Raw genomic sequence first — 144,179 nt, 5'->3', positions numbered from 1 at the left:
GAAACCCTAAAAGAAGCAGTTTTTAATCTATCATTAGCAAACTCATCCAGTTTGTAAAAAGGACAAAAATATTTAATCTGCCCCGTATTCATGTTCTCTTAACAAATGAAGTATATGTCATGTTTTTGAGCAAGGGTTGTAAGGGTCGAAGCCCTATTTAATTTTTCAGAAAGACAAATATCCTTAGGTAAGCCAAATTATCATACTTGTAACCCATCTAAGATTGAATAAGGGCATGTTGTAGAGAAAAGGAACCCTAGTTTACAAGGATCACCACATATATATGCCAAGATTTCTCTGTTATGAAGAAGTCTGAGCTGGAGTTGAGCCTTAGTCCATTTCAATAAGACAAGGAAGACACATTATTAAGTCGAGAAGGTTCTAGAGCCTAGTCTAAATAGGCTAAAGTTCTGTTGTTAAAGACCCTAAGACTATAGGTTTTGAAGAAAAGAAAATCCAAACCCCATAATCTGTTAGAATGGGATGAATATGCCTCAAAGGTAATTGCCAAAGGTCGAAGATAAAAAATCTCAAAACAAAGTTACCTTAGAAAAATTACAGAGGTCCGAAAATTGACAAGGCAATATTAGACATTTGCTTCAAAAGCCAAGATTGCCTCATCTTGTTGCAAAAAGATTAAAGAGCTCAGGATTAATGGTCTATTGTAATAGGTTGAAGAATAACAGAGACAAAATAGATTGTTATATGGATCATTCAATAAATTGTTTGTCATCATATCAAGAGTTGTTTGTGTAAGAACCATCTCAGACAAGAAAGTCAAGAATGAGTTTAAGAACAAAGGCCACACAATGGTACAAGCATAGAAATATAAGCATATTTTCTCGAAGACATCAAAATGGATTTGTATGCAAATAAAATTCCTTGAAGTTAACATGTTGTAACAGATATCTAAGTCTCAATACAAAAGTATAACATGCACAATGACCAATAAGTTTGATCTTTGTTGAACAAGCCCTTGAAGAAGAACATAATTGACCAAGTCATCTTCAGATTGAAATAGTCAAGTTCCTTAATTTCTTGAAGATAACAATCAAAATAAGTTTAAGGTATCTCTTTTAGAAGATTGTTTCCATACAATAATGAGATATTCAAATGCAAGTGCGTTGACTAGAAAATAATGATATATAAAAGAAGATTTGTAAAATCATTTATTTCATAGAACAAGAGGTATGTATCATCACCTACAATGTTTTCGTTTGAAAGGTTTATTATTGAAACACCAGTAAAAGAAAATGTTTTCCAAATATCTTTGTCAATATGCTTGATGTACATCAAGTTTGTTTTCAAAACTATGATCTAATCTTGAAAGGATTCTTGGAGAAACCATGATGTATTTGATTCCATTGGTAATAAGAGGTATCTAGTAGTATGAGAAATCAGACAGGTATACTTAGAGGGAGAACATTGTTGATGTCATGTATGGATCTTATCAATGAAAATATCATTGTCATTTGATGAAATCATATCTTGGATATAAGGTCGAGTTTCTCTTCTAGTCCAAAGACCAAAATAAGTCATGTACATACCTATAAGTGTTCTTATGAAAAGGGAAAAATCAATTTTTATGGATACTAAAATTACTGAAGCAATGTGCCATGAGCATGTCTCCTAATCTTGACTAAAATATCCTTGATTGTTTAAGCATTGGAACTCTATTAAACATTTCGATATAAAAGGAAAATTTATACTTGACCAAGTCTTCTAAGACAAGTTATTGATGTTGCAACGATGATTGTGAAGAAGCCGAATTACTTGGTTTGAAGAGATCAAGAATAATCTTTGATGAAATTGTCAACATTGGGATATGAAATTGGATATAGAGGGTTTTGGAAACCCTATCCAACTACAAGGAGATTTAAATAAGAAAGCTTTGAGTTTGAAAATGTCAAAATGACTATGTGATCACGTATGTTATGGAGTGAGACTATGTTTCTGGATATACACATTGCAAAGTTTGTTGGTGTAAAATAAGTTTTGCAAAATTAGGGTGTGTAAATCTTAGATTGATATGAAGAATAATAAAACGCTAGGGTTTGAGAAGAAAACTCTAGAGTTGAACCTAGATATAGGTTTCTGCTGAAAGAAGAAACCCTAGTGGAGGGTATGGCATAATGTTGATGATGAGAACGAGGATGATAAAGTTGCACGATTATTGCAAGTAGGCTACGATTAAGAGGGAGCTGACATTTTCCCATAATCCTCATAAGATAAGTATTTACATCTCTCTTATTCTGATTATTACTATTGTTTTTGGCTATCCTCTTGTCTTTATATCCTTTGCTTGGTTGTAATTGTTCTTACATGGCTTCCTAATGAAGATCATAAGTAAAAAGTAAAGGCTGCCAAGGTTTTGGCAACAAATGGAAGAAGTGGAAGAACAAAGCAAAACATGTGACAAGAGGACTTTCCCAGAATCATGGTTTGTATCGAGAGATATGGTGCTAGATGAGATTCGAGCTTAGAGGGACCAGGAAGATCAATAAGCTTGAAGTATACCTGGATTGTGCTAACGAGAATTAAGTGATAACTTCCAAAATAGATCTATAAGATCTAACATGTAGTAGATGGGAGCATAGAAGCAAGATTTGATAAGGTTCTCGTAGAAAGAGGGAGAGGACCATGAAAAATTGTTCCCCCCAAGTTATGAGGTACACTTCTAATATTATTGTTTTGAAAATTGCATTAGGTTGTTGTAGAAATTTCTTTCCTCAATAAAGTATTTTAGAAGGAAGAAATACATAGAGTTGCCTCTCGTGTTTTAACTACATAAGTCTCATGATTGGAGAAAGTTTTTGTACAATCACACAAATTCACATTAGGCTTGATATTCTTAGATTGGTGAGTCCTAATATTATATGATCTGCCTTTGATAAAAGTGAAATATGCATGTATCAAAAGGAGAAGTTGTGGAAGAGGGAGCAATTAGAGAGTCTTATTTTAGCTTTAGAGGGAGTATCCCTTTTAGTTCAAGATGATGGATTGACTTTCACATGCTAGATAGATGAAAGGAAATAGTGGTAGAGGGAGTAGCCTAAATTACCACAGCTAGATATGCTTTAGTGTGAGAGGAAGCACTTAGTCAGGGTGACAGGAAAGTAGCTGTGATGATTAATCCAATGAAAGTAAGTTGATGCATTTTATGAACAAATGAATGTTGCTTGACATGGGTTGGAGTAATAACATGATACAATTAGTCATGGAAAAGATAATTATGATTTGAGATTTAACAATATAGTACAACTGCAAAATTTAGATTGGGAAGAGAGTGTTGAAGCCAGAAAGAGTTCATCAAGATGTTGCTTTAGTTTGGGATTTGTTATGATTTCGTGGATGAGCAGGAAGCAAAAATCTATTGCACTAAGAACTTCCGAAACAGAATATATTGCAACTAGATTGGCGATTTGTGAAGCATAGTGGCTTCAATTGTTACTCGTGAGACTGTTTGATCATGTGCTCGAGCCGACTGTGATATATTGTGATAATCAAAGTTGTGTGAAGCAGACAGAGAATCCAGTGTTCCATGATGGGTTGAAGCACATCGAGCTCAAGTACCACTTCATCTGTGACATGGTGCAAAAGGGAGCAATGAAGCTCTAGTATGTCTCCACTAATGAGTAGATTGTAGATATTTTGACGAAGCCTCTATCCCGTGCGAAGTTTGTATACTTTAGAGACAAGCTTGGAATTATGGAGATCGAGTGATACATCTATCATACTTTGGACATGTTGCAACCAGCTGTAGGAGCATAATGTATAGATCTAATCAACAAAGAATGCAGTATTATGGGTACCCAAGGATAGAAACAACCATCTGTTACACTAATAGATTTTATGGATATTGTTTTTCATGTAACTTTTTTGGGAAAAAGGAGGTTGATTGTAGATATCATGCATGGAGCAGAAGCATGATTAATTAAAAGTAGATATATAACATGAATAGTAGAAGATATGACCCCCTTTCCTCATATCTTAGTTATGTGATGTGTTGTACCTATGAAAACCTTGGTCACATGGTTAGATATTGCAGGTTGTTTAGTTTCTCAAGGAAAAACAGGAAAAAGGAGCAACAAATCCAGAGTAGGCCTAAAAGAAAACCAAAGGAGAATATGCAGATCGACAAACAACCTACCAAAGTGTGGAAGAAGAAGGAGCAACAATAATCAAAGTAGGAGAACTAGTCTCCCATGCAGTCTATTATTCTCAAATGTATTCACAAAAGATTGCATTAGTGCATGTGAGGTCTGTATGGTCTTAGGTGGTGTGTATGGTAGCTCATGGAAGCAACATGAGAAGACACGAGTATGGGTTGTATCAGCAAAAACATGGTATGATCAAGAACCTTCATGCATAATTGGGTCCACAGGATAAACATGCAATTTAGAAAGTAAATGAGCTCAGAGGGAGTTATGCATGAAAATTGGGGCTTCAAAGGTTGCAATTCTTTCACCTTGCTTTCACTAACTTATTTTGTAGCATATCCATATTGTAATTATGAGTGAAAAGGCATGTAAATAATCCCTATATCTACTTTTTCATCATTTTTGTTTGTTGGTTGAATAACCCTTATTTCAACCATGCATAGGAGAGAGTAATGTGTTTTGGCATGCATTATAGTGAGTCATTTCAATCAGCCATGTAAATCACTCTTGTGTGCATTGATATAGGCCTGTACTCTCATTATGGATTACTATACTATCATCTTCATTATTTGTTCATGGGTTGTTGTGAGTCCTTGGTCCATGAGGAGTAGCCTCTTGCATGTGGCAAGGAGGAAAAGGCAGTAACAAATTGAACAACTATGATGAGTTAATTGCATCCCCAATACATGTTAATGGGGAAATTTTTCAATAAGAAGAAGGCCATTGTTAAACTTTTTGTCATTGATGTACATTGGTTGTAGGAGGTAGCAAATTTTCCTTGGTTATAATGTTTATCTTGCAGGAATGTTGTAGATAATAATGTTTCATCAACAAAACAATTGGTATCAACAGATTAATGTGAAATGGTGATTTAGTGAGGATTGGCCACCATTTCCCATTGACGTTAAAGGGGGAGAGTGATACAAGCCAACCAGAGTTGAGTGAAGATCAGATTGGTGAAGTGGTTGTAGGTTTCCATCAATGCCAGAGGGGAATATTGTTGACAACATGGTGTTGGAATTGATGTCAACCATGGAGTTTGATAGATGGGAATCGATGTCAATCAATTGAAGGAGATATTGCATGATGATTTGATTCTTGACAAAGATGTGTTTTCTAGATGTCTACAGGTGCTTGGCATGGTGTTTGAACATGGCTTGTTGTAGCAGTTATAGATATGGGTAGAGGAGTTTTAAGTTTACCAAGTTTATAGAGACTCTCGTAGACTTTCCATAGTCTCCCAAGGACATCACCACACTACAACAATCTTCCCTTTGTGTACTCATGGTAATATGCCTAGTCGTGCCATTATATTCCCATGGCACTACCTGTAGGTGAAGAAAATGAAAAAATCATTCTAAACTAGTGAAATTGCCCAAGGTAATAGTTGTGATCAAGGTTTTTGATTGAGTCATCAACGTCTCTATTAAATTGGTCATGATGAGAAGAGAGTTTAATGTTTATGATTCGGTCCAAAGAAGTAATGGAATGCAATGATTACATTGAATTTGGTCACCAACATAATGGAGTGTGATTAATGGATTGATCAAGCCCAAATTAATCACAGTGATATAGTCCATAATGCTCCAATGATCTAGTCATAACTTTAATTGGGTTGATAATTATGACATTGATTTCGTCCAATTAAGCTATCAATAAATGAGTTTAAATAACAATACAATGGATCGATTAAGGGTTGGTCAGTGAGTGATTTGAATATTGTGTACGTTAGACTCACCTTGATTTTAAGTTCAATGATTGCACTTGTGGCTTAGTACATTTTGATAGAATGGAAAGCGACTAAAAAGGTCACTTGCATGCATGGATCTATGTGTGATGAGACTGTTAATGATTGATCATAGTAACGATTGTTGTGTATGGAGAGTAGGAGTGAGTGTTCCTTTTTTCTATTGTAATGTTCCTGTAACAAAGATTAGAGATCAAAGGAAGAGTGTGGTCCTAAAGTATGCTAACAATGCATTTGTAGATTTGTTGGTGCTAGATGGATGAATTGCATAATGCAATGTATATGTTTCTATTATGATGATAGAGATGTATGTATGCTACTTGAGGTTAAGAATTTTTTTGTGAAAACTTCTCATGTATATTGCCATGCATATGTTGTTGTTGTAGGTTGCACGATGAGTGGACTATGGAGTTGTTGTTGAGTTAAGAGAGAGAGAGATGTATTGAAATAAAGAGTTTGAGTAAGATATAATGCTATCACAAGCCCTGTATTGTCATGTCTTTGTTGGAAAGTTGCTGGTATCATTTGTATGGCTGTGTGTTGTGATATGTGGTTGAGATAATGAGGGATGCATGTTGTTGTCTAGTTTATTGGTCATAGTTTCAGGTGTTGCTAGGGTTTGGTAGCTTGATGATATGCATATTACATTATAAAGTTGGAGTTATAGTTGTGTTGCATAGAGAGTTGAGTTAGTTCAGATTGTATTCAATTGAGAACAGAATATTATTTTGGTTTAGTTTGACAATAGATGAAACATGGCCTACAGATGTTTGATTAGAGTATAGTGGGACTAGTATGAAAATGTATGAAATGCAGTCCACAATGTTTCAAAGGTTGGGGCCTTTAGTGGGAAAGTGGTGGCTTCCTTCGGGTTGTGTCCTGAGAAATTAGGACAAGTCGCTTCCCTCTGGTGGTGGCCTGAGAAAATATTGGAGGCTGGGGCCTACAGTAAGTTGGGGCTTGCAGTAAGTTAAGGCCTGTGTATAATTGGAAGTGGTGGCTTCAATCAGGTAGTGGCTTGGAGCGAGTGGTTGCTCACACACATCACATTTCGAGGCTTGCACATTGGTGGTGGCTAGTGGATGATGATGTAAACACGATATCTCATAATAAGAAGGGTTTCCACTTAACATCCATTGTATATGTTTTGATGTGTTTCTCATTAATATTCTCATGATTTAATTGTGATGTTTATGTGCCTTAATTTTCTATATGTTGTTCATGATTTATACATGTGTTAACTTCTATTGATATATTGAGTTGTTGGTAAACATTGAATAATCAATTAATTGAAAGAAAAGGTAAAAATATAAAATAGAGGATCCATTTATCACAATACTGATTCAACCCCCCCTTAATATTGTCAAGATTCCAACAGTTAACATCATAATGAAAGGGAATTGAAGTGGAAAACTGGGTAATTTTGAGACTACAACCATATAAATAGATGTCCCTCAAGGAAAAAAGAGGAAAAATAAATTAACACCAAAGTATTATGGCCCCTATAAGGTTTTGTAGAGGATTGGAACTATGAATTACAAAATTTGCGTCCATCTTCACATGTGCATATAGTCTTCCATGTTTCATGCTTAAAGAAGGTAATCACTCATAAGATACCAATCCAAACTATTTTACTAGATATTTATGAAGAAGGATAAATCATAGTAGAACTAGAAACAATCCTTGAAACAACGATTAAGTAGTTTAAAAATCAATCAATTAATGTAATGCTTCCTCCAACCCCCTTAGATTAATCCTGACTAAATGAGAAGACTTACTTTCAACTAAACCAACCTCCATGCTTTCCTCATGGAAACTATGTTACAAGAATTTTCTTCCTTCCCAAAATTGGTAGAATAAAATTTGGATGAAACCATCCAACTCATCAAGGGTTTTCAGACGATATAAATTTAATCCTGATCTGACTCCTGAATCAAAATTTATCATCATTTTATGGGTTTAATTATAAATTACTGAGAGCGGAGCGGGAGCGGAAGCCTGGAGCAGCGTGCGCGAGAGGAACCAGATAGCGGGAGCCTGGTGCAGCCTTCGACTGGTAGGATGAAGCCCGGGAGTGCGCAAAGAGACACAACCAACCTCGAGACTACACGAAGTTCTAGAGCCATGACCCCAGGAGGGGGTCGCGAAAAGGAAACTCCCTTTCCACTTGAGCTAGCCACATTATGGGATTTGGTTGCAGCATGCAATAAAAGGTCAGAAACTGAAAACCAACAGAAATTTGTGAAAAAAATTGCATCCATCCCCACAGTTGCTCTGCCGATTGAAGAACCCTGCAAAGAGGCTCTAAACCTTGCAGAACGAGGGCTTATTGGCCAGTTCACAGGTTTATGGCCCTCGTCTAAAGAAGTAGAAGCCTAGGTTCAAAGGAAATGGTGGTCATTGGTCAAAGAATGAATAAAAAGCCATTTTGTCGGAAAAGGCTTCTTTGTATTTGCATTTGAAGCAACAGAAGACATGAACCTCATATTCAGAAATGACCTGCATTTCATGGGGCCTCAGGGTCTCTATCTGAATCAATGGACTCTAGACTTCGACCCGACTCAAGATGTGCCCTCGGCCATTTCGGTCTGGGTGCGTGTTATAGACATATTTGGGCACTGCAACCCCAATCACATATGTCAAATCGGTCTGGGTGCGTGTTATAGACATATTTGGGCACTGCAACCCCAATCACATATGTCAATAAACCAAGGGCTCTCAAACCCCTAAAAGTGTTGTTTCATACCCTAAAGGATCAAGGTCAACTGATTACATCATTTCCCAGAAGTTCTCCCTAAAACACTGCTCAGAATTGGTCAAAATTGGACCATACAGATTGCTCCATGCTGAGGGTGTGATGCATCTCACTTGCTACATACAAAGGGTGCGATGCATACTGAAAAGCCCTTCTGTAGGGTGCAATGAGCGAGAGCAGACAAATGGCAGAGGCAGTTTTATAGGTGGTAACTCAAAGAATCTTCTAGAAACTGCTCATATGACACTTGCCTCTCTGAATTCGCCCGGGGATCAGTAAGAGATAATGAAATTTCCAAGTGGAACCAAGAACTACGAGCGAAATGACACTAATCAAAATCCTAGAAGCTGACTCAATCCCCTGCAAACATCTATATATGGATCCCTCATCCTAGAGATCCAAAGGCTGGAATTTTATAATTTGTAAGGAAGTGCTGTTGGTTTCTCTTTGAGACATTGTATTGTTGGGTGATCTTGCTTTTTATGAGGTGAAGAGGGCTTTCATGCTGGGAGGATGATGCTGGATCAGACAGCTGTGTTGTAATCCTCTCTTCTACTACTTCTATCAATAAAGCTATTTGAGTTTTCCTCCATATACTTGTATATTTTTGAATCTTGTATTTGTGTATGCATTTGTATGGTTAATGTACATCTGATTCTGCATTGTTTATGGTTATAGATCTCTATGCTTTAATGGTATTTTGCTGCTTTGATTCTACAGGTGTTCTTTGAAGCGGGATAAGTGAGAAAGGAGTGGCGAAGCTCTATCAAAGGAGAGAGGAAACATGCAAGGAGCCAAGCGAAAGACTTAGGTTAGTACTCTCTGCTTCTCTCTCATCTATCTCTCATAAAGGAAAACACAAGTAACTTTGGTTTGTTTGTTTCTAAGATAGCTACCCGTCTTAGTGGGACTAGCAGCTCTGAATGGACACTAGTTTTCTCGATAACAAAATGGCGACTCCACTGGGGAGCGAATAGTTTGTTTGTTTTGTTACTATTGTTTGCTTTATAAACTACAGACAAAGCCTGAAGTTAAGCCAGCTAGCCTTCGAACTGCTTTTGCTATGCAACTGCAAAGTAGATCAACGCTGCTTCAGTCAATCTCCGGGTTGGTTTATGAATTGAACATCTGACTTGCAAACATCCTAAGTGCCCTGGTGGTAGCTCAAATAACCTCATTAGATCAGTCCCTATACTTTGTGTTTACTGCCTATCAAAAGCTTAGCCTAAACCCCTGAACTTAGCTGCAAACTGTGAGTGAAAACCAAGCTCAGTCTCGTCCCTGGACCATCGCACTGTCTCTCATTGGCAACCTAGATGCATCGCACCTCCTGTGTGTTGCAGGTGAGATGCATCCCTGTTTCCCTGTGTTACAGGTGCGATGATTGAGTGAGACTGTTTCTGCCTCCAGATTTTGGTTTTTTCTTCATTGTCTTCAGCTTTATTCAGTAGTTTTGCTGTCTATGATCAGTATATCACTGTTGAAACCTTCTTCCTTTGCATTATTCAGCCTCCATTGATAAAGAATTGTGAATGTTTTTTTATGTATTTTTCATCATTTACAGTTCTCCTTTGCAAACAATAGCTTAATCGAACTGTCATTTTCAGTCAAGGAAAAGAGTTTCATAAAGTCTTCCTATTTTAGATAGTCGATTACACTTTTGCTATTGTATTTGATTTGAATCATCAATTCTTTGAAGTGTCGAAAGCAGTTTTCAAGTCGAAATTGAAAGTGTCGTCTTAGTCTTCCTTTCGTTTTTAACAGAAATTGCTAAAGTGTCGCTTTGAGGAAAGATAGTTCAGATCTGTACTTAGTTTTCTTTTTGTCATTCTCACATTAAGGAAACTGAAAAACAAATACATGCATGTGCATTTGCATTTAGACTACATGCGGAAATTGATTTAGGAAAAGTGCATTTAGTGTGTGCTCTCTGCTCTATGTTGAAAGAATTTTATTTCTCTTTCCTTAGTAGCTAGGATTTTCATTGCTAAAAGAAAGTAAACGACTGTTTATCATCTTAGATTGCATGTTTAGGAATTGTATATCTACATCACACAGTGAACCTTAAAGGCAAACTTCTTAAGAAAGATCAACTGTAAAATAAACCTCAATGAACATAAAAACTCTTTGGAACCTAACGCACAACATCTAGAAGTCTAGGCTAGAGACGTATTTCGGCGTCGTAAAGCCTGGTAACTATCGTTTTCATCGTAGGTTGGGTGATTCCTCCTCTTTGATACGACAAGTGCCAGTACGGACTTGTGCTCCCACGTACCGTCGAGTATATATTGGGAGACCACAATAGGCTGATATCCTTTATCCTTAGGAAGCCGTGTCTGCCGCCTTATCAATCGCAATGTACTTAACACAACATTCGGGAAGATTGATTGCCGTATGTAAAAAGTATTATGCAGTTTTACGATTGGTTTGGTAATCCCTTTGTCTAGATTTCCAGAGTAGTCACTATCGTTCCTTTTTAGACTCCTTAAAAGAAAAGGTCCATCTGAGCACTTATTACTTCAGGCTCATTAAAAATCGAAGGCGACTAGAGTCATCTTTAGCTTTTTCTCGACTCTTAAAAATTGAAAAAGCAAGTTGTGTCAAAGCGTCATAAAATTTATTTTAATCAGAATAACATCCTGTTCCCTCGTTGGTCTTAGGTTGAGAAAATGGAGTCTACCAATCAAGGATTTCCCCTTGGGGGAAATCCTAGTCCTTTCTCCTCTTGGGTAGATGTTAGTGCTCCACACATGGCTACATTGTCCCTTCCAGGACTCACAATTGGCCTTCCAGTATGGCTTTTCTCGACCTCTGTCATTCAAAACACCGTAAATCCTCAAAAATCAAATCAGCAACCAGATGATACTGAAGTTGCTCCCCCACCTTCTACTTCGTTTGTTTCTCCCTCTCCTTCTTCCTCTTCGCTTGGTGAAACTAGTAACACTAAAAACCAAGTAACTGAGAAGAAGAAGAAAGGGAAGGAGAAGAAGAAGAAGAAGCCAACGACGAAAGGGGGCAACCATGCATCGTCTGGCAAAAATCCACACACTGCACCATCCAAACCTAAATCTCCATGTGTCATTTGCAAAGGAGACCACTATCATTGAGATTGTCCCTGCATCCCACGGATCTTGAGGGACTGGTCTCCTCACTTGCACAATCCGGTGTCTTCAACCTCTGTCGATCATGTTGAGAGTACGCCGTCAACTAGTGAAAACGAAGTCAATGGATAGAAAGGAAGATCTAAATTTCCTTGTAGACTGTGTGAAGGCGATCATGCCCTCCACCGTTGTCCTTTCCTGGACGAAGCTAAAAGAGTCTTGGATAACCGTCCTGCTTCACCGCAGCGACTTCCTCCTGGATACAAGAAACTCTTGCCGAGTCCATTGCTAGTTGAAAATCCGACTGACACACCTTTGTTGTCGGTCGAAGCACCTATCATTGAAGATAAACTCTCTGAGTCCACACCAGACCAAAGCTAACAGGTTGAGACGGCAGTCGACCCAGTCTTGTCTTCAGAAGGTCCACCTTCAGATGATACAGTCACCAAAGAGAATGAGAACGACACCGTTCAAATTATTTTTGTTAACATAGAATCCGATGAACATGGGGGCAATCTACCCATTCCTTTACCGTAGGAAGGAAGTTCGTCAGAGATTCATCCGGCCGTTTATTTGGTCCCTCCTCCAAGCAATCTAGTCGTTTCCTTCGATTGGAATCTACTAGGGAGACCCCGCCTACCATCTAATGTACCATTCTGAATCATAGTACAAGCTTACAGAATGATCATGGCTGGTACTATCATAGATGAAGGGGCTTCCGTGAGTATCCTTTCCTCAACTTCTTGGAAAGTGCTTGGTTCGCCACCGCTTTTTCTTGAGATTCAAAATTTGTCAGGCTTCAACAAAGGAACCAGTCAACCATTAGGGATCCTTCCAAATTTGCCTATAACTTTGAGAAGGAAAACCGTTCATCTAAACGTGATGGTAGTCCAAGGGCCTCTAGATTACAATCTACTCCTTGGGTGTGACTACATTTACAGCATGGGAGCTATTGTTTCCTCACTCTTTCGAGTGATGTGTTTTCTGTATGAAGGCAGAATGGTCCAGCTCGTTGACCAGCTTTCATTCCCCGGTTCAAACACGGCTACTAGTCAAATGCCATCCCTAAATGGTCTTTTTGCACAAGGAATGTCTCATCAACCTCCAGTCCGTCCACCTGATGAGCACGAGTGATTCGGTGAATGTGACTAAACCCAGGGGGCATGCGCCTTGGCCTGCTTCGGTAGGAAAACCCCAGATATAAGATGTGTTTCCTCATAGGATATATGACCAATCTGACACACCCGTCTGTTTAGGAAAATGGGATTAGTTTGGAAATATCATTTCCTCGTTGAAGGTTATGTGATTGGAACTGACACCATTCACCTTTGTCCATTTCGATGGACAAAGCCAAGGAAGTGTTTTGTCTGCTACGCGGATGGAACAATCTTGCTAATGCAAGAACTTCCGTATGGTAACCTGGAAACTTTACTCTTCTTTATACCTGGGGGCATGCAAACCTTTTGTACGCAAGTGAAAAGCGACCAATGTAGCTCTAACCTCATAGTTTTTTACTAACTTCAATTGCTTAAGTTAGGTGATTAGTCTGGTCAACCATTCACCTTTGCCGGGACCAACGGAAACGGCAAAGTAAAGGAGATTGTTTCCCACCGAGAGACTATCCTACCTAACCTTAGTAGTTCTTTAACCCTTAGGATAGTAGTTGGTCGTTCCTAGCTTGCATACAAAAGGCTCCGAAGCAAAGTTGCGCATGGGGCAAGCTCCCTAAAAAATGAACCTACTAATGAGAGACATCCTTATTATACAACTGGCACGAGCAGGTTTACGCGAAGTTCAAGCTCGTTAAAAAATAAACCTAGCAATGAGCATATGTTCCCCCAGAGTTCAAGCTCATTAAAAAATGAACCCACCTTCGGTAAATAACCTTTGTGATTGCATAGCTATCAGCTTTTGAACCTTGGTCGTGTTCTTACCATCACCTCCACTCTTTTTTAGCCGATCATACGCCTCCACTTGATTGTTTACCCTTTTGAGGAACAGCTGCGACGAGTGATTCTATTAGCCACCTTCTTTACACTGCCATGATTGAAAAGTTCCAAACCTTACCTGGAACTAGTTGCTATCCGAAAACATCACTCGTTCCTAAAAAACGAGTCTCTTTTAAGCTCTTTTTAGACTCGTAAAATATGAAAAGATTGCCGAGCAATTGGCCTCTCCAGCTCGTTAAAGTTATTGGAAGTGCCATCCCTCTATATTTTAATCTTTTTGGACCTGAGGGATCATTACACAAAAAGATCGAGCGCTTGTCTTGTTCGGCTCGTTAAAACTATCGAAAAGTCATCCCTTTCATATTATTTTATACTTTTTCGGACTTAAGGGATTATACTACGAAAAAGGACTATTGGAGTTTCCTTTCCGTCTCTTTTCAGACTCTCTAAAACTGAAAAGGACCGAGTTATCTTTGTCGTTAAACTCGTTAAAACAATAGCGACAAACTTGTCCATGTAGACAAGAGCGAGTTTCACTGTCGCTAGGATCCTTAAAACATAGCGACAGGTTTGCCCGAAGGGCAAATTATAGAACAAGCATATGTTATCCTTCTCAAGCTTGACAAAAATAAAGAGGTATTGATCAGCAATGACTGGGGAAAAAGGGAAGAAAACTTGAAGAACTTCATTGGTAGCAGGTCGCTCTTGAACATGACACTTTCACTCCATCACCATGATTGAATCAGGTTGGGTTATTCCGTTCACTGGTCATATTACCATTGGTCCTTCGTACCATCCATTTTGGGGTTAACGCTACCAATCCATTCTAGTGTCGCCGATATGTTCAAGAGAAGTCACTCAGAGAATTCACCAACCCAGCTAACACCTCATCCGCTGCAATACCTTCACTCTCCATTTTTCATGACCGCCACCCTGAACCTTGTATCATCAGATCGTTTTCACCTCCACAAAATCATTTGCTCCATTCCGTGTCGTAGATGTGGGATTCATTAAGGCCTCCTACGACGGGTCACTTTTTGTCGACATCAATTCATTATCCAAGAAGTTGACTTAGGAACAACCCTTTTAGTACTTTGAAGCTTGCATGCCTCAATGGCAAGTTTCTTACTTCCGGTGACATGTTTACATTAATGGCCTTTGATCGAAAGATTTTGCGTGGTGTTCGACATCGACTCATGTATTCACACCACGTGAATTGTATTGCAGTACCTCGAGGGTCATTATCATTATCAGTGATTCCTCTCGCGCCTGTTAACAACTTACATCATTGGCTGGTAATCAGGTGATGTTTTTCCATGTTTGACATCAGAACATCTTTTCACATGGATCGACTTGTACTTCGGGTGAAGATTGAACGAGTTTGAAGACCTCAGATCTAGTTTCATCCATCCAGGCTGCGATATATTCAGGAAAATAAAGACATCAAATGTACACCATAGCTGCACAGATAATCATCCAAGCTAAGGGATGATGGCTCTACCAGAATCATCAGTATACCACACAGACGGTTGTCTGTCTTATGTGCATGAAAATGAATTTATAAAGCTGGGCATGGAATGCCCGCCTCAGCCAGATCATGAAAATATTATGAAGATAATGTATTGTATTGTATCTTATTACAAGTCACCTTCTAGTTCGAAAAACCTCGGATCCTCATGATAAAGCATTTCACCCGACATCAGAAGATTTACGACCTCATGCTTTAGGGGGCAACTGTTATAGACATATTTGGGCATTGCAACCCCAATCACATATGTCAATAAACCAAGGGCTCTCAAACCCATAAAAGTGTTGTTTCATACCCTAAAGGATCAAGGTCAACTGATTACATCATTTCCCAGAAGTTCTCCCTAAAAAACTGCTCAAAACTGGTCAAAACTGGACCATACAGACTGCTCCATGCTGAGGGTGTGATGCATCTCACCTGCTACACACAAAGGGTGCAATGCATACTGAAAAGCCCTTCTGTAGGGTGCGATGAGCGAGAGCAGACAAATGGCAGAGGCAGTTTGCTAGGTGGAAACTCAAAGAATCTTCTAGAAACTGCTCATATGACACTTGCCTCTCTGAATTCGCCCAGGGATGAGTAAGAGATCATGAAATCTCCAAGTGGAACCAAGAACTATCAGTGAAATGACACTAATCAAAATCCCAGAAGCTGACTCACTCCCCTGCAAACATCTATATATGGATCCCTCATCCTAGAGATCCAAAGGCTGGAATTTTGTAATTTGTAAGGAAGTGCTGTTGGTTTCTCTTTGAGACATTGTATTGTTGGGTGATCTTGCTTTTTATGAGGTGAAGAGGGCTTTCATGCTGGGAGGATGATGCTGGATCAAACAGCTGGGTTGTAATCCTCTCTTCTACTACTTCTATCAATAAAGCTATTTGAGTTTTCCTCCATATACTTGTATATTTCTGAATCTTGTATTTGTGTATGCATTTGTATGGTTAATGTACATCTGATTCTGCATTGTTTATGGTTATAGATCTCTATGCTTTGATGGTATTTTGCTGCTTTGATTCTACAGGTGTTCTTTGAAGCGGGACAAGTGAGAAAGGAGTGGCGAAGCTCTATCAAAGGAGAGAGGAAACAAGCAAGGAGCCAAGCGAAACACTGAGGTTGGTACTCTCTACTTCTCTCTCATCTATCTCTCATAAAGGAAACAACAAGTAACTTTGGTTTGTTTGTTTCTAAGATAGCTACCCGTCTTAGTGGGACTAGCAGCTTTGAATGGACACTAATTTTCCCGATAACAGTGCGATTGCCCCACCTACCTCTGCATTGCTCGAACCCTAAATCCTTGGAAACCATAGGCAATAAGCTAGGCAAATACATCGTCCGAACAGAAAGAAGAGACCAGTATTCTTGTGCGAGATTTTTTGTAGAAGTAGACCTGGAGGAAGGTCTTCCTGAAACCATTAAACTCACAGTTGTTGACTGGTCACACATACAAGTGTTAGATTATGAGTAACTCCCATTTAAAAGTAGGCACTATGATGGCTATGGGCATTTTACCTAGCATTGTAAAAGGAAATCAGAGGATGTAGCTGAGAAGGAGAAAGGAGATCAATGGACTCAGGTTCAAAAATCAGGACCAGTTAAGCAGAGCAACATGAACAAAGGGAAAGTCATCTCCACTGGGAGGGTTTCTCCTCCCTAACCCCAAGTAGAAGGAAGCTTATTCCCTCTAATAGCAGAGATATCAACCAACCCCTTTGATATTCTCAGCACACCAGAAAAACCCCAAGATCCAACAGATAAAGAGGTTGAACAATAGGCAAACAACATGGAAGAAAGCAAAAGGCAAGAGGAACCAATCCAAATCGCATCCCCAAAAGGTGCCTCTAGCTCCCCAACCTATGCAGAAATGACAAGAAAGAAGACCCCTGAGATATCGGGATCCTCAGAAGATGAAACATCTAAGAGGCCCTTGAAAAGAGTGGGGAGGAAATATCACAGAGAGGCCAGAGAAGAAGAAGCAGAGAGACAAAAAATGCAAGGCAGTCAGGCCACTATAGAGATGTCTATCGACAGAAATACTAGAACCAGGCCTCCTAAGGGAGGTGCTGCCCCAACCCCTACCAGTAAATAATGCGATTAGTCTCTTGGAATTGCAGAGGACTGGGGAACCCATCAAAATCTGAAGCAGTCAAGAGCCTATTAAAGTCAGAACTTCCCGAGATCCTCATGCTCCAAGAGACTAAAATAGAAGGAGAAGCCCTTCTGGAACTCAGCAAAGCAAAATGGAAAACAAAAGCTGGAAAAGCGGTAAGTGCTAGAGGTACATGCGGCGGGTTAGCCACTCTCTGGGAGGCTAACAAATTCCAGCTTGAGAGCTCCTTTCAGACGCAACACTAGATTTACACTGAACTCCTACACCTATCAAGTAAGATAAACATTACTCTCTTTAATCTCTATGTTCCTGTCCTCTATGCAGAAAAGGAACAATGTTGGCAAACTCTGATTGATTTTTTGGAAGCTTACTCCCTCAACAATATAATTATTGCCGGAGACTACAATCTAATCCTAGACCCAAAGGAAAAAGGAGGAGGAAGCATAAGTAGGGATCGCTTCCTCCCCTTAGTGGAAAAACTGATCCAACAATGGGATTTAATGGATTTCAAGCCAAAAAAGGGCTATACACCTGGATAAATAACAAAATAGGGAAGGAGCATATTTCAGCTAGGTTGGATAGATTCCTCCTTCAGAGTTCCTTCCTCTCCAAGAAGATGATTATTTCCACAATTTTTTTTCCAAAGTGGAACTCAGACCATAAACCCATCCTCCTTCTGATGGAAGAAGAAGAAAACTTGGGACCAATCCCCTTCCGGTTCAGCCACTATGGGCAAACAAAAAAGGGTTTTTGGATACAGTGAATAAGGCATGGTCCACCCATGTTCTTGGATCACCCATCTATGTTTGGGAGCAAAAGATAAAATCCACCAAAACAACCCTGAAGCAATGGATAAAAAAGCCCACAGTCTCTCCCACTACCCAAAGAAAATAGAGCACAAAGCAGCTGCTGGATCTCCAAATGGGCCTGGAGATTCAAGACATAACCAGAGCAGAAATTCATAGTGAGCAAGAACACCAAATCAACACCCTCCGAACATTTAGAGAAGAGGAAGAATATTTGAGGCTCAAGTCACACAATCTCTGGCTTGTATCTGGAGACAAGAATACAACCTTCTTCCACAAGCAAATTCGAACCCGCCTCTCTAGAAACCACATTGCTGAAATCACCTCGCCATATGGGACTGTTATTAAAGGCACAACTATGATAAAAGAGGTGACAACCTCTCATTTTCAGCTGCTTTTCAAAGAAGAAGGCGTGGAGGATAATGAGGAATCTCATGACTTCCTCAAGCACATTCCAAGGATGGTTAACGAGGAGGACAATGCAACTCTCCTGAAGCCATTCACTAAAGAAGAAATTAGCAATGTCATATGGAAGATGGAACTAGACAAAGCCCCAGGACCTGATGGATTCTCAATACACTTCTATAGACTCTGCTGGGATATCATCAAGGCTGATTTGTACCGAATGATCAAAGGATTCCTTCGAAAAGCCAAAGTGGGAGGAAGCACAAACTCCACCTTCCTAGCCCTAATTCCCAAAGAAGCCAACCCGGAGACATTCGACAGATTCAGACCAATCTCGCTTTGCAATGCGTCCTACAAAATACTCACCAAGCTACTTGCTAATAGAATAAAACCTCTGCTGGACAAACTCATCTCTCCCAATCAAGGAGGGTTTGTCAAAGGCAGGCATATCCTGGACAATGTGATACTAGTGCAAGAAATCATCCATTCCAGCCATCAACGCAAAGAGCAAGGTATGCTCATCAAACTGGATATGGTGAACGCCTTCGATAGAGTAAGACACTCCTTCCTCCTCCAAGTTCTTTCTGCATTTGGTTTCAATTCTGAATTTGTAAAATTGATTAAAGCATGCATTGGAGAACCTTGGATAGCCCCTCTAGTAAATGGTAGACCGACAAACTACTTCAAAGCTTCAAGGGGAATCAGGCAAGGCTGCCCTCTGTCCCCCTTCTTGTATATTCTGATGGCAGACTCTCTAAGCTGAAAGCTCATAGATGAGAAGCTCAACGGGACACTTCCTAGCATTAGGGTGATACCCGGAACAACCCCAATCAATCATGCCTTGTTCGCAGACGACTCTATCCTTTTGGGAGGAGCCTCTATTAAAATAGCAAGAGCCTTCAGTGGAGTAATCCAAAGTTTCTGCAGAGTCTCCGGAGCTATGGTCAATAATAGGAAAAGTGCAATGTATGGCTGGGCTGTAGACCAACAATCTTTACTCAGGATTGCCCAAGCCCTAGGCTTCACCGGATATGTCTCTTGGGAAAAATTCAAGTATCTTGGTCTGCCTTTAACCTTGGGCACTACTAAGGCCCCTCATTGGATGGAAATTATCAGCAAAATCAAGGCAAAAATGACTGCTTAGGGCAGACAGTGGCTTACCACAGTCGGGAAGCTCACTCTTGTGAAGTCAGTCCTCTCATCCATTCCTATCTATCAGGCTTCTTTCCTTTTAGCTCCAAAAATGATCACTGATTAGTTAGCAAAGCTGATTCGAAATTTTCTATGGCAAGGAGGAAAGGGGAACCAAAAAAAATTCCATATAGTAAGTTGGGACATAGTGAAAAGGCCAATATCTGAAGGCAGACTTCAGGTAAGAGATCCTGTGTTGGCCAATATGGCAATGGGAGGGAAGATCCTTTGGAAATATTCTCAAACCAAAGACACCCTGTAAGTGAAGTTCTAATTAAAAGATATCTGCATAGACTCTCAATAAAGAATATGGAAGAAGGAGCTTCCCATAAAGGAACCACGTTGTGGAAGTTGTGCAGCCAAGGCTAGAAATTCTTCAAAGATAAACTCTACAGAATTCCAGGAAATGGGAAAAGAACTAGACTGTGGGATGATAAGATCATGGGTCTCCAAACCCTAATTCTTGCACTTGAAATAACAAACTTGCGTAACTGGCTTATCCAAAAAGGTATCCATAAACTTACTGACATTTTCACATAGGATTGAATAGGGAACTGGAGTAATTGGGTCCTACATCGCCCCCCTGATTGGATGCTCCCTCAAATCCATCAATTATTAGATAAACTCACTGGTCTGGCTCTTATACACCTTCATTCGATGGACAAGTGGGGCTGGGGGAAGACCGGAACTTACTCACCCCGGTTGGGTTTTGCAGCGCTCCAAGAACGACAACATCAGATCCATACTACAAAGCTTTGGCAGCATGTTTGGGACCCATTTGGACTCCCAAAAGTCAACTTCTTCTGTTGGACTCTCATGCATAGAAGGACCCTCACTGGGGAAAATTTAGAGAAAAGAGTTCATGGGTCCACACAGATGCCCTCTCTATTGCAAGGACCAGGAAACAATCGATCCCCTGTTCATAGACTGCCCCTTTTCTCAAGAGTTCTAGTTGCAAGCAATTATGGGGCTCAATGCCCAAATCCCTTAGCAGTCTTTAGTGGTTAGTCATATCACAACTTGGAAAGATCGCTATCGACACTCTTTGAATAGGAACTCAACTTGGACTAAAATCTAGAATGCAATCCCAAAATATATCTACTGGGGAATCTGGTTGGTTAGGAATGAAGCCATCTTCAACAACAGACTTCAAACTACCAACACAGTGACTGCCAAGGCCAAAGCCTTACTGCTGGAAACTTTTGAAAATAGACCTCATAAGTCAGACAATTCCCTTCTCCCTGAAGAGCTCAGTTGGCCAGGACAATCCTTGAGACGGGCAAGCATCAAGAAGAATATATCCTTGCCTAGCCATAATCCAGAGTGGCGTCTTCGGATCTTTGAGGCAGACTTTTAAAAATGGTGGAAAAATCAAGGCAAAGTCACGATTTTCTTCGACAGAGCCTCCAAAGGAAACTCGGGGATATCAGGGGCAGGAGGAATAATTTACTCCACAGATGGACAAAAACAGGACAGCTACAGTTGGGGACTAGGTCAGAGCACCAACAACCAGGCCGAGATCCTCACACTACTCAAAGCGTGTCAGTTGGCTCAAAGAAACATAGGGGAAAACTTACAAACCTTCAGGGACTCTGAAATCCTGATTAAAACCCTTAACACGGGCGACCATCTCAATAGCTCTGCTCTAAACAAGACCCTAGAAAGAATAAGAAAGACGACTCAAAAATTCACATCTTGTTCATTCTACCATGTTCTGCGAGCTCAGAACAAGGAATTTGATATAATGGCTAACAAAGGATGTCTTCTAGCTCATGGTATGCTGGTAAAGAATGATGAAGAAGCTAAAAGGCACCCAATTCCTTAATAGACAAGGAGAGTCGATTAAGGACAAAATTCTGCAGAAAAAAGGTTGGCACAGACAGACTTTCACTGTCGAGAAAGAGTGGGTCACTCCTCGACAAGTATTCGGCTTTCCGCATGGGCCAGCAGTGTTGGGTGTATTAACAGGGTGCATAATGGATTTCATTCAGAGGATAGTTTTGAAGGACGAGATGCGTAGGATCAGGGCGGGGGATGATCCGACGGTCATTGCGAGCTGGAAAAGGTGGGGGTTAAAGATGCGGGGAGTGGTAAGCGGTTTACATCGCACCGCTTCTGGCTGCTGGGCAATATTTCATGAATCAGACGCGATGTACCTTAGGGCCTGATGCGTGGCAGGACAAAACGACCCATATCGTGTGCTCTTGTGGTGTTAAGGGCCGGACAAAAATTGGACATGATAAGCGTCGGATTAGGGCGGGGGAAGATCTGACGGTTATCGCACGTTATACATGGCGGGGTCTTATCCTTGTTGTGGGGCCGGGTACGGAGGTGGGATCAGGTTAAAGCTCAGACAATGAGGGACGCGATAAGCGTCAGATCTAGGCGGGGGTTGATCTGACGGTTATCGCGCATTGCAAAAGGAGGGGAGTTAATTTGCTGGGAGTGGTAAGCGGGTTTCATCGCACCGCTCTTGGCTGCTCGACAGTTTTTTATGAAACAGATGCGATGCCACTTAGGGGCCGACGCGTGGCAAGACAAAACCACCCATATCGCGCACTCCTGAGGTGTTAAGGATCAGAAAGCGAGGGACGCGATATGCGTTGGATCTGGGCGGGGGAAGATCTGACAGCTATCGCAAGTTGATTACAACGGGGGTTAACCCTAAAGTGGGGTACGGAGGAGAAGACAGGTTATAAATTAATTCAATTTAATATAATGCAGGTTTGTATTATTTGGCCCATGGATTAAAGTTTATGCAGGATTTAACTTAACCCAGGAAAGTACCAAAGTATCAAAGAAAAGAGGAAATGTAAGACATGACACTAAGATGTCAACAACAAAGCAAGGATCACTCAACCATGCCAAATGCGTCAAAAGCAGCAGCTAATCTCTGATACAAAAGCCAGAATAGGAGGACTCTATTGAGTCAGAATTCTTGCAATTGTCTGTATTCGAGGTTGTTTGGCATGCCCAACCTCTTCTTATAATTAAAATCAACCATTTCTGTTAAAAAAATAAAAAAAATTGTCATTTGAAGTTCACCCTCTTAAACCCATTACCACATTCCCAAGTCACCTTCCATGTGTAGCCATGTGGAACTACCACCTCACATGATATGAAATGCAATTATTTCCATGTCATAGCGTTACATTGCTATTGTGCCATCTTTCCATGATGAAATGCTAAGAGTGTTCTGCTCTCAAACTTCCACAACGCGACAAACACTTTCATGTTATGTGATGGGAAGGATTCCTATTCCAGGGCTTCCATCTATCGTGACTCTGGCTATAAGAACAATGTGGAATACCTCCGTGGTCTTGAGCTTTGTAGTGACATGTCACCCAACCATGTGCCATTTCCATGTCAATGCCACATGACAACCCCAAGCTAGGTGTTATCACTAATTGCCACCATGTGTCACCTAAGTTCCACACTAACATCATCCTCCATGTCACCTGCTTCCATCAACCTGATGACATCATGATGATGTTAGGGTGACATCACCCTACCATGTGGCATCCCCTCACGATATCATGTGTCACCTAGAAATCGACCACTTGACCCTCCGAAAAGGCCATTCCTGCCTGCCATGTGCCACAATGTCATCATGACATGTCATCTAAAATCCTACATGGAATATGCCACCTCAACTTAAGTCATAGGTGTTATACGAGATTTACAATTGTGGACAAAAAGTGTCTCCCCTAGGTTGGTAGCTAACCTGGAACAACATAGAGACAAGGAACTCAATGCTTTTCCTTAAAGTAAATAGATGAAAGAGTGAGGTCTACCTCGAATCCTTTGTACACTTCGCTCCTTTAGCTTGAAATCTCCAATTCTAGCTCTGAATGCCAAAATTAGAACATGCACAGTCAGATAAAACAAGCTAAGAAACTCCGAGATCTATGCAATATCATCTAAGTACTTCGTTCAATAGATCAACATGGTAGTGAAATAAATGAAATAAAAACATCACATATATGAAAAAAATGAATTCTTTGCATTAATAAAATGGAAGAATATTACAACCATAAGTAGCAGTTGATCTTGTAAAAGAGCTCCTTCAAGTTGTTGAATTTTCATTTCCTTGTGACAATAAGCACCTCCAATCACCCTATATGCATGAGATAATAACCACTCACTACAACAACATAAGGGAAAAATTACTCTCCAAAAGCCAACCCAAAACTAACTAGGTGCTTGTGGAATTAGGTAAATATATAGGAAGGATAGGTAGTTCATGAATTCTTATCCATTTACCAATCTAGGCGTGAGATCCAAAACTGATGGGAGGATGAGCTCAAGGGATAAAATGGTGATTTCTCCAAAGTGGAATTAGATGATATTCAAATGTTTATCCAAGGTAAATGGTTGAAACAACCTTTAGAAGCTTAGATTTTTTATTTATTTTTATTTTTTACTTTATTTATTTATTTTTTAATTTTCCCGAATTTCTAGAATCAACGCACCCCCACTGTTATGCTAGGTGCACTACATAGCACTATGAGAGAAGGAGATAGTGCACTGCAATGCAGTTGCTTAGTTATGTAGGGTGCGTTGATCCTTAAAAGCTTGGAAACTCAGAAGTCAAGAGCAGAAACTCAGAGATTTAGCAGAGTTATGCTTAGGGCTTTGTGCAAGGATGATGAAAAGGGGGAATATGATGTTGATTGATCCCATTAGGAGGCCCATTGATTGGATGTGACAAAATGACCTATAACAGAATGCCCCCTAAAGCACAAAGTCAAAGATGATAACTGATGAATGAAGTGCTTTACCTCAAGGACAACCGATGAGCTCCATTTGTTATAATACATTTACAACATGACATCTTTGTTTGCTGAGGGAGGAATACCCATACTCACCTCATAAGCTAACATAACATGTATAATGATCAAAAGACGCGTCCACAGATGAAACTGGTGGACCCATGATTGGATCACTGTCTATATGATCACAACCATCATACATTATGATATTTGTATAACTCTTGAAATCGCAACCCTGATGGACGAAACTACATCCGGGGCCTTCTATCTTGTTCACACGACCAACCAATGTATGAGTCTAACCATGTGAATCAATGAGCTAGAGTCAAACATGGTATACGCCATCTGATTACCAACCAACGATGTAAGCCGTTAACAGACGCGAGAGAAACCATCGATGATGTTAATGGTTCTCAAGGTACTCTAGTACAATCCGTATGGTATGTGTTAGCTCTGCTACATACTTCAGCCTTTGGGAGGACCAAATATCAGCTTGGCCATTTGTTTATGCTTAGAAAAACAGATCGCAGTAGTCTTCTCTTCCTTTTTCCTTCATAATCTCGCTATTTCTGTTTTCTTCCCTTTGCGGTGCTATTTGATCGCTATCGTACATTTTCCTGCCGCCTCCTTTCACCCTTTGTCTTCCGCCGATGCGATTTTGCGATGCGATCTGATCGCTATCGCAAATCGCATCCGTGCCCTGCTTTCTTCGTTACGCTCCGTATCTTCTTCGCTGCGATATTGCGAGGCGATCTGATCGCCATAGTACATCGCATCTATGTGTGTGTTTTTGGTTCCACCCTTTGTCTCCCTCCGCATTGCGATTATACGATGCGATGTAGTGTGGCGGTGCGATGCGATATGATCGCTATCGCAAATTGCAGCTATCTGTGTCATAAAGTTTCACCGTGTCTTTTGCCGATCCTGATTTTGCGATGCGATCTGATCGCAAATCGCAAATCGCCCAATCCGACAGTTGTATCAAGGCTTCCCCCTTATGTCTTCCGCCGATGCGATATCAGCTTTCACTGCAAGACAATCTCCGCCGTCCATCTTTGCCTTCCAACGGCTAACAGCTACAACCGGCCCATCGTCCATTTTCAATGCCATATTCGTATTTTAGCAGCCCTTTGCACCTGAAGAAGGAAGACACCTGTGATCCAATTACTCTCTGCAGTTAATGTTTCAGCTGCCACATTCAAGAGCAGAATGGCCCAAGGACAGAAGGACGACCTCGAGCAGTGAAAAGCATTTGTTAGGCATGAAATTTCATCCACGTTTTACTTGGTCCGCCCGAGCAGGACTGTAGAGCGCCAGAAAGAGTAAATTTTGCCCATAAAGAACAATCAGAATGTATCAAGGCCCATAACATTTTGTAAATGTGGTTGGCGATCCATTAAGACACCTCCACGCATACCCTAGCAGAGATTTTTTGTAGACAAACTCTATATATACTGAGAAAAACGATGTGATCAGTTTGATGAGTGTTAGATGAGTGTGAGTTTGCTGTAAGATCCAACTTCTAGAGACTGTAATTGCTATGTGACCTGCAGCATCTGGTCTTCATTCCCAACCAATACAAGCTTCTTTTGCTGTTACTTGCTCACTTTGCACTTCTTCTATGTTCTAGACTGTGCCTGCTTTGCATGTATTTCATGGTCTGTAAATGTTTAGCATCAGAGGGGCTGTCATCCCGCCTCTGTGTTAGAATTTAGTTGTATCATTGAAATTGTTGCAGGTATCTGCTGTTTTAATACCAGAGAGTTGTCATCCTGCCTGCGTATTAGATAATAGATTTACAGACCTCTTAACTGGTTGCAGTCGGCCATCACAGGGTCCTGTGCATCTGCTGGTGTGGTCAGTCTTCTCCATTATCACCTTATCTTAAAGCTGTGAGTAATTGGTGGTTAAAAGCCTTGTAATTTGGGGGTGTTCACCCATGTTTGGGGTAAATCATAGTAGGAGTGGTTATCTGGCTTGAATGTGCAACATTTCTTTCATTCATCCATCATTTAATCCAACAAAAATTTGTTAAGTTTGTAATGTTCCCAAGCATCACTGACATACAACCTAGGTGAGTTTTTTGGGGTGATAACATTAATTGGCGTCGTTGCCGGGGAAAGGAGAATCGAAGCTCAGCTTCCCTGGGAGAACGACATAGTTTCAAGCTTTGATGACAGACAAGGTTTGAACACAGTATTTCGGTTGTAATCATCTGTCTGGCGACTCCATATTGAAGTTCTGGCTTAGTTTATGAGACACACTCGAAGAAATCCTCAGAAATCTCTGGCTGAACCAGTACCTGAACCTGAAAGGACTGCTAAATCGAAGAAAGCTTCACACAAAGGGGCATCAGGATCAGGTAAGCCTAAGAAATCTAATTCATCTCTGAAAGATAGAATTGTAGCTGAAGAATTACAGCTTGAAGACTTGCAAGTCAGCACTGTTAATAAGCAGAAACTTTCAGAGATTAGTTCAGCCCCTTGTTCAGTTAGTTCCCCTTTGAATCTCAGTCCAAAGAAAGCTTCCCATTCAATCCAAAACATCCCGTATTCATTACCATCCATCACATTGCTTCCTTCTCCTCCATCTGTTAGCATCCTTCCAAATACTCCAATCATGGCAGGACAGCAAGCACCTACCAGAATAGAAAGAATTGTAGCTGCTAGATACGGACCGTTGGTGTTGCCTGTGCCTTTAAATCCTATGCCTGTGGGAGAATATCAGAAGTATATGCCCAAATTCACTGGAACAGAGGGAGTAACAGCAGAAGAACACTTAGAAGCTTTTTACAGTTATGCTGATAATTTGGATATAAGTGAAAATGATGTGTGGATGAGAGTTTTTGTCCAGAGCCTTGATGGGGAGGCTAGGAAGTGGTTTAGAGAATTACCCCAGAGATCAATAACTGATATAGAAGCATTAGATGATGCATTTTTGAAGCAATGGGGAGATAAGAAGGACTTATTGTATTATCATACTGAGTTTGGAAACTTGAAACAAGAGAAGGGTGAGTCTTTGCCTGACTTTAATAAAAGATTTAATAGGATGTATAGTAAAATACCAGCTGAGGTAAAGCCTACCCCCACAACTGCCAAACTCAAATATGCCAATGCTTTTGATGCTGATTTTTGCTTGTTGTTGAGAGAAAGACGTTGTGCTACTTTGGCTGATATGCAGGATGCAGCCCTAGAGGTGGAATCTAATATCATGGCAGCAGAAAAACTTAAAGGTCATGCTGACAGAAGAAAGAGGGCCAGTGAGACTTCTTCTTCCTCTGCCTCAACTTCAGAACCTAAATTAGATAAAATGACTAAAGTGATAGAGTCGTTGGCCGCTGAAATTTCTAAGCTTAAGGTTGAGCAGAATTCAGGCAAAACAAGGCAGCAGAACACATTTGTTCCAAGAAATCCAAATCCATTCAGAAGAGTAAATGATCAGTTACAAATAATGCAAAGGGGTGAAGAGTCAAAAGAAGATCAGAATGTTAAGGCTCCTTTCCAGAATGTAGTCATGGAGGAGCAACAATTTGAAGAGGATGAAGATGAAATTCACTGCATGGAAGATAAAGGCAGCGCTGCATTTTTAACATTGGCTGAATATGAAGAGTCATTGCTGCAAGAGCAAAACAGTCAGATGTGGGATAGGGGTGCTGTTCTGCAATCTGGTGAACAACAACAGAGATATAACCTAAGATCTAATGTAAAAAATGCCAAGGAGGATCCTGCACAAAGTGCTGCCGTCCAAGCAGAACCGCAGAGGATCAGGCAAAGAAGACCAGCATCTGATCCTGTCACCCTCAAAGCTCCAGTTCAAGAGGTAAAAATTGCTGATAAATCGTTTTCTTCTTTCAACTTTGAATCAGAGGTTCAGAAATTGAAAGTAGCTGTGCCTCTGGTTGAGTTGGTGAAGAGTGAATTATTTAGAAGGCATATCCTTGAAGGCCTTGAGTTGGAAACCAAGCAAACCTCCACTGACTCTGTCAATTTACAAGATGACAAGCCTGCTGTTGTGCTTAGCCCCATGATTCAACCTGCTGATAATAATTCTCCATCTTTCTATGTTTCATTAACCATCCATGATAAAATCCTCCACAATTGTCTGCTAGACACAGGGGCCAGCCACAATTTAATGCCTAAAACTGTCATGGAAGAGTTAGGCCTTGATATCACTAGACCCTATCATGATTTATTTTCTTTTGATTCAAGGAAGGTGAAATGTCTTGGATTAATTAAGGATCTGGCCATTACCCTTACCCAACTGCCTATGAAGAGTATGATAATGGATATTGTGGTGGCAGATGTCCCTCCTAAGTTTGGCATGCTGTTGTCTAGAGGGTGGATTAAGAGACTAGGTGGGACATTACAGAATGACCTATCTTATGCAACGGTCCCAGTATTTGGAGGAGAAAGTAGGAGGTTATATAGAGAAGCACAGTTGGCATACATCATCAGTGATGAGAAGAATCCTACAAATCATCCTATATATGCAGTGGACACTGATTTTGGAGCATGTATTCTCCAAATAGATGAATCTCAAAAGGCCTTGATGCAAATCAGGAAACCAATTGTTCAGGTTGAGCGAGAGCAAGGAAGTCAAATTTGGGAGATGTTCTTTGATGGAGCATGTACCAAGGAGACTGCAGGAGCAGAGTTAGTGCTAGTATCTCCGCAACAAGAAAGCATTCAGCTCTCCTTTAAGCTAGTTTTTCAAGTGACGAACAATATAACAGAATATGAAGCACCACTATTGGGCCTCAACGCAGCAAAAGACAGAGGAATCAAGAACCTGAAGGTGTTTGGAGATGCTGATTTGATAATCCAGCAAGTAAATAGAACATTTCAAGCAAAGCACCCAAGGCTAAGAGCATACAGAGATGAGGTATGGAGTATGAGAGATTCTTTCAATTTTTTCTGTATCTCATATATTCCTAGAAGCCAAAATCAGCTCGCTGATTCCCTTGCTGTTTCTGCTAGTCTATTCATCCCTCCATTGCCTCCCAAACTAGTTTATGAAGTGCAAATGAAATATAGACCATCCCTGCCTGACAATGTCCTGCATTGGAAAGTTTTTGATGATGATGGTGAGATTAATAGATTTCTTCAAGTCATTGATGAGTTTTCTGAGATGCAAATTGACCAAGAAAATGATGCCTTGTTAGAAAATCCCCAGTCCCAGCTTAGAAGTAAGATTGACAAAAGTAATATTGTCCAACTTCCTAGTAACCATATTCCTAAAGGTTTAATTCCTCTTGAGAGACTATTTGACCAAAATGATGTGCCTTACAAAGCTGCTCAAAAAGAAGATCAATTTGTAGTTTGTAAGCATGATATAGGAAGCCCAGGTCAGCCTAGATATATGAATTTGTCCACTCGTTTGTCAGCTGACCAAAGTTCTAAATACTGCAAATTAATGAGGCAATTTGCTGATGTGTTTGCTTGGGAATATAGTGATCTGAAAACATATGACGAGAACATAATCCAGCACAAAATCCCTCTTGAGAAAGATTCAGTTCCTTTTAAACAGACGCTGAGGCCAATAAACCCAATGCTTCTTCCATTAATTGAGAAAGAAATCAAAAAATTGTTGGCTGCCAAGATCATAGTGCCCCTCAGGTATTCTAAATGGGTAGCTAATTTGGTGGTGGTAAGGAAGAAGAATGGAGAAATCAGACTGTGCGTTGATTTTAGAAATTTAAATAAATGTTGGAAATAACACTGAGAAGGGGGGGTGAATCAGTATTATCAGATCAATAAAACTTTTTCATTTCCATAGATACATATACGCTACTTCAATTAAGGGAACCCGCGTGTATACGCAACTGTGTCTAATGCAGCTAGCGTATATCCAAAATACTTATGATTCAGTTACTCCATTAAATATTGATCTTTAGTTAGTGGATCAGAACTTCATTAACCATATGAACAGTAAGCAGGTGCAGTAAAACAGAACAGATCATCACACATAAGAAGCACACATGAACACCATGATATAAGGTGGAAACCCAATGTGGGTGAAAACCACATGCTGCAAGTCGTCTCTATCTTCTTTCAATAAGATACTTCATTTTACAATATTTTGTACTGGTGTAGTCCTTTACCAGTACGCAGGCTTCTACCTGCAGAGGGCAACAACCCTCTCTCATTTTCCAGACTCTCCTGGATGGGAGCTACAACCCCCTTAGCTCTTGTACTAGCTGATCCATTTACTAGTATGTAGGTGCCTGCCTACTGAATGCTCCAATCTTCACTCGTTCTCCAGCTACTATCAGAAGGGAGCTACTACCCCCTTTGCTCTTGTACTAGTTGATGTACTAGTACGTAGGCGCCGACCTACAATCTCCTTTCACCCTCCAGGTACCACATTTCATACATTTTCAGACTGGATACTCCTGAAGCACAACACTACAATCTGAAGGCCACGTTTCATCAAATTTTCATACTAGACCCATCAATTTCATTGAAGCACAAAACAATCTGAAACACTGAAACCCTGTCAACAACACAGTCACCAGAACACAGAGCAGACAACAGAACTCTGCAATAACAATCAGACCCAACTGCAACTTCAAACATCAAACTTCAAAATGTATACGCTACTACGATGAATCAAACCCGTGTACATACGCGCCTTTTCCAAGGCCAACCCGCGTACAGATCTAAAAATATTTTCTTATAACTTTGCAGCTATACCAGACATCTGTCATACTTATAACATTTATAGAACATTACTTGCGTCAGTATGCAGATCTAGAATAAGCATAATCAACCATATAAAGATAGTTCATTTCAAACCATTTGATCCTGATTTCTCCTTAGATCTTGTTCTCCATCAATCAGTGAGATCCCTCCTTAGCTCAGATCAAGCAATGCATCATCAACCCATAACCTGCATACTGGATCTCATCCTTCCTCAGATATTCAAGACTTTTCAGATGCACTTGCCTAATGATCTTCTTCTCCTTTTATAGTCTTAGGCCTTGCTCAATACCATGGTCCAAAACCATAATAAACAATACTAAGGACCCAATACTTGGGGTCAACACATCTGACGAGATACTATGGTCCAAAACCATAGGTTCAAATACCAAGGACTAACTACCACGCACCAAAAGTAAGTTCTCCATAGTATACGTGCTTTTTCTTGCATGAAAGTGCGTGTATACGCATACGCGCCTTTGTAATGTATAACGCGCGTGTATACGCGGCTTGGTCACGATGAACCTGCGTATATATATTTTTCTTCATCCTTGTAGTCTGATCATCAAATCCTTGCTGTTGACTTGCTGTACTATTATCTGTCATCTGTGTGGTTTTACATCAAGGACAACACTTGTCTCATAATGCCAACAATCTCCCCCTTTGGACTTGATGGCAAAGCTAACTTGTCACACTTAGAACTATCATCTGATTCCTTTGAGCTGTCCTCCATCAGTCACATCTGATATCTCTTCTGAAGATTCATCCAGTTATAAATAAGTGAGATGTTCTTCTATGAGTGGGTTGCCATCAAGTACAACACATGCATCATAATGCCAACAATCTCCCCCTTTGGACTTGATGGCAACAACACCAAATCACTCTCCCCCTTTGACATCAAGGGCAAAGGGCGGACCAAGATATTCTCTTCCTTTGCTGAACATTCCGCTGTCCATACTCCCCTGAGTATTTGTTGAAATCTCTGAATGAGCTCCCCCTTTGTATATGCCAAGGTGTACCAATCTGTCCATGCTCCCCCTGAGTACATGCCGAGTCTCTGTACTGCTGAAGTGTGCTGTTCATGCTCTTCCTGACTATAGGCAAGATCTGCAAAAAGATGTTCTTCAAGAAGAACCATGACTTATACATCATAAAAGACCTTCCTATCACCAAAAGACTCAATACATACATCCATTTCCCAACCAAGTGGGGATATACTAGAATTGACTCATCCACCCAACCAAGTGGGGATACATCAAAAGTTTACACATGATAAAACAAGAACATTACATCTTCATCCCAGGCATAGTGGGGAAACCAATATAGGCCGTTACATGACCTTGACACCATGAAAGAGATACCACAAAAGAGATATATGACATAGAGACGAAATATCTAGAGCAAGACTTATGAAAGTCACCAATAACTGATATCGGCAGCATCTGTCAATCACCATTTAGATCAGCAACCAAGAGATCCTTCTGTTCTCCCTCTGCCTTTGTTCCACCTGAAACCAACAACAACTGTGAACTAGAACCAAAAGCTTCTAAGATAATGCCAACAATGCATCATTGGAAGTTTATCTGCTCCCCCTGAACCTGTGCCAGATGGTCTCTGTCAGACCCATATCAGAATCTTCTCATTCTGAGTTTGACCCACTGATTTTCTTCAAATTATCATATACGCGACTGTATCCACATAAACAAGCGTATATACACGGATAGTCCTTATGAAACTCGCGTACAACCATTTCCATATCAACAACCTGTAAATGTCCTGTAACAAGGTATGTCTGAACATAGATGTCAACTCATCCTTTTAAAACATCATCATGAAATCATTCACATTATATCATATGTGAAACCACCATAGCCATTTCATCAACATCAAGCTCTACATGATCCAAGTATCATTACTTGGGAACATATGCATCAATCAACATATGTAAGTATCAACCTATCATCATATAGATAAGAACTCATCATCATGTCTCCAACAAAGCGACTTTGAGTAGTCATCCATGTATCAGCACTATGTATCTTGAGCTCAAGCTCATTTGACAAAACTTCTTGATATCATCAACAACAACAATCTTTATCCACATGAGTGCCTGCATCATAACTGTATGATCTTTATGCATATGACAACAGCAGCATATGAGTGACTCATCATCAAGTGAGGAAGATGTGTATTCAAGATTTGTACTTCTCCTTATCCTTATGAAGATCACCATGTAAGCACCATATATGCATCATCAAAGAATCAACCATAAATCTGATCTGAACATCTACTATGTAACCCCAAGAATCATATGAGATTTTATCATAGACAACTCACAACCACATCATAGCAAGATATATCATTTAGCCATATAAACATCATCACCAAGGCTATTAACCATAATGCCAACAATGCATTATTAAAGGCATATGCTCCCCCTCAACCTGAGCCATCTGTTTATTGTTAGATCTGATCATGCATATATCAGCAATAAGCATCAAGACATCATCATCAAGTTAGGATCAAACCCTTCTAAACATCTTACAAGTATCAAGACATTTCCACACATCCTCAGCAGACTGTAAACATTATCAAACAGAGAAAATAATGGACTGAAACATAACAAATCCTTTTCCTGAACCTGTCCCTACTGCATTTCTTCAGATAATCATATACGCGACTGTGCAGTATCCAACTCGCGTATATACGCGACTTCCCTTTATGGAACTTGCGTATGAGATTTAGGACACTGAAGTTTTATACTTTCAGCTCCCTCTGAGTCTATTATGTCTGTGCTGTGCTGTGTCTGAGTACATTGTGCTGTGCCACATCTTTCTGACTGTACTTCCTTCTTCTTCCATATCTTCAAGTGTGATGTTGTTTTCTCCTTTTGGTGTGATGTCCGTGCTTTGTTCCTGCATTCCTTTGCTATATGTCCAAGCTTGTTACATGCATAACATCTTATATGTTTCATATTCCTCCTGTAGCAATTAACAGCTTTGTGACCAAACATATTGCAAGCAAAGCAATATCCATTAAAGTACCTTGAATGTGATGATCTTTCTGCATGATGGTCTTGAAACATTCTTCTTCTACATCTAGCTGCAACATGTCTAAGATTATGACATACATAACATTCAACATTATTCATAGGAGTAAAAGATTTTCTTTGAAGGACTTCTTTCCTTGCTTGATGATGAGATTGACCTTCCATCTCCTTTTTGAGCATTTCAGATTTTGCATTAGAGTCCCTTGTCTTACTAGATTCACCTTCAACAGTTTCATGAAAACCAAGACCAGTCTTAATAGCAGGAGACCTTTTACTACTAAGAAGATCATCTAAGGCTTTAGTACTATCTTGAAATCGTAACAGTTTATCCTTTTCTTCTAATTTACCTTTCAAGATATTTACTTCAACTTGAAGTTGTTCTTCCTTTTCAAGATATTGCTTCTTCACGTTTTCTTCAGCGTTTATTTCTTCTTCCAACTGATGCCTTGGTTTGAGAATCTCCTTTTCTTGTTCTTCATTCAGATCCTGCTGCATTTGACGAATTCTGAAGGCACATTCCAGCTGAGATTTTAAGATGATAACTTCGTTTACCTGTTTTTCAATAACTTGGAGTAGATCTTTATTCTGCTTCTTTGATTCTTCAAGATCTTCCTTTAGCGAGCGGTTCGTGGCTTCAAGACTTTCATAGTAACTAGATCTATCTCTGAGTTTCTTGATGTTATGAAACCAGCTCAAGAAAAGTTAGAAAAGATAGATCAACGCCTTAGAATTCAGCCTCTTCGAGGGGGCAACCTCCTTTACATTACATAAATGAACAATTCTTTGATGATACAAATGACAAAACCTCCTTTCTATATATAGGAGTCTAAGGAGTCACAATATAATCCAGCCGACCTAACAATAATAATATAAAGCCACAAAAATAACAATAGAGGGATTCTATGGGGCACATAAATAACAATATGGGGGTAATAGGGGCACAACAATATAAATAAGGGGTATAACTACAATAGTAATGGGGTAATCACTAGTATTATAGGGACCCAACATGCCCCTCTCCTTCAAAAAAGTGTTGTCCTCAACGCTTGAGTAGTTCTGGATACTTCTGCATAAAATTCTCATCCTCCCATGTGGAATCTTCAGCGGATAAGTTCTTCCACTTGATAAGATACTCTGAAATTGATCGATTTCGTAGCTGTCGAGTTCTTGTTTCTGTGACTGCTTCCGGTTCCAATATAATTTTTCCTTCCTCGTCAAGTTCTGGCAATATTGTTTGAATTGGGAGCTTGTCACCTATAACCTTCTTTAAACATGAAACATGGAAAACTGGGTGCAATCGAGAAGCTGCAGGAAGCTCCAATTTGTATGCCATAGTACCAATCTTTTGCAACACCTTGTACGGACCATAATACTTTGGTGATAATTTATTATCCTTCTTAGCTTGCTTTAGGGACATTTGCTTATATGGTTGTAGCCGTAGGAATACCCAATCACCTACATCAAAACTTCTTTCACTGCGATGTTGATCTGCCTGTTGTTTCATTCTATTTTGTGCCAACACGAGGTTATCCTTTAAGAGTTGGAGGACTTGTTGTTGATGTTCGATGTGATGTTCCACTGCCTGAACCTTAGAATTTTCTCTTAAATATGATGTGATGGATGGTGGTTGATACCCATAAAGTGCCATAAATGGGGTCATTTTTGTTGCTGTATGGAAGGAAGTGTTATACCACCATTCAGCCAGAGGCAACCATTTGACCCATTGTGTCTGTTTATCAGATACAAAGCAACGAAGATATCCTTCCAAACATTTGTTTACTATCTCAGTTTGCCCATCAGATTGAGGATGATAAGATGAGCTATGAGCTAACTGAGTACCAAGACAAGAAAATAATTCTGTCCAAAAATTTCCAGTGAAAATGGGATCTCTGTCACTTACAATAATCTTTGGGTTTCCATGTAGCTTTTGAACTGTTTCCATAAATGCAGTAGAAACTGTACTGGCTTTAAATGGATGTGATAATGCACAAAAGTGTGCATACTTGGTAAGTCTGTCAACTACCACCATGATGACACTCTTTCCCTCAGACTTGGGTAAACCTGTGATAAAATCCATTGAAACCTCCTCCCAACGTTGGCTTGGAATGGATAAAGGTTGTAATAGACCCGGTGTCTTAATTGTTTCAACTTTATTTTGTTGGCAAACCAAACATTCCGCCACAAACTTTTGAATATCTGATTTAAGGCCATCCCAAAAAAATTCCTTCTTAACCCTGTGGTAAGTTTTTAAAAATCCTGAGTGCCCTCCTAAGGGAGAAGTGTGCAATTCCATAAGAATCTTTTGTTTTAGCTGGGAATTCTTACAGAGGTATAAGCGATCTTTGTACCATAACGAATCATTTTGCCAGCTAAATGTATCAGAAGTACTGGAATCTTGTTGTAGCTTTCGAATAAGTGCCCACACTTCTTCGTCATTCTTCCATTCCTCCCTTGCTTCGTTTATCCAATCTGGTTGGATAATAGAAATGGCACACAACAATGCTTCCACATCCTCATCCTTTCTTGAGAGTGCATCTGCCACCACATTTTGCTTCCCTTTTTTGTAGATGATTTCAAAGTCATAACCCAACATCTTTGTGACCCACTTTTGTTGCTCTTCAGAGGATAATCTTTGTTCTAAAAAGTATTTAAGGCTATCATGATCCGTTTTTACCTTGAAGTGTCTTCCCATTAGGTAGGGTCGCCATTTCTTAAGTGCATGGAGTATTGCCAACATTTCCTTCTCATAAATAGCTTTGCTTAAAAACTTTCCCTTGATTGGACGACTTTCAAAAGCAATGGGTCTTTCATCTTGCATTAGAACAGCACCAATTCCATTTCCTGAAGCATCACATTCCACAATAAAGGTTTTTGTGAAGTCCGGTGTAGCTAAGACCGGTGCTTGGCACATTGCCTCTTTAAGATGTTCAAAGGCCTTTGTTGCTTCCGGAGTCCATGAAAATGAATCTTTCTTCAATAATGTTGTTAGAGGTGCTGCTATTCTCCCATAATTCTTAACAAACTTGCGATAATACCCTGTCAACCCAAGAAATCCTCGCAGATGCTTTATGGATGTGGGGATTTTCCATTCCTTAATGGCTTTAATTTTGCTAGGGTCTACCTTAACTCCTTCATGAGATACAATATGACCCAAATATTCCACCTCCTGGACTCCAAAGAAACATTTGGATCTTTTTGCATATAATTGTTTCTCCTCCAATAGTTGTAGCACCCTGTCAACATGTTCAACATGATCCTTCCAAGACTTGCTGTAGATTAGTATATCATCAAAAAATACTAACACAAATTTTCTAAGGAATGGTTTGAAAATTGAATTCATCAAACCTTGAAATGTTGAAGGTGCATTGGTAAGGCCAAAAGGCATGACCAAAAATTCATAATGACCCTCATGAGTTCTAAATGCCGTTTTCGGAATGTCTTCAATCTTCATTCTGATTTGATGATATCCCGAACGAAGATCCAACTTGGTGAAGTAAATTGATCCATGCAATTCATCCAGTAATTCATCAATAACAGGAATGGGGAACTTATCTTTAATAGTGAGCTTGTTGAGCTCCCTATAATCCGGACACATGCGCCATGATCCATCCTTCTTGTGCACCAATACTACTGGAGCTGAGAAAGAACTTTGACTCGGTTGAATTATACCAGCCTCTAGCATTTCTGCAACCATACGTTCAATTTCACTTTTTTGGACATAGGGATATCTGTACGGCCTGATGTTTGGAGGAACACTTCCTGGAATCAGATGAATAGCATGATCATGATCACGCATAGGTGGGAGACCTTTGGGAGTCTCAAATACCTTGGAATGATTGTCCAACTTTTTGGAGATCTGGAGAAATAGATGATTCCAATGTGGAAACATCTAGCGAACATAATTGTGCAATTACACCTCTTTGCTCCTTTTTTAGAAGCTTTGTCATGCCATTAGAGCTGATTATCTTTCCTGGTTTCCCTGCAATACCCCTTAATTCAACTTCCTTTCCTTCCGTAGAAAATTTGATGAAAAGTTCTTGAAAATTAAAAGCTATTGTACCCAAGGATTGTAGCCATTGGACTCCTAGTACAACATCAGCACCTCCCATTGGAATGGAAAGCATTGGGCTAGTCAATACATATTCTCCCATGGATAGCTTGATATTATGGCACTTTCCAGAGCAATTTATTGTTCCTCCATTTGCAATCATCACTTGACACTCTGGTGCTGGATATAGGAAGCAATTCAATTCTTTTGCTACCCTACAATGAATAAAATTGTGGGTGCTTCCTGAATCAATCAACACTATTACCTTTTTCTTCTTGATTTGTCCTTCTATCTTGATGGTTTGAGGAGTGGTAATTCCCGCCAATGCATTACAAGATATGGTCGGATTTATTTGTTCTTCATCTAGGCTTTGTTCCTGGAGTATATCTTCTTCTTTTGACCTTTCTTGCTCCTTTTCTTCTTCCTCTTCACAATCTATGTAGAATAATTTCTTCTCAGCACACTTATGACCTTTAGTGTATTTGCTATCACAACTGTAACAAAGCCCTTTTGCTCTTTTTTCTTCCAATTGTTGTGGTGTCAACCTTATAGGTTGTGGAAGACTAGGGGCAACAACACTTCCGTCTTTATAGTTGTGAGTGGTATGCTTCCTGGTTGCCATAATTTTGCTTTCCATTTTTCTTGCTAACCTGAATGCCTTCTCTAATGAATCAGGTTCCCAAAGGCGAACATCATGTTGGATATTATCCTTTAAAGACCCTATGAACACATCAATCCTATGCTCCTCTGGAATATCTTTTACCCTTATGTTCAATTTTTGGAACTCCTCAATGTGCTCCATTACTGAACCCTTTTGTTTGAGACTTATCAATTGGCTAAAAAAAGTGTTGCTTTTTGTATCTTCATAATGTGCTATCAATTCTTCCGTAAAAATTGCCCAAGTGATAAATTGTTTACGAGAGCAAAGCCATTGATACCATACAAACTGATTTGGTTCCAAATATACAGTTGCCATACGTACCTTTTGTGTGTTTTGCACATTATTGAGATCGAAGAATTGCTCCATCTGTAATATCCATGTGGCGGGATCCTTGCCATCAAACTTCCTCATATCGATTTTTGGAATATGGTGATTCTTCGATCCAACATTAGCGTCTATGGAATCATGATTAACATTTCTTTTGTTCTCATCATGAGTTTCCTTTACTACCTTTTCACCATTAGTGACCCTTTCTTGTAGCAACTTCTTCAATTCTTCCATGTCTGTCTTCAAATCTATCTTCAAATTTGCCATGTCTCTCTTCAAATCTGTTTTCGAATCATCCATCTTAGCTTCCATGCCCTTTATCTTAGATTCCACGCCACTTATCTTAGATTCTGTTAGCTTTTGTGAGCGTGACATTTGTTGCACTTGTTCTTGTAATTTTGATATATCATGTAGCATTTCTTCCTCTTCTTCATGAGTCATGCTAGAGCTTTCAGGTTCCTTACTAGGTGTTTGCATTTTCTTTCCTCGGGGCATCAGTTACCGATAATAATGCTTTACTATGCCCTTTGAATTCCATTAAACCAAGCTTACACAAAAATTAAAAAAAAAAACTACACACCTTTTTTCACTTTATAGAAGCCTGATATTGAATCTGATGTATCTCTGTAATTTCGGATCATCCAGTTTGAAATTTCTACCTGTAGTAGCCTTCTGCGTCCTCTTTCCAATGCCACAAGTCTGAGCCAAATTGGATTCTCCAAGGAAGAGTTATGTGAAATCTCCCACAGTGACTTGCTTTTAGACTGGTTCAGTAGAGCGAACTTGTACGACGTGCCACGAGTCACTGTTTCAACCTTTGAATCTGAAACACACATACAAGAAACTACAGTCCGTCCTCTTTTGTACCTTCTTACGAAATTTCAATCCGATCCCCAGAGAGAAAGTTATGACGATTTTCCCCAGGTCACCTGTTTTGAATGTAATTCAGGAGTCTGCAAAAAGACCAACTTCCTCAGATCATATCTCCGCAAATATCGCGCCAAAAGCTCTGAAATTCAGACCCAAGGTTCAGCGCGATTTCTTCTCAAATGGGTTTTTTTTGCGACTTCTGAAACGTCACAGAAAAAAAGTTATAGCGAAAATGCCACGATGACCTGTTTGGAGCAGCGAAACCCTAGAATCCAAAGCTCTGATACCAAATGTTATGAAACCAGCTCAAGAAAAGTTAGAAAAGATAGATCAACGCCTTAGAATTCAGCCTCTTCGAGGGGGAAACCTCCTTTACATTACATAAATGAACAATTCTTTGATGATACAAATGACAAAACCTCCTTTCTATATATAGGAGTCTAAGGAGTCACAATATAATCCAGCCGACCTAACAATAATAATATAAAGCCACAAAAATAACAATAGAGGGATTCTATGGGGCACAGAAATAACAATATGGGGGTAATAGGGGCACAACAATATAAATAAGGGGTATAACTACAATAGTAATGGGGTAATCACTAGTATTATAGGGACCCAACACTTTATGGTTGTGCTTCTTTCATTGACTTCATCTCTTAGTGATGTTGCTTCATCCTGCAACTTTTGATATTTGTCCTTGAATAACTTCCTTACCTTGTTTCCTTCCTCTAGTTGGGCCTTTAGTTTGGTAGCTTCTTCTTTGAAGTCACATTCCCTTTTGTTCAAAAGATCTTGTTGATCTCTGATTTTATCTGAAAGCCTTTTAAATTCTGCCTCTATTTGATATCTTTCTTGTTCACCCATCAGAGCAAATTCAGTTGTTTCGCTATCACTTTCATCTTTTCCAAATGGATAGATAGCTGGAACATCAGAGGATAGCAAATTCATACCTGATAGTTCATCTTCATTCTGAAATGATTTTGAATCTGATTCTGAATCTGAAGAGCTTCTTACACCTAATCCCCAATCGATTCTCCCACTGTCATAGTTCTTCTGAGATGTCTTCTTCTTCTTAGGTGCTTTCTTCTTAAGCTTCTTTCCCATAGTTCCACGGATCTCCTTCAAGCGATCAAGCTTCTACCAAAGGACCTGCTCTGATACCAATTGTTGGAAATAATACTGAGAGGGGGGGGGGGTGAATCAGTATTATCAGATCAATAAAACTTTTTCATTTCCATACTTAGATACATATACGCTACTTCAATTAAGGGAACCCGCTTGTATATGCAACTGTGTCTAATGCAACTAGCGTATATCCAAAATACTTATGATTCAGTTACTCCATTAAATATTGATCTTTAGTTAGTGGATCAGAACTTCATTAACCATATGAACAGTAAGCAGGTGCAGTAAAACAGAACAGATCATCACACATAAGAAGCACACATGAACACCATGATATAAGGTGGAAACCCAATGTGGGTGAAAACCACTTGCTGCAAGTCGTCTCTATCTTCTTTCAATAAGATACTTCATTTTACAATATTTTGTACTGGTGTAGTCCTTTACCAGTACGCAGGCTTCTACCTGCAGAGGGCAACAACCCTCTCTCATTTTCTAGACTCTCCTGGATGGGAGCTACAACTCCCGTAGCTCTTGTACTAGCTGATCCATTTACTAGTACGTAGGTGCCTGCCTACTGAATGCTCCAATCTTCACTCGTTCTCCAGCTGCTACAGGAAGGGAGCTACTACCCCCTTTGCTTTTGTACTAGCTGATGTACTAGTACGTAGGTGTCGGCCTACAATCTCCTTTCACCCTCCAGGGACCACATTTCATACATTTTCAAACTGGATACTCCTGAAGCACAACACTACAATCTGAAGGCCACGTTTCATCAAATTTTCATACTGGACCCATCAATTTCATTGAAGCATAAAACAATCTGAAACACTGAAACCCTGTCAACAACACAGTCACCAGAACACAGAGCAGACAAAAGAACTCTGCAATAACAATCAGACCCAACTGCAACTTCAAACATCAAACTTCAAAATGTATACGCTACTACGATGAATCAAACCCGCGTACATACGCGCCTTTTCCAAGGCCAACCTGTGTACAAATCTAAAAATATTTTCTTATAACTTTGCAGTTGTACCAGACATCTGTCATACTTATAACATTTATAGAACATTACTTGCGTCAGTATGCAGATCTAGAATAAGCATAATCAACCATATAAAGATAGTTCATTTCAAACCATTTGATCCCGATCTCTCCTTAGATCTTGTTCTCCATCAACCGGTGAGATCCCTCCTTAGCTCAGATCAAGCAATGCATCATCAACCCATAACCTGCATACTGGATCTCATCCTTCCTCAGATATTCAAGACTTTTCGGATGCACTTGCCTAATGATCTTCTTCTCCTTTTATAGTCTTAGGCCTTGCTCAATACCATGGTCCAAAACCATAATAAACAATACCAAGGACCCAATACTTGGGGTCAACACATCTGACGAGATACTATGGTCCAAAACCATAGGTTCAAATACCAAGGACTAACTACCACGGACCAAAAGTAAGTTCTCCACAGTATACGCGCTTTTTCTTGCATGAAACTGCGTGTATACGCATACGCGCCTTTGTAATGTATAACCCGCGTGTATACGCGGCTTGGTCATGATGAACCTGCGTATATATATTTTTCTTCATCTTTGTAGTCTGATCATCAAATCCTTGCTGTTGACTTGCTGTACTATTATCTGTCATCTGTGTGATTTGCCATCAAGGACACCACTTGTCTTATAATGCCAACAATAAATGCTAAAAAAAATACAATTATCCTTTGCCAAAGATGGAGCATTTGCTGCAAAAGGTCTCAGGAGCTAAAGTCATGTCTTTCATAGATGGATTTTCAGGTTTTAATCAGATTGCTGTGCACCCAGATGATCAAGAAAAGACTGCATTTACCACTCCTTGGGGTACTTTCATGTATGCCAAAATGCCATTCGGATTGATGAATGCTGGAGCCACTTTTCAGAGGGCTATGGATATAGCGTTTGTGGGAGAGAAGGACAAATTTGTCCTCATCTACCTTGATGATATAACTGTTTATTCCAGCAGCCATCATGATCATTTACAACATTTGAAAAAAGTGTTTTTGAAGTGCAGGGAGTTTGGGATTTCAGTCAATCCGAAGAAATCACAATTTGCCTTGCATGAAGGCAAGCTGTTAGGACATATTGTGTCTGTTGCAGGTGTTCAAATTGACCCAGAAAGAGTCAAGACAATTCAAGCTTTGACTGTACCGAGATCAAAGAAAGATATTCAGTATTTTCTGGGCAAAATTAACTTTGTAAGAAGGTTCATTCCTAGTTTTGCTGAGCTGGTAAAGCATGTTACCTCCATGTTGAGAAAAGGAGTAGAGGTAAAATGGATTGAAACAGCAAGAAAATCTTTTGAGTCCATCAAGAAGGCTATTACGGAAGCTCCCACATTAATAAGTCCTGACTATAGTAAGGAGTTTCACCTGTTTTCATTTGCCTCTGAGGATACCATTGCAGCGGTTCTGTTGCAGCAAGATGAAGAAGGTTCAGAGCATCCAGTGGCATTTTTCAGCAAGAATTTGAGGGATGCTGAACTAAGGTATGAGATTATAGAGAAACAAGAATATGCCCTTATTAAATCCTTAAAGGCTTTCAGAGTTTATATCCTGAATTCAAAGATAATTGCATATGTGCCTTCGGCTGCAATTAAAGACGTCCTTACGCAACCTGATGTTGATGGAAGACGGGCTAAGTGGATTGCAAAAATGATTGAGTTTAACATAGACTTGAGGCCCACCAAGCTGGTAAGAGGTCAGGGGCTTGCCAAGTTGTTGGCTGAAGAAAATTGCAGACATTTAGACATTGATCTCCTGGGCACGATTGCAGAAGATGGCCAAGTGTAAGAAGAGGAAAGCGCTACTGAAATAAAGAAAAAACAGTCGGTGGTCGAGAATCTAGCTTCATGTAATTGGTATGCTGAAATAATTAGTTTTTTGTTAAAGCTAGAAATCCCTTCGGGCTTAAGCGCAAGTCAAGCTAGAACGTTGAAACTCAGGGTAGCAAAATATTGCATCAATAATACCCTGCTCTACTGGAGGGATCCATCCGGGATATTTCTAAGGTGTCTGGACAAAAAGCAGTCAAGAGAAGTTATGTAATAGTTTCATTCCAGTGAGTGTGGAGGGCATCATTATTGGAAAACTACAGCTCACAAAATTCTTAGAGCTGGGTACTATTGGCCCACGTTATTTTCTGATGTATTGGTTTTTGTTAAAGCTTGCGACAGGTGCCAAAGATTTGAAGGGAACCAGTAGCTGAAATCCCTGCCCCTGAAGCCAATAATTGCAAAAGGACCTTTTCAGCAATGGCTCTTGATTTCATTGGTGAAATCAATCCGCATTCCAGTGGCTAGCACAGGTGGATATTAGTTGCCACAGATTATTTTACCAAATGGATTGAAGCAGTCCCTACAAGGAAAGCTGATCATAATGTGGTCATGAAGTTTTTAACAGATAATATCTTCAACAGATTTGGTTGTCCACACAAATTAGTCATAGATAATGCAACAGCGTTTAGAGCAAAGGAGTTGGTGGAAATGTGTGATGCAATGGGCATTAAACTTGTTCATTCCACCTCTTATTATCCACAAGGAAATGGTCTAGCGGAATCCTCTAATAAAAGCCTGATCAGGATAATTAAAAAACTATTAGAAGACAATAAAAGGAATTGGGATTCAAAGCTCAAGTATGCACTGTGGGCTGACAGAGTGACCATTAAGAGATCTACAGGGATTTCTCCATTCAAGCTGGTATATGGCACTGAGGCTGTATTTCCAATTCAACTTACCCTCCCTGTGGCAAAATTCCTTCAAGAAGAGCAAGATGATGAAGATGATACGGCAAACAGAATCACTGATTTGACAGAATTGCATCAGATTAGAGAACAGTTGGTTGAGAAAGCTGCAGCACATCAAAGAAAGACCAAGGAAGCCTTTGACAAGAAGGCAAAAACAAATAGTTTTCAAATTGGTGACTTAGTCTTAAAATGGGATGCACTGAAGGAAAATAAAGGCAATCATGGGAAATTTGATTCTTTCTGGACAAGGCCTTTCATCATTTCACAGGTTCAAGGGAACAACACCTTCATGCTGAAAAGTATGGGAGGCGAAACAGTTTTTGATGGCCCAGTTAATGGGCGGTTTTTGAAAGATTATGTTGTTTAAGGTCTTTGGCCTTAAACGCTGTAAATATTTTGTTTTTATTTAGTTTTATGTTGTATGCTTAGTTGACTCCATGCCCAATGGACACTAGGCAAGTGTTTTTAAGTTCGTTTTGTACGAAGGCAATGGTCTGCAGGTTCTTGAAGACCTCACAGGGAGGATCTCATCCCCAAAAGGAGCCAGTGTTAGCTCTGCTACATACTTCAGCGTTTGGGAGGACCAAATATCAGCTTGGCCATTTGTTTATGCTCAGAAAAACAGATCGCAGCAGTCTTCTCTTCCTTTTTCCTTCATAATCCCGCTATTTCCATTTTCTTCCCTTTGCGGTGCTATTTGATCGCTATCGCACATTTTCCCGCCACCTCCTTTCACCCTTTGTCTTCCGCCGATGCATTTTGAGATGCGATCTGATCGCTATCGTGAATCGCATCCATGCCCTGCTTTCTCCGTTACGCTCCATATCTTCTTCGCTGCGATATTGCGATGCGATCTGATCACCATCGAATATCGCATCTATGTGTGTGTTTTTGGTTCCGCCCTTTGTCTCCCTCCGCATTGCGATTTTACGATGCGATGTAGTGTGGCAATGCGATGCGATATGATTGCTATCGAAAATCACTGCTATCTGTGTCATAAAGTTTCACTGTGTCTTTTGCCGATCCCGCTTTTGCGATGCGATCTGATCGCAAATCGCAAATCGCCAAATCCGACAGTTTTATCAAGGCTTCCCCCTTATGTCTCCCGCCGATGGAATATCAGCTTTCACCGCAAGACAATCTCCGCTGTCCATCTTCGCCTTCCAACGGCTAACAGCTACAACTGGCCCATCGTACATTTTCAATGCCATATTCGTATTTTAGCAGCCCTTTGCACCTGAAGAAGGAAGACACCTGTGATCCAATTACTCTCCGCAGTTAATGTTTCAGCTACCACATTCAAGAGCAGAATGGCCCAAGGACAGAAGGACGACCTCGAGCAGTGAAAAGCATTTTTCAGGCATGAAATTTCATCCACGTTTTACTTGGTCTGCCCGAGCAGGACTGTAGAGCGCCAGAAAGAGTAAATTTTGCCCATAAAGAACAATCAGAATGTATCAACGCCCATAACATTTTGTAAATGTGGTTGGCGATCCATTAAGACACCTCCATGCATACCCTAGCAGAGATTTTTTGTAGACAAACTCTATATATACTAAGAAAAACGATGTAATCAGTTTGATGAGTGTTAGCTGAGTGTGAGTTTGCTGTAAGATCCAACTTCTAGAGACTGTAACTGCTATGTGACCTGCAGCATCTGGTCTTCATTCCCAACCAATACAAGCTTCTTTTGCTGTTACTTGCTCACTTTTCACTTCTTCTATGTTCTAGGCTGTGCCTGCTTTGCATGTATTTCATGGTCTGTAAATGTTTAGCATTAGAGGGGCTGTCATCCCGCCTCTGTGTTAGAATTTAGTTGTATCATTGAAATTGCTTGCAGGTGTCTGTTGTTTTAATACCAGAGAGCTGTCATCCTGCCTGCGTATTAGATAATAGATTTACAGACCTCTTAACTGGTTGCAGCCGGCCATCACAGGGTCCTGTGCATCTGCTGGTGTGGTCAGTCTTCTCCATTATCACCTTATCCTTAAGCTGTGAGTAATTGGTGGTTAAAAGCCTTGTAATTTGGGGGTGTTCACCCATGTCTGGGGTAAATCATAGTAGGAGTGGTTATCTGGCTTGAATGTGCAGCGTTTCTTTCATTCATCTATCATTTTATCCAACAAAAAATTGTTAAGTTTGTAATGTTCCCGAGCATCACTGACATACAACCTAGGTGAGTTTCTTGGTGTGATAACAGTATGAATAGATGAGTTGATGTCGAACATCACACATAATCTTCCAGTCGAAGGCCATTGCTATAAACCTGTTGCCGAGAGTGAGGAAACTTTCCATTGATGTATGTAAGAAACAAGGTACCAAAGGTGTGTTTCTAAGTCAACTTCCTGGATGATGTGCTGATGTCGACAGGAAGCGACCCATCATAGGAGGGCCTTGATGTATCCCCCATCAATGACACAAAACAAGTATCATGATTGAGACAGAATGATCAGAATGATGTTGACATGGAACTAGATCAGGAAAGGAAAACATGAAATGAAGGCTTAAGAGTATTGTAGTAGAGATCAATTGAATGACTTCTCTTGAACACACCAACAACACTGAATGGAGTTGGCAGCATTGACCCAAAATTGAAATGGAGGCTCTGAAAATGGTATGATAACCAAAAGACAAGCAGATTACCCAACCCAATAGCCACGAAGATGAAGTGGAAGAGTGTCGTGTTCAAGAGTGACTCGCTGCCATTAGAAAAATGGAATCCCTTGTTTTCCCAATTTCCCCAACCATACTGGTCAGTACCTCTTTATTTTTTAACAATCTTGAGGAGGATAACATATGCTTGATCTGTAAGTTCATCCTTCAGATGAATCACTCCAAGTATATTTAACAAACACTGAGAAGGAGTGGTTTGGCCCCATCATGATAGATGAGTCCATCACTGTTTGAGGTTTTTATAGTCCAACGAAGGTAAAACTCAACATCTTTTTCATGTTTAAAGTGTTTGAAAAAGAGTTGAAAAAGAAAACTCCAAATGCCCCTTTTCGTAGGTAGTCCCTTACGTATGAAAAGGTAGAAAAAAATACCCAAGAGAATCTATTAGCCATGTTTGACTAAGGTATTGCTTTTTCGTAGTTAGTCTATCTTAGTCTAGAAAAGGGTTAAATTTATACTAAGTAGAAGTCTTTTCATTTATTTTTATGAGTTTGAAAAGACAAGTGCTCGACAATCTTTTCATATTTTGGGAGTCTGAAAAGCGCTGAAAGAGGACTCCTCCTAGAGGAACAATTGGTATAAAAGGTAGCAACTTGTTCCGGTGATGATGGAACTGCTCAAGACACACAAAGGTCAAGAGGTTGGCTAATAAGACCACTCATCACAACAGTTCCTCAGGAAAGGGTAAAAACAACAAAGTGAAAGTGTATGATCGACCAAGCAGATGGTGACGATGGAATGAGAAAACCAAGGATCATATGGAAAAACAGGTTAATAAAAATGGAAATCACGAGGGATAAAATGGCAATGGTTTCATTTTTACAGAAGCTTGAAACATGGGAAACTATGCTTGAAATTGGTTTCATTTTTACACAAGCTTGAAACAAAGAAAAAAATATGCTTGAAATAAGTTTGCATTCCCCAACATAATGACTCAATTCGAGGTACATGCCCCCCAAACTTCATTTTTTTCACCTAAGTAGACTACCAGTACTAACAGGTGGATGGAATGAAGGTTCATTTACGAGATCAAGTGAAAGAATCGACTGGGAATTTGTGAGATCTAATCAAAGACTCGAATTGGAAGGGGATTTGTTTCATTTTTTAATGAGCTTGACAAGGAAAATAACTATTCTCATGGAACCTTGTTTCATTTTTTAACGAGATTGAGACAAGATAAGGAACTCTGCTAATATGAACCTTGTTTCATTTTTTAAGGAGCTTGACACAAGAAAAGGAACTCTGATCCAACAACCTTGTTTCATTTTTTAAGGAACTCGACACAAGAAAATGAACTATGATCTGGGGACCTTGTTTCATTTTTTAATGAGCTTGACACAAGAAAAGGAACTCTGCTCCAGTGACCTTGTTTCATTTTTTAAGGAGATTGATACAAGAAAAGGAACTCTGCCCCAAAATCAGATCATGACCTCCAAGAGACCATGGCTTCCAAGAGGTTCTCATCATATGGGAGAACAATGCTCTGAAAGGATCAAAGGATCCAATGGAAAGATCAGACTCCAATGCCCTCAGTAAATGATTCACCATATCACCTACCGGATCTAGGTCGAAATAAGTTGAGTAGACAATGAAAGGCTCATCTTCAACAATAGGTACATGAATGGGATAAGTTGCCACATAATTAACCTGTGGCGGGGGGAATACCACTTGCATATAAGGACCATTTAGGGATGCTGGTTGATTGGGAGTGAAATTAGGACCAATGAATGAAAACTGGTCAATAGTCACGATTCTTCCTTCATGCGGGAAACACATCACATGAAAGAGTGAAGAGACAAGAGCTCCCATGACATACACATAGTCACACCTAAGGAGTAAATTAAAATCCAAAGGGCCTTGAACTACCATCACATCGATATAGATAACCTTTCCTCCCAAAGTAATAGGAAACTTAGGAAGGATCCCTAACGGTTGACTGGTTCCTCTATTAAAAGGCAACAAATTCTGGGTAACGGGCACAAGATATGGTGAACCTAAAGCTTGCCAAGCAGTTGATGACAAAATACTAACGAATGTGCCTTCATATACGATTGTGCTAGGTACAACCACATTATAATTCCGTACCATGATCTAGAAGGGCACATAAGGAGGAAGACGATATCCTTCTAGTCGACTCCAATCAAAGGAAGTGACCATGCTACTTGGAGGAGGTGCATGGGAACAGGAGAACCGCCCCCTTGTGCTATGGGAATGAGAGTATTTCTCTCCAGTGCTGTGGGAACGGTAGGACTTCCCTCTCGTGCCATTAGAATGGGAGGACTGCCCCCCAGTTCTTTGGAATATGAAGAAACAAAAATCGAGCAACATGAGACTCACTCTCTACGGAAAAGGTACTATCAACTGAAGGTAGAATCAAGTCAACCATTTTCTCAACCAATGGTTGGTCGGGAACAAACTCATGGGATTCACGTTTAGGGAGAGCGGGATTGATTGGATTCAGATTTTGATCAATCACTTCATCAACTAGTGGAGGATTGGGAGAAAGCTTTTGATAACCAGCCAGGAGTCGTGGCTGAGAAGCTGTAATTTTTTCCAACACTTTTGAGGCTTCATCCATATAGGGACAAAGGTGAACAAGATGATTCCCTTCACATAACTCACAAGGAAATTTTACTTTACCCTTTTTCCCATGCACCTTATTATCATTAGTTGAGGGTTTGTCATCAACATGATCTCTAGAAGCTGATGACAAAGGCTGATGTGAGCTTGTGGACCACACTTCTAATACCTTGGGAATACCAGGACAATCTCTAAGAAGGCAGTCACCCTTACATAAAATGCAAGGGAATTTAACTTTATGGGGATGATTGGAATATTTGTCCATACTAGATGTGGCCGTAGCAATGGTTGCTTGGTTGCCCCCTTGCTGATTTTGGTTCTTCTTCTTCTTAGCTTCTTGGTTAGCTGATTTTGCTTCTTATTCTTCATCATTTTCTTCTTCTTCTTAGCTTCTTGGTTACTAGAATCAAGACTTAGTGGAGGAAAATAGGAAGAAAGGGATGAAGAAACAATAGGTGAAGAAGGAAAAGGGTCAACTTTAGGATCAACATGAGGTTGATGTTGTTTAGGTGGAGGAGAACTCGGTTGAGAAGCAGTTTGGACATTCAGAACCATAGGGGTCGAAAATAACCAAACTGGTAAACCAATGGTAAATCTGGGAAGGGACAACGTTGCCATATAAGGAGCACCAATATTTCCAAAAGAAGGAAAAGGACCAGGATTCCCATCAGAGGGGCTTCCTTGATTGGTAGACTCAGGAACTGTTGCCATTAGTCTCAACCTAAGATATACTAAGGAGTATTTCCATAGGAAGGATGTTGTTCCGCAGTCAATTAATTGATTTTAAAAATTAAAGACAAAAACAAAAACAAAAACAAACAGGGGTAACTAGGAAAAAGGTTTACCAATCAACCGTGAATTGCAATATATACCTTGGAGAAAAAAGGAATTAACGTACATGCAGGAAATATCCCCGAATGTTGTGTTTAGTGTATCACGGTATACAAGGCAGTTGACACAGTTAAATATGGATGGATAACAACCTATAGGGGACTTCCAAAATATACATGATGGTACCTGGAAGAGAATTTTGTGGTAGTGTTGTCGAATGCGTAACCATTCGATGAAAGTTTTCTCATATACTTTATGTGTGTGGATCGCCACCAATATACCCGAAGGTATGTGGAGCACAATCATATATATTTACATACGTGGAACGAGATTTCACCCCCGGGATGCAATGCTGGAAAACAATGATAACTCCTACGTTTAACGATGCCATGACACGTATGTAGCCTAGACCTCTAAATGTTTGGGTTAGTGTTACAAATTCTACTTAGGTTTATTGAAATGAATTTTAGAGTTTATCTTGAATTAAATTTCAGTTTCAAGGCTTAAAACTCTATGTCACCTGAACACGCCTATAATGCAACTAACATGACAAAAATAACTCTTTTCATTTTTGATGAAATATATCTAGTGTAGGGAAAAGGTGCAAAAAATGATGAAAAAATCAAATATGCAACAAACATGAGCTTCTTAACTAGATCTTTCAATTTCACTATTCCAATTCAATTCAAAGCATTAAAAGATGCCAAACCATGCAATGTAATCTATGCATGGTTTCCTTTCCTATTGTTAAAATGAGAATTCTAACTGTGCAAATATGATCTATGCAAGAGAATTCTCCAAAACAGAGGACTCAAACTAAAATTGGGTGAAAATTCCAAAATCAAAATAGATGACACTCAAAGGCGATTAACACTCAAAGGCAATTTAACACTAGGGAATTTCAATTTCCCACACAAAACCATAGATGCAAATGAAAAATATTTCTTTTCACCATACTTAATTTTCGAAATGAAGAAAACTAAGATGCAAATGTTCAATTACTGATTCAATTGCACTTTTCAGAATGAGGACTAAAACAACAATTCATCCGAGTGATCAACAATCAAACGAAATCAATTTGCAAGCTACCAAATGATAAGGACAAAGAAAAATCGAAACCAATTCTTATCAAAGGAAAACAACACAAATGAAAACCAAATGGAAGCTTTAGAGAGACCACATGACACTCAAGACTTAGGGAAGTTCATTCGAAAGTAGGCTGACCAAAGAGAGGCTCAATAAATAAGGAAAAATTCATGCAAAAACAAGGGCCAATACTGGTGCAAAAGAGGCACCAGTGCATTGCAATGTTTGTGCGTAGTGGGCCAGGGTGAGGTGCAATTCTTTGTGAAAGACACAGGGGGTGCGTTGGGCCTAGGAAAGAGGATTCCAACACAAAAATTGCAAAAAAGGCTCAATGAAATCACTTCCTAGGTCTATTCTTGGTTGGATGATACAACAAAGGTTTGTCAAGGAGGTAATCAAACACAATGGACAAGGAAACCACCAAGGGAAGCCAAATTTTTATACATGATTTATGATTTCCAATAAAAGTATCTCCCTTAGGTTGGTGGCTAACCTAGAACAACAGAGAGACAAGGAACTCAATCCTTTTCCTTAAAGTAAATAGATGATGGAGTGAGACCTACCTATAATCCTTCGTACACTTCACTCCCTCTTTAGCTTGGAAGCTTCAATTCCATCTCCGAATGCCAAAATTAGAACCTGCACAATCAAATAACACAAGCCAAGAAACTACGAGATCTATGTAGTATCATCTAAATAATTCATTCAATAGATAAACATGGTATTGAAATAAGTGAAATAACAACATCACATATAGGAAAACAATGAATTCTTTGCATTAATATAAATGGAAGGAGATTACAACCATAAGTAGCAGTTGATATTGTAGAAGAGATCCTCCAAGTTGTTGACTTTTCCTTTCCTTGTCACAATATGCACATCCAATTACCCTAAATTCATGAGACGATAACCACTCACTACAACAACATAAGGGCATAATTACTCTCCAAAATCCAACCCAAAACTAACCAAGTGCTTGTGGAATGAGGTAAATATATAGGAAGGAGAGGTAGTTCATGAATTCTTATCTATTTACCAATCTAGGCTTGAGATCCAAAAGTGATGCGAGGATGAGCTCAATGGATAAGATGGTGATTTCTCCAAGGTGGAATTAGATAGGATTCAAATGTTTATCCAAGGTAAATGGTTGAAACAACCTATGGAAGATTCAATTTTTATTTTTATTTTTTATTTTTTCTTGAATTTCTAGAATCAATGCACCCCCACTGTTATGCAGGGTGCATTGCATAGTACCCTAAGAGGAGAGAGTGCTCTGCAACGTAGTTTCTCAGTTATGCGGGGTGCACTTGTCCATAAAATCTTGGAAACTCAGTAGTCAATAGTAGAAACTCAAGGATTTATTAGAGTCATGCTTAGGGATTTGTGAAAGGATGATGAAAAGGGGGAATAGGATGTTGATTGATCCCATTAGGAGGCATATTGATCGAATGTGACAAAATGATTGGATCGTGACCCTTCTTGTAAAGCAATGAATTCACGTTATATAGTTTCATGGTTAACTGGTGAACTTTCCACATTAATCAAAGCATCCACACCCTCCCCAAAATGTACTTTTACCTGTCCCCCGAGACATAATTTTTCCCTTCTTGAATGGAGAGAGTTTCCTAGATCACCCTCTATTAATAGTGCCTATGTGCTGACATTCGAGAGAAACCTTTGTCACACCTCCATGGTAGGATGAAGAATTCAACAAGTGAAAAACATTTTCCCATCTTGTGCCTTTTTCTGTTTGCAATCCAATTCATACGTAACTTCTGGCAACCCTAGCATGATGCAACGTGAATAGACCAGAGTAGGTAATGATGATTTTCCTGTCTTGCTCACCCGTTAACTCCATGCCCTTTGCAAAATTCCCATTTCCTTTATCGTATCATCAAGATCATTAGGCCTGAACACAGGCCTGTCACCTTGCGATGCATGACTTAGGAACTTAAGGAATCCAGGGACTTTCCTATGCTTCCTTGAAGCCCAATATTTCTCGGAACACTATGCCTTACATAAATGAGTCCCTCATTTCCATACTGGCATTCAACCATCACCATGGACATAATATAATCCAATGAGGCTTATGAACATGCCCTTTACTAGGCATTGGACAAGCCAAGTCATTGCTCATACTACCCTACATTTGAAATACAATAACAACATACCACATCTAGGATGGGTGCAACATAGTATCATCAAAACCGATGATAAAACATGTAATGTAACATAAAAATAGTCAATGACCTTAACCACTCAATAACCTTGACCATGACGATAGTGAAATCCACACATTATAATTTAACTCGGTAACTAGAAAAGTATTAACAACCTAGGGGTCTCCAAGCCCCTTAAACCATGAGAACAATTACATCCACTTCTCATTAAAGATACCTAGGTATATGAAAAATCCTACATCAACATTGCCAATAAAACCATTGTAATAGCCCATAACAACATCATTCAACATTCATAATGCAACAGAAATACAAGTGGATACACTTATATCTATAACTTAATGACTAGACACTGAGGGGTGGACTTCCATTCTCCACCCAACTGTAGGCCAACTACACTGTAATATTTCTTACAGTGGACCACCCTCGAGCCAGATTTAGAGTTTGAGGAGTAAGTTCTCAAGGGAATTTAAACCGATTCCAAGCAATCCAATCACACATGAATCCAATGACCTCCCCGTCTCCACCTGCTTAGTACAAGATCATATCCCACAATGTCTCCACCTATTCACCTAGGAATCTAGAGCACACTAAATCTCCATCTGCTAACCCCGCAGATATCAATAACACACAAAGTTTTCCATCTACTAACCAATAATCCAAAGCCCACTATGTTCCACCTACTCCACCTCATAGGATTTGAGAATGCATAGTGTTTCCACCTGCCACACCTCAAAGGATTTGAGAATGCATAATGTTTCCACCTGCTACACCTCATAGGATTTGAGAATGCATAATGCTTCCACCTGCTTCTTTCTCTCCAACCACACTCTTCAACATGCTCCTACTCCTGTCCCAACACTTGTGCCTAATGTTCTTATCTTTCCCCGTGAGTTCACTCATAATTGCCATATGCCTAACCTGACATATGCACACCCACAACACACAATCCCATGTTTGTGATCCGTTTCCAGTAGCAGCCATGCCTCTTCTAAGTGATCTATATTATTCATTTTTGAGTGTTATCTCAATGCCAGTTCGAATAATCTATCCCATTATTTCTCGTCAACTCTTCTTTTTCCACTGACCCCTCGCTATCTCTTGCATGTTTACCACATTGCACAACCCATAAAGAAATATAGGTTGTTATACATAATATACAACTGCGCAAAGATATATCTTCCCTAGGCTTGGTGGACTGACCTAAAACAACATAAAGACAAAAAAGCTGAGGTTTTCCTTAAAGTAAATAGATTACGGGATGAAGACTACCTAGAATCCATTGCATGCTTTGCTCCTTCCTTGGCTTCGATTGCTATAATTAGAAACTTCACAATCAGACAACACGAGCCAACGAGCTATGAGATATATGTAGCATCATCTAATCACCTTATTCAATATATCAAAATGGTATTTGAATACATGAAATCACAACATCATATATAGGAAAACAAATAATTCTTTGTGTTGGGTGTGGAGCCTGATTATCTTCTGTATTCAAAAATCTCAGCCGGATGTATACCCCAAGAAGACTGTACACCCTTCCATGCGGGGGGTGTTGGGGGGGCCAATCCCCCTCGGCTGGGGGGTTTGGGGGCCAGCAGTCCCCCGGCGGGGGTTCGGGGGTAGCGCCCCTGAAGCTAAAAATAGATGTAAAATTGCCTTGTAAAAGTCTAGTAATTTCTAATCAATCTGGGCCGTTCATTAGGCGGATGATCTGACGGTAGAAGTTATGTTTAATTTAGGGTTTTTTGCCCTAGAAGGAAACCCCTCACTATATATGAGGAAATTGTATTGTGTCTATGTATATCTGTATTCTAAGTGAGGAAGAGAGAGGAGATTGAGAGCGAAGACGGTGTTACAACGGATCTGTTGTAGGTTGTATCTCTTCAGTTTGCTGGATAATATAATAAAAGAAGGACTGGCTGTTTCTTTGTGGATGTAGCCCAAACTGGGTGAACCACATATATCTGTGTCTCTCATGTGTTATGCGTTTTCTGTGTTTATATTTCTGCAATATTTTATGTGTTCCATTGCTCCGTAATATATAATTTTCTAACAACTGGTATCAGAGCTGAAGGTCTATTTGGCTGATAAACTCCCAGGAGAGAGAAGGGTTCCTGGTTCGAGTGGGAGCAATGGCGGAAGATGGTAGGTTTAGGGTCGAAAAATTTAATGGCCAAAACTACCAGCTGTGGAAGATGTAGATGGAAGATTATCTGTATCAAAGATATCTGTACCTACCATTGAGCGGAAAGACAAAGAAGCTGACGAGTATGACAGACACAGAATGGAACATTCTTGACAGAAAGGCACTTGGAACAATACGGTTGTGCCTAGCGGCGTCGGTAGCGTTTAATATTTCAAAGGAAACGACAACAGAGGGTTTAATGTTGACATTGGCCAAACTATATGAAAAACCCTCGACCTCAAATAAGGTATTTCTTATGAAGCGTTTGTTTAATATGAAGATGTCAGAAGGTGGATCTGTTGCAGACCATTTAAATGATTTTAATACAGTTACAAGTCAGTTAAGTTCTGTAAGGGTAACTTTTGATGATGAAGTTAGGGCTCTGTTATTTTTGTGCTCATTGCCAGAAAGTTGGAATGGTTTAGTTATGGCCATTAGTAACTCTGTCTCTGGATCTAGTACTTTAAAGTTTGATGATGTTGTCGGTGCAATCCTTAGCAAGGAAATGCGATGGAAAAGCTCCGGTGAGACATCATGTAATGCTTTGACTGCAGAGACTAGGGGAAGAAAAATGGAAAGAGGAAAGAGCCCAGGATATCGCAATAAGTCAAGAAAAGACAGATCCAAGTCCAGATCGGGGATAGTGTGTTGGAAATGTGGGAAGAAAGGACACCTGAAGAAAGATTGCAAGTCTCGGAAGAGAAAAGAAGGAGACACGCAACAAGAAACTAATCATGAAGAAATGTAACAGGTGATGTGTTGCAAGATGCTTTGATTCTTTCATTAGAAAAATATTATTGATGCCTAGGTCGTAGATTCAAGGGCCTCATTCCATGCCACACCTGATAAGAAACATTTTCATGATTATGTTCAAGGAGATTTTGGACAGGTTCGATTGGGTGATGATAAACCCTATAAAGTCGTTGGAATGGGTACAGTTTTCATAAAACAACAGAATGGAAATCAATGGCTATTGAAGGAGGTAAGGCATGTTCCAGATCTGAAGAAAAATCTGATTTCAACAGGGCAGTTGGGAGGTGAAGGTTGCATAACTACTTTCATAGATAAAACCTGGAAGGTCACTAAAGGATCCCTGGTAATAGAGAAATAAGGAAAGGTTGGTACATTGTATTTATGCAATGGTATTTCTAATTCTGTTAATGCTTTAACCTCTATAGGAGAAGATACGACATTGTGGCATCATAGGCTCGAGCACATGAGTGAGAAGGGGATGCAGATTCTTCACTCAAGAAATTTGTTGCCAGGTTTGAATCATGTTGATTTAAAATTCTGTGAGAATTGTGTTTATGGAAAATAGAAGAGAGTCAGATTCCTTAGAGTTGGGAAAGAAAAGAAGAGCAAAAAATTAGAGCTTGTGCATACAGATGTATGGGGATCTGCTCAGGTATCATCTCTTGGTGGTTCTCATTATTATGTTACTTTTATTGATGATGCAACCAGAAAAACCTGGATTTATTATATTCGAAATAAATCTGATGTATTTGATACTTTCAAGAAATGGAAAGCTTTGGTTGAAAATGAGACAGGAAAAAGGTTGAAGTGTCTCAGATCAGATAATGGAGGTGAATATTGCAGCAAAGAGTTTGATAGGTACTGTTCAGAGAATGGAATTCGTAGAGAGAAGACAGTTCCAGGAACACCACAAGAAAATGGCGTGTCAGAAAGGATGAACAGGACAATCATGGAGCGTGCAAGGTGCATGAGATTGCATGCAGGATTGCCTTTACAATTTTGGGCAGATGCTGTAGATATTGCTATTTATCTAATAAACAGAGGGCCTTCAAGTTCCTTGGATGGTGGTATTCCAGAGGAGGCATGGACAGGTAAAAAGGTAAACTACTCTTTTTTAAATACTTTTGGTTGTGAAGCCTTTGTCCACATTAACAAAGAAAATAGAACAAAGCTTGAGGCAAAATCAAAGAAATGTACTTTTATTGGATATGGTGTTAATGATTTTGGTTATCGCTTTTATGATTATGAAAAACAAAAAATCATTAGGAGCAGAGATGTCATATTCAATGAAAAGGTTTTGTATAAGGATCAGCTGTAGGAAAAGAAACAGAAAAAAGAAAACAGAGAATACAGAGTGCTTGACGATATTGCGGGAAAAGTGATGGTGCCTGAAAATCATAATGATCAATAGCCAGAACAACAACCACAACAGCAACAAGCACTTCAAACACCTCAAAGTGGTGTTAGAAGATCTACTAGGATAAGTAAACCCCCTGAACGATACTCTCCTTCATTATATTATGTATTGTTGACTGATTCTGGTGAACCAAAATGTTATGAAGAAGAGTACAGGTAGAAACTAGGAAGAAGTGGGAGCAAGCCATGAAAGAAGAGATGGACTCCTTAGCACATAACCAGACTTGGGACTTAGTCAGGCTGCCTATAGGTAAAACAATATTGCAGAATAAATGGGTTTACAAGTTGAAGGAAGAAGATGGAGGTAGAAAAAGGTATAAAGCTAGACTTGTGGTGAAAGGGTTTGCACAGAAAAAGGGTATAGACTTTGATGAGATATTTTCTCCTGTTGTGAAAATGACTTCAATCAAAACTATTCTAAGTCTAGTAGCAGCTGAAGGTTTGCATCTTGAGCAGTTAGATATAAAGATAGCCTTTTTCCATGGGGATTTGGAGGAAGAGATATATATGCAGCAACCACAAGGATATGAGGTAAAAGGGAAGGAAAAACTAGTGTGCAGGTTGAAGAAGAGCTTGTATGGCTTAAAACAGGCTCCAAGGCAATGGTATCTAAAATTTGACAGCTTTATGTCTGAACAAGGTTATACTAGGTGTCACTCTGATCATTGTGTTTATCTCGAAAGACAAAATGATGACAACTATATTATATTGTTATTGTATGTAGATGACATGCTTGTTGCAGGTTCTAACATGCAGGAAATAAATGTGCTCAAAAGGAAATTGGCAAACTCATTTGCAATGAAGGATTTGGGTGCTGCAAAACAAATCCTTAGTATGAGAATAACTAAAGACAGGAAGAATCGCAAATTAACATTGTCTTAAAGTGAGTACATAGAAAAGGTGTTGAAAATGTTTAATATACAGAATGCAAAACCAGTTAGTATACCTTTGGCTAGCCATTTCAAATTAAGTAAGGAGGCGTGTCCCAAGACTTAGGAAGAAATGGCTCATATGTCTAAAGTTCCATATGCATTAGCAGTTGGAAGCTTAATGTATGCAATGGTCTGCACAAGGCCTGATATTGCACATGCAATGGGAGTTGTAAGCAGGTACGTGAACAATCCAGGAAAAGAACATTGGATGGCGGTGAAGTGGATTCTCAGGTATTTGAGAGGTACCACAAATCAAGCATTATGCTTTGGTGGTTCAAACATTGCTCTACAAGGATATGTTGATACAGATATGGCAGGTGACAGAGATAACAGGAGGAGCACTACAGGATATGTATTTACTGTAGGTGGAACAATTGTCAATTGGGTTTCAAAAATCCAAAGTGTTGTTGCACTTTCAACAACAGAAGCAGAGTATGTTGCTGCTACAGAGGCTAGTAAAGAAATGATTTGGTTACAAAGGTTTCTGGATGAATTGGGTAAGAAGCAGGAGTTGGGCAGGTTATACAGTGACAGCCAGAGTGCCATACATCTTGCAAAGAACTCTACATTTCATTCCAAGACTAAACATATACAGATCAAGTACCATTTCATACAGTCAGCATTGGAAGATGGACAATTGAAGCTGGAAAAGATACACACTAGCCAGAATCCTGCAGATATGCTAACAAAAGTTGTAACCAGGGAGAAACTGAGAATCTGCTCAGTTTTAATTGGTCTTCAAGTATGATGAAGAAGATGAGAAACAATCAGGTCCAAAGTGGAGTCATTTTCTAGCAAATGAAGTAGCGGTGGAGTTGCTATAATCAGTCTCCAAGTGGGGGATTGTTGGGTGTGGAGCCTGATTATCTTTTGTATTCAAAGGTCTTAGCTGGATGTATACCCCAGGAAGACTGTACACCCCTCCACGCAGGGGGGCGCAAGGGAGACTTTTCCCCCCTGCGGGGGTTCGAGGGGGCGATCCCCCCCGGCTGGGGGGTCTGGTGGCCAGCAGTCCCCTGGCAGGGGTTCGGGGGCAGCGTCCCCAAAGCTAAAAATAGATGTAAAATTGCCTTGTAAAAGTCTATTAATTTCTAGTCAATCTGCGCTGTTTATTAGGCGGATGATCTGACGGTAGAAGTTATGTTTAATTTAGGGTTTTTTTCCCTAGAAGGCAACCCCTCACTATATATGAGGAAATTGTATTGTGTCTATGTATATTTGTATTCTGAGTGAGAAAGAGAGAGGAGATTGAGAGCGAAGAGGGTGTTACAACGGATCTACTGTAGCTTGTATCTCTTCAGTTTGCTGGATAATATAATAAAGGAAGGACTAAATGTTTCTCAGTGGATGTAGCCCAAACTGGGTGAACCACGTATATCTGTGTCTCTCTTGTTTTATGCGTTTTCTGTGTTTATATTTATGCAATATTTCATGTGTTCCATTGCTCCGTAATATATAATTTTCTAACACTTTGCATTAATAGAAATGGAGCGAGTTACAACCAAAAATAGTGTTGATCTTGTAAAAGAGCACCTTCAAGTTGACTTGTTCTTTCCTTTCCACAAAGAGCACCTCTAGTCACCCTAATGCATGCAATAATGTTTCTCACAACAACAACATAAGGCTAGAATCAATCTCCAAAAGCCAACAACAACCAACCAGGTGCTTGTGGAATGAGGTAAATATATAGGATGGAGAGGTAGTTCATGAATTATTATCCATTTACCAATCTACGCTTGAGATCCAAAATAGATGGGAGGATGATCTTAAGGGATAAGATGGTGATTTGTCCTAGGTGGAATCAGATAGGATTCAAATGTTTATCCAAGGTAAATGGTTGAAACAACCTCTGGAAGCTTTAGGAAGAGGAATATTCATAATTTTTTATTTTTTATTTTTCCTGAATTTCTAAAATCAGCGCACCCCTACAGTTATGCAGGTTGCACTGCATAACACCCCGAGAGAAGGAGAGACTACACTACAACACAGTTGCTCAATTATGCAAAGTGTGCTGGGCCTTAAAATCACTGAAATGAAGCAGTAAAGGGCATAAACTAAGGGATTAGGGAGCGTCATGCGTAACGATTTGTACAAGGATTATGACAAGGGGTAAAAGGATGTTGATTGATCCAGTTAATAGGCCTATTGACTAGATGTGAAAAAATGGCCTATAACAGATTCCTCCCTATAGCATAAAGTCAGAAATGACAACTAATGACTGAAGTGCTTTACTTTATGACAAGTTAGGATCAAGAAAAACTAGCGAGATCATCACCTGTTACAATACATTTACACCATGATATCTTTTTTTGAGGGAGGCATACCCATACTCAACACATAAGCTAACATTACATGTACAATGATCAAAAGACACATCCATAGATGACAAATGGTGGACTCATGACTGGATGACTATTTGTACGATCATAGCCATCATACATTGTGATCTTGTATTACTCCTGAAATCACAACCCGAATGGATGAAACTAGATCTAGGGTCTTCTATCTCGTTCACACAACTAATCAATGTATGAGTCTAACCATGTGAATCAATGAGCTGAGGTTGAACATGGTAGACACCATTTGATTATTGGTCAATGATGCAAGTCATTAACAGTTGTGACAGAAACCACCGATGTGTTGAAAATAGCAACAAGAAATGCTAAAAATAGAAGTGCTAAAAATAGCACTGCTATAAATAGCATTTCGGGATACCTTCCTATTTTAGTGAGTCCCTAAACAAAAATAGTGAAGTAAAATTCGAATTTGATCTTAGCAGCTATTTGTAAAATAATTAATTAATTCACCATGAGTTAATTAGTTGTAGAAAATCAAACATGAAGTTTATGTGAAGACATGCAACAGTTTCTCCATTGATTGAGGAATTTATCCCTTAGTTAAGGAGATAGGGATGAGTTGTACTTTGAGTTGTAATTAGTTAGCTCAGTTATCTGAGTTAAGTCCAATTAGATTAGTTCAAATAGTTTGTTGAACTAATTGTGAGTTCAGTTAGTTAATGCATGCATGCATGTAACTGCTACAATTCAGATAACTGAATATTCTCTCATAAATAACTCATGCATGTCAGTTTAGTCAGAGACCCAGTTGAGATCAGATGGTGGGACAGTGTACTATTAGTTGTAGGAATATTTCTTGGTGGATATCTCTTGCATGCAGAAGAAATTCATTCCTTGAGGATTGCGCAGTTACTTCTTTAGTTTAGTGAGTGTGAATGAGGCCAATTCACACAGGTGGCATCACTGAACCTCAAGAAAAACTGCACAAGGAAATAGGAGGTTTAGAGGGCTTGAGGAGGACATATGTTGTGTCTATTCAGTATGTGCGCTGTATTGTTCTATTGCAGAGAGAGTAGGATAGCTTGTGAGCTGATTCCTTTTGTAATCTGAACATATTTCCACTTGTATGATATTACAGAGATTGGGGTTATCATTCTTCTGTGTTCATGTGTGATTGCTTTCTCATTCTCTGTTATATGTGTTCTTATTGATCTTGCTCAAATTGATTAAGCTTCCACAAAGTTTGTTGTAGAAGTAGATCTTGTGTTTTTCTTTAGTATATTGCATAATCTGTTGATCTACAGTGGGAAATTCTACATGGCATCAGAGCAAAGGTGATCAAAGGAGATAACTGTATACAAGAAGTTCGAAGTTCGAAGTTTGAGGTTCCTAAATATAGAATTCAAGTTCTTATCACATCTCATTTCCACCAATGGCGTTCAACGGTTTAAGACTCGAATATGCTCTTGATGGCAGTTCAAATTATATAGCTTGGAAGGATCGCATGGAAACAGTATTAGAGGATAACGGTCTAAAGGACTTCGTTGATCAAGAAGTCTCCAAGCCCGCAGTAACTAATGCTATTGAATTGGCGGAATGGAAGAAATGTGTGGCTAGAGCAAGGAGAATCCTTCTGGAGGGAGTTTGAGACCACATAGTCTCAAGTCTCCATGGGAAGGAGACACCGTTTTCAATGTGGAAAACATTGAAAGATCTATATCAGAATAGTATCCATCAGAGGAAGCTGGCACTGAAAGACAAGCTTTGAAAAATCAAGTGTGAAAAGGGCGACATGATCTCTACGTTCCTGAACAAGCTCACCACCTGCAGGGATGAGCTTAGAAGCGTAAGGATCACGATAGCCGATGATGACATGGTGAGTCTTATACTCCTCGTATTATGAAACCAGCTCACAAAAAGATAGAAAAGATAGATGAACGCCTTAGAATTCAGCCTCTTCGAGGGGGCAACCTCCTTTACATTACACAAATGAATAATTCTTGGATGATTCAAATGAAAAAACCTCCTTTCTATATATAGGAGTCTAAGAAGTCATAATATAACCAAGCCGAACTAACAATAATAATATAAAGGCACAAAAATAACAATAGAGGGATTATATGGGGCACAATAATAACAATATGGGGACAATAGGGGCACAACAATATTAATAAGGGATACAACTACAATATTAATGGGGGCATCACTAGTATTATAGGGACCTAACATGCCCCTCTCCTTCAAAAAAGTGTTGTCCTCAACGCTTGAGTAGTTCTAGATGCTTCTGTATAAAATTCTCATCCTCCCATGTGGAATCTTTAGCGGATAAGTTCTTCCACTTGATGAGATACTCTGAAATGGATCGATTTCGTAGTTGTCGAGTTCTTGTTTCTATGACTGCTTCCGGTTCCAATATAATTTTTCCTTCCTCGTCAAGTTCTGGCAATATTGTTTGAACTGGGAGCTTGTCGCCTATAACCTTCTTTAAACATGAAACATGGAAAACTGGGTGCACTCGAGAAGCTGCAGGAAGCTCCAATTTGTATGCCATAGTACCAATCTTTTGCAACACCTTGTATGGACCATAATAATTTGGTGACAATTTGTTATCCTTCTTAGCTTGCTTGAGGGACATTTGTTTATATGGTTGTAGTCGTAGGAATACCCAATCACCTACATCAAAACTTCTTTCACTGCGATGTTGATCTGCCTGTTGTTTCATTCTATTCTGCGCCAACACGAGGTTATCCTTTAAGAGTTGGAGAACTTGTTGTTGATGCTCGATGTGATGTTTCACTACTTAAACCTTAGAATTTTCTCTTAAATATGATGTGATGGATGGTGGCTGATATCCATAAAGTGCCATAAATGGGGTCATTTTTGTTGCGGTATGGAAGGAAGTGTTATACCACCATTCAGCCAGAGGCAACCTTTTGACACATTGTGTCTGTTTATCAGATACAAAGCAATGAAGATATCCTTCCAAACATTTGTTTACTATCTCCGTTTGCCCATCAGATTGAGGATGATAAGATGAGCTATGACCTAACTGAGTACCAAGACAAGAAAATAATTCTGTCCAAAAATTTCCTGTAAAAATGGGATCTCTGTCACTTACAATAATCTTTGGGTTTCCATGTAGCTTTTGAATTGTTTCCATAAATGCCGTAGAAACTGTACTGGCTTTAAATGGATGTGATAATGCACAAAAGTGTGCATACTTGGTAAGTCTATCAACTACGACCATGATGACACTCTTTCCCTCAAACTTGGGTAAACCTGTGATAAAATCCATTGAAACCTCCTCCCAACATTGGCTTGGAATGGATAAAGGTTGTAATAGACTTGGTGTCTTAATTGTTTCAGCTTTATTTTGTTGGCATACCAAACATTCTGCCACAAACTTTTGAATATCCAATTTAAGGCCATCCCAAAAAAATTCCTTGTTCACCCTGTCGTAAGTTTTTAAAAATCTGAGTGCCCTCCAAAGGGAGAAACGTGTAATTCCAGAAGAATCTTTTGTTTGAGTTGGGAATTCTTACAGAGGTATAAACGATCTTTGTACCATAACGAATCATTTTTCTAGCTAAATGCATCAGATGTACTGGAATCTTGTTGTAACTTTCGAATAAGTTCCCACACTTCTTCGTCATTCTTCCATTCCTCCCTTGCTTCGTTTATCCAATCTGGTTGGATAATAGAAATGGCGCACAACAATGCTTCCACATCCTCATCCTTTCTTGAGAGTGCATCTGCCACAACATTTTGCTTCCCTTTTTTGTATATGATTTCAAAGTCATAACCCAACATCTTTGTGACTCCTTTCCACAAAGAGCACCTCTAGTCACCCTAATGCATGCAATAATGTTTCTCACAGCAACAACATAAGGCTAGAATCAATCTCCAAAAGCCAACAACAACCAACCAGGTGCTTGTGGAATGAGGTAAATATATAGGATGGAGAGGTAGTTCATGAATTATTATCCATTTACCAATCTACGCTTGAGATTCAAAATAGATGGGAGGATGATCTTAAGGGATAAGATGGTGATTTGTCCTAGGTGGAATCAGATAGGATTCAAATGTTTATTCAAGGTAAATGGTTGAAACAACCTCTGGAAGCTTTAGGAAGAGGAATATTCATAATTTTTTATTTTTTATTTTTCCTGAATTTCTAAAATCAGCGCACCCCTACAGTTATGCAGGTTGCACTGCATAACACCCCAAGAGAAGGAGAGACTACACTACAACACAGTTGCTCAATTATGCAAAGTGTGCTGGGCCTTAAAATCACTGAAATGAAGCAGTAAAGGGCATAAACTAAGGGATTAGGGAGTGTCATGCTTAACGATTTGTACAAGGATTATGACAAGGGGTAAAAGGATGTTGATTGATCCAGTTAATAGGCCTATTGACTAGATGCGAAAAAATGGCCTATAACAGATTCCTCCCTATAGCATAAAGTCAGAAATGACAACTAATGACTGAAGTGCTTTACTTTATGACAAGTTAGGATCAAGAAAAACTAGCGAGATCATCACCTGTTACAATACATTTACACCATGATATCTTTTTTTGAGGGAGGCATACCCATACTCAACACGTAAGCTAACATTACATGTACAATGATCAAAAGACACATCCATAGATGACAAATGGTGGACACATGACTGGATGACTATTTGTACGATCATAGCCATCATACATTGTGATCTTGTATTTCTCCTGAAATCACAACCCGAATGGATGAAACTAGATCTAGGGTCTTCTATCTCGTTCACACGACTAATCAATGTACGAGTCTAACCATGTGAATCAATGAGCTGAGGTTGAACATGGTAGACACCATTTGATTATTGGTCAATGATGCAAGTCATTAACAGTTGTGACAGAAACCACCGATGTGTTGAAAATAGCAACAAGAAATGCTAAAAATAGAAGTGCTAAAGATAGCACTGCTATAAATAGCATTTCGGGATACCTTCCTATTTTAGTGAGTCCCTAAACTAAAATAGTGAAGTAAAATTCGAATTTGATCTTAGCAGCTATTTGTAAAATAATTAATTAATTCACTATGAGTTAATTAGTTGTAGAAAATCAAACATGAAGTTTATGTGAAGACATGCAACAGTTTCTCCATTGATTGAGGAATTTATCCCTTAGTTAAGGAGATAGGGATGAGTTGTACTTTGAGTTGTAATTAGTTAGCTCAGTTATTTGAGTTAAGTCCAGTTAAATTAGTTCAAATAGTTTGTTGAACTAATTGTGAGTTCTGTTAGTTAATGCATGCATGCATGTAACTACTACAATTCAGATAACTGAATATTCTCTCATAAATAACTCATGCATGTCAGTTTAGTCAGAGACCCAGTTGAGATCAGATGGTGGGACAGTGTACTATTAGTTGTAGGAATATTCCTTGGTGGATATCTCTTGCATGCAGAAGAAATTCATTCCTTGAGGATTGCGCAGTTACTTCTTTAGTTTAGTGAGTGTGAATGAGGCCAATTCACACAGGTGGCATCACTGAACCCCAAGAAAAACTGCACAAGGAAATAGGAGGTTTAGAGGGCTTGAGGAGGACATATGTTGTGTCTATTCAGTATGTGAGCTGTATTGTTCTATTGCAGAGAGAGTAGGATAGCTTGTGAGCTGATTCCTTTTGTAATCTGAACATATTTCCACTTGTATGATATTACAGAGATTGGGGTTATCATTCTTCTGTGTTCATGTGTGATTGCTTTCTCATTCTCTGTTATATGTGTTCTTATTGATCTTGCTCAAATTGATTAAGCTTCCACAAAGTTTGTTGTAGAAGTAGATCTTGTGTTTTTCTTTAGTATATTGCATAATCTGTTGATCTACAGTGGGAAATTCTACATGGCATCAGAGCAAAGGTGATCAAAGGAGATAACTGTATACAAGAAGTTCGAAGTTTGAGGTCCCTGAATATAGAATTCGAGTTCTTATCACATCTCATTTCCACCAATGGCGTTCAACGGTTGAAGACTCGAATATGCTCTTGATGGCAGTTCAAATTATATAGCTTGGAAGGATCGCATGGAAACAGTATTAGAGGATAACGGTCTAAAGGATTTCATTGATCAATAAGTCCCCAAGCCCGCAGTAACTAATGCTATTGAATTGGCAGAATGGAAGAAATGTGTGGCTAGAGCAAGGAGAATCCTTCTGGAGGGAGTTTGAGACCACATAGTCTCAAGTCTCCATGGGAAGGAGACACCGTTTTCAATGTGGAAAACATTGAAAGATCTATATCAGAACAGTAGCTATCAGAGGAAGCTGGCACTGAAAGACAAGCTTTGAAAAATCAAGTGTGAAAAGGGCGACATGATCTCTACGTTCCTGAACAAGCTCACCACCTGCAGGGATGAGCTTAGAAGCGTAAGGATCACGATAGCCGTTGATGACATGGTGAGTCTTATACTCCTCGTATTATGAAACCAGCTCACAAAAAGATAGAAAAGATAGATGAACGCCTTAGAATTCAGCCTCTTCGACGGGGCAACCTCCTTTACATTACACAAATGAATAATTCTTGGATGATTCAAATGAAAAAACCTCCTTTCTATATATAGGAGTCTAAGAAGTCATAATATAACCAAGCCGAACTAACAATAATAATATAAAGGCACAAAAATAACAATAGAGGGATTATATGGGGCACAATAATAACAATATGGGGACAATAGGGGCACAACAATATTAATAAGGGATACAACTACAATATTAATGGGGGCATCACTAGTATTATAGGGACCTAACATGCCCCTCTCCTTCAAAAAAGTGTTGTCCTCAACGCTTGAGTAGTTCTAGATGCTTCTGTACAAAATTCTCATCCTCCCATGTGGAATCTTTAGCGGATAAGCTCTTCCACTTGATGAGATACTCTGAAATGGATCGATTTCGTAGTTGTCGAGTTCTGGTTTCTATGACTGCTTCCGGTTCCAATATAATTTTTCCTTCCTCGTCAAGTTCTGGCAATATTGTTTGAACTGGGAGCTTGTCGCCTATAACCTTCTTTAAACATGAAACATGGAAAACTGGGTGCACTCGAGGAGCTGCAGGAAGCTCCAATTTGTATGCCGTAGTACCAATCTTTTGCAACACCTTGCACGGACCATAATAATTTGGTGACAATTTGTTATCCTTCTTAGCTTGCTTGAGGGACATTTGTTTATATGGTTGTAGTCGTAGGAATACCCAATCACCTACATCAAAACTTCTTTCACTGCGATGTTGATCTGCCTGTTGTTTCATTATATTCTGCTCCAACACGAGGTTATCCTTTAAGAGTTGGAGGACTTGTTGTTGATGCTCGATGTGATGTTCCACTACTTAAACCTTAGAATTTTCTCTTAAATATGATGTGATGGATGGTCGCTGATATCCATAAAGTGCCATAAATGGGGTCATTTTTGTTGCTGTATGGAAGGAAGTGTTATACCACCATTCAACCAGAGGCAACCATTTGACACATTGTGTCTGTTTATCAGATACAAAGCAATGAAGATATCCTTCCAAACATTTGTTTACTATCTCCGTTTGCCTATCAGATTGAGGATGATAAGATGAGCTATGACCTAACTGAGTACCAAGACAAGAAAATAATTCTGTCCAAAAATTTCCTGTAAAAATGGGATCTCTGTCACTTACAATAATCTTTGGGTTTCCATGTAGCTTTTGAATTGTTTCCATAAATGCCGTAGAAACTGTACTGGCTTTAAATGGATGTGATAATGCACAAAAGTGTGCATACTTGGTAAGTCTATCAACTACGACCCTGATGACACTCTTTCCCTCAAACTTGGGTAAACCTGTGATAAAATCCATTGAAACCTCCTCCCAACATTGGCTTGGAATGGATAAAGGTTGTAATAGACCTGGTGTCTTAATTGTTTCAGCTTTATTTTGTTGGCAAACCAAACATTCCGCCACAAACTTTTGAATATCCAATTTAAGGCCATCCCAAAAAAATTCCTTCTTCACCCTGCCGTAAGTTTTTAAAAATCTGAATGCCCTCCTAAGGGAGAAGTGTGCAATTCCATAAGAATCTTTTGTTTGAGTTGGGAATTCTTACAGAGGTATAAACGATCTTTGTACCATAATGAATCATTTTTCCAGCTAAATGTATCAGATGTACTGGAATCTTGTTGTAACTTTCGAATAAGTTCCCACACTTCTTCGTCATTCTTCCATTCCTCCCTTGCTTCGTTTATCCAATCTGGTTGGATAATAGAAATGGCGCACAACAATGCTTCCACATCCTCATCCTTTCTTGAGAGTGCATCTGCCACAACATTTTGCTTCCCTTTTTTGTATATGATTTCAAAGTCATAACCCAACATCTTTGTGACTCATTTTTGTTGTTCTTCAGAGGATAATATTTGTTCTAAAAAGTATTTAAGACTATCATGATCCGTTTTTACCTTGAAGTGTCTTCCCATTAGGTAGGGTCGCCATTTCTTAAGTGCATGTAGTATTGCCAACATTTCCTTCTCATAAATAGCTTTGTGTAAATACTTTCCCTTGATTGGACGACTTTCGAAAGCAATGGGTCTTTCATCTTGCATTAAAACAACACCAATTCCATTTCCTGAAGCATCACATTCCACAATAAAGGTTTTTGTGAAGTCTAGTGTAGCTAAGACTGATGCTTGGCACATTGCCTCTTTAAGATGTTCGAAGGCCTTTGTTGCTTCTGGAGTCCATGAAAATGCATCTTTCTTCAATAATGTTGTTAGAGGTGCTGCTATTTTCCCATAATTCTTAACAAACTTGCGATAATACCCTGTCAACCCGAGAAATCCTCGCAAATGCTTTATGGATGTGGGGATTTTCCATTCCTTAATGGCTTTAATTTTTCTAGGGTCTACCTTAACTCCTTCATGAGATACAATATGACCCAGATATTCCACCTCTTGTACTCCAAAGAAACATTTGGATCTTTTTGCATATAATTGTTTCTCCTCCAATAGTTGTAGCACCTTGTCAACATGTTCAACATGATCCTTCCAAGACTTGCTTTAGATTAGTATATCATCAAAAAATACTAACACAAATTTTCTAAGGAAGGGTTTGAAAATGGAATTCATCAAACCTTGAAATGTAGAAGGTGCATTGGTAAGGCCAAAAGGCATGACCAAAAATTCATAGTGACCCTCATGAGTTCTAAATGCTGTTTTCAGAATGTCTTCAGTCTTCATTTTGATTTGATGATATCCTGAACGAAGATCCAACTTGGTGAAGTAAATTGATCCATGCAATTCATCCAATAATTCATCAATGACAGGAATGGGAAACTTATCTTTAATAGTGAGCTTGTTGAGCTCCCTATAATCCGGACACATGTGCCATGATCCATCCTTCTTGTGCACCAATACTACTGGAGCAGAGAAAGAACTTTGACTAGGTTGAATTATACCAGCCTCTAGCATTTCTGCAACCATACGTTCAATTTCACTTTTTTGGGCATAGGGATATCTGTACGACTTGATGTTTGGAGGAACACTTCCTGGAATCAAATGAATAGCATGATCATGATCACGAATAGGTGGGAGACCTTTGGGAGTCTCAAATACCTTGGAATGATTGTCCAAGACTTTTGGAGATCTGGAGAAATAGATGATTTCGATGTGGAAACATCTAGCGAACATAATTGTGCAATTACACCTCGTTGTTCCTTTTTAGAAGCTTTGTCATACCGTTAGAGCTTATTATCTTTCCCGGTTTCCCTGCAATACCCCTTAATTCAACTTCCTTTCCTTCCGTATAAAATTTCATGAAAAGTTCTTGAAAATTAAAAGCTATTGTACCCAAGGATTGTAGCCATTGGACTCCTAGTACAACATCAGCACCTCCCATTGGAATGGAAAGCATTGGGATTTTCAATACATATTCTCCCATGGATAGCTTGATATTATGGCACTTTCCAGAGCAATTTATTTTTCCTCCATTTGCAACCATCACTTGACACTCTGGTGCTGGATATAGGAAGCAATTCAATTCTTTTGCTATCTTACAATGAATAAAATTGTGGGTACTTCCTGAATCAATCAACACTATTACCTTTTTCTTCTTGATTTGTCCTTCTATCTTGATGGTTTGAGGAGTGGTAATTCCAGCCAATGCATTACAAGATATGGTCGGATTCATTTCTTCTTTATCTAGGCTTTGTTCCTGGAGTATATCCTCTTCTTTTGACCTTTCTTGCTCCTTTTCTTCTTCCTCTTCACAATCTATGTAGAATAATTTCTTCTTAGCACACTTATGACCTTTAGTGTATTTGCTATCACAATTGTAACAAAGCCCTTTTGCTCTTTTTTCTTCCAATTGTTGTGGTGTCAACCTTATAGGTTTTGGAAAGCTAGGGGAAACAACACTTCCATCTTTATAGTTGTGAGTGGTATGCTTCCTGGTTGCCATAATTTTGCTTTCCATTTTTCTTGCTAACCTGAATGCCTTCTCTAATGAATCAGGTCCCAAAGGCGAACATCATGTTGGATATTATCCTTTAAAGTCCCTATGAACACATCAATCCTATGCTCCTCTGGAATATTTTTTACCCTTATGTTCAATTTTTGGAACTCCTCAATGTGCTCCATTATTGAACCCTTTTGTTTGAGACTTATCAATTGGCTAAATAAAGTGTTGCTTTTTGTATCCTCATAATGTGCTGTCAATTCTTCTGTAAAAATTTCCCAAGTGATAATTTGTTTGTGAGAGCAAAGTCATTGATACCATACAAACTGATTTGGTTCCAAATATAAACTTGCAATACGTACCTTTTGTGTGTTTTGCACATTATTGAGATCGAAAAATTGCTCCATCTGTAATATCTATGTTGCGGGATCCTTGCCATCAAACTTTCTCTTATCGATTTTTGGAATATGGTGGGTCTTTGATCCAACATTAGAGTCTATGGAATCATGATTAACATTTCTTTTGTTCTCATCATGAGTTTCCTTTACTACCCTTTCACCATTAGTGACCATTTCTTGTAGCAACTTATTCAACTTTATATTCAATTCTTCCATCTTATCATCCATGCCATCCATTTTAGCGTCCATGCCATTCATCTTAGCGTCCATGCCATCCATCTTAGCTTCTACGACTTTCTTTAAACAATTCGTCTTAGCTTCTACACATTTATTTAAACCATCCATCTTAGATTCTGTTACTTTTTGTGCAAGTGACACTTGTTGCACCTGGTCTCGTAATTTTGATATATCATGTTGCATTTCTTCCTCTTCTTCATGAGTCATGTTAGAGCTTTCAGGTTGCTTACTAGAGGTTTTCATTTTCTTTCCTCGGGGCATCAATTATCGATAATAATGCTTTACTATGCCCTTTGAATTCCTTCAAATTAATTTTTCAAACCAAGCTTATGCAAAAATTTAAAAAAAAACTACACACCTTTTTTTTTCTTCTTTGTAGGAGCTTGATATTGAATCTGATGTATCTCTGTAATTTAGGATCATCCAGTTCTAAAATTGCAACCTGTAGTAGCCCTTTGTGTCCTCTTTCCAATGCCACCAGTCTGATCCAAATTGGATTCTCCAAGGACGAGTTATGCACAATCTCCCAAGATGACCTGATTATAGACCTTTCCAGAAGAGCAAACTTGTATGAAGTGCCACGTGTCACTGTTTCAACCTTTCGCTCTGAAAAATATATACAAGAAACTAAAGTCCATCCTCTTTTTGTACATTCTTACAAAATTTCAATCCGATGCTCAGAGAGAAAGTTATGACGATTTTCCCCAGGTCACCTGTTTGGAATGTAATTCAGGAGTCTACAAAAAGACCAACTTCCTCAGATCATATCTCCACAAATATAGCCCGAAAAGCTCTAAAATTCGGACCTGAGGTTCAGTGCGATTTTATCTCAAATGGGTTTTTTTTTTCGCTTTTGAAACATCGCAGAAAAAAAGTTATAGCAAAAATTCCACGATGACATATTTGAAGCAGCGAAACCCTAGAATCTAAAGCTCTGATACCAAATGTTATGAAACCAACTCACAAAAAGATAGAAAAGATAGATGACCGCCTTAGAATTCAGCCTCTTCAAGGGGGAAACCTCCTTTACATTACACAAATGAATAATTCTTGGATGATTCAAATGACAAAACGTCCTTTCTATATATAGGAGTCTAAGGAGTCACAATATAACCAAGCCGACCTAACAATAATAATATAAAGGCACAAAAATAACAATAGAGGAATTATATGGGGCTCAGTAATAACAATATGGGGACAATAGGGGCACAACAATATTAATAAGGGATAAAAATACAATATTAATGGGGGCATCACTAGTATTATAGGGACCTAACACCTCGGTCTTCCTAAGAGCTGGCATAGCTACCAAGACTCTGTTAATGGAAGAGAAAAACTGCCAGATTGGGAATGACTTTGGTTGGATCTGATGCAGGAGGAGACAAGAAGAAGCACCAAAGATGGATCTTCATCGAAGCAAGATGATGAGGAAAATCTAGCCTTAGCAAGTAAGGCGAGGAAGGGGAAAGGGAATGCATCCCATTCCAAATCCAGTTCTTCCAATGGTGGGAAGAAGTTTGACAAATCGAAAGTGTGATGCTTCTATTGTCATGAAGTGGGCCATTATGCTACGAATTTTCCACACAAGAAATCCAAGAAGGGTTGCTCTAAGGGATCTGATGCTGAGGCAATGGCCTCACAGTTTGAGCTGGATTTCTCTCTTATTACATGGATGGTTTCATCGATGGTGGGATGTGTTTGGTACTTGGACATTGGAGCTTCCTTCCACATGTCAGGTGACAAGAATATTTTTAGTACCTTGGAAGAGAAGGATCTCCAGATGTGGATCGAGATGGGCGATGATGGAAAGTAACGTGTTTCAGGTGAAGGTACGATTGTGTTTCAAAGGGAGCATGGAGCTCCCCTCACCCTGACTGATGTAAAGTATGTACCAGGTCTGAACAAGAATCTTGTGTCTATTGCTATGCTAGAAGATAAAGGCTATGATGTAGTCTTTAGTAAAGGAAAAGTATCTCTGAGGCATATCGACACTGGACAGACCAAGCGAATCGGGATTTGAGTAAAGAATCTCTACAAGCTGGAGGTAGACGACTGTGCTGCATTGAGTTCCAAAGCTGAGATGGTGTAGAGCCAAGATGTTAGCGAGCTATGGCATAGAAGATTGGGCCGCTTGCACCATGGAGCCTTGAAGATCATGTAGATTTCTACCCAAGGGAAAACTGGAGCAGACGGATGCATGCAAAGGTTGTACCTTGGGTAAGTATGCGAAATCTTCCTTTCCGGATCGAGAAAGTAGAGCTGGAGCATCCTTGGAGCAAGTTCTCTCAAATGTTTGTGGACCATTCTCTAAAGCCTCCATCGCTAAACAAAGGTACTATGTTATTTTTATTGATGATTTTTCTCGTAGATGTTGGATCTACTTTATGCAAAAGAAGGATCAAACCTTCTTGAGGTTTTGTGAGTTTAAAGCCTTGCAGAGAAAGAATCTGGAAAGAAAATAAAAGCCTTGTGTAGCGACAATGGTGGAGAGTATGTCTCCCAATAGTTTAAGGACTTTTGCGTTGTAGAAGGAATTAAACAGGAGTTGATGGCACCCCATAACCCACAACAGAATGGGGTGGCTGAAAGGAAGAACATATTGATTGTGGGAGAAGCTCGAGCGATGTTGTATGACCAAAGCCTACCACTGCATTTGTGGGCTGAGGCATGCAATATAACAGTATACTTGCAGAACAGAAGCCCGCACCGTATACTGGGAATGAAGACACCTATGGAGGACTTTTCCAGGAAGCGACCATATGTAAGTCACTTCCAAATCTTTGGATCATCAGTTTACTGTCATGTGACCAAAGATGCCCGGAAGAAGCTAGATCCCACAACTGAGTTGGGAATACTTGTGGGGTACATGGATACACCCCACAACTATTGGGTGTACCTGCCTACCAGTCAGAGGACAGTGGTATGCAGGGATCTGAAATTCGACGAGCAGAAAGCCATGAGAGTATCACTTGAGAGGGAGCTCAAGTTGCATGCAGATGAGGAACTTTCAGTTCCTAAGGAGGAGGAGCCCAAGATTGATGCGGGGTAGTCGCATGCAGAGGATCAGAGAATGGAGACATCCAGTCATACTGAGACTTCCAGAGATGGGCGGAAATGCTCAAGGGAAGCTGACAGGTTGACGATGGATGCGTGGGAGAATGTGGGACAACTATCTTCTCAGTGCAGACAGAGGAGGTCGCCTGAGCGGTACACTGGTTACATGGCCGTGGTTGGGGAGTGTGTAGATTCCGAGCCTTCTTCATTTGAGGAGGCAGTGCAGCACCCAGTCTGGGTTGATACAATGGTGGAGGAGTACGACTCCATCATGCAGAACTGTGTTTAGGATGTTGTCTCAAGATCTCAGGACAAGTCAGTGGTGAGTTCTAGATGGCTTTACAAGGTAAAGTAGGCAACTGATGGAAGTGTTGAGAAACATAAGGCAAGGTTTATTGCCCGGGGTTTCTCACAGGTCGAGGGGATCGACTACGATGAGACTTTTGCTCCTGTAGCAAGGTACTCATTGATTAGATCGATGTTGGCACTATCAGCTTAGATGGGGTGGAAGATCCACCAGATGGACGTGAAGACAACATTCCTCAATGGGAAGATTGAGGAGGAGGTGTACATTGAGCAGCCAGAAGGTTTCGAGACCTTCGATTGTGAGTCGCATGTGTGCAGACTCAAGAGGGCTCTGTATGGGCTGAAGCAAGCACCCTGTGCTTGGTACACCAGGATCGATAGCTATTTCACCAGGTTGGGCTTCACTAAGAGTGAAGCAGATGCGAACCTTTACCACATCATGGTAGAAGGTAAGTCATTGATCATTGTTCTTTATGTCGTTGATATAATTTTGACAGGTGATGATTAGCTGATATAGTCTTGCAAGGAGGACCTTGCAAGAGAGTTCGAAATGAAAGACATGGTCTTATGCACTACTTTCTAGGCATGGAGGTGTGGCAGAGAGATGGAGAAGTTTTTGTGTCTCAAGGTAAGTATGCCAATGAGATCCTCAGGCGGTTCCATATGGAGAAGTGCAAACCCATGCAGAATCCTCTAGCTGGGAACTAGAGGAAGGAGGATGCTACTTCAAGTGAGGTAATAGCTGCTACTATTTATTGGCAGCTGGCGGGTTCACTTATGTATCTAGTGAACACACGACCCGACTTATGCTTTGCGGTGAACCAGCTGAGTCAAGTTATGGTTTAGCCTACCAAGCTGTTTTGGAAGGAAGCGAAGCATGTACTGAGATACCTTAGAGGCACATATTAGTTTGGATTGTGGTACATACGAACTGTTAAACACACACATGGCAGAAAGAGTATGAAAGATAAAACATGAGAGTACATTTTTTAATAACAAATGATATACATTTATAGTACATGGTGTGACCATTGGGTTCCACATCCCAAGGTCTCTTGGACTTCCTTAGTCTATCCGGCTTCCACACTAACCCATAGAGGATTAGGTGTCCAACATTCCCCCTCTTAATCTGAAGGGTTATGTATGAGTCCAAGAAGAGAACTATAATACAAAATGTGCAAAAAATGCATGGCAGCACTAGGCTGAATGTGCTTTCTGAAATGTTGGTATAAAGGGCGGTGGTTTAATGATGACCACCAACACTGGAATGCTTAGTGAAATTCCTAGAACTCTTCCAAGTCTGGCATGAAGTTGAAGTCTTCTGCTAGAGGAAGTGATCCTATTGTTTTGAAGAGGGAAACCTTCAACCATGAAAGGGAGGTCTCACCCGGAATAAAAGGGAGAACTTCAACCTGAAAAGGGAAGTCTCAACTTGTGATGGTTTAAGGATGACCAACAACTCTAGAATGCTTAATGCAATTAATGGAACTCTTCTGAAACTGGCAAGACGCTGAAGTCTTCTGCCAGAGGAAATGTCCCCAATTCTATTCCTGGAACTCTTCCAAAACTGGCAAGAATACGAAGTTTTCTGCTAGAGGAATTGTCCCAAATTATTTGAAGTGGCATTACCAACTAAAGGCATGCTTAGGGGCATCTTTGTCTCTGGCTACAAATCTGAAACTGGTGTGGTAGGTTGTGGCTCAGGCTCGCTTGATGTGATTTTGAAGCTTGTAGATGACCATCATTTCCCCCCTGTCAGATACAAGGTGAGATGATGGAGAAAACTCAATTGCAAGATTTTTCAATACTCTTGAACAAGTTTTGACATGTGACTGAAATATCTTCTTGGCTGTTGATGCCCATTGCCAAGAAGTGATCCATCAAAGATGAATCTTTGTTCCTGCAGGAGGTTTGTTTCTGAAGCATCTGTTTGAAGAATGATTGGTTTTATGACAGTGCTTACATGGATGAAGATCAAAATAGTGATATTTCAGATGGCCAACTCAGTCATAGTGTTGGCATTTCACAATTTGTTGTGGCTGTTGTGGAAGAGGGGCAGAATCTGGAACGAATAAAGGTGAACTATCATGAAGAACAGGTGAAGATGAACTGTCCTCAAGGAATCTAGTACTTTGAAATTGGATTGGTTTGGAGTAGTCTGGAATATGAAAGGACATGTCCTTGTCATATCCAAGACCAGTTCTGTGCTTGTTATGGACAAGCTCTTCCCAAGGTCTGATGACCGACTTGGGAAGTGCAGACTGAATTTCTGCTTGTGCATGCACAACTGCTGCTTTATTAGGTACTCGATTTGAATCAATTTGTTTCTCATGGGAGTCTATTTCAATGTTCTGAACAGAAACAAGTTCAGAATGATGACTCCTATGCTGTAATTCTTCTTGTTGCAGTGGATATTTAGGATGCAAAAAATCAATCTGTTCTTGTGCATATTGTAGACATGTCTGCATTTCAAAGAGAGAGTCTTCGTTGATTTTGACTATGTTTTTGACACTAGAATGTATTAGTGTATTCAGTAACTCTAATACTCCATAAAGTATTCCCATTTTGTCAACAAATCAAATTCTGTAAATGTGGAGTGTCAGCTTCAATTAAAAATACACTTATTTAACTTATTTTCAAAGATATTAGAAGTTGCTCCAATTTCAATTTGAACCAAGTTTTGGCTGAATGGTGAAATCATACAACTTTTGGAATAAGGGGATAAATTATATACACTTTAATACTCTACAGGAACTTCAACACTGAACACAAAAGCCATAATGAGTTTTAAATACAATGCCACAACTGGGGCATCAACAACTGCGAACTTTCTTGGATCCTTCAAATACTCCTTCAGTTTCTCGGCTAGTGGAAAAGAATAGTCAAGTTCAATAGCGACTGCTAATACATTCTTGTAACCGTTGATGATAGCATGTGGAACAACTGCAATTGTGGGATAACTGATCGCCAGAGAAAGAGCTGTCACACTAGAAATACCAACAACAAATTTCTCTATTAAATCATCCTCTGTGAGATCAAGAACTTTAGGATCAAATACCGATCCATTGTCATATACAGACTGCACAATCAATCCATAGGAAAATGGCCGAATGCCAAGCTTTGCCAGCAAAACTGCCTCGGAAGAACCAACCTTGTCTCCTTTCTTAATAAGCTCCACGGGTGTTATAATTTCAACAGTACCTTTGTTAAGAGTTCACTGCACCACCAGTGTAGCTCGAATTCGTTGATACAAACGCCCAGAAAAATAATGGAGGCACAACCTCTTCCCCCGGTCTAGCTAATAACTCCTCTCAAGAATTTTGGACGTAAGCAGATACTGTAGACTTATCTAGGGCTGAGAAAATTCAAATGCAAATGCGCCACCGTTTCCTCTGGCTCGCAAATTCTAGCACTCCACACAAACTGCAAACTACAAACTAGATCATTTGAAAGACAGCATAAATTTGGTGTCACTGAATCATTCAGATACATTTTAATCTGAGATCAAAGACTCACCTAAATTTATAGGTGCAGAAGATCATGCAAAGCATAAGCGCTTCAATTATGAAAGACAACCCAGATACGGCTGCCAGCTAATATCAAAGACCACATTACTCTATGATGCTACTACGACTTTGCTACAAGTAAATACAAAATGCAGCTACTGCTGCAGGATTATACAAGTAGATGCAAAAAACCCAGAGATGATATTCGCCTCTGGCTCGATTGAAGCGAATCATAAAGTTGGGCAGAGACGTTCATCAAGTAACTTGATGAGAGCGATTATGAGGTCAATACTCAATTCGATGAATCCAGGGTGATACAACAGAAATTATCTGCTCTAATTGCAATTACAAAGCGCCATGGATAATTCGAAAAGCACAAAATTTAATCAAGTTGTGTATTTACCGTGTTAAAGACGACAACACAAGGGCAAATAAGTCGGTGTAAAGCTAAAACCCTTGCAGCTGTTCGATCGCACCAATTCTGAGTGCTTCACTGATCGCACCAATTCAGAGTGCTTCACCGATCTCACGCATAGGCCACGAGTGTATCAACTGAGGACTCTTTTACCACAAGTTTCATCACCACCATAGGAATTGACTTTAAGATCAGGATATTTGAGCTTGATGGGAAGCAGATTAAATTACAGATCTGGGACACTGCTGGTCAAGAGCGTTTCCCGGACGATTACAACAACATACTATCGGAATGCTATGGGTATTCTTCTGGTGTATGATGTCACAGATGAATCATCATTTAACAACATTCGGAACTGGATAAAGAATATTGAGCAGTGTGCCTCTGATAATGTGAACAAAATACTGGTTGGCAACAAGGTTGATATGGATCAGAGTAGAGGCTGAATACATGGCTGCTAGTCAGGTTGCATGTGAGGCCATTTGGATGCAGAAGATTCTAGTGGGATTGTTGGGTCAGTGGATGGATCCTACAGTGATCTACTGTGATAATCAGAGTTGCATCAAACTCTCTGAGAATCCAGTTTTTCATGACAGGTCCAAGCACATTGATATTCGGTATCACCATCTTCGAGACTGTATGGTCAAGAGGATCATGTTGTTGGTGTATGTTTCGACCGAGGAACATGATGTAGATATTTTGACAAAGGCATTTTCAAAATGCAAGTTCGAGTTCCACAGAGACAGGATTGGGGTTACTGATAATCTCTTTCTTGTTGAGAGGGAGTGTTGAAAATAGCAACAAGAAATGTTAAAAATAGAAGTGCTAAAAATAGCACTGCTATAAATACATTTCGGGATACCTTCCTATTTTAGTGAGTCCCTAAACTAAAATAGTGAAGTAAAATTCGAATTTGATCTTAGCAGCCGTTTGTAAAATAATTAATTAATTCACCATGAGTTAATGAGTTGTAGAAAATCAAACATGAAGTTTATGCAACGACATGCAATAGTTTCTCCATTGATTGAGGAATTTATCCCTTAGTTAAGGAGATGAGGATGAGTTGTACTTTGAGTTGTAATTAGTTAGCTCAGTTATCTTAGTTAAGTCCAGTTAGATTAGTTCAAATAGTTTGTTGAACTAATTGTGAGTTCAGATAGTTAATGCATGCATGCATGTAACTGCTGCACTTCAAATAATAGAATATTCTCTCATAAATAACTCATGCATGTTAGTTCAGTCAGAGACCCAGTTGAGATCAGATGGTGGGACAGTGTACTATTAGTTGCAAGAATATTCCTTGGTGGATATCTCTTGCATGCAAAAGGAATTCATTCCTTGAGGATTGCACAGTTACTTCTTCAGTTTAGTGAGTGTGAATGAGGCCAATTCACACAGGTGGCATCACTGGACCCCAAGAAAAATTGCGCAAGGAAATAGGAGGCTTGGAGGGCTTGAGGAGGACATATGTTGTGTCTATTCAGTCTGTGAGCTGTATTGTTCTATTGCAGAGAGAGCAGGATAGCTTGAGAGCTGATTCTTTTTGTAATCTAAACATATTTCCACTTGTATGATATTATAGAGATTGGGGTTTTAGGCTGAGGCTTTCCCCAGGATTATTCTTCTGTGTTCATGTGTGATTGCTTTCTCATTCTCAGTTATATATGTTCTTATTGATCTTGCTCAAATTGATTAATCTTCTACAAAGTTTGTTGTAGAAGTAGATCTTGTATTTTGCTTTAGTATATTGCATAATCTGTTGATCTACAGTGGGAAATTCTACATGATGATGTTAATGGCTCTCAAGGTACTGTAGTACAATCCGTACGATGTAAATAAATGAGTTGATGTTGAACACCACACATAATATTTCAGTCGAAGGCCAATGATGAAAACCAATTGACGAGAGCGAGGAAACTTTCCATTGATGTATGCAAGCACCAAGGTACCAAATGAGTGTTTCTAAGTTGACTTCCGGGATAATGTGCTGACGTCGACAGGAAGTGACCTGTCGCAGGAGGGCCTTGATGTATCCCCCATCAATGAGATGAAATGAGTATCATGATTTGAGACAAAATGATCAAAATGATGACGATACAAAACTGGATCAGGAAAGGCAGACATGGAATGAAGGATTAAGAGTATTATAGCAGATATTAACTGAATGACTTCTCTTGAACACAACTATGACACTGAATGGAGTTGGAAACATTAACCCAAAAACGAAAACGAAGGCTTTGAAACAGTATGATAAACAAAAAGACAAGCATATTTCCAAACCCAACAACCATAAAGATGAAGTGTAAGAGTGTCATGTTCAAGAGCGACTGGCTTCCATTAACAAATGGAGTAACCTATTTTCCCAATTTCCCCAACCATACTAGTTAGTACCTCTTTATTTTTTAACAAGATTGAGGAGGATAACATATGCTTGATCTGTAAGTTCATCATTTGGATGAATCCATATGGGAATATAAGGAGTGGTTCGGTTGCGTCATGAACGAAGAGTCCATCACTATTTGATATTTTTATGAGTCCAACAAAGGTGAAAACTCATCATCTTTTTCATATTTAGAGAGTTTGAAAAAGAGGCGAAAAATAGAGCTCCAGATGTTCCTTTTTGTAGATAGTCCCTTAGGTCTGAAAAGATAGAAAATAATACCCAAGAGAACCTCTTAGCCATGTTCGACTAAGGTATTCTTTTTTTGTAAATAGTCTATCTCAGTTCGGAAAAGGGTTAAACTTATACCGAGTAGACCTTTTTGAGTTTACGTTAACGATTTTGAAAAGACAAGTGTTGGACAATCCTTTCATGTTTAGGGAGTTTGAAAAGAGCTGAAAGATGACTCCTCCTTGAGGAATGAGTGGTATAAAGGGTAACAACTGGTTCCGGTCATGATGGAACTGCTCAAAACACACAAAGGTGAAGATGTTGGCTAATAAGACGACTCATCACAGTTGTTCCTTAGGAAAGGGTAAAACAACCAAGTGAAAGCGAATGATCGGCCAAGAAGACGTGATAATTGAATGAGGAAACCAAGGATCATCTGATAGAAACAGACTGATAAAAATGGAAATCAAGTAGGATAAAATGAGAATGGTTTCATTTTTATGCAAGCTTGAAACATGGGAAACTATTCTTGAAATTACTTTAAGACGGTTTCATTTTTTCACAAGCTTGAAACATGAGAAAAACTATGCTTGAGAGTGGTTTCATTTTCACACAAGCTTGAAACAGAGAAAAACTATGCTTGGAATAATTTTTCATGCCCCCAACATAATGACTCAATTCGAGGTACATTCCCTGTAGAATTTTGTAGAATTTTTCCTACAAATCAGCTAGCTTTGATACCACGTAGAACTTTTTTTACAAATCAGCTAGCTCTGATACCATGTAGAAATTTCCCACCTGTAGATCAACCTGGTAATGCAATGTACTAAAGCAAAACACTTAATCTACTTCTACAAACAATTTAGCGGAAGCTTAATCAACCATGAGAAACATCAATACGAACACATATAACTAATAAGAAGGAATCAGTCACACATAACATGGAATAATTTACCCGGGGAAAGCACCTGCCTAAAACCCCATCTCTGTATTATCATACAAGTGGAAATATAGTCCGGATTACACAAAGCCTTAGCTCAGAAACTATCCAACTCTCAGTACAATCCCTCTGCTAATCATAGACAGTGAAAGGCTTCTCACAAACCTTCTCCTCTGCCCTCCAAGCCTCCTATTTCTATGCATAGTTTTTCCTGGGTCCTCCAGCTGCAACTTGTGTGATTCTCACCTCACACACAACACTGACCTATGAAATAACTGCACAAACCTGAAGGAGATAAATCCTCATCATGGATGAGCTTCCTTTATAGGAAAAATATTCATCCAACTGATAGTACATTGTCCCTTCTCTGATCTCAACTGGGTCTCTGTCTGAACTGACATGCATGAGTTATTTAAGCTATAATATTTAGTTATCTGAAAATACTAGTTGTTACATGCTTGCAAGCATTAACAAATTGAATCTCATTAATTTAACAACTTGTTAAATTAATCTAACTGGACTTGACTTAGTTAACTGAGCCAACTAATTACAACTCATAATTACAACTCATCCTTATCTCTTTAACTGATGGATAAATTCATCAATTAATAGATAAACTGTTGCATGTCTTCACATAGACTTCAAGTTTGTTTTTCCTTAATTAATTAATATTTTAAATTGCTGTTAAGACCAAATTCATTTTTACTTCCTATAGTTAGACCAAGGATTGCTAAAAATAGGAAAGGACCCGGAAATGTTATTTTTAGAAGATTCTAATTTTAGCAGTTTCACCTCTCACCCAAGGTGGCCAAAATGCTCATTGGCCAAACTGCTATTTTTAACACTTCTATTTTTAGCATTTCTTGTTGCACATTTTTCAACATTCCCCCCAAGCTTCATTTCATTAACCTAGGTAGACTACTAGTTACTAACAGGGGGATGGAATGAAGGTTCATTTACGAGATCAAGTGAAAGACTTGACTGGTAATTTACAAGATCTAATCAAAGACTCGAATTGGAAGGGGATATGTTTCATTTTTTAATGAGTTTGACAAAGGAAAATAACTATGCTCATAGACATTATTTCATTTTTTAACGAGCTTGACACGAGAAAAGGAACTGTTCTTTAGTAACCTTGTTTCATTTTTTAAGGAGCTTGACACAAGAAAATGAACTATGCTTTGAGAACCAGTTTCATTTTTTAAGGAGCTTGACATACGAAAATGAACTTTTCTCTAGGATCAGATCATGGCCTCTAGGAGACCATGGCTTCAAAGAGGTTCTCATCAGATGGGATAACAACACTCTGGAAGAGATACATATCAAGGGATTCGATGGAAATATCAGGCTCCAATGGCCCCAGTAAATGATCCATCATATCACCTACTGGATCTAGGTTGAAATAAGTTGAGTGGAAAGGCTCATCTTCATCAGTAGGTATGTGAATGGGATATGTTGCCACATAATTAACCAGTGGCAGGGAAGATACCACTTGCACATTCATAACACTTAGGGAAGTAGGATGATTTGCAATCAAATCATGGCCAACAAATGAAAGTTCGATATTCACAATCCTTCCATCATGTGGGAAGCACATTACTCGAAAGAGTGTGGACACAACAAAATTAATAGTATAAACATAGTCCCGCCTGTTATAGACATTTTTGGGCACTGCAACCCCAATCATAAATGTCCATAAACCAAGGGCTCTTAAGTCCCTAAAAGTGTTGTTCCAACCTCTAAAAGAACAAGGTCAACTGATTACATCTTCTCCCAGAAGTTCTCCATGAAAAACTACTCAGAACTGGTCAAAACTGGACCATCTCACCTGCTCCATGGTCAAAGTGCGCTGCATCCCACCTAAATACACACGAGAGGTGCGATGCATACTGAAAAGCCCTTCTATGGGGTGTGATGGGCGAGAGTGGACAAATGTCAGGGTCAATCTGTGAGGTGGAGGATCATGGAATCTTCCAGAAACTTCTCCTGTGACACTTGCCTCTCTGCATTCACCCAGGGATGAGTAAGAGATCATCAATCTCCAAGTGAAATCAAGAACTATCAGAGAGAGGACACTAATCAAATCTCAAAAGCTGACTCACCCCCCTTGCAAACATCTATATATGGATCTCTCATCCCAGAGATCCAGAGGCTGGAATTTTGTATTTTGTAAGGAAGTGCTGCTGGTTACTTGGTGCAACATCATAGTGTTGGGTGATCTAAGCTTTTCATGAGGTGAAGAAGGGCTTTCTTGCTGAGAGGATGATGCTGGGTCAGAAAAATTGGTTGTAATCCTCTTTGCTATTCTTGATTATTAATAAAGCTATTCAAGTTTTTCTCCACATTCTTGTATGATTGATGATATATGCATTTGTGTGGTCAATATATATCTGGTCCTATATTGTTTATGATAGTAGATATATGTTCTTGGATAGTGTTATGCTACTTTGATTCTACAGGTGCTCTTTGAAACTGGGTAGACGAGGAAGCGAGTGGCAAAGATCTATCAGAAGGGAGAGGAATCAAGCGCAAGACAGAGGTTGGTCTCATTCTTTCCCCTCTTATCTACTTCTCATAAAGGAAAACGAAAGTGGTTTTAGTTTGTTTGTTTCTAAGGTAGCTACCAGCCTTAGTGGGACTAGCAGTTCTGCATAGACATTAGATTTCCCGATAACAAAATGGCGACTCCACTGGGGAGTGAATAGATTGTTTATTTGTCTATATTTGTTTGCTTTATAAACTTACAGACGGAGCCTGAAGTCAAGCCAGCTAGCCTTCGAACTGTATTTGCTATGCAAGTGCAAAGTAGATCAATGCTGCTTCAGTCTATCTCCGGGTTTTGTTTATGAATTGAACAATCGATTTACAAACTCTCTAATTGCCCTTATGGTGGCTCTAGTAACCTCCTTAGATCTACCCCTGTGATTTATTTACTGATTACCACTTGCTCGGCCTAAATCCCTGAACTGAGCTGCAAACTATGACCTGGAACCCAGTTGAAGTCTCGTCCCTGGACCATCGCACTGTCTCTTCTTTGGAATCTGGATGCATCGCACTTCCTGAGTGTAGTAGGTGCGCTGCATCTCACTTTCCCTGTGTTACAGGTGCACTGATCAGACTAGACCTCTTCTACTCCTAGATTTTGGTTTCTGTGTTCACTCTTTTCAGCTCTATTAAGGAGTTTTGCTGTCTGTAGTCAGTATACCTCTGTTGAAACCCCCTTCCTTGCCATTATTCCGCCTCCATTGTGCAAAGAACTGTAAATGTTTTTATGTATTTTGAGCCATTTTCAGTTCTCTTTTACAAAGAAGTAGCGTAATTGAACTGTTGTTTCTTGATTTGAAAGTGTCGCAAGTGTCGTTTTCAGTCATAGAAGAGAATCTGATTGTTCTTGATAGTCGATTACACTGTTACTCTTGTATTTGATTTGAATTAGTAGTTTTTCAAGTGCCGAAAGCAAGTTTTTAATTCCAAATCGCAAAGTTTCGTCATTGCCTTCATTTTGTCTTAAAAGGAAACTTGTTAGTAATGTCGCTTTGAAAAATAATTCAGATTTGTGCTTAGCTTTCTTTTTATCATTCACACATTAAGAAGGCTGAAAACAAATACATGTATGTGCATTTGCATTTAGACTATTTGTTGGTTTGATTTAGGACAGTGCATATAGTGTGTGCTCTCTACTCTATGTTGAAAGAATATCATCTCTCTTTTCTTAGTAGCTAGGATTTTAATTGCAAAAAGAAGATTAAACGATTGTTTATCATCTTAGATTGCATTTTAGGAATTGTACATCTACATCACGCGGTGAACCTGAAAGGCAAATTTCTTAAGCAAGATCAACTGTAAAATAAATTTAATGAATCTAAAAACGCTTTGGAACCTAACACACAACATTTAGAAGTCTAGGCTAGAGACATATTCCAGTGTCGTAAAGCCTGGTAATTATTGTTTTCATTGTTGGTTGGGTGATTCCTCCACTTTGAGACGACAAGTGCCAGTACGGACTTGTGCTCCCACGTACCGTTGAGTATATATTGGGGGACCACAATAGGCTTTATCCTTTATCCATAGGAAGCCGTGTCTGCCGCCCTATCGATCGCAATGCACTGAACACAACATTCGGGAAGATTGACTGTCATACCGTAAAAAGTATTCTGCAGTTTTGCGATTGGTTTGGTAATCCCTCTGTCTAGATTTCCAGAGCAGTCTCTTTCATTCCTTTTCAGACTCCTTAAAGGAAAAGGTCCATCTGAGCACTTGTCACTTCAGGCTCATTAAAAATCGAAGGCGACTAGAGTCATCTTTTGTTTTTTCTCGACTCTTAAAAATTGAAAAAACAAGTTGTGTCAAAGCGTCTAAAATTTATTTTAATCGGAATAAACATCACCTTTCCTACATTGGTCTTAGGTTGAGAAAAATGGAGTCCACCAACCAAGGAGTTCCCCTTGGAGGAAATCCTAGTCCTTTCTCCTCTTGGGGAGATGTTGGTGCGCCCCATATGGCCACATTGTCGCTTCCAGGATTGAAAATCGGCTTGCCCGTATGGCTCTTCTCAACCTCTGTCGTTCAGAACACCGTGATTCCTGAAAAATCAAGTCAGCAACTAAACGATACCAGAGTTACCCCCCAACCCTCTACTTCGTCCAATTCTTCCTCTCCTCCTTCCTCTTCACTTGATGAAGCTGGTAAAGCCAAAAATCAAGTAACTGAGAAGAAGAAGGAGAAGAAGAAGAAAGAGAAGAAGAAGAAGGAGCCAAAGGCGAAAAGGGGCGACCAGGCATCGTCTAGCGAAAATCCACACACTACACCATCCAGGCCTAAATCGCCATGTGTCATTTGCAAAGGAGACCACTATCATCGAGATTGTCCTTGCATCCCTCAGATCTTAAGGGACTGGTCTCCTCGTTTGCACAATCCGGTGTCATCAACCTCTGATGATCATGTTGAAAGTACACTGTCAACTAGTGAAAGTGAAGCCCCTGGACAAAAAGGAAGATGTAAATTTCCTTGTAAACTATGTGAAGGCGATCACGCCGTCCACCGTTGTCCCTTCTTAGACGAGGCTAAAAGAGTTTTGGATGACCGTCCGGTTTCACCGTTACGGCTTCCTCCTGGATATAAGAAGCTCTTACCGAGTCTGTCACTAGTTGAAAATTCGGCTGACACGCCCTTGTGGTTGGCTGAAGTGTCTATCATTGAAGATAAACCATCTGAATCCACACCAGAAAAAAGTCAAAAGGTCAAGGCGGCAGTTGACCCGGTCTTGCCTTCAGAGGATCCATATTCAGATGATATAGTCACCGAAGAGAATAAGAACGACACCGTCCAAATTCTCTTCGTAAGCACAGACTCCGATGAACATGGGGGTAGTCTACCCGTTCCTTTACCGCAGGAAGGAAGTTTGTCAGAGTCGTATCCGACCGTCTATTCGGTCCCACCTCCAAGCAACCTAGTTGTTTCCTTCGATTGGAATCTACTAGGCAGACCTCGCTTATTGGCTAGTGTGCCATTTCGAATCATTGCTCAAATATATAGAATGGTCATGGCCGGTACCATCATAGATGAAGGGGCTTCTGTGAGTATCCTTTCCTCAACTGCTTGGAAAGTGCTTGGTTCGCCATTGCTTTTGCCTGAAATGAGAAATCTAACAGGCTTTGACAAAGGAACCGATCGACCGTTAGGGATCCTTCCCAGTGTGCCGATAACATTGAGAAAGAAAACCGTTCACATGAACGTAATGGTAGTCTAAGGACCCCTGGATTATAATCTACTCCTTGGACGTGACTATATTTATTGCATGGGAGCCATTGTCTCCTCACTCTTTAGAGCAATGTGTTTTCCGCATGAAGGAAGAGTGGTTAAGCTCGTAGACCAGCTTTCATTCCCCGGTTCACACATAGCAAATAGTCATATACCATCCCTGAATGGTCTCTTCATGTAAGGAATGTCTCATCAATCCCCAGTCTGTCCTCCTGATGAGCGCGAGTGATTCGAAGGATATGACTGAAACCCATGGGGCATGCACCCTGACCTGTTTCGACAGGAAAACCTTGGGTATAGGGTAGGTTTCCACGAAGGATATATGACTGGTTGACACACCCGTCCATTTAGGAAAATGGGGTTAGACCAGAATAAGATACCTCTGTTAAAGGTAGGCCTTTCCCGATAAAACAAATGTTTTGTCTGCAAATTGAGGGGTAACCTAGAAACTCTACTTCACTATACCCAGGGGCATGCAAACCTTTTGGCGTGCAAGCGAAGAGCGACCATTTATTTTCTAAATTTGTAGGTCCTCTAACCCTTTAAACTCGTAGGATTGGTCGTTTCCTAACTTGCATAAAGAAAGGATGTGGGGCAAAGCTTTGAAAAAATGCCATTTTTAAATGAGACATCCTTATTATACGTCTGGATCGAGCAGTTTTAACACAGAATTCAAGCTCATTAAAAAATAAACATAAGCAATGAGAAAATGTTCCCCCAGAGTTTAAGCTCATTAAAAAATGAACCAATTTCTGGTAAATAAACATCGTGAATGTATTATCATCAGCCTCTGAAGCCTTGGTCGTGTTCTCATCATCACCTCCACTCTGTATTGGCCGATCATTCACCTCCATTTGATTGTTTACCATTTTTGAGGAACAACTGCGAAGAGTGATACTGTTAGCCATCCTTGTGACACTGCCGTGATTGGAAAATTCCAAACCTTACCTGGAATCAGCTGCTACCTGAATTTATCACTCATTCCTCGAAAAACGAGTCTCCTTTAAGCTCTTTTCAACTGACTCGTAAAATATGAAAAGATTGCCAAGCGATTGGCCTCTCCAGCTCGTTAAAGTGACCAGAAGTGCTATCCCTCCTTTAGATTTTAATCTTTTTGGACTTGAGGGATTATTACACAAAAAGATCGAGTGCTTGTTTTGTTCGGCTCGTTAAAATTATCGAAAATTCATCCCTTTTGTATTGTTTTATACTTTTTCGGACTCAAGGGATTATATGACGAAAAAGGATTATTGGAGTTTTCTTTATGTCCCTTTTTCAGACTCTCTAAAATTGAAAAGGACCGAGTTATCCTTGTCGTTAAACTCATTAAAACCGAATAGCGACAAACTTGTCCATAGAGACAAGAACGAGTTTCACTATCGCTAGGCTTGTTAAAACATAGCGATGGGTTTGCCCGAAGGGCAAATTATAGAACAAGCATATGTTATCCTCCTCAAGCTTGACAAAAATAAAGAGGTACTGGTCAGCAATGACTGGGGAAAAATTGGGAAGAAAACTTGAAGAAACTTTATTGGTAGCAAGTCGCTCTTGAACATGACACTTTCACTCTGTATCCGAGCCGGGTTGGGTTGTTCCGTTCACTGGTCATATCACCATGGGTCCATCACACCATCCATATTTGGGGTTAACGCTACCAATCCATCATGTCAGTGTCGCCGATATGTTCAAGAGAAGTCGCTCAGAGAATTCACCTGTGTCTCACCCACTGCAATACATTTACGCTCCATTCTTTCATGATCGCCACCCTGAACCTTATATCACCAGATCGTTTTCACCTCCATTAAAATCATTTGCTCCGTTCCGTGTCATTGATGTGGGATTCACTAAGGCCCTCCTATGACGGATCGCTTCTTGTCGACATCAGCTCATTATCCAAGAAGTCGATCTAGGAACAACCCTTTCAGTACTTTGAAGCTTGCATGCCTCAATGGCAAGTTTCTCACTTCCGGCGACAGGTTTACATCAATGGCCTTCGACCGAAAGATTTTGCGTGGTTTTCGATGCCAAGTCCCTTTATTCACACCACGTGAATTGTACTGTAGTACCTTGGGGGTCATCATTATTATCGGTGATTCCTCTCGCGCCTGTTAACATCTTACATCATTGGCTAGTAATCAGGCGATGTCTTTCCATGTTCGACTCCAGAACATCTCTCACATGGATCGACTTGTACTTTGAGTGAAGATCGAATGAGATTGAAGACCCCGGATCTAGTTTCATCCATCCGAGCTGCCATATATATTCAGGAAAATAAAGACATCAAATGTACATCATTACTGCACAGATAATCATCCAACCTAAGGGATGATGGCACTACCAGAATCATCAATCTACACTCAGACGATTGTCTGTCTTATGTACATGAAACTGAATTTATAAAGCTGAGCATGGGAATGCCCGCCTCAGCTAGATCATGAAAATATTATGAAGATAATCTATTGTATTATATCTTATTACAAGTTGCCTTCCAGCTCGAAAAAACTTCAGATCCTCATGATAAAGCATTTCCCCCGACATCAACAAATTAACGACCTCATGCTTTAGGGGGCAACTGTTATAGACATTTTTGGGCACTGCAACCCCAATCATAAATGTCCATAAACCAAGGGCTCTTAAGTCCCTAAAAGTGTTGTTCCAACCTCTAAAAGAACAAGGTCAACTGATTACATCTTCTCCCAGAAGTTCTCCATGAAAAACTACTCAGAACTGGTCAAAACTGGACCATTTCACCTGCTCCATGGTCAAAGTGCGCTGCATCCCACCTAAATACACACGGGAGGTGCGATGCATACTGAAAAGACCTTCTATGGGGTGCGATGGGTGAGAGTGGACAAATGGCAGGGTCAATCTGCGAGGTGGAGGATCATGGAATCTTCCAGAAACTTCTCCTGTGACACTTGCCTCTCTGCATTCGCCCAGGGATGAGTAAGAGATCATCAATCTCTAAGTGGAATCAAGAACTATCAGAGAGAAGACACTAATCAAATCTCAAAAGCTGACTCACCCCCCTTGCAAACATCTATATATGGATCCCTCTTCCCAGAGATCCAGAGGCTGGAATTTTGTATCTTGTAAGGAAGTGCTGTTGGTTTCTTGGTGCAACATCATAGTGTTGGGTGATTTAAGCTTTTCATGAGGTGAAGAAGGGCTTTCTTGCTGAGAGGATGATGCTGGGTCAGAACAATTGATTGTAATCCTCTTTGCTATTCTTGATTATTAATAAAGCTATTCAAGTTTTCCTCCACATTCTTGTATGATTGATGATATATGCATTTGTGTGGTCAATATATATCTGGTCCTATATTGTTTATGATAGAAGATCTATGTTCTTGGATAGTGTTATGCTGCTTTGATTCTACAGGTGCTCTTTGAAGCTGGGTAGACGAGGAAGCGAGTGGCAAAGATCTATCAGAAGGGAGAGGAATCAAGTAAGGAACCAAGCGCAAGACAGAGGTTGGTCTCCTTCTTTCCCCTCTTATCTACTTCTCATAAAGGAAAACGAAAGTGGTTTTAGTTTGTTTGTTTCTAAGGTAGCTACCAGCCTTAGTGGGACTAGCAGTTCTGCATAGACACTAGATTTCTCGATAACACCGCCCCAGGAGAAAATTGAAGTCCAAAGGGCCCATGACAACCATAACATCAATACATAGAATTTTTCCTCCCAAGGTAATAGGAAATTGAGGAAGGATCCCTAAGGGTTGACTGGTTCTTCTGTTAAATGCTAACATATTCGGAGAAGTGGACACAAGTTGTGGGGATCCCAAATCTTTCCAAGCAGCGGAGGATAGAATACTAACATAAGTTCCATCATCTATAACAGTGTGATGGATGTCCTTATCATAAGCCTTTACCATGATCTTAAAAGGCATGTAAGAAGGGAGACAGGGTTCTACCAATCGCTCCAATAAAAGGAAATGGCATGTTTTCTTGGAGGGGGTTTCATGGGAATGAGAGAAATTCCCCTTGACCGATAGAATCAGAAGAAACAAGAAGAACTTGAGCGGTATTATCCTCACTCTCTATGGGAAAAGTACGATCAACTGAAGGTGGAATCAGGTCAACCATTTTCTCAACCAATGGTTGGTCGGGAACATACTCATGGGATTCACGTTCAAAGAGAGTGGGATTGATTGGATTCAAATTCTGATCAATCACTTCATCAACTAGGGAAGGATTAGATGAAATATTTCGATAATCAACCTAAAGAAGAGGCTGAGAGGCTGTAATGTTTTCCAACGCTTTTGAGGCTTCATCCATATAAGGAAAAAGGTGAATATGATGATTCCCTTCACATAACCTATAAGGAAACTTGACTTTACCTTTTTTTCCATGGACCTTACTATCATTAGTTGAAGGTTTGTCACCACCATGATCTCTAGAAGCTGATGACAAAGGTCGATGCGAGCTTGTGGACCACACTTCAAATATCTTGGGAATACCAGGACAATCTATAAGAAGGTGATCACCCTTACATAACTTGCAAGGGAATTTAACTTTGTGGGGCTGATAGGAAGATTTATCCATACTAGTTGCATTGATAACAATGGTTTCTTGGTTTCCCTCCTGCTTATGTCACTTCTTCTTAATCTTCATTTCCTTCTTCTTATCCACCTGGTTACTAACTTGGAGGCTTTCACCAGATGAAGAGGAAGAAGAGTAAGAAGATTGAACACACGAAGATGACAAAGGGTCAACTTTAGGATAAACTTGAGGTTGATATTGTTCAGGTGGAGGAGAATCTGGTTGAGGAGCAGTTTGGACATTCAGAACCATAGTGATCAAAAATAAATAAATTGGTAAACTAATGGTAAATCCAAGAAGGGAAAATGTTTCCATATAAGAAGCACCAATATTTCCGAAGGAAGGAAAATGACTAGGATTCCTATAAGAGGGGTTTCCTTGATTGGTAGACTCAAGAAAAATTTCCAATAGTCTCAACCTAAGATCTACTAAGGTGTTGTTCCATGGGGATGATGTTGTTCCATGGCCAATTAATTGATTTTAGAAATTAAATGCACAAAAAAAGAGAGGGGTAACTAGGCAAAATGGTATACCAAGCAACTGTGAATTGCAATATACACCTTGGAGAACCAAGGACTTAACGTACGTGGAGGGAATATCCTCGAATGATGTATTCTATGTATCACAATATAGCTCACTCGATTACCTATGGAGAGGATAGAAGCCTATAGGGGACTTCCAAAATATACTCAACAATACATGGAAGTGCAGTCCATAGTAGTGATGTCTAATGCAGAACTATTTGATGATAACATTTCCATATTCTTTTCATGTGTGGAGCACCATCCAATATACTCGAATGTATGTGGAGAATGATTCTATACACTTACTTATGTGGAATGTGATTTCACCCTTGGGATACAACGCTGGAAAAAAATTATATCTCCTACGTTTAATGATGCGGGAACACATCTCTAGCTTAGACCTCTAAGTGTTTGCGTTAATCTTACAAATGCTCCTTAGGTTGATTCAATAAATTTTAATGTTTATCTTCAATTAAGTTTCAGTTTTAAGGCTCAAAACTTGATGTCACCTGAACAAACCTATGATGCCACTAATATGATAAAAACAACTCTTTTCATTTTCCTTTTAACAATGAAATGCCTAAATAGGTAGGTGCAGAACAAATCAAAAAACAATGCAACAAACAAGTGATGAAACAATCGATCTCCTCAACTTCACTATTCCAATCAAAATAAAAGCCCTATATGCAATACATGACACATCAGATTTTCCTTTTCAATTTCACTTAATTTTCATATGAAAACTAAGATATAAAGTTTAATCACCGATTCAAACAAACTTTTCAGAAAGATGGCTAAAACACCAATTCATCTAAGCATTCCATGATCAAACAAAATCAGTTTGTAAATGACCTAATGATAAGAACAAAGGAAAATCTAAACAAATACTTAACAAAGGCACTAAAAACAAAAGCAAACCAAGTGGAGGCTTCAGAGATACCACAAGACACTCAAAGACTCAACGAAGAGCAGCTGGAAGAAGGCTAATTAGAGAGAAAATCAAGACAAAAGAAATTTTGTGCATGAACAGGAGCTAAACAAGGTGCAAAGGAGGCACAAATGCTTTGCAATGTAGGCATAGAGAAGGATCATCTGGGGCGCAACACTCGGTCTCTAGACCAACGAGTGCATTGGTAAAGGGATGCAAGGTTTCGACACAAAAAATTCATTGAAACTTAGTAAAGGGTCTTCCTAGGTCTGTTCTTGAATGGATAATACAATAAAGCTATGAAGAAGAGGTAAGAAAAACACAACAGACAAAGAAACCATCAAGGGAATACACTGTTCCTCAGTATGGTTGTCAATTTGTTATACATAATGTACAACTATGGACAAAAATATCTTCCCTAGGCCTAGTGGACTGACCTAGAACAATAGAAAGACAAAGAAGCTGATGTTTTCCTTAAATTAAATATATAATCAGATGAAGCCTACCTGGAATCCATCACATACTTCTCTCCTTCCTTGGCTTCGATTGCTATAATTAGAACCTGCACAATCAGAAAACACAAGCCAATGATCTACATGATCTATGTAGCATCATCTAATCACTTTATTCAATAGATTAACATGGTATTGAAATACATGAAATCATAACATCATATATAAGAAAACAAATAATTCTTTTCATTAATATAAATGGAGTGAGTTACAGCCAAATATAGGTGTTGATATTGTAGAAGAGCTCCTCCAAGTTGACTTGTCCTTTCCTTGCCATAAAGTTCACCTCTAGTCACCCTAATGCATGGAATACTGTCTCTCACAACAACAACATAAGGGTAGAATCAATCTCCAAAATACAACAACAACCAACCAGGTGCTTGTGGAATGAGGTAAATATATAGGAAGGAGAGGTAGTTCATGAATTCTTATCCATTTACCAATCTAGGTTTGAGATCCAAAAGTGATGGGAGGATGAGCTCAAGGGATAATATGGTGATTTGTCCAAGGTGGAATAAGATAGGATTCAAATTTTTATCTAAGGTAAATGGTTGAAATAACCTCTGGAAGCTTCATAAATATTTTTATTTTTTCCTGAATTTCTAGAATCAGTGCACCCCCACAGTTATGCAGGGTGCACTGCATAACACCTTGAGAGAAGGAGAGACTGCATTGCAACGTAGTTGCTCAGTTATGCAGGGTGCGTTGTTCCTTAAAATCAATGAAATGAAGTAGTAAAGGGAAAAAACTCAGGGATTAGGGAGAGTCATGCTTAGGGCTTTGTGCAAGGATGATGTTAAGTGGTAAAAGGATGTTGATTGATCCAATTAATAGGCCCTATTGAATACATGTGACAAAATGGCCTATAATAGAGGTGGAATGGGCTTGTCCTCCATTCAGTAAGCCCACACTCCACCTCCCTTCTTTCCACATGAGCCATTAAACCCAGTCATAAAAATTCGTGGAAATTAAATGAACAACCTAGGTTAACCAATTCCTAAGAAACAACTCTCCCCAAATTTTGAATCTGTGTTCATTTCTCACCACTAATCATTGTGTTTGCATTTCCATAGTATTTACATGAATTACAAATTTACATTGATAATTACAAGAGGGATAACTAGAGAGGGTTTTTTAAATTATTAAGCACCTTATTGACAGGCCTTTTTAATTACCTTTTAATTGTGACAAAAGACAACCAAAAGACTATACATTTAATTGTCGATTTGAGGTTAGTATGGAACTTGCGAACTGTCATGCACCATTTGCTACTACAATATGAAGTGTTAGTAACCTAAATGAGTATCACGGGATAAGATATTAGGATTCTTTCACAAATCACCAAGATAAATCTACTTGTAATCCAATCTACACTTGTAGGAATATAAAGAGCAAACTTGTAGGAAAGTAAATGTAACACTTACATGAAAGTAAATCACATTAGCATCTAATGTAAATTATTCTAATTGTTAATATTATATTGGTTGATTTAATAGAAATGTAGTTGCACATGATATATGATGCAATAACTGACAAAACATCAAACCCAGGGAAAAATTTAAGAAACCACACCAAATTTATATGTATAATAAATGGGTGAATCCCCATGGTATATAGAAAAATGTATAGGCTATTTTGTCAATAATATAATATGCATATATAATTTTTTGTTGAATATTTCAATGAAATATAAAATTTTGTTAAATCTTGGCGAATTTTTACTAAGTTATAAAGCACTACAAATTCATGACAAATTATTTCCTAAAATTTTACAAAATTAGAAAACATTGTAAAATATTGGTTAATCCTTGATAATATATACAAACATATATAATAATAAGAAAAAAATTAGTTAAACTATAATATACTCATTTTCCATGTTTAGGAGAAGAAACATCATGGGTAGTGTTGGTTGAGGCTCTTATTAAACACTGTTGCAAATTTTTTTGCATATCGTGTTTTACCACAAAGGTCTTATTACATCCCAAGGGGAAACTAGTTGAAGAAGCACCCCCAAAGGTGTGTGATGTTGAACTAAATAATTTCTTTTGCTCAAACATGGTCTTGACACATAAAAAACTCAATCATATTCCATGTAATTAATATTCTAGAGGCTTCACATCAATGTAAGGTTTATGAATATCTATACCAAAATCACAAATCTTCACATCAAATTCTTTTGGCTTCTTATACATTGCTTCACTACAAGGTAGATAATTGTCTAATTCCTTGGCTTCAAATAAACCAACTACTTTAAGATTTGGTGCTTCCTCACCATCTGTAGGCCTTTCACCTCCTTTTTGGATCCTAACTATTGTAGTAGTTTTTGCACTTTATCCTATAGTTCACAACTTTGATAATATTCAATTGGAAATAATTCCTTGAATTGCACAAAATGGAAAATGAAATTGATTGAAATATAAATTTGCATTTGAACTTAATTTCCTACACGATAAACAAAAGGTAATAGCACAAAATCATTAAAAATATACAATTGGTGAGTTCAAAAATATATCACATAAATTTAAACATAATATCTGCATGTTCATTACATGGAAAAACATGTCACAATACAATCATTATCAAGGGATTTCACACTTCAAGAATGATAGTGCACTAAATAGTCTATCATTATCAATTGATTACATGTGATGTTCTTTTAGTCTTGGCATCAAAAGTATAATTGCATTAGAAGAATGCCAGGCTCATGATAATAGGTCTCCTACGATGAGCACATAGGAACCTAGTGCATAAACCATTTTTCTCTTCGCTTAGCTAATCAAGGCTCATTTTCCTTCCCTAAAAACAAATAAGTATTTTCAAAGAAAATATAAAATAAACATAGTATATTCTAAAAGGTGAAGATTCTTTAGTCACACCACAAATTGAAAGGAAATAAAAAACCAATATATCTTTCCTTGAATAATCAAATATATAAATAAAATGATTATTATTATGGAAAAAAAATATTGAATACCTAGAGAATAGTTGAAATCATTTACAAAGCCTAATACCATATATTTCTCAAATAATAATGTCAGAAAGATAAACACAATGGATTTTTACTCAACAAAGGTTTTTAGCTTTAACACAAACCCTTAAATCGATAAAAATAAGATGAACCCAATCATGCCACAACAAAAGATTCAATTAAGCATCAAATGAGAACTAGAAGCATTCAAAATTTTAAACCAAAATAAACCCAAAATTTTCAATCTTGGAAAAATGCTCCAAATGAAACAAATAAACAATCCATTAAGAGTGAACAAGATATCAAAGCTTGACATAAAGAAAAAAACTTCATTGAATTGAAATGATTCCATTCATTCTTAGTGTAGTATACCTAGGGGGGATAGTATTGGGTATAGAAGGAGGTACCCAAGGGAATAATGGAATGGGCCATAGTTAATAAATAAAGTGATTAACTTGCATCACGTAAGGGACCACAAGTAGTTAGCAATAATGTGATAAGCCCATGGCATTAGATAGATGGTATTGAGGGAACCATGGTAATGGCCCATGGTATTGTATGTATGAGACCTATATAGAGGCTAGAGACTCCCCATTGAGAGATGTCAATGATTATTGTATTATGGCTTGTGGAGTGTTCTCCTTCCTTAAAGATTGGTTGTATGGTATTATCTTACTTCAAGGGTTTGATCAATCAAAAGAAGCATTTTCATGTTATATTATTGGGTTGATCTTGTTATTTTTGGGTATATTTTCTTTATCATATATTTGCAGGTCAATTCTATTACAAGTGGTATAAGAGCACTTTCTTGGACAACCGAAGAAATATATATATATATATATATATATATATATATATATATATATATTATATTTTATTTTTGCAGCAATTTTTTGGGGCGGTGAGTTTTCAGATCATATATGTAAGTTATGGTGCAAAATTTACAGAATATAATTGCAGATTTGGGTTCTTTGTAAAAAAATACCCAATTTAAAAAAAAATCGGTCGAATCGGAGTCCGGATAAGGGAGATATCGCTGATTTAAAATCAACTCTTTTTTTTTTAGAATTTTTTGTGACGGTGGGATAGTTGTAGCGCAAATCGGAAATTCCAGTGCCCAGATCGGGATTTCTATCACATGGGAAGATGCAGAATGGTCGTTCCATGTCCAAAAACAGGTCATAATAAAGATTCTGAGCAATATTGACCGAACTATGGCCACTTTAAATTTTCGCCAAGTAAGTGATTTTTTTTCAAAACCCTCTTCGTGGCTTCTAGCAAGATGTTTTTTCAGGAAAAGATGATGGCCCTACTATTGAAGAATTCATAAGCAGTGAAAAATATTATATGGGAAAAGGTGGAAAAATTTAGTATGGCTTGGTTTGGAGGATGAGGCTGCCAAATGGTTTAGATCACTTGCCAACGAGAAGTTGTACAAACTTTTAGATGAAGAGTTTGAAAAAGTCTTTTTAGACAAATGGTCTCATGCTAGAAAACAAGAGAATGAGACATGTAAGGGGTTATTTTCTACTGGTATCTCCTCATTACAGGTTCATGGATGTATTCAGAAGGAGAAGATCATTGTGTCTATTAATCCTAGTTGCAAGTATAATTTTATTAATGTTCATTTGGCTAAAAGATTGCAAGTACCAGCCAAACAAATGGAGCACACACAGGTTAATAATGAGGAGGTGCAAGTTTATAAAGATTTGAAGATTTCTATGGACAAGTATGTATTGCATTCTGATTTTTATGCTTCAGATATGGCTAATGTGGATGTTGTTTTGGGATACCCTTGGATGGAATCTGTTGGTACTATCAATATTAATGTGCAGAAGAAATTCCTGAAGCTCTGGTATAAAAAGAAGAAAATTACATTACAGGATATTTCCATCAATAAATAGTGAGATTCCAAGAAGGATGAAGCAGAGGCTATGAAGGCAGAATCACAAAGCTCTAATGACACTGACACATCAGATGATGAGCCTTTGATGGTCGACAACCAAACACAAACATCAAATCAGGTATTAGAAAAAGCACCAGACACCACTCATGCACCAATAGTAGAGGAATTCAAGAAATATATTCCATCAGTTAAAGCTTCAGCATATCACCACCCACATCACCCAATGAGACAACAACCTACAAGATGGAAATGAATCAGCAGCAAGGACAACAACCCCCGCATGACAGATAGAGAGGGGCGACGATCCACCCACAACACACCAACACAGAAGAGCCGCTAGGGTCAACTTCCATCTCAAGTGAGTGAGGCACCAGCTAGATCGAGGGTTCACCTTTCTATGAGATGGATAGATGCACGTGCATGGTACAAGTGGACTACTCTTTTGAGTAGATCTTATTATTTGTGTTCTTATATTTCGGGGATGAAACATCTTTAAGGGGGGTGGAATGTAGTATACCTAGGGGGATAGTATGGGGTACAGAGGGGGGTACCCAAGGGAATAATGTGATAATGGGATGGGCCATAGTTAATAAATAAAGTGGTTAACCCACATCATGTAAGGGACCACAACTAGTTAGCAATAATGTGATAAGCCCGTGGTATTAGATAGATGGTATTGAGGGAACCATGGTAATGACCCATGGTATTGTATATATGATGCCTATATAGAGGCTAGAGACTCCCCATTGAGAGATGTCAAGGATTATTGTATTGGCAAGCATATGGCTTGTGGAGTGTTCTCATTCCTTAAGGAGTGATTGTATGGTATTACCCTACCTAAAGGGTTTAATCAATAAAGAGAAGCATTTTCATGTTATATTATTAGGTTGATCTTGTTATTTCTGCGTATATTTTCTTTATCATATATTTGCAGGTCAGTTCTATTACACTTAGCAAAAACGTCGTTAATTAGTTTTTTATCCTTTAATAATAGGACACTATCTATGTGAAAAGATAGATCCTAGAGTCATCGAATTCTAGCTTCATATTCTGTCACAAACAAGAAAGAGATAAATTCATAGTTAACTATTAACACATCAATCTTAAAATAATTTGCATCAAGGAAATGTGGCTTCAATGTTAAAATGAAAAATACAAACTATTGAACCTGTTCTTAGCTCAAATGTAATGTCAAATTGGCATATAATAATCTTGTTATGATAAATAATTTTGAACCTACACCAAAAAATAGAGGAACAACAAATTCAGTAAGATAAAACGAGTCACAACATTTGGTATTATTCCACTCGCTATTTCTTACATTACCACTAGAACATGTATAAAAAAATAAGTGTCCCTTGGGCCTTCATATATATTGGACTAGATAAAATCTTGCAGTATATCAATTTACCAATTCTCATTTTGGTCCTCATTTTCTTCATTCTGAACACAATCTTTTCCAAATGGACTATCATTTTGAGCCTCCAAACTATTATGTTCCATATCAAGTTCATTGGAGATGTTTTTTTATATTGTTTTCATCCCTTCTATCACAATTTTATTTCCAAAGAAATAATGCTCTTTCATATAGAAAATTGTTAATTTCATACTTTATTACATATAATCTTAAACATATATCCATATGCTTATTAATCTTGTTCCTCAATTTTGAATTTGAAAATGATAGTGCACTAAACTTCCTCTCATCCTCCATTGATCCTAAAATCATGGTTGGATACAAATATGCTAATTTGAAATATTCTGATATATTTTCTTATAAGTATTGGATACCACCCAAAATAGTTCATATTCTTGTTATTATGCCGTATTCTATAAGATTATCCAAAATAGGAAGTTGTTAACTGCTAAAAATAGATCCCTAAAATCTAGGGATGCTTTTTTTTTTTTTGGGAAAATCAACCCATGCATGCAAATTAGGATTGTTCAATCCCGGAGGGAACTGGTCAACTTGAAAGCACATGCAACAGTCTACAATCCCGGGGATGATATTTGCAGAGTTTCTAGGCTGAGCAAGACTGGCTATCCCTCATGCACTGCGCAATTTTTGGACTGAATCCCTGGCTATCAATCAGAACTGCGCAATTCCTGAGCTGAAGCCCAATTTCGGGTTGGACTACGCATTTTCTAGAGGGAGGGCTGTTTGGCTGAACTGCACATTTCTGGAGCCCAACAGGATTGTGCAGTTTCTAGAGGGAAGGCTAGTTCCCCTCCAAAATTGCACAATTTTTTGGGGGAGCATCTCAGCCAGAAAATTGACTAAGTATGGAATGACAGCCTGCAGTGGGAGACAAGCAAGTTGACATGCATAGGCTAGTAGGCCATTGAAACTTAGCTGAAGCTTATGTACTTGGATAATGCAAGACATGCTGCTAAGGATGGTTGGTAGGGAGGCTCCAAAACGAAGCTAAGGAAAAATTTTGGAGGGTGGTTGTAGCTGCTACAACACTTGGCGACACACTAGTAGAACTCTAGCTCTTTGAATGGACCTTGTTACGTGAAAAGCAAGTCGAACTCCTTCAGAATTATCGTTTAGTTCTCTGATCATCTTGGTTTCCACAATAGCTTGATTAAAATATGTAGCACCTTTCATGCTCTTGATCAGTCATTACACATTCCAAGAGAAGTCAACACAGTTGTTTCGATTGGGGATGAGGGGTATATTGGTACACAAACAATATAATAGTCAGAGTTTAAGTTTCATCTCTAGTGTTGCTTCGCTGCTAGCAGGCCTGGACAATACCCTAGTGGAGTCACGTAGAAACACAAGCATTGCTCCGCTATCAGTGAGCCTGGTCAGTACCTCAGTGGAGTTACTTGTATCACCTCTCTTCACATGAAGCCTTTCTCTTCTTTCGCCTTATTCATTTTTTCATTTTTCAAAATTTTCACATTTTTTTCGAAACTGTGCATAGAAATTATTCATTTTAGAGGAGGAAGTGGGATCTCAACTTATTGAGAGCAGAAGAGGTTCTTGTTGGAAATAATATTGATGTAACAACCTCCGGGGTAAATGTGCATATAAACAACATAATAGGAACATAAATACAATAAATATATCAGCCATAAAAATCCATATATATATCAATACATTTGCACATGAAAATCAAGGGAATGAATTTTTCATTAATAAATGCAATGAACCAATCGGTGATGCGACTACCATGTTCCACCCGACCATAGATTGGCTGAGCCAAGTCTCTCTTCACCCAACCACCCCTGTGCCATATTCCAAGCATGAATGTGGGATCTCATATAACACATCAATCAAAAGTCATCAAGGGCTTCCAGAGACCACCCACCTCAACCCATCAAACAATGTTTCCACCTCACGGTCGAACATCACCAAAAACCATCATCAGGTTGGTCTCCATCCAAGCCTTCTAGGGCTTCCAGAGTGTTTGTCCAACCAAGGCTTCTAGAACTAGTAACTCAACCCACAACTTATACAGGGCTTCAAGAGCGTTTGTCCAACCAAGGCTTCCATGACTAGTAACTCAACCCACCAAGGGCTTCCAGAGCGTTTGTCCAACCAGGGCTTCCAGGACTAGTAAATCAACCCAAGCTGTTACAAGGCTTCAAGAGCGTTTGCTCAACCAGAGCTTCCAGGACTAGTAACTCAACCCAAGCTATTACAGGGTTTCCAGAGCGTTTGTTCAACCAAGGCTTCCAGGACTAATAACTCAACCCAAGCTAAGGAAACATGATAACCAAAAAAAACAAAGCAATGAAAGTAAACCCACAATCACCATAGCTATCCAGGAAATGGCAAGGCTAGGCAATCCACTATCGATCCAGGCAATCCTCCATGCCAATGATAGATCACAACTAGGAAAACACATGCATGTGCCATGCATGCCAAAACTAGTGAATAAATCATACATGCAACTCGAGACCTAGAAGAAAATCTGATGTAGCTGTTGATCCCGATGCCTTCTTGCGCTTTCCTACTCTTCCTTTGCCTTCTTGCTCCAAGAATCCAAGTATTCCACACCCTCCAAGAGTGCTCCAAGAAAACTCTAAGTAACCAAGAGTATGAGAGAGAGAGAGATTAATAAGAGAGCTCCAAAACTGAATTGACCAAGTCTTGCCCACTGATCCTCATAAGCCTTTTTATTAATGAGATCTCTATTTTCTTCATTTTCCATTATTTTTCTTCAATTTCCTCCTCACATGCAACATGTGACCTTTCACCTTCCTTTTCTCCTAATTTCCATTACTTTCATAAATAAATGTGCCAAAATACCTTTTTGCCTCTTTAATTCCTTAGCCATTTCCTTTGCCAATTTCCTTAACTATAAAAAACCAAATAAACACCCACTAGGATGTCTTTCCCACCATTGAGCTTGGAATACGTGTCCCATCATTCGTGGTATTTATATATTTTTACATGGAATTTTCACCAGGGTTGTTACAGAACCCTCCCCCTTGGGGGACACCGTCCTCGGTGTTCAATCACACATATATATCAGCAACCTGCTGACAGAAAACATACTGCTCATGGAGCTTTATAACCCAGCTCGATGTAGTATTTACAATGAAAGATCTGCTCAAGACATAACATCATGAAACATGACAACATACCGCATAGTGGAGCTTTATAACATAGCTCATTACGGTATTTACAATGATCATCCTGCTTAAAAACTCATATGACATCATAACATCATGATAACATAACCACATGATAACATAAGAACATAACACCCATACCGCATAGTGGAGCCTTATAACACAACTTGTTATGATATTTAAATCCATACATGGGTGTACATATAAAAACCTCATCAAAATATATATACCAAAACATATTCCAAATCATATACCAAACATATATCATACACTAGTCATCATAAGGCATATATCAAAACATCATATAACATGTATCAACCAACATAAAGCACATATCAAATCATCATAAAGCATATATCAACCATCATAAAGCATACATCAATCACCATAAAGAATATACTAAACCAACATAAATAAAATACTAAACCACCACCATAAGCAACCACCAAACCACCATATCAAGTTGCTAATTCTTGTAGTTGATTTCAACTACCCAACCGGGCATGTTCATGATTCCTATACCACATAGCTTCCATAAGTTTTAAAATAATTAAAATAAATTCACATCATACCTCATTGGTAGCTTGTCAATATGGTACATTTGCAATCATGTTCGCTACCTGTCACAAGTCAAACTAGCATATTTGACCAAGTCAACATGTATAAAAATATCACATCAGGTTAGCTCAAACATAACCATAAAAATCATAAATGACATGTAACCATCATAAATCAAAATCATAGATCACATGTAATCATCATGGGCCAGAATCATAAATCACATGCATACTAAAACTGAAATACAATACTGATACTTATCCTTCATCGATCCTTACTTCTACCTTGGTTCTTTCTGTAACATATTGGATTGGTTGCCACACCCAACAAACATCCAGTGCCTTCTCCTCAACCATGTGCACATACGCATAGTGTGCATCACACACATACAACCACATGACATACCACACCATGCAATACATGCATCTACACCTGACATACAACAAATACACCTACACCTAGTGTACAACATAGTGCATCATCTATACCCGATGTGCAATACCACCCAATGCATGTAACTACACAAAGCACAACACAACGAGTACGCACGCCATAATACCATGACTACATGATGCACATACATAATACCGCATGCCCATAACACAACATCGATGACATGCACACAATACCACATGTACACCAGTACCATACGTACAACATGTACACAGTACCACCGGTACACTGCATCACTTGCGCAATGTGTGCACAACATCACATGTACATGGAACCACCTGCTCAATGCGTACACAATGCCACATGTACACTACACTACTATACAATGCGTACACAATACCACATGCACGACATGTATGCGACACCACATGTACACAATGCCATATGCACGACATGTACATAGCACCACATGCACACAACACCACTTGTATAATGTGTACACAGCACCACAAGCACACGGCACCACTTGTACAATCATACACACCACACCATATGTACATGGTACCAATGTACCACATGCACGCAACACCACTTGTACATAGCACTGCATATCCAACACGTACATAACATCATCTTCACATAGCACTGCATATCCGACACGTGCATAGCACCATATGCACACACGCCGCATATACGTAATGAAGACAATACAATATGTATACAACACCCCATATGCAATATTCACACAACCCTATTTGTACCATCATGTACATAACATTGCATAAATAACATGTACACATGCTATGTATACACAACACCACAAGTTCACACATCATAGATGAAACATGTACAACATATACAACATATGCATAACAGTAGTACCACACATCCAAAACCATATTGTCCTTACCAAGAAACCTTGCTTCCGGTATCTCATCCATGCTTATCCTAGCATGCCGCAGACCACATTGCTTTCACTTTGTTGATGTATCCTTCAACATTACCTGTTATAACATAAACATAGGCATAATACAAGTATACAATATCAAATCATATCCACATGATACTGACCTCATATATTTGTCGTGATTATTCTTCCCAATTGATTCCTCGTAAGACCAGGAACCTCTTCATGTTGTTCTCTTGCATAAGCAATCATTCCTCCATAAGAATGATCCCTGACAACCCTGTTAGATAGTAACATAGATACATGGATACATACATACATATATAAACGTTAGCATAAAACAATCGTGATCCTCTCAGACCACGACATACATTCATACATGTATGCATATATATAAACTTCAACATAATCATGATCATAAAATAATTACTAGATAACATAAGGTCTAGGTTAAGAGAACTTCCTTATTTATGCACAAGCATTGACAGAAATAGTTCCCAACATATCCAAAGCATATGACGCCGCTGATCCATTTACTTTACCTTTTCTAGCTACCTTTCTCATGTCTGCACTACTTCTGTCAATTTACCACAATGGACCCAACCAGTCCAATCGACTGTCATAGTCTTACCTTCCGCTATGCTTACTCATACACTGAGCTCCATCTGAGTCTTACATCAGTTGTTGGGTACCACATATCTCTCCTTGAGCTACATTAACTTTCCTCTTTCCCCAAACAATTCCCAAGGCTCAAAACATAAAAAAAGGCAAGACAAGAAACAAACAAGAAAAATACCATAAAAACCAATAACAACATGACTCTGCAAACAAAGTGGCATATCTATACACCAAACACAATCAAAATTGCAAATCAAGCACAATAATCACAAAATACCAAAAGCACAAGACTAACAACAAACACCATGACTCAATCCCCATGGTTCCCAGGGAAAGCTCAACCCGAGCCTTCTTCAAGATTTCATGGCAACCTCTCTTGCCATGCAACTCCCTGCATCATGCTCACACATGTCAACCACATGTTCCAAATATCAAGACAATCATATCTATCAATTTGAAATCAACCTTTACCAAGACTAACCATCATGTCATAATCCATAGTCAACTCACGGTCATTAGGCATAATACTAAAACTATCACCTACTACACTCAAGTACCTATCAACTGTCTTAACACATATGTATTAGTACCATCATCTTAAAACAAGATCATTGGAGCACATACTCATATTATGCAATTCATCAAACATTCAACCAACTCACAAACATACCATGTTAAATAAATCAATTAGACGACATAATAGGCACCGAACACTCAAATACCAAATAGACGATGTAATCAACTATGAAACACCAAGTATAATACATAAGCAAACTCATACCTTAGTGTACCTTCAAGGAGGCTATCTTGTCTGCATTATCAATCTAGTTAGCGAGAAATAATTTTACAACACATCAACTCAAGTACTCATAAGATCATGATATCCATAACAATATCTAACTAACATGTTCACATCGTAAACTCATACACAATTATCATTCACACATATGAAAATTAAATATAGATTAGTATGACACCATCTCACAAATATGTCGGTTCATACCTGAATATCGCAACCATAACCATCTGCATAGGTCAAACCAGGTTAACACAATACATATAACATCAATATCTTTAAGGCAATGAACATAACCATCACTCATATGACCAATCCAAATTATAACATCAATATCTCAATGAAATAACCCTAATCATCAAGTTAATAACATATAACAACAATAAGCTATATATCATGCTCATCAACAACATAAAACCGAATCATCAAGCTAACTATCATATAACAATCAACAAGTTAACCTATAACATACTCATCAACAACATATAGCATAATCATCATGTTATCTAATATAAAACAATAATATCAATGCATACAACTACAAGTTACAAAATCCAACTACTTCCATTTAATAAATATTTAATGTGAGAGATGGATGAAGTAGGAGATGGAGCTCCAGGAAAATTACCCTAGCAGGGGATACGGTTAACCTCGATTTACTGCAGACAACCGTAACCTCCCATTGACCCTTCGCTGGCTCCCTCTGCTACCAGCTGCCCTCCGCCTACGCTCCTGCCTCCATGATCTGATGGTTACGGTCCCCATTTTCTAGCTACAGGATGGACGATATGGACCTCAAGATGGTTGACTACTCACTAGACCCTTACCCCGACCAACCTATTTTTTGGCACCCTAACCCTACACCGGCCCTAGTTACCCAACGCTCTTCTGTCGCTCCGTCGCCTATGAACTCATCTCCGGTGGTTACCCTTCCCGGGCTGTCTGCATCCACTCTCCATATCATGACCCTCTCCATCGATTCCCCGGCCCTCGACTACCCCCCGCTCTCACCTGGGACCCTTCACCTTTTGGCCGCCTGCTCGCCCCTATCCCCATCCTTCGAACCTGCGCCACCTGCGGACCATCTCTTTCTGGCAAACCCTTCCCCTCCCCCAGGTCCCGACCTTCCTGAGGAGCCTATACATCGGCCCAAGGGTTACGACTCCCCATTTTTTATTGTGGCGATGATTTCTTCGGCTCCTCCATCCGGGTGCTTTGAAACCCCGGTCATCAAGGTACAGTCCGTGACGCAACAATCACAACAGGAGAACCTGAGCCCATCTGATCCTCTGCAGGATCATCCAACCGCGCCCAGAACTGGGAAAAGGAAGATCAAGTGCGTAAAGGCCTCTGGGAAGGACTTCACAATCAAATTTGGGGAAGGATTATCCATGGGGGAAGTAGCAGACACGACCGACAAGGTTCTGGTGGGTAGGGTTCGCGGGAGAGCCTACTCTGCGGAGCGACTCAGGCTATGGGTAAAAGAAATATGGGGTAACATCTTCAAAGAGTTACCTAAGGTGCAGATCCTGCCCCGAGGATGGTTCGTGCTCCACTTTGCCCTGGAAGAGTACACAAACATGGCGCTTGCTAGGTATTGGCACATAGAAATGGCCCCGGTCTTGCTGAAACGATGGAGTCTGCTTTTCGACCCAGAAAGAGAGTAGATTGGGGCAGGACCCCTATGGGTAATATTGCCTAGTTTACCCCTTCAATACTGGTTTGAAGATGTTTTTGTTCATATTGGAAATACCCTGGGCACCTACTTGGACTATGACAAGTCCTACATTCAATCAAAGAATCGAACTCTTGCTCGCATCCTGGTGCACCTGGATACTCGTGAAGGGTTAGAGGAGAAAATAACCCTGCAGTGGCAGAACTTCACAAGGATCCAAATCCTAGACTATGAAGGCGTGCCATTTAGGTGCCGCCAGTGCCACAAAGTGGGGCATCTATTCAAAGAATGCCCACTGGTTCGAAAGTCTCTCGATCCTTCGGTGGGCTCAGATGGGGGGATGGGTAAGACTATCGCAGATTTTCCCGAGAAGACTCCAACAATAGCAGTACCTTCATCAAGGAAGGACTCTACATCTCAGTAGGCTCCCATCAGCACCCCTCATCCACCTTCTCCACTGATGACTAGATCAAGGGCAGTTGCAGAGGCTGCATGCTCCTCAGGTAATCCACTTTTTTCCCACCCTGTTTTTGCATCTTCTATTGCTTGCACTGCATTCCATCTGCACAATGCATCAGTAATGGAACAGTCTTGCACACATCCTTCCATCCCTTGTTCTCTAACCTCCCATCAACCTGTCTTTTCTACAACCTCCCCATCCTTCCCCCTTGATACCCCCTCTGCTCCTCCCTCTCCTCCCATTGCCCCATCTGATCCCCCCCACCCCTACAACCTTCGTCCCCGCTCTCTCTCATCTGAATCTTCCCCCTCCCACTCTGGTTTGGGTCTCACCCTCCCCTCACTATCCCACAAGCCCCCCCGCGACTGCAAATCTTTTCTCTCTAAAGCTATCCTACAAGCTGGAGCCGAAGTGGTCTCTGGCAGACAATCATCTCTTGACCGGGTTCTTAGAGCTTTGAACACCCATGGCCAACTGCCTCCATGAAGTGGCTCTCTTTCAATTGTAGGGGCATGGCTAGCTCGCCCAAAAAGCTAGCCCTCCGAAGACTATTTGAATCTGAGCCTGTTGACATCATCTTTCTTCAAGAAACCTTAGGTGAGGCGGATCATATCACCCGAACCCTTGGTTCATTGAAACCTGGTTGGTCCTTCCTCTCCCTTGATGCATCCGGGTGATCTGGGGGTTTGGCTCTGGGATATAACCCTCGCTCCATAAACCTGAAGTCTACCTGGGGTGGTGTGGGTTTCATTGGTATGGACATTTTCTCTGCTGATCTTGGGATGGACCTCCGGGTCATCAATGTATATGGGCCCTGTCAAGGGCGAGAGGCCTTCTGGAATCACCTCTTTAACCTATCTATCACCTCTCTGGACAATCTCATCATCGGAGGTGACCTAAATTTCTCCTTAGGGTATGGCGAGTCTTGGGGCTCTTTTGCACAGGTGGACCCGCTCTCTGATACTATGGAAGCTCTACTGGAACATTCCCATATGACTGATATCCCCATGAATAAACCACTACCCACATGGAGAAATAGGAGAGTGGGGGAGGCGGCTTTAGCCAGGAGATTGGATAGATTCTTGATCAAGATCCCACTGTTACAGAAATTATCTCTCTATAGACAATGGGTTGGCTTGGGAGGTATCTCAGATCACTCACCTATTTTCTTGGAAATCTCTGGTCCTCCGAATAAACCAAAGGCACCCTATAAATTCAATTCGACCTGGCTACAGGATCCGACCTATATCAAATTAATCACTGATTTTTGGTTGGCCAACCCTCCTTCTAGGGATGCTCCCTGGCAGAAGGATTCTGCTACAACCTTTCTCAGCTCAAATGACTATCTATTCAATGGGCTAAGGAAAAATCCTTGAAGGATGAAAACACCCTTGCCACTGTCGAGTCATCACTGGCTGCACTCTTGGATGACTGGAATAGGGGCTTCATATCAGCAGAAGCAAAGTCCCATCTTATCGACCTGGAAAATCAGCGATCCAAAATCCTGAAGGAAAGGGAGGAAACCTGGCGCCTCAAGAGCAGAGCGACCTGGCTACAAGCTGGAGACGAGAATACAAAGTTCTTTCAAAATTATGCAAAGGGGCGGAAAGTCTCCAACACCATCTGGAATATGCCCACGCATGATGGAGGTCTGGCTAATACTTTCAGCCAACTTTCACAACTGGGGAACTCTCACTTCCAACACCTCTACAAGGCACCACCTGATGTAAATCTTGCGGAAATTATTTGATTGGCGGGACACTTCCCCAGTTTCGTCGATATGGACGCAGCAGAAGAGCTTACTGCTCCAATCTCCTCTGCAGAACTCGAAGGGACTCTGAAATGGTTCAAAAAAGATAGAAGCCCTGGACCGGATGGTTGGTCTATTGAATTCTTCCTGGATTTTTACGAACTCATTGGACAAGATCTCCTCAAAGTGGTTGAAGAATGCAGGATCACCGGTAAATTGTATGAGGCCATCAACACCACTTTTATTTCCTTGATCCCAAAATCAGACTCCCCATCATCCTTCAATGATTTCCGCCCTATCTCTCTCTGCAACTCCCTTTACAAAATCATTGCTAAGATCATTGCTAATAGGCTTCGCCCCATCCTCTCCCACCATATATCTCCTGAGAAATTTGCTTTCCTACAGGATCGTTAGATTCACGAGGCCATTGGCACGACACAGGAAGCATTACACTCTATCAAAATTAAAAATCTAAAAGGCATTATCCTAAAGATTGATCTAGCAAAGGCTTTCGACAGGGTTAGCTGGCTCTATATAAAAATGATCCTCATCCATCTGGGCTTCCCATCATCATTCACAGATTGGATCATGTGCTGTATCACCTCGGCATCCTTCAGCGTTCTCATCAATGGATCAACTTCACACTTTTTCCATGCGGAGCGTGGCCTTCGACAAGGATGTCCCCTCTCTCCTCTTTTATTTCTACTTGTGATGGAGGGCCTCAGTAGGCTCATTGCAACAACCAAAAGGGAAGGTAGGATCCAAGGGCTGAAAATGAGTGATCTCTGCTATCTCACTCATCTCTTGTTTGTTGACGACGTCCTTATCTTTCTTGATGGCAGCATCTGGGACTCCACTACATTTTTTGACATCTTATCACTATTCGCACATGCCACAGGAATGGAAGCAAATCAAGCCAAGTCCTCTATCACTCTGTCTCATACCTCCCCTCAGGAAGACATATCTGCCCTTCAACTTTTCCCATACCAACTGCATCCTCTGGCAAATGGCCTCAAATATTTGGGGTTCTGGATCAAACCACATAGCTACAGGATTGCAGACTGGATCTGGCTGGTGATCAAAATAGAAAAGAGATTGACAAATTGGAACCATAGATTCCTATCCAGAGCCGGACGCCTTGTCCTCATCAAATCTATTCTGGAGGCCACACCTATGTACTGGATGTTGCTGGCCTGGATCCCTCGGGGAATTCTTGCTCGCATCCAGAGGATATGCTGCAGATACCTCTGGAATGGACAAAAAGAAGGGAAAACTTTTGCTTGGGTTGGCTGGAAAAATATAGCTCTCCCAAAAAGATGGGGCGGCTGGGGTATAAAGGATCTGGCTGTCTTTGCACAAGCATTAGCAACAAAGATGGGATGGACTCTTCTCACTGCTCAGAATCTATGGACTACTATCACATACCACAAGTATGTATGGCCACAACAGCTAATGGATTGGGTCTGATTGCCAACCTGGTCGCGCACAAGGATTTCTATTGTTTGGAAGGCGATCCTGCATTCTTTGCCTTTTATCAGATCGGGCCTGGCATGGAGAATTAATGATGGCAATTAGGTGCGCATCGGTATGGATCCGTGGATCGGGGGAGGTAACAGGTATCAACTTCCTCCAGACCTTATCCACCATTTATATCAAAGGGACATCAAGGTGATTGCACAGATAGCAGACATGGAACACAGTTCTATTTTCGAGCAGGCATGGTTATCGGCTCACAATATCAACATCCCTGAACAATGGCAACAATCTTGGGATGGATATATAAATGCTCTGACCGAAGTGCATGTACGTATCAAAGAGGGCCTGGATGAACTCATTTGGACCCCGACAGAACATGGCAAATACACCCCTAAAATAGGCTACCTCTCTCTCCTAATGGATCGTAAACCAGTGGAATTACAGGACTGGTGGTGCCATCTTTGGAAGATGAAAGCACCTCCTCGGGCTCGACTGTTTATGTGGAGTGTGCTAAACAACAAAATGCCCACGGGAGAATATCTCACTCACAGATCTTTCTATGGGCCGCACTGGTGTGTACTGTGCAAACAGAAACTGAAACAAATGAGCATTTGTTCCTACAATGCCCTACCTTTGTTCATCTGTGGCAGTCGATTATTCATACTCTATCCATACAAGAAAGGTGGCATGGACCCTCGATTAAACAAGCCTGGAACTCCTGGTCTGCTGCTTTCCATGGCACTAAAACTTTATGTTTACCTCTACTCCTGTGCTGGACTATTTGGCTTACTCACAATAATATCATCTTCAATGGAGTTGTGGCTCGATGGCCTCTCATCATCGCAAGGACTGTGGCAGCATACCACGATATCCCAGAGGTTGTCCATCCCCCCACTCGGTGCACTCTCTCCCCGGGACCAATTGACAAAACCCTCCCATGGTCTTTCTTCGATGGCGCTGCCCAAGCTCATGGCTGTGGTGGCGGATTTATATTACATCTAACAGAGCAACATTCATATAAAGTCCAGCTAGGATTGGGGGAGGGAACTAACAACTTTGCTGAACTTATTACACTCAGACATCTTCTGCACTTTGCTTTAGCACATGCATGCACAAACATACAGATTTACGGGGACTCTAAAATCACTATAAACTGGTTCAACAACACAAATCTCTGTCATGCACATACTCTTAGAAATATATTGGACGAAGTTGTCACCTTCAAAGCAATATTTAACACAATTTCATGTCAACACATCTACAGGGAATATAACGAGAGTGCTGACAGGCTTTCCAAGGAGGCCACGATACTACCCTGAGGCCTGTGGATGATCCAGGAGCAGGACGGTGCTGAACAATACCAATATTACCATCGCCCATATATTGATCAAGCATATCATAGGGTGGACAGGCCCTAAATTTTTTTTCACGTTATTTATCAACTGTTTTTTTAATGTATATTTCTATGTACATATATCTATGGCTCATCAGATTGGTTTTCACTGAACACCCTGAGGTGATTTTGCACAGTTTTATATTTTTTTGGGAAATGGCGAACGCCATAACTTATCTATTGATATGTATCTAGTACTAGCCTTGGGCCAACAATTATGCATATGCCTTGGGCATCTACTATATGTAATTTTTCAAACTTAATGAAAGATTACGATTTTTCCTTCGGAAAAAAACTACAAGTTACTATCATTCTTGACTATCTGACATGTGCATATAACCACACTAATAATCTAACATCTATCATGAATGTAACCATAACATCAAATACATGTTCATAAACCTAATGTATATAAGCCTAATGCATATAAAATCCTTAACTTACATACCTGCATGTCGAACATACAATGCCTGTATGACGATTTTCTCTTACCTCAAAGTCCAATGTTGCAACCTCATTATAGTGATTTGCATCTCTTGCTCTATCTCAGCCAACACATTAGCATCATAACATCCAATAGAACCATGATGACCTAAATTGCATACAATTACTTCACAAGGCATGTTTTACCTACTATACATGCATAATCATAACCAAGACCATACATGCATAACAAATTCATATACACACATAAGAAACGAGTACAAAACCATATACACATCATTCTAGCTAGATTCCAGTCATCAATGCATGACCATATCAACTACACAAACCATGACCTCATGCACGACAACAATCATTACTCCATTGTATGTATTTCCACATGCAACCAACAATATGCATAAGCAATGCCAAATCAACTACACCTATGCATAAACACATGTAGTCGAACATACGTGATCAATTCTTGTAATCAACCTACAAGATTGATACATGTAATCAAAATATTCAAAAATGTAACCTAACATACAAGGATGTAAGTAGGTATCATCAAATCAACATGTAAGCGACATATAGTTCATACAAAGTGAGTCACATGTTCCAAAAATCAAGGCATCATGTCTATTAATTTGAAATCAACATTCACCAATACTAACAACCTATAAGCATACCCCCTTACAATCCATGGTCCACACTAAGGTAGAAGGAGGAAGCTACTATAATGGCCCGATCTCCAATGTCCAATTATGGAAATGGGATCTCCAAAGATCTACTAAATTTAACCACACTTGAAAAGAAATTGATTTTTATTTCTCATACATTTTGTATGATATTAAGTCAAAACATTTCACTTATTCCACTCGTAACATAATAACTAAAAACATGCCACTTTTCCATTTCCTTACATGCAACTTTTTAAATTCCTTGCATGCAACCTTTCAAATTCCCTACATGCAACTCTTCAATTCTTTGCATGAAAATAAGCATAGATCAGCTACATCCATATTATCATACTACAATACTATCCCATAAAAAAAATAACATTTTCTTCAAACAATTACCATACTTTTACATTTTCTTCAAACAACTACTATAGCATTTCTTCAAACACTTTACATGCAAACTAATATAGCAAATTATTTGCATACAAGTAAGCATATATCAACTACAACAATACTATTACACATTAATACTATCCCCAACCACAAACAACATACTCATTGGGGCATTTTATCAAACAATTTGTATGCAATTAAGCATTGAACCATTTAAACATTTCATCAAACACTTTCCATGCAAGCTAATATAGCAAATGATCCAATGCATATATCCTAAATTGTAGTAGTAGAAGTTATGGAAACTGAACCATATGATCAGTGGAATTATTCCTGACTATGGTTCAAGTTTCAGCTTATGAGATTTCATAAATGAAAAGTTATAACAAAATACCAACACAATCCTATTTGGTGCACAATTCTAGGAGTATCCAGAAAGCTCGATTTACACTGGTCATATCTCGTAAAATATAGTGAATAAATGTCTGAAATTTTTATCACAATATAAGTGGGATTTCCTCTCATTGTGGAAATTTTTTTAGCTCCTGAGAGTGCCCAGAATAAAAGTTATAACAAAAATGTCAGCGTGACTTGTTTGAGACTTGATTTTAGGAGCATTCAGAAGGCTCGACTCCCTCTGCTCATATCTCCTAAAATATTGCGACCCAATATCTGAAATTTCTACCACATAATAATTGGTATTTCCCCTCAATGTGGATGATTTGTCAGCTTCTGAAAGCCTACATAAGAAACATTATTGTAGAAATTCCAACATGACCTGTTTAAAGGTGCATTCAGGAAGGTCGTCTTCCTTAGATCACAATTCCTAAAGTATTTTTAACCAATATCTGAAATTTTTACCACAATATTAGTGGGATTCACCTTCAATATGGAAATTTTTTTGACTTCTAATATTCCATAGAAGAAAAGTTATAACAGATATGACATAAAGGTCTAAAATTTAACCTTTGTTCTTCATTTCACCTATGATAGAGCCCATCCAGTCCAAGTGTTTGAACAATGCTCTGATACCACTCTGTAACAACCTTCGGGGTAAATGTGCATATAAACAACATCATAGGAACAAAAATACAATAAACATATCAACCATCAAAATCCATATATATATTAGTACATTTGCACATGAAAATCAAGGGAATGTTTCATTAATAAATGCAATGAACCAACCGGTGATGGGACTACCACGTTCCACCCAACCATAGATTGGCTGAGCTAAGTCTCACTTTAGACAATCACTCCCGTGCCATATTCCAAGCATGAATGTGGGATATCATAGAACACATCAATCAAAACTCATCCAGGGCTTCCAGAGGCCACCCACCTCAACTCGTCAAACAGTGATTCCACCTCACGGTCGGACATCACCAAAACCATCATCAGATTGGTCTCCATCCAAGCCTTCCAGGGCTTTTAGAGTGTTTGTCCAACCAAGGCTTCCAGAACTAGTAACTCAACCCACAACTTATACATCGCTTCCAGAGCGTTTGTCCAACCAAGGCTTCCAGGACTAGTAACTCAACCCGCCAAGGGCTTCCAGAGCGTTTGTCCAACCAGGGCTTCCAGAGAGTTTGTTCAACTAGGGCTTCCAGGACTAGTAACTCAACCTAAGCTGTTACAGGGCTTCCAGAGTGTTTGTTCAACCAGGGCTTCCAAGACTAATAACTCAACCCAAGCTAAGGAAACATGAGAACCAACCAGGAAATGGAAAGGCTAGGAAATCCACTATCGATCCAGGCGATCCTCCATGACAATGATAGATCACAACCAAGAAACCACATGCATGTGCCATGCATGCCAAAACTAGTGAATAAATCATACATGCAACTCGATACCTGCAAGAAAATCTGATGCGATGCCTTCTTGCGCTTTCCTGCTCTTCCTTTGCCTTCTTGCTCCAAGAATCCAAGTATGCCACACCCTCCAAGAGTGCTCCAAGAAAAATCTAAGTAACCAAGAGTATGAGAGAGAGAGACAGAGAGAGAGAGAGAGAGAGAAAGAATAATGAGAGAGCTCCAAAATTGAACTGACCAAGTCTTGCCCACTGATCCTCATAAACCTTTATATTAATGAGGCCTCTATTTTCTTCATTTTCCATTATTTTCCTTCAATTTCCTCCTCACATGCAACATGTGACCTTTTACCTTCCTTTTCTCCTAATTTCCATTATTTTTCTTAAATAAATGTGCCAAAATACCTTTTTGTGTCTTTAATGCCTTAGCCATTGCCTTTGCCAATTTCCTTAACCATAAACAACCAAATGAACACCCACTAGGATGTATTTCCCACCATTGAGCTTGGAATACGTGTCCCATCATCCATGGTATTTATATATTTTTACTTGGAATTTTCACTAGGGCTGTTACAACTGAGCCAGGGGGGGGGGGGAATCAGTATTTTCAATTCAATAACATTTAAATTCCCAAACAAATTTATATACGCTACTTTAGTGAAGTGAACTTGCGTGTGTACACAACTGTGATTAAGGAAACCAACGTATACCAAGAGAACTTATGATTTAGTCCTTCTTTTAATATATAGAAAATTTGTTTACAATCTTGTACTGGTGCAGAATCATACAAGTACGCAGGCACCCACTTGTAGAAGGCTACAACCTTCTCTCGTTTTCTAGCTTATTTTGGAAGAAAGCTAAAACCCTCTAGCTCTTGCACTAGCTGATGTGTTTACTAGTACATAGGCGTTGACCTACAGAAGACTACGACCTTCTCTCTTCCTCCAGGGACCACGTTTTATTAATTTTCAGACTGGATGCTTATGGTACACAACAATACAATATGAAGGTCTTGTTTCATCAAATTTTCATACTAGACCCATAAGAAAATTTGAAACTCAAACTGCATTAACTGACAATAAGTTAATCCGAACAATCAGATCACTGTCACCAGAACACTGTGCTGAACCCAGAAACCTGCATCATCATTCAGAACCAGCTGCAACCTCAAAAATCATACATCAGAATGCATACGCTACTTTACTGAACCCAACCTGCGTGTATACGCTACTTCCTTTAACAAAACCTGCGTATACCTTCAGAACTACTGAATCATAACAACTTCTGAATCATATCTGTACCAACCAATAATATTCTGAACATCTACTGTCAATTTGTATAGATCTAGACAATCAACATCAAAGATAACCCTTCTCACTTAATCAATCAATCAATCAGACACAAAATCCTTATGCATTCAGTTTTACATTCATATCTAAGAAGAATTCATTGACAAACAATATTAAAACAAAAACAGTGATCAGATAGATCAATCATTTCTAAAGAATAGGATTTTCCTTTGCATACGCTACTTGGAAGAGTCGAACCTGCATGTACATGCGCCTTTACCAAGGCGAACCAACGTATATATCTGCAAATATTAACTCACAACTTCGCTGCTATTCCAGACTTTAGACATACCCAGATCATGACATTTAAAGAATAAAACATGTGTAAGCAATCAGATCTAGCCCAACCAATATCAAATCATTCAATGATAAGTCATTTTAGGTCTCATGATCCTGATCCAACATTGAATTCAAGGTGCACAAAATATTTCAGATTATATCATAATCATAGCCCCTGTAGCATCAAATATACTTCAGATAGAAGTATTCTTGAGAAACCCTTTCACTTCCACACTTTGCCCTTTCATCTTCTCCTCCTTATATAGTTTTGGCCTTCCTCAATACCTCGGACCATAACCACACTTAGGACCTGTGGTATTCTTTGACGAGATCAAATATTCATTACTCCATTCAATATTGTGGGCTAATACCATGGTATTGACCCTTGGTATCCTTTACTCTTGAATTTCATTGATTTTCCAATCCATACACGCTTTTCCTCTTGTGAAAGTGCATGCATACATATACGCTCTTTTTGTTATGTGAACCTGTGTGTATATGCTATTTTTACAAGGTGAACCTGCGTATGCAGCTTAAACTATCTGAAAACATCCTTTTCCTTCGACTTCATGATTTTGATCAGTATACCTTTGTTACAACTTCTTGTTCTTCTATACCAATGCCTTGTTACCTCTGAATTGACTTGTTACGCTGTGAGTTTCCTTTTAGCAAATCTGAACGGACCTATGTGTGAGTTTCCATCAAGGACAACACCATTATCATGATGCCAACAATCTCCCTCTTTGGACTTGATGGAAAATATATTGGTATTGATTATTGCAAGCTGTAGAAAATGTTAGAGATATCAAACAACACCAAAATACTCTCCCCCTTTAACATCAAGGTGAAAGGGCGGATCAATATATTCTGTTGGAAATAATACTGAGAGGGGGGGTGAATCAGTATTATCAAGCAATTTACCAAATCTTCCTTATTTGATCTTTTGAATTATTCTTGCATATCAGTACCATAAAATAATGAGCATGAATAAAGAAAATAGACAGTCACACCAAAGAACACAAGATGTAAGGTGGAAACCCAATGCGGGAGAAAACCACCTGCTGCAATATGTCTCTATCTTCTTTCAAGAAATTCTTTTTACAATGATTTTGTACTGGTGCAGTCCTTTACCAGCACGCAGGCTGCAACCTGCAGAGAGCTACAACTCTCTCTCGTTTTCCAGTCTCTCCTGGAAGGGAGCTACAACCCCCTACTTCTTTTCATGAAGAATCAAATGATCAACAAGTATACAACAGATAGAGTCCACTACAGATATCAGATCAGTAATTACAGAAATAACCCAGAACACCTTATGAACAGAAATATACAGTCAACAGATCATCTTAAGACAGGGACGCATATTTTCTTTCTGTGACCTGCGACTGGACGCAGTCTACCTTCCACTGTTCTGCGTGCCGACGCACTGTTCCTCTATGCTTTGCTGCGACCGGCGCACCCAGAAACACTATCGCGCCGCGTCTTTTGCTTCAGAGACGCACCCAATAACACAGTCACGCCGCGTCCTTTGCCTCCGAGACGCACCTGAGCCTTTACTGTACTGCGTCCCGGCGCACTTTCCCTTCACTGAACCTGCGTCCCTTCAGATATAAAAGATATGAGGACTTCAGAACCAACCCAAACACTCAGATCCACAGATCTGATCATGCGCCATAGAGATCACAGTCCATTAGAAGATTCGCCTTCATAGATCTGGACTAGATCTCACCAAAAGATATTCAACCAAGATGATGCTTAATCCAAATGAACTCCTTTGCTTTATATAGGCAAGCTTCTCCCCAAAACATGGAACAAAACCACGAGCCGACACCATAGAAACACAAAACCGTCGGCTAGATACCACACAAGAAACCCTCACGTGCTTTTCTCTGCCTTGAAATGTGTGCACTGGGCGGACGCACCTCCTGAACGGCTGGCCTGCGTCCCTGGACGCGGGTTCTGTATGGTATATCTGCGGGGACGCACTTGCTGAACATATTTCCTGCGTCCTTCTTGATTTATCACCTGAATGGGTTTGCCATCAAGGACAACACCTGAATCATAATGCCAACAATCTCCCCCTTTGACATCAAGGGCAAAGGGTATGCTCCCCCTATGCTCATGCATCTCCATATCTGTAACCAGAAATCCATCATGAAGGAGATAGAGACATATTGCAGCTATTTCCAAGATCTCCTTCTCCATAATGCCAACAATGCATTATGTGCTCCCCCTGAGCCTATACCACCAATAGGAAGATGATCAACAGTAAGATGATGCATCAACAACCCCCAGCTTTTGCCTGAGGTATTCAAAAGTGTCCCTGGGCAACGGTTTGGTGAAAATATCAGCAACTTGTTCCTTAGAAGGAACATACTCCAACTTGACCTTCTGTTCAAGTACTTGTTCCCAGAGAAAATGGTACTTGATTGGTATGTGCTTGGTTTTTGAATGCATAACCGGATTCTTTGAGATGCTGATTGCACTTGTGTTGTCACATAAGATAGGGATTGGAGGAGTACAAGTGATTTGATAATCCTGCAAATTCTGCATCATCCAAAGGAGTTGGGTGCAACAAGATGCAGCAGCAACATATTCTGCTTCAGCTGTAGACAAGGCAATTGAACTCTGTTTCTTGCTGAACCAAGAGACCAGTCTGGGACCCATAAAGAACGCACCACCACTTGTGCTTTTCCTGTCATCCACGCTTCCGGCCCAATCTGCATCTGTATAGGCATGAAGAGTAAGATCTGTATCTCTAGGATACCATAAGCCATAATTTTGAGTCCCTTGAAGATATTTAAAAATTCTCTTCACTGCTTGAAGATGAGTCTCCTTCGGATTTGCCTGAAATCTTCCAACTATTCCAACTGCATGCATGATGTCTGGTCGGGTACCTGTCAAATATAGTAAACTTCCAATCATAGATCTGTAGGTTGGTTGATGTACTGCTGCAGATTCATCATTTGCACTGAGACTACATCCTGTGACCATGGGTGTACATACTGGTTTTGCATCTTCCATGCCATATTTCTTCAAAATCTGCTTGAGATACTTGGTTTGAGATAAAAAGATTCCTCCTTCCTTCTGTTGGATTTGCAAACCAAGGAAATATGTCAGTTCTCCTAGCAAGGACATTTCAAATTCTTTCTGCATGACTGAGGCAAAGCTTTGACTCATAGCTTCTTCATTGCTGCCAAAAATAATGTCATCTACATACACAAAAAGTATTAGCAATTTGTCATTTTCAACTTTTATATACAGATTGCTATCTGCTGAACCTTTTAAGAAACCTTGTTGATGAAGATATTTGTCCAATCGGTAGTACCAAGCCCTTGGAGCTTGTTTGAGACCATAGAGAGCCTTTTTCAATCGGCATACAAGATTTGGATCATTTCCAAGAATGAACCCATCTGGCTGTTCAATGTACACTTCTTCTTCCAGGTCTCCATTCAAAAAGGCTGATTTCACATCCATTTGAAATACTTTGAAGTTCTGAAAACTTGAGAGAGCAAGGAACATTCGGATGGCCTCAAGTCTTGCAACAGGAGCAAAAGTTTCTTCAAAGTCTATTCCTTCTTGCTGCGCATACCCTTTACAGACGAGTCTGGCTTTGTTTCTAATTACTTCTCCATTTTCATTCAATTTATTTTTGAAGACCCATTTTGTTCCAATAACATTCTTATCTTTTGGTCTAGGAACCAGCTCCCAAGTGTTGTTCTTTTCGATTTGCTCAAGTTCTTCATCCATTGCTTTCACCCAAATTCATCTTTGCATGCCTCTTTCACATTTTGTGGTTCGGTGGAGGAAAGTAATGCCAAATAGCTTGAAGCTTCTGCAACTGTTCTTCTAGTTTGTATACCTGCTTCTTTTTGTCCCATGATCTGAGATTCTGGATGGTTCTTCTGAACATATCTGGATGGAGTCTTTTCTTCTATTCTTGTCCGTTCTTCTGCTTCTTCGTGAGATTCTTCTTGAGATTCTTCTTGAGGTTCTTCTTCTTCATCATTCTGTCTTTGAGGGTAGCTCTCATCTTCTTCGATGTCTTCACGATGTATTTGCCTAGGAATATATCCCTTTTCATCAACCACTACATCAATGCTGTCAACAATTCTGCCAAGTCTTTTATTGTAGCATTTGTATGCTTTGCTATGTGGAGAATAGCCAAGAAGAATGCCTTCATCTGCTCTAGGATCAAGTTTGCCAAGCTGCTCCTCAGTATTTTTGATATAGCATTTGCTCCCAAATATTTTGAAGTGCTTTACCGAAGGAGTTTTACCACTCCAGAGCTCATGAGGGGTTTGAGTGCTGTTCACCCGGACATTTGTCTTGTTGAGAATAATAACCGCAGTATGTGCAGCCTCACCCCAGAAGGTTGCGGGGGTTCCTGATTCATCAAGCATAGCACGAGCCATTTGTTGGATTGTTCTGTTCATTCTTTCAACAACTCCATTTTGCTGAGGCGTTCTAGCTGTAGAGAATTCTCTCCTTATCCCATGTTCATCACAGAAATCGAAAAATTCATTTGAAGTAAATTCCCCACCTCTGTCAGATCTGAGGCACTTAATTTTGTGACCTGATTCATTTTCAGCCAAGGCTTTGAAGGTTTTGAATTTTTCGAATGCTTCATCTTTGTGCTTCATAAGACCTAACCAAACAAACCTGGAGAAATCGTCAATAAATAATATCAAGTATTCCTCTCCTCTAGGTGTTCTTTTTCTGAAAGGTCCACATACATCTGTATGTACTAGCTCAAGAGGCATGCTGGCTGATCCTTCTTTCTCTGGAAAGTTAGTTCTGGTTTGTTTTCCAAACTGACATGATCTGCATATGGTGTTGTCAGGAATTTTGATATCTGGAAGATCGCGAACTGCCTGATATTTGCAAGCTTTCCTTATTTGTGAGAAGCTTAGATGTCCCAACCTTCGATGCCATAACCAGTGCTCTTCATTCTTGCTTAGATAGCATTGTTGTTGTCCTTCATCAAATATGTATAGATTATTTGGAGTTCTCTTTCCTTTGAGAACTGTTTTACCTGTATCAAGATCACGAACAAGGCATCCATTTGATCTGAATATAACCTCGGTTCTTTGATCACACATCTGGCTGACACTTAGTAGATTATGCTTCAATCCATCAACAAACAAAACATTTCCAGCCTTAACATCTTCTTTTAAAGGAGCAATACCTTTTCCTTTTATAGTTGCAGGAGTATCATTTCCAAAAGAGACTTTCTTTCCCTTTTCTAAATTAGAATAAGACTCAAGTTTTTCTTTATCACCTGTCATATGCTTCGAACATCCACTGTCAATGTACCATAGATTTTCTTGTCCTTCTGCATAAAATGCTATCCCACATCTTTCTGTTTGAGGTTCCTTTATTCTCCATGTTTTGGCGCCTGAGGCTTGTTCCTTTTTCTGCTCTTGTACCTTTCTTTCCGGAAACCTGCTTCTGCATTCAAAGTCTTTATGTCCAAAATTATTGCAAATAGAACATTCAACTTCATTTTCAAGAGCTGAAAAGTTGTTATAGGTCCTTTTTGTAATCCCTGTCATACTTCTTTGTTTTTGAGCTTCCCTAGTCATGATTGTTTTATACGCAACACATTGAGCTGCTTTGTGACCAAAGTTATGGCAAGAAAAGCATTGTCCATTGAAGAAGCTTCTGCGATTATTGGATCTACCAGCCAACTGATTGTAATTTCTATTTTCATCTATTCTTGAACCAAATTGAGAAGATTTTACCTGTGGCTGGTTGTGGCTTTTGTTCACCCTTAAGCTGGATTGCCCCTGATAGTTTCTGCTTGACATTTGTCCCTGCTTTACCTGATGATCTTCCTTATGCTCTTGCTCATTTCTTCTTGCTGCATCAAGATAACTTTTTGAAGTGGATGCTTGAGAAGTTTCTCCATTATAGCCCAAACCTGTCTTATTTAGTGGAGACCGCTGCACACTGATAATCTCATCCAAAGTTTCAGATCCTTTGACAAACTTGAGATTAATAGTTTTTGTTTTCTCAATTTCTTTTCTAAGACCAACAATTTCACCTTCTAATTTTTCAAGATGTTTTTCCTTTTCATCAATTTGGAATTGTAGAGTATCAATAATCATGTTCTTTTCTTCTATGCATCTCTTGAGTCTAGTAATTTCATCATAAAGGTTATCCACATCTACAGCATCCTCATAATCATCATCTTCAAATGCCATTAACAACCTATATTTATTACCTTGTTCATCTTCATCACTGTTTGATAAGCCATCACTATCTTCATGGGTGTAGTAGCTTTTCTTGCTTTGTTTCTTGTTCCATCTAACTGGTTCCTTTCCTTTATCCTTATAAGAGCATTTTGCAGCATAATGACCTACTCTTCCACAAGCAAAGCATTTGAAAGGTAGCTTACCTCTGAACCTTCCAGAACCTCTTTGAAGATTTCTGACAAAATTTGATTCTTCTTCCTCTTCTTCTGGATCATGGCTTGCTTCATAGTAATCTTCTTTGCCTGATGCTTTAAAAGCAGCCTCCCTTCTGTCTGATGGTCCTCCCTTTCTCATTTCATAAGCAGTTAGAATTCCATGTAGCTGAGACATAGTAAGAACACGGAGATTTTCTTTTTCTTCTATTGCAGATACTTTGGATTCAAACTTGGGGATAATGATCTTAGAATCTTTTGAACTACTAGAGACTCCTTTACTTCTTCACCCAAATTTTTCATACAATTTACAATCTCATCTACCCGAAGAAAATAATTAGCCACACTTTCATCATTATACATCTTGAGAGTCTCATATTGAATTCTGAGAGTTTGAAGTTTGGCTTGTTTTACCTGTTCATCTCCTTCATAGCTTGTGATCATTTTGTCCCATATTTCTTTTGCTGATTTGAAGTGCATTACCTTCATGAATTCTGTTTGGGATATACTTCCTAATAGAGTACTGACTGCTTTTGCATTTGTTTCATACTTCTTTTTCTCAGCTGGATCTGTAGGAGTAGCTGAAGGAAAAGCATAGCCTGTTTCTACAATGTCCCAAACTTCAGTACCAAGAGATTGAAGATATGCAGTAACTCTTACCTTCCAATAATTGAAGTTTGTTCCATCAAAAACTGGTGGCCTGATTGATGCTTCTCTCTCGTAGTTGCTCATGATGAACGATCTACCTTCAAGCGATCAAGCTTTTCTGAAGGACCTGCTCTGATACCAATTGTTGGAAATAATACTGAGAGGGGGGGTGAATCAGTATTATCAAGCAATTTACCAAATCTTCCTTATTTGATCTTTTGAATTATTCTTGCATATCAGTACCATAAAATAATGAGCATGAATAAAGAAAATAGACAGTCACACCAAAGAACACAAGATGTAAGGTGGAAACCCAATGCGGGAGAAAACCACCTGCTGCAATATGTCTCTATCTTCTTTCAAGAAATTCTTTTTACAATGATTTTGTACTGGTGCAGTCCTTTACCAGCACGCAGGCTGCAACCTGCAGAGAGCTACAACTCTCTCTCGTTTTCCAGTCTCTCCTGGAAGGGAGCTACAACCCCCTACTTCTTTTCATGAAGAATCAAATGATCAACAAGTATACAACAGATAGAGTCCACTACAGATATCAGATCAGTAATTACAGAAATAACCCAGAACACCTTATGAACAGAAATATACAGTCAACAGATCATCTTAAGACAGGGACGCATATTTTCTTTCTGTGACCTGCGACTGGACGCAGTCTACCTTCCACTGTTCTGCGTGCCGACGCACTGTTCCTCTATGCTTTGCTGCGACCGGCGCACCCAGAAACACTCTCGCGCCGCGTCTTTTGCTTCAGAGACGCACCCAATAACACAGTCACGCCGCGTCCTTTGCCTCCGAGACGCACCTGAGCCTTTACTGTACTGCGTCCCGGCGCACTTTCCCTTCACTGAACCTGCGTCCCTTCAGATATAAAAGATATGAGGACTTCAGAACCAACCCAAACACTCAGATCCACAGATCTGATCATGCGCCATAGAGATCACAGTCCATTAGAAGATTCGCCTTCATAGATCTGGACTAGATCTCACCAAAAGATATTCAACCAAGATGATGCTTAATCCAAATGAACTCCTTTGCTTTATATAGGCAAGCTTCTCCCCAAAACATGGAACAAAACCACGAGCCGACACCATAGAAACACAAAACCGTCGGCTAGATACCACACAAGAAACCCCCACGTGCTTTTCTCTGCCTTGAAATGTGTGCACTGGGCGGACGCACCTCCTGAACGGCTGGCCTGCGTCCCTGGACGCGGGTTCTGTATGGTATATCTGCGGGGACGCACTTGCTGAACATATTTCCTGCGTCCTTCTTGATTTATCACCTGAATGGGTTTGCCATCAAGGACAACACCTGAATCATAATGCCAACATATTCTCCCCCTTTGAGATACACTATGATGTTCATGCTCCCCCTGAGTACATGCAGAGTCTGCAGAGATATGTTTCAAAAGAATAACATGACTCTATAACTCAACTAAGTGAGTATGACCTCCCTAAGACCAATGACTCAACATACATCAATCACCCAACCAAGTGGGGATACACCAAATTTGACTCATCCACCCAACCAAGTGGGGATATACCAATTGTTTATACATGACTGAAATACAACAATTATTACATCATCCATCCCATGCATAGTGGGGATAAAAATTACATCATATGTCCAATAGGACTCAAAAAATAGACTATGACAAAAGGAGACATATAACACCCTAGATCTATACATGACTTATGCAACAATTGATATAAATATCTGAACCATAGCAGAAGTTAGCAACCATAATGCCAACAATGCAGAATGTTTGTGAAGGCTAATGCTCCCCCTGAACTTGTGCTACCTGTGCATTGTCAACAAATTATTCATCAAGGCATCTTCATCAGTTAGATAAAAATCAATGAACAAAGCATATCAACAGACTGTAATCATCAATATTAGACTGAGCACCCATATCAGAGTTTGAATCACTGTTTTTCTATTAGAAAACATATACGCTCTTGAAACCACAGAAACTCGCGTATATATGCGACTATCCTTCATGAAAATCATGCATATGAACCTTCCTCTGAAAAGTTGGATTTAACAGCAGGATGATGCAGAAACTACACCCATCTTTTGTCTGAGATATTCAAATGTTTCTCTGGGAAGCAGGTTGGTGAATATATCAACAACATGTTCTTTGGAGGTAACATACTCCAATTTAACCTTTTGTTCAAGCAAGTTTTCTCGTAGAAAATGGTACTTAATGGGTATGTGCTTGGTCTTGGAGTGCATGACTAGATTTTTCGAAATACTTATGGCACTTGTATTATCACATAAAATGGAGATGGGTGGAGTACATGTGATTTGAATGTCTTGCAATGTTTGCATCATCCAAAGTAGTTGTGTGCAACAAGATGCAATAGCCACATATTCTGCTTCAGATGTAGATAAGGCAATCGAACTTTGTTTCTTTCTGAACCAAGACACTAACCGTGATCCCATATATAATGCACCTCCACTAGTTCTTTTTCGATCATCAACATTTCCTACCCAATCTGCATCTGTATATGCATGAAGAGTAAGATTTGTATCTTTAGGATACCATAGACCAAAGTCTTGAGTTCCTTGAATATATTTGAATATTCTTTTTACTTCTTAAAGATGTGATTCCTTTGGATTTGCTTGGAACCTTCCAACAATTCCTATTGCATGCATGATATCAGGTTTGGTACCTATTAGATAAAGCAGACTTCCAATCATAGATCTGTATGCTGGTTGGTTCACTGCAGGTGATTCATCGTTAGAACCGAGACTGCATCCTATTACCATTAGAGTACATACTGGTTTAGAATCTTCCATTATGTACTTCTTCAGAATCTGCTTGAGATATTTAGTTTGTGAAAGAAAAATACCATCTTTTGTTTGCTGTACTTGTAGACCAAGAAAATAAGTAAGTTCACCAAGTAAGGACATTTCAAATTCTTGCTGCATAACTGAGGCAAAGTTCTGACTCATAGATTCTTCATTCCTACTAAAGATGATATCATTTGATGTAATGTTTTTGATTTCATAAGATACATATTCATTTAATTAGTATTCTATATTAGCTATTTTTAGGTTATTAATGATTAATGTTTGTTTAAGTGATTACAATTTTTGGTGGTAAAAAAAAAAAAAAAAACAAACAAACAAACCTAACCTCCATGTTAATTTACTAACCTTTTATTTATTTAATTATAATTGTGACAACTAATTTATTAATTTTCTTAATTTTTAATACAAACTTTACTTTTATTCAAATGTTGGTAATGAATATAACAATAATGATAACATTAATAACTTTTCCTCTCCCTTGGTCCAGTCGAGTTGACTAGTCAAATTTAGCCGTTTCTCAGTCAAATTGCCTGGTCCAATATGGCTGTTTCCTAGTCAAATATAGCCGTTGGAAGATTTGCTCTCCCTATTTACCCTGTAGCCATGATCTGGTTCTTCAACTTGTCTTGATGATGAACCACACTCGTTGGTTCAAAATGCGTCGACAAAAATATTACAATGTGATTTCTGCCGAAATATTTCTCATTAAACTTGATATGGATCACAGAAGCTTAAATGCAACAAATAAACAACAATAATTAGCAGTTTATCATTTTCAATCTTTGTATATAATTTGTTGTCCGAAGAACCTTTTGTGAACCTTTGTTGTTATAGATATTTTTCAAGGAGATAATACCAATCCCTTGGAGCTTGTTTCAGTCCATAAAGAGCGTTTTTGAGCTTGCATACAAGTTTTGCATCATTTCCTAGAATGAATGGTTCTGGTTGCTCAATATAAGATTCTTCTTTTAAATCTCCATTAAGAAAAGCTGATTTTACATCCATTTTATATACTTTGAATTTTCGAAAACTAGAAAGAGCAAGAAACATTCTTATGGCTTCAGGTCTGGCAACAGGTGCAAAAGTTTCATCAAAGTCTATACCTTCTTGTTGAGCATACCCTTTACAAACAAGTCTTGCTTTGTTTTTAATAACCTCTCCATTTTCATTCAACTTATTCTTAAATATCCATTTTGTTCCTATAATATTTTTATCATGAGGTCTATGAACTAATTCCCAAGTATCATTTTTTTCAATTTGGTCAAGTTATTCATCCATGGCCTTAACCCAACATTCATCTTTACTAGATTCATTTACATTCTTTGGTTCTATGGAGGATAGTAATGCTAGATAACTATAGGTACCTGTAAGAGTTCTTCTTGTCTATACTCCAGACCCTTTTTCTCCTAGAATTTGAGATTCTGGATGATTCTTTTGAACATACCTGGATGGAGTCTTTTTCCTGTTTGTTGTATCTTCTTCTAGTGCTTCATTGGTTTCTTCCTCTATATCATTTTGATTTGATATGGGAAAACATTCACCATATTTCTCATTGTCATATTCCTCTGTTGATTTCATTTATTCTCAGATTTCTACATGCTTCATCAATTACTACAAGTCTTTTATTATAACATTTGTATCCTTTACTTCTGGATGAATAACCAAGAAGAATTCCTTCGTCTGCTCTGGGTTCAAACTTACCAAGTTTTTCATCAGTCCTTTTGATGAAACATTTACTTCCAAAAACTCTAAAGTGTTTTACAGTAGGAGGCTTACCATACCAGAGTTCATATGGAGTTTGATCACTATTTACTCGAACATTAGCTTTGTTGAGAATAGTCATGGCAGCAAATGAAGCTTCACCCCAGAAGGTTGCAGGAGTTCCAGATTCATCAAGCATAGCTCGAGCCATTTGTTGAACTATTCTGTTCATTCTTTCCACTATGCCATTTTGTTGAGGAGTTCTGGCGACTGAGAACTGCCTTTTTATTCCATGTTGTTCAAAAAAATCAAAGAATTCATCTGATATGAATTCTCCCCCTCGATCAGGTCTGAGACATTTGATTTTTTGATTTGATTCATTTTCAACTAAATATTTGAAGGCTTTAAAATTTTCAAATGCTTCATCTTTATGCTTTAGTAGACCTATCCAACACATTCTAGAAAAATCATCAATGAATAAAATAAAGTATTCTTCTCCACGAGGTGAATTTTTCCTTGTTGGTCCACATAAATCAGTATGGATGAGTTCAAGAGGCTTACTTATTGATCCTTCTTTTTCAATGAAATGAACTCTAGTTTGCTTACTGACTTGACATGGTTTGCATATGGTATTTTCTGGAATGCTGATATTTGGAAGATCACGGACCACCTTGAGCCTGCATGCTTTTCTTATTTGAGAAAAGCTTAGATGCCCCAATCTTTTGTGCCATAACCAATTTTCATCTGTTTTTCTTAGATAGCATTGTTTTTGTCCTCCTTTGAGTATGTATAAATTGTTTGGAGTTCTTGTACCTTTGATAACTATCTTTCCTGTATCAAGCTCATGAACCACACATCCATTTGATCGAAACACAACTTCATTTCCTTGATCACACATTTGACTGACACTTAACAAGTTATGCTTTAAACCATCTACATACATGACATTTCCAGCTTTAACCTTTTCTTTCAAATAAATATAACCTTTACCTTTAATGATAGCTAGTGTGTCATTTCCAAAGGAGACATTCTTTTCCTTTTCTAAAGCATTATATGAATGGAGTTTCTCTTTATCACCTGTCATGTGTTTGGAGCATCCGCTGTCGATGTACCACTGATTCTCTTGTCCTTCTGCAAACAGATTTCTGATTGAAATTCATTCTTTCTCCATATCTTGGAATTTGATGATGTTTTCTCCTTTTGAAGTGTTGGCCGAAATTTTCTCATGCATTCAGATTCTTCATGACCAAAGTTATTACAAAATGAACATTCAATTTCATCTTCAAGAGGAGAAAAGTTATTATAGGAACTTTTCTTGATTCCTATTACACTCCTTTGATTTCGTGCTTCTCTAGTCATGATGGTTTTGTAAGCAACACATTGAGCAGCCTTATGCCCAAAGTTATGGCATGAAAAACATTGTCCATTAAATAAGTTTCTGTGATCATAGAATCTTTTGGCATTGTTTACCTGTTGGTTGATGCTTCTATTGATGTTTATCCTTGGAGTAAATTGAGCATGATTTACCTGATGAGTACTTTTAGGCTTTTGCTAATGATTGACATACTGTTCACTGGTCTTTGCTGCATCAAGATAGATTCTGGTGGAGACTAATATATTTTGTGATTGGGATGATTCTTCAGTATGTCTAAGACCTATCTTTATAAGAGGAGAACACTGAAATTTGATGATTTCATTTAATGTTTCTGACCCTTTAGCAAATCTAAGACTAAGATATTTTATCTTCTCAAGTTCTTTTCTTAGACCCACAACTTCACATTCTAGTTTTTCATTGTGATTTTCTCTTTCAGTGAGTTGATGTGTCAACGTGTCTATGATCATATTCTTTTCTTCTAAATAGATTTTGAGTTTTGTGATTTCTTCAAGAAAGTCTTCCTCTTTTAAGGAATCCAAAAACTCATAATTGTCATAAGCCATGAGTAGTTTATAATCTTGTTCAGTTTCATCTTCATCACTATTAGATAAACCATCACTATCTTCATGGGTATAGTAACTTCTTCTATTAACAAACTGTTTTCTATTTCCTTTTGCATATTCCTTTCCCTTTTCATATTTACCTTTATGAGGAAATTTTGCAACATAATGGTCGACTCTACCAAAAGTAAAGCATTTGAATGGTAGCTTACCTCTGAATCTTCCGGAACCCCGTTGAAGTTTCTTGACAAAGTTTGCCTCATCTTCTTCTTCTAAAATATATCCTGATTCATTATGCTCTTCCTTTTCTTTTCCCTTTGCTGAAGCTTTGAAAACGACTTCTCACATATCTGATGGACCTCTTTTCCTCATTTCAAAGGCAGTTAGAATTCCATGAAGTTGAACCATAGTAATGGATTGAAGATCTTTCTTTTCTTCTATGGAAAATACTTTTGACTCAAGTTTAGAAGACAAAGATCTCAAAATTTTCTCTACTAAAGTAGCCTTCTTTATCTCTTCACTGAGATTCTTCATACAATTAACAATCTAATCTACATGTAAAAAGTAACTAGCAATACTTTCATCACTATGCATCTTAAGAGTTTCATACTGAATTCTGAGAGTTTGAAGCTTAACACGTTTTACCTAGGAGTCTCCTTCGAAGCTCTGAATGATTTTGTCCCATATCTCTTTGGCTGTCTTGAACTGCAAGACTTTGACGAATCCTGATTTTGATAGACTTCCCAATAAAGTATTGACTGCTTTGGCATTGGTTTTGTATAGCTTCTTACATGCTGTATCTATAGGTATTTCTTCTGGAAATTGATATCCTCCTTCCACAATTTCCCAAACATTGGCTCCAAGCGATTGAAGATAAGATCTGGTTCTTATTTTCCAATATACTAAGTTTTTCCCATTGAATATTGGTGGTCTGATAGATCCCATGCCTTCGTGATTGTTCATCTTGAAAGATCTCCCTTCAAGGGATCAAGCTTATTCTGAAGGACCTACTCAGATACTAATTTTTGGAAATAATACTGAGAGGGGGGTGAATCAGAATTTACAATTCAATAAATTTTCAATTTCCAAACATATTTATATATGCTCCTTCAATGAAGTGAACTTGCGTGTGTACGTAAATGTGATTAAGGAAACCAGCGTATACCCAAAGAACTTATGATTTAGTCAATTTATCATGTGTTGATCTTCAATAAATGCATAAGTATCTCATTATACAGTAACTATGTGCAGTAATAACATAATAAACCATCACACATAAAAAACACACATGAACACCAAGATTTAAGGTGGAAACCAAGAAAAACCACCTGTTGTTGTCATCTCTGTCTTCTTTTAATATAAAGAAAATTTGTTTACAATCTTGTACTAGTGCAGAATCATACAAGTACTCAGGCACCCACCTGCAAAAGGCTACAACCTTCTCTCATTTTCCAGCTTCTATTGGAAGAATGTTATAACCCCCTAGCTCTTGGACTAGCCAACGTGTTTACTAGTATGTAGGCGCCAACCTACAGAAGGCTACGACCTTCTCTCTTCCTCTAGGGACCACGTTTCATTAATTTTTCAGACTGGATGCTCCTGGTACACAACAATACAATATGAAGGCCTCGTTTCATCAAATTTTCATACTGGACCCATCAGAAACTTTGAAACTCAAACTGCATCAACCAACAATCAGTTAATCTGAACAATCAAATCATTGTCACCAGAACACTGTGTTGAACCCAGAAACCTGCATCATCATTTAGAACTAGCTGCAACCTCAAAAATCATACATCAGAATGCATACGCTACTTTATTGAACCCAACCTGCATGTATACGCTACTTCCTTTAACAAAACCTGCGTATACCTTTAGAACTACTGAATCATAACAACTTCTGAATCAGATATGTACCAACCAATAATATTCTGAACATCTACTATCAATTTGTAGAGATCTAGACAGTCAACATCAAAGATAACCCTTCTCACTTAATCAATCAATCAATCAGACACAAACTCCTTATGCATTCAATTTTACATTTATATCTAGAAAGACTTCATTGACAGACAACAGTAAAACAACAATAGTGATAAGATAGATTAGTGATTTTTGAACAATAGGATTTTCCTTTGCATACGCTACTTGGAAGAGTTGAACCTGCGTGTACACGCGCCTTTACCAAGGCGAACCAATGTATAGATCTGTAAATATTAACTCACAACTTCGCTGCTATTCCAGACTTTAGACATACCCATATCATGACATTTAAAGAATAAAACATGTGTAAGCAATCATATCTAGCCCAACCAATATCAGATCATTCAATGATAAGTCATTTCAGGTCTCATGATCTTGATCCAACATTGAATTCAAGGTGCACAAAATATTTCAGATTATATCATAATCATAGCCCCTGCAACATCAAATATACTTCAGATAGAAGTATTCCTGAGAAACCCTTTCACTTCCACACTTGGCCCTTTGATATTCTCCTCCTTATATAGTTTTGGCCTTCCTCAATACCTCGGACCAAAACCACACTTAGGACCTATGGTATTCTTGGACGGGATCAAATAGTCGTTACTTTGCTCAATATTGTGGGCTAATACCATGGTATTGACCATTGGTATCATTTAATCTTGAATTTCCTTTTTTTTCCAACCCATACACGCTTTTCCTCTTGTGAAAGTGCGTGCATATGTATATGCTATTTTTTTTTTATGTGAACCAACGCGTATATGCTATTTTTACAAGGTGAACTTGCGTGTACAACTTAAACTATCTGAAAACATCATTTTCCTTCAACTTCTTGATTCTGATCAGTAGACCTTTGTTCCAACTTCCTGTTCTTCTGTACCAATGCCCAGTTACCTCTAAATTGTCTTGTTACGCTATGAGTTTCCTTTTATCAAATCTGAGCGAACTTATGAGTGAGTTGCCATCAAGGAAAACAATTGTATCATAATGCCATTAGTTGTTCCTTCAGAGAAGTATTTTGTATATACCTCTGACGTACTTGTTAAGGTTTTCCCCCTCACCTTACTCTATTTGACTGAGCTGACAAGGATTAACCCAAAACAACTGACTAGAGTATGTGATACTAGCTAGCACGCAAGCGTTGTGTTTTCACCAAGGTTCACTTCGATCAGAACGTATTTTCCGTTGGTGTATCATGGATTGAATACAACAAGTTCTTCATACAGAGACAAGACGACAGTTAACCAAATATTGATAACTGTACAGGTCCTATTGTACTTTACCCAACTTGTTTCAATAGTCGGACACGGTTCATGCCGAACTAACCTACGAACGTAAACAAGAAAACAAACTAACACAAGGGTGAAGAGCAGAAGCAAAAATGCGAAAGCAAAGTAAGTAAGCAAAACAAGTAGGAAAGCAAACAAACAAACAAACAAGAAAGAAAACATGCGTGCAAGAAAACCAACAAGAAGCAAACTCTACTCATACTCCTAAGATAACGGTGCATCGGTCTTCTCACGTAAAGTGATACTTCCAATGCAGCCACCGACGCATTGGTCGACCCATGTTGGTGAAGGCATGGTTCGAGAACATCACATTCATGTGAACCAACAAACATGGAAGATATAACAATGAAGACAAATACACTCCGAGTTTAGATGCATCCACAGAAAAAAATGAGTGAAAGCGCATGACATGCACTTTGTGGACTTGTCATGGTGTCATGCAACACTACGTGCAGATGTTGAACATGTGCATTCTCTTGACTGTGTCATGCAAGAAAACTTAAGAAAGATAGACAACTTGTGTCGCAAAAATGTGCTTGTTGTGTAAGATTCCTCCAATGCATGAGCGATAGGATCATTTGGTCCGAGCGGCGGAAGTGAAATCTGTGTGTGAGATTGATCTTCAATGCATACAAATGAGTGATGAGGAGCCTTGGGTGTTTCAAAAATTTCCTGATCGTAAGTGAAACCAACCTCAGGATAACGAGGACCTGACATAACCATCAGCTTGGGCTGAAGTGCCTCGAAAGTCTGCGGGGTTTTGACTTCGTCGACAAATAGATCATCATAAACAGGTGGCTTTGAAAAACCAATAGCGATAGAGTCATCATCATGATTGAATATAGGAGTAAATAGATCACGACAAATACAATCAGAAAGATCAATGATTTCATCGACATCCTCATGATCAGATAAATCAAATAGAGGGGTAGATGAGAAGCAAGAATTTTCACCCTCTGCGTTTCTGGAAAAAGCAGATGAAAATTCAAGTGGATTTTCAATGAATAATTTGTCCTCTTTGCTGTCGAATGATGGACTGACATCCGGTGTGTTTTGTGAATGATCAACAATGGGTGCATTCGTTGGTGGATTTACACAAGGAAAATCAAAGATGGCAGAATCACCGAAGATGTCAGGAAAAAGCGGAGGAGGTGCGGACAGAAGGAGATCATCCTTCACCGTAGGTTGATGCTCAGGTTCCCAGTCATACTCATCATAGTTGAAATCGCGGGTTGGTTGTGAAACACCAACTCCGTTGATGGATTGATCCTCATTCACAATAGGTGTAGAGTCTGGAATGAAAGAACACACGAAAGTGAAATCAGGAGGATCAACATAACACGAAGATGGAGGTTGAGGTAACAAATGCATGTGAAAACCCATGGGATTCACAACCAAATCTATGTGAAAATTGAGAGAAGTGATGCTGGGAGGATATGACAGTTGAACAGACGTGCGTGCATGCTCTCCCACATCACTCTGTGGTGGTGAAGCTATTTGATGAGGGTAAGGTGGACAATCACTTGTGACAACAACTGTGTCCGCTTGTGATTGCGCAACTCCGTCACCGAAGTATTGTAAGCGGGATTTGAGCTTCAACTTGGTATTTGGATAGAGTGATTTACTAAGGCAATATACAAATCTATCCCAAATATATGGAAACTTCATCTAGTTTTTCGAAGCTTCAAACTGCAATACACAGAAGCACAGCCAAAAATCCAAAGGCGATTCTTGCAGAGTCTTCCATTGTTTTAATAGTTTTTTGTTAAGAGGTTCTGGATCAAAATGATGGAAAGTAGATTCAATTAGATCATAGAACTACTGAAGTGAGTGCACGCAGCTGTGAGGCAGGCTGTGGCACCATCGTTGTGGGGATTTGTGAAGTGCGTGTGCAACCATCAAGCTGACCTCTTCTTCATAAAACTCATCTTCATCCTCAAGGAATGCAAAGAATTCTTGTAAGTACTCATGCCATGCCACTTCGCCTTCACCATCATACGTGAATTCTGACAAGAGATCAAAAAACTCCCTCGTGATGTCGAGATGTTCAACATTAGACATGCATTGCAGGGGAAGGAGACTAATGGTATCCATGACGGATGTGCAAAGATTTAAAACAGGATGTGAGGACTCAGTTTTTCATCTAGACCTCCTTCTAACACCATAAATTTTGATGGTTCTAGACCCACCAACATGTCAGGGGATGTCCCCGGTAAGAATTCCCAACGAGACCTTAGACCGTTTGGTGTAGGAGTCCTAGGAGTGGGTTGTACGGTATTTCCTTAACTGCAGTTGCAGAGGTAAGAAGGATGTCCTTGTTGGTAGCAAGGGTGTGACCAGCACAACAAGCCAAGGAAGCTGCATGAAGGGTTCTAACACACAGAAAAGGGAATGAGTGAGCCCCTTAGAAACTTGTGGAAACACACGACTTGAAAGGGAAAACACAAGCAAAGATACATCACAAGATGGAAGGCGGGTTAACCAATGATCCAAAGTGATGGTTAAACCAACAACACATCTCAGTAAGATTCATACAAACATATATAGAAAAGTCTATACATACATGCGTAATAAAACAACTACATATATCATTAGAGTAACCAAGACAGTTGAACTATAATAACAACATATGCATGAAACGTGTTGGCTCTGTTATATTAATAAAGAGAAAGTTCCAATCATACATACAACCATGACCAACCACACGTTCTGAAAACAGAACGTTACAATCATTGCCGCTTGCTCCTCCAAAGAGATGTACTAGCTTTGCACAGTGGAGAAGCCAAGGCACGTTACAACACACTCCAAGCTTTCTCTAAGTTACACCTATAGGAACCTTGGCTCCAAAAAACCTGTACAATGAGTTATGAGGTTCTATAAATAGAAAAGGGTGGGGTGACCCTTGACATTCCCCCTTTGTGACTCTTCACCTACCCTCATGACTCTTCAACTACTACATGGCTGTTACATTCGACTATCGACACTTGGTCTTTCACTTTTACAAGATGTTACATTACAATCTTCACATGTACCCATGTGAGACAAAATAGGCTTGAGTAAGCCATGCAAGACATCACTAAGACTTAGACAATTATGGGAAGGCCAACTCTTCGACATTCTCGTTATGATCGAGAATGGCGAACTGATGCCAAGCTTGGTATTCCATGATGATGTCCATGTACCCTCTGGTGACATCCTTTTGAAAGTGAACTCTTGCCTCCGTTGCATCTGGGTACACTGATTTGACTCCTCTGTCCAACTCATCTGATAACATGTGCATCATAGTCTTGAGTGCATCTAGACCAACAACATACTAATGCATAGTGTTTACGTTGATCTCCAAGTCTGTGCTGGTGGCTATGCGCATCAACTCATCAAAGTACATGTCAAGCTCTAGTCGGACTTGGTTCTTTGTCTTTGCCTCGGTGAGTGTGCCAATGGATGGGATTGCATGCATGAATACAATGACATCCATGCTTCTAAACACCTGTGCATGTGAAGCCTGCAAACTGGTGATGAGATGCGATAGTTCCTCGTAGCTCCGGATCTCACTTCAGATGCATGCCTTCAACTCTACCGCCTTTGGCTTCATCATCTTGGTTAAGTGAAATGGGGCTCCTTTGTACCTCATTTTCCATGTATGCATGTGGTTGACAATAGTGTGCAAATATGACAAGGTACGTGCTCTCCTAGTACATCGCTGTTGCAAACCATTGAGATGGACAACTGACTTATGCACGACAACGAATCTAGAATACAACGTCCACATGACTGTCTCGAGAGACGATACTTCATTCAGTATTGCTCTCTTCAACTTTGCTCTGCCAATGTTTTAACCTGTTCTCCTCCCTGTTTGGCTGCTTGTATCTCCTTAGCCATCCGCTCATTCTCCGCTATCAAGAATTGAACACTCGAGTTGGTGGCTTTGGCATATACTCTGGTGGCATTGGCTAATGCTGCTGGATTCTTGCGCACATGAGATACGATCACTTGTTCTTCAAACTAAGTTGGAGATACATGCATGTCCGGAGTAGTCACTCTGCGCGATTGCACAAATCTGTGCTGTGCATCTTCGAAATATATGTTGTGCATATCTACCTCCAGATTGTCTTCAAGGATCTCAGTGTCTCCTTGATTGCTTAGGACTTGCTCCGCTTCCGGATCTGGTGAAGCTAGTGTGGTGACCTTTTGGTTATGAGGCATAAGGTCAATACCCTGATCTGACTCTGGCCGCACCATATCTGTGTCCATCTATTCTAGCATCTCTTCAACCTCTTGAGCTAAGTCCTACTCCTGCAACTGCTCACCCTGTCTACTTTGTGCCAGCTGCTCGAATGAGTCTACAACCTGTATGGGTGTAGTTTCATCAATCTATGCATGCTACGCCTCTTGCTGTGTCTGTCCTTGTTGCGCTTCCTTCTCTCTTCTATGTAGCTCCTGTTCTTCTCAGAGTTGTTGCTTCAACTCTTGCAACTCCTTTTCTGTTTCCTCCATCCTCTATTTCTCTCTTTCCCTCTGTGTGTTCCTCCTGTTGCGCTGTTTCCTCTTAGCCTCAATCTCCAAAGCTGCTTTCAACACAAGTGGATCTGATTTCAACTTGTATCTTTGCCCTACTTATGTGATGTCACCAACCTTTCTCTTTCCTTTGTCACGCGCAGGTACTTTACCCTCTACTATTGCTCCCTAAGATGCTTCTTCCTTCTGCTTTGATAACCGCTCTACCTCTATGTCAACTGGTTCATTGAGCCTGGAGAAGTGATAGAAGTATCTCCATGGGTCTTCCTCAAGCCAATGAAATGCCTCGTGGATCCAAGCAAACCACACTCTCTCACAATGTTCCTTAACTAAGCAATGTGGGTCATACAGATTGAAACTTCTGGTGCCAAAGGTGAATCCCTTGAATTCCTCCATCTCGACATCAACATGTTCGAGATTCCATATCTCATACAACCCTATTCACAAAGGAAGAATGGGCCAAGGTGCCTTCTTCTTCCTGTGCAGTCTAGTTGACAACCCTATCGAGATGTGATATGAAACTTCTTGCATGACAAGCTTGTCCATGGAAAACTTTGGTAAAACATGCAGAACCTTCTCCGCGCTATACATCTATATGAAGGTGCCAAGGGGTGAGGCATACCAATCTACTATTTCGATCAATTCCTCCATCATTGCTTGTGACATGCAAGGTGGATCCTGATCAAATATTATCTTGTACACCAGGGTGAAAAAGTTGTCTGATAACTGCGTGATAACTCTGTGGAAGTTTCATTCTGATCTTGTAGTAAGTGTGTACAAAGGTCTCCAAAGGTGTCCATGCCCAACCCAAGCCTGGGAACTGCTGACGGGCATAGGCTGCATCAAGTATGTATGTAGACATGTATATTTCTTCTTGCTGATCTTTGGGTGGATGTCAGGCTTCTGTTACCTGTTTCTTCAACCTGAGAGCCAACATGTCGGACCAGGTGCAAGGTCTTCCTTCGCTGGCTAGTTGGTCCAACGTAATCACCCAACTCTGTGGGAAGGTCTCTGTGTTCTCTTGGACGTATAAGCAGAAGATGACCAAGTATTGATATGCCTTTCGCAGTATCTTTGTATTGTAGGCATGGTTGGGTGTTGTCCTGAACTTGACTAGCTCTTTCACCCAGCTCTTCAAAATATCTCTAGAGTTTATGCTGTTGCTGGGTATGCTAAAGGGTTTCTCCATTGTGATCACTGACTGTGGCAAGTGATACATCTCCTGAAAATACTTCGCCCTTAAAGTAGAAAGCTCTATCTGTTGAAAATAGCAACAAGAAATGCTAAATATAGAAGTGCTAAAAATAGCATTGCTATAAATAGCATTTCGGGATACATTCCAATTTTAGTTAGTCCTCGAACTAAAATTGAGAATAAAATTCGAATTTGATCTTAGCAGCTGCTTGAAAAATAATTAATTAATTCATCTTGAGTTAATTAGTTGGAGAAAATCAAACATGAAGTCTATGTGAAGACATGCAACAATTTCCCCTTTGATTGAGGAAGTTATCCCTTGATTAAGAAGATCAAGATGAGTTGTACTTTGAGTTGTAATTAGTTAGCTTAGTTAATTGAGTTAAGTCCAGTTAGATTAGTTCCAACAATTTGTGGAACTGATTGTGAGTTCAGTTAGTTAATGCATGCATGCATGTAACTATTGCACTTCAGACAACTGAATATTCTCTCATAAATAACTCATGCATGTCAGTTCAGTCAGAGACCCAGTTGAGATCAGATGATGGGACATTATACTATCAGTCGCAGGAATATTCCATTGAGGATATCTCTTGCATGCAGAAGGAATTCATTCCTTGGAGATTGTGCAGTTACTTTTGAGTTTGGTGAGTTGTGTGAGAGGTGAATTCACACAGGTGGCAGCTAGAGGACCACGAGAAATTGTGCAAGGAAATAGGAGGCTTGGAGGACTGAAGGAAGGCATATGTGTTGTCTATTCAGTCTATGAGTAGCAATTGAGGGATTGCACTGAGAGTTGGATAGCTTGTGAGCTAAAGCTTTGTGTAATCCTGAGATATTTCCACTTGTATGATAATACAGATATTGGGGTTTTTAGTTGAGGCTTTCCTAGAGTATTCTTCTATGTTTCATGTGTGCTTGATTTCTTCATTTGTTATATGTGTTCTATTTGATCTTGCTCCAAATTGATTAAGATTATGCAAGTTTGATTGTAGAAGTAGATTAAGTATTTTGCTTTAGCACATTGCATAATCAGTTTAATCTATAGTGAG

This window comes from Pinus tabuliformis, chromosome 1_2 (genome assembly GCF_031772625.1).
Source record: "Pinus tabuliformis cultivar Carrire ecotype Pingquan chromosome 1_2, CPIR1, whole genome shotgun sequence".
NCBI lineage: Eukaryota > Viridiplantae > Streptophyta > Pinopsida > Pinales > Pinaceae > Pinus > Pinus tabuliformis.
The sequence above is the reverse complement of the archived record's forward strand: the minus strand, read 5'-3'. Positions refer to the sequence as shown.